General features: G+C 40.4%; 1 protein-coding gene and 1 pseudogene across 1 annotated transcript; one reads left to right on the top strand and one right to left on the bottom strand.

Moving 5' to 3' along the window:
* Nucleotides 1-27,615: 27,615 nt before the first annotated feature.
* SLC16A10 (solute carrier family 16 member 10) lies at nucleotides 27,616-140,812 on the top strand. Its single transcript, XM_032408061.1, has 6 exons — nucleotides 27,616-28,169; nucleotides 98,546-98,690; nucleotides 100,840-101,302; nucleotides 128,542-128,685; nucleotides 137,033-137,261; nucleotides 138,712-140,812. The coding sequence occupies exons 1-6, from the start codon at nucleotides 27,845-27,847 to the stop codon at nucleotides 138,942-138,944; spliced, it is 1,539 nt and encodes a 512-aa protein (XP_032263952.1). The 5' UTR covers nucleotides 27,616-27,844; the 3' UTR covers nucleotides 138,945-140,812.
* On the bottom strand, nucleotides 47,920-48,029 carry LOC116634818 (annotated as a pseudogene).
* Nucleotides 140,813-144,179: the final 3,367 nt, after the last annotated feature.

The following is a 144,179-nucleotide window of genomic DNA, read 5'->3' as shown; positions in this document are numbered from 1 at the left end:
TGGGCCAGGAAAGGGGTAAGGGGGCCGAGAAGGCAGCACTCCCATTGGTGCCAGTAGCCTGCTTACCTCCCTTCTGACCTGATGTACATGTGTGCAAGCTGGTGGAAGCGTGTGTTTCCCTTCGTGTGGGGCTTTGTGGGCCCAGTCTTTGCCAGCCCACCTGCAGAGCACAGCAGTGGGACAACCTCTTCTCTCCACATCCAGGTCTCTGCAGTATTCTCTGGGGCCGCAGTCCCCACCGATCATTAGACACGGACCACGCGTGAGGCTCTGAGGTAGGTGTCTCAGATACCACTTCCTCGAGTCCTCACAGCAACCCAGTGAGGTATGTACTGCTGTTCCCATTCTACAGGTGAGACATTAAGACATAAAGAGGTCAAGTAACTTGCCTAGAGTCCTGCTGTGGGTGGTGGCAGAACACTCCCCCAGCCCATGCTTGTAGGGACCACCCCGGCCTGCCTTCTTTTCTCCAAAGGTCAACCTTGATCTCAGTTTTCACCTGATCTCACGCCTAGTGTTTCTGGGGTGCATTTTCAAGGTGTGAGCTGCCAGAAGGACACAATTCTGCCTCTTCCCCTGCGGCTCGCCTGCGAGCTCTTTTCCATTATCCATCACAGAAACACATGAGGGGTGTAGGTGGAGAGGAGAGTGATTGAAAGGAGGGCAACAGATTTGAGCTCTTATGAGATTCTGTCCTACTTAACTAAGGACAAGATCGGGGCTATGTTCTCCCCATTTTCATATCTCTAGTGCCCATGACTATGTGCTGAGTTACTCCTGATCAAAATCTACAAGCAGATGTATTTGCCCTGGTGGTGAAAGATAACGCAGGAGCAGATCCTCATCTTGACTCTCTCCTGCGGCATTAATGGAATATCATCTCAACAAGGCACAGCCCGGTGGTGCTCCGGGGTGGCAAAGTCTTTGAAGTCTCTTGTCAAAGACTGGCAGATGGTTTTGACATAGAGCAAGTTTTCATGAAGATTTAATGCGATAATTTGGATAAAACCTGGCACGATCTACATGAAAAGGGAAATGTTTAGTAAAGTAATGAAACATACTGACTTAGCTAATCCTCTAAAATGGTATCCAAATAAATGATGCAAAGGGCTAGTCAGTAACTTCTGTGCCACTTTGGGTGGCCATATTACCTTAAGGTTCTTGCCACCTTATGGCTCTCTATTGTACGCAGAATAAAACTCAGCTGCCTCCTCTGACCTGAGGCCCTTCTGCATCTGCCTCCATTGTAGATCTCCTCTCCCACCGTCTCCCTCTCCAGTCTCTGGTTGCGGGAGCAGGCCAGAACCTTTTGCCCAAGGCGCTCTGCATGTGCTTCGGGGCTGAGTTGAAGTGTCATCTCCTTCCCTGGCCACCCAGCAGAGTCCTTGTTTTTCTTTTTTTTTAACACTATGTCCCTAAGACTGCTTGACAAATAGATGTTCAATAAATAGTTGTTGAACAGTGAACAAAGGAACTGGACCATTGCCACTTTTCTTGGCTATTTTTTATTTTTATTTTTATTTATTTTTAAAGTTTCCAGTATAATTGACATACAGTGTTATATTAGTTGCAGGTGTACAATATAGTGATTAAAAAGAATTCCATACATTACTCGGTACTCATCATGGTAAGTGTACTCTTGATCTCCTTCATCTATTTTTTTTTTTTTTAAAGATTTTATTTATTTATTTGAGAGAGAGAGAATGAGAGACAGAGCATGAGAGGGAGGAGGGTCAGAGGGAGAAGCAGACTCCCTGCTGAGCAGGGAGCCCGATGCGGGACTCGATCCCGGGACTCCAGGATCATGACCTGAGCCGAAGGCAGTCGCTTAACCAACTGAGCCACCCAGGCGCCCTCTCCTTCATCTATTTTACCCATCTCCCCACCCACTTTCCCTCTGGTAACCATTAGTTTGTTCTCTATACTTAAGTCTTTTTTGTCTCTTTTTTTCTTTATTCATTTGTTTTGTTTCTTAAATTCCACATATGAGTGAAATCATATATTTGTCTTTGTATGACTGATTTAATTCACTTAGCATTATACCCTTTAGATCCATCCATCTGTGTTGTTACAAATCACATGATTTCATTCTTCTTTATGGCTGAGTAATATTCCATTGTGTGTGTGTGTGTGTGTGTGTGTACCACATTTTCTGTATCCATTCATCTATCCATGGACATTTGGGTTGCTTCCATAATTTTCCTATTGTAAATAATGCTGCAATAAACATAGGGGTGCATATATCTCTTCAAATTAGTGTTTTTATATTCTTTGGGTGACCCAACCATCTAAATGATAATAGAGGGAAAGGGTCATGCAAAGCAAAGAAGATGAGGTAAACTAGGGAAGGGCCAGGTTCATGAGGCAGTGGAAGGTCCTTCTCTTCTGTCCAGGGAAGGATGCAGAGGTGGGGCCGACTGCACCTCCTGCCGCACTCAGGTGGAGGCCGAGCTACTGGTTTCATTGATCTGTTCTATTGGTTTTTGGTTTTGTTTTTTTAGTTTCTATTTATTTCTGCTCTCATCTTTATTATTTTCTTCTTTCTACTGGTTTTGGGTTTTGTTTGTTCTTTTTCTAACTACTTTAGGCATAAGTTTAGGTTGTGTGAGATTTTTCTTGTTTCTTGAGGTAGGCCTGTATTGTCATAAACTTCCCTCTTAGAACTGCTTTTGCTACATCCTAAAGATTTTGGACCATTGTGTTTTCCTTTTCATTTTTCTCCATGTATTTTTTGATTTGCACTTTGATTTCTTGGTTGACCCATCCATTGTTTAGTAGCATCTTATTTAACCTCCATATATTTGTGTTCTTTCCAGATTTTTTCTCGTGGTTGATTTCTAGTTTCATAGTGTTGTGGTCGGACAGGAAGGATGCTATGACTTCAGTCTTTTTGAATATGTTGAGACTTGTTCTGTGGCCTAACATGTTATCTATTCTGAAGAATGTTCCCTGTGCACTTGAAGAGAATGTGTATTCTGCTGTTTGAGGATGAAATGTTCTGAATATATCTGTTAGATCCATCTGGCCCAATGTGTCATTCAAAGCCACTGTATCCATGTTCATTTTCTGTTTGGATGATCTATCCATTGATTTAAGTGGGGTGTTAAAGTCCCCTTCTATTATTGTATTACTATCAGTTACTTTCTTTATGTTTGTTATTAGCTGCTTTATGTGTTTAGGTGCTCCCATGTTGGTTGCGTAAATATTTATAATTGTTATATCTTCTTGTTAGGTTGTTCTCTTTAGGGTTATAATAGTGTCCTTCTTTGTCTCTTTTTACAGTGTTTGTTTTAAAGTCTATTTTGCCTGATATAAGTATTGTTACCCTGGCTTTCTTTTCACTGCCATTTGCATGATAAATGCTTTTCCATCCCTTCGCCTTCAATCTGCATGTTGTCTTTAGGTCTGAAATGAGTCTCTCGTAGGCATATAGGTGGGTTTTGCTTTTTTATCCATTCCATAACCCTATGTCTGATTTATTGGAGTGCTTAGTCCATTTACATTCAAAGCAGTTATTGGTAGGTCTGTACTTATTGCCATTTTGTTACTTGTTTTATGGTTATTTTTATAGTTCTTCTCTTGCTCTTTTTTTTTTTCAGTTTGTTGGCTTTCTTTAATGATATACTTAGATTCCTTTCTCTTTATTTTTTTCATGTCTATTACTGGTTTTTTATTATTACTGGATTTAGATTTTTTGGGTTACTATTAGGTTTATGTATATCACCTTATGCATATAGCAGTGTATATTAAGTTGATGGTCACTTAAGTTTGAACACATTTTTTTTTTAGTCTTTTTTTTAAAGACTTTATTTATTTATTTGACAGAGAGAGAAACAGCGAGAGAGGGAACACAAGCAGAGGGAGTGGGAGAGGGAGAAGCAGCCTTCCTGCAGAGCAGGGAGCCTGATGCGGGGCTCGATCCCAGGACCCTGGGATCACAGCCCAAGCTGAAGGCAGACGCTCAATGACTGAGCCACCCAGGTGCCCCTGAACCCATTCTAAAAGCACTACATTTTTACTCCTCTCCCCCCCACGTTTTAGGTATATGGTATTATATTTTACATCCTGTTAGTTTGTGAATCCCTTGACTGATTTTTTATAGATATATTTAATTTTACTGCTTTTGTGCTTTCTACTTTTCTTACTCCTGCTTATAGTCTTTCCTTTCCACTCAAAGAACCCTTTAACATTTCTTGTAGAGCTGGTTTGGTGATGATGAATTCCTTTTAACTTTTGTTTGTCTGGGAAATTTTTTATCTCTCTTCTATTCTGAATGATAGCCTTGCTGGGTAGAGTATTCTTGGTTGCAGGTTTTTTTCTTTCAGCACTTTGAAAATACCATTCCACACCCTTCTGGCCTGCCAATTTTCCACGGAAAAATCAGCTGATGGCCCTATTGGGTTTCCCTTGTATGTAACTATTTTCTTTTCTCTTGGTGCTTTAAAAATTCTCTCTTTATCACTCTTTTTTTTTTTTTTCCTGCCATTTCAATTACTATGTGTCTTGGTGTAGACCTCATTGGGTTGATTTTATTGGGGGCTCTCTGTGCATCCTGGATCTGGATATCTGTTTTCTTCCCCAGGTTCAGGAAGTTTTCAGCTATTATTTCTTCAAATACATTTTCTGCCCCTTTCCTATCTCTTTTCTTTCTGGGATCTCTATAATGTGAATGTTATTACTCTTGGTGGTGGTACTGAGTTTTCTTAATCTATATTTATTTTTTATTATTCCTTTTTCTCTCTCCTGTTCTTGATTGCTTTCCATAACTATATCTTCCAGGTTGCTGATCCTTTCTTTTGCTTCCTCTAGTCTACTCTTTATTCACAGTAGTGTATTTTAAATTTTAGTTATTAAGTTCTTTATCTTTCATTGGTTCTTTTTTATGGTTTTCAATCTCTTTGTTCAGGGTTTTGCTGAGGCCCTCCATTCTTTTCTGAAGTCCTATGAGTATTTTTATGACCATTACTTTAAATTCTCTATCAGGCATATTACTTACCTTCTTTTCATTTACCTCTCTTTCTGTGATTTTGTCCTGTTCTTTCATTTGGACATATTCCTCTGTCTCCTCATTTTGTCTAACTCTATGTCTGTTTCTATGTGTTAGCAAAGTCAGCTATGTCTCCTGCTCTTGAAAGTAGTGGCTTTATGAAGAAGAGGTCCTGTAGTATCCCACAGTGCAATGTCCCCTGTTCACCAGAACCTGGTGCTTTAAAGGGGTCTCCTATGTGTGTTGTGTACATCCTACTGTTGTGACTGAGCTGCATTTGCCTTCAGTCCAGTCATCTGCAATGGCTCTCTTGGCCTGCTGTGGCAGGGTTTATTCCCTGTGTTGTTAGTGGGCCAGTCTGGTGTCACCTTGTGCTTGAGTTGGGTCAGATTAGGCTTTTGCCAGAGCTGTGGTAACACTGAACTATAGGACACTCTCCCTGTGTTGTCCCATGAGAAGGTTTTGTTGGTTGCCAGGGTCTGCAGTCAGACCATTTGTCTGTCCCCAGTCCGCCACTGGGACCATAGTCAAACTGGTATGTGTGGTTATCTTCCTCTCTCCCTGGGGCAGGAGTCAATTTGGGGTGATGCCGACACTTGTCGGGGCTCTTTGCACACTACCATGCTTGTGGGGCAGCTTTGGGTAGACTCCTACCAAGGGTGTGGTGGAGGGAGCAAGTCTACAGGAGAATGCAGGGGCAGGATGTGTGGTGTTAGCAAAGTTTGCACTGGTCTGGGGGGAGGAGGCTGGTGCCAGAGGGGGCTGGTCCTGGAAGGGTGTGGGAGTAGGACACACTGTTTGCAGGCTAGGGTGGAGAGTGTTGGTGCTGTGCTGTGCTGATTCCCACAGGTGTCCGTGTATCTAAGCTGGGTGTGAGGAGGGAAATGATGCCTGCAAACTCCTTTGTTCTTGGAGAAGTCTCCCAAAGATCCCTGCCCCTCTAGCGCAGGCCCCAAGATTAGCAAACAAATCTCCCTTCCATATACCCCAGGCATCTTTCAAACTGCTGCTTCTATGCTGTATCTCAGCAGAGCTGTTTGTTGTGCTGTCTCTTTAAGGGTGGGGACTCAGTTTCCTATTGCCCTCTGGCTCTCCCAGAGCCAAGCCTGCTGATTTTTAAATTTCCAAGTGTTAAGCCCCACTGATTGTAAGAACTCACAAAGTTAGGCCCCTCTGGTTTTCAGAGCCAAATGTTATGGCAATTTGTCTTCCCAGTGTGGGTCCCCCATGCCTGGGGTGGGATCTGCTCCTCTCCCCTCTCTGTGGCCAGTTGATTCCTCCCTCCTGTGGATAGTCCCATAGGTCCATTTGGCTCCCGACTGCATCTCCACCCTTCCTACCCTTTTCAATGTGGCCTTTTCCCTCCATTTGCTGTGGAGAGTGTATTCTGCCAGTCTTTGAGTTATATTATGGGTTATTTACACTGATGTGGGTGTTATCTAAGTGTATCCATGGGTGATGTGAGCCTAGGATCTTCCTACTCTGCCATCTTCCCTGGAAGTTGATCATTGCCACTTTAGATGGGAAAGGTGTGCCTTGTTTTCTTGGGGTCTTACCTGTCTTCAGGGCTGTTTTCAAGGTGATGCCCTGAAAAGTTTTAAAATCTTGGGGTGATCTGGAAGTATGTAAAAAAAATAGAAGAAAAAGGCTTTCTGTTTGTGAGACTAATAGATAATTGCTTGAACTCTTTTAGCAATCCTTGGACACAATCCACTTCCTGATTCTGTTGACCTCACCTGAGCACTAACTGCACATCAGCTTAGCTTATGGTTTCCACCATTGTTTTCTAGGTTTCTTGACTTATTGCTTTCTGGGTTTTTAAATCTAACAAGCAAAACCTAGTTTCACAGCTTTTTATTCCATTTAAAATTATTCTTCCACAGTAGTAAGACAAGTGACAAGAATTTTATTATAATCCAATTGCCAGACTTTTTTTTTCTAAACTCTTTATGAGAGTTGGTCAGTTTTAAAAACAGGTGGACTGACCCATAGCATCCCCTCATGCAGAGACTGAAAGCTAATGGCAAGGGTCCTGGCCAAGGAACAAAGGTAGGAGTTTTAGGGACTTCTGGGGAACTGAGGTTTGCCTCTGAGCATAATTAGGAGGTGTTGCTCCACAGGAGAGAAAGAAATGAGTAGGAACCAGAAAGCTTTTCTAAAGGAAAAAAGAATTGAGGAGAAAAGCTGATGTTTGCCAAGCCTATGAAAACAAAAAATGGCATAGACCAGAGATATGAGGCCCTCTATATTCACTCACCCCTTCATTTTCTCCTGCATTTATTAATCCATTCAATGAATGTTTGGTGCATTGTGCAGGCACTAAACTAAGTGCCAGGTGATGCAAGGATGAATGAGTCCCAGTGCTTGACTTTGAATAGGTCACATTATTCACACTACATGACCAAATGATATGGTGTTTGTGACAGTGGCTTGTAAATGGCACAACACTATAATGTGTTGGTTATCCTATCAATGCTTTATACAGTGACTCGCAAGGAGCAGGTGCTCAAAAATGGCTGTTGAGTGAATGAAGGCAAGGGACTGAGACAACAAGCTGTGATATGTGAGAACTGGAGACTGTCATGGCTGGAAACTAAAAAGGGGATTGCATGATTCAGTAAAATACCAAACAGGGCTCCTTGATTAATCCAGAGACTAGGAACTCTATGTTCTGATCCCTTCTCTTCTTATAACTATGTGACCTTGGGTTACTTAATCTTTCTGGGGTTGAGTCAAGGAGTGCAATCAAATATTAGACTACCACCTTTGATGTGCTTTATGTGTGAATTGGGCTCCATCCTGAAGTTTGTTAAAGAAAGCAGCTGGAGTTAGAATAATACATTACTGATTCTCAGTTGTAAATCCCTTCAAATCTCATGGAAGAAAACAGATAAAACCGTTGAACAAACATTTTGTTTTCTGTGTAGGAATGTGGTCATCTCAAATGGGAACCACTGGTTAAATTATAACCTTACGCTGGTGCTTACGTTAGCTTCTGTCTTTCACCTGTTGACCTTCAGGAAGCTGCAATGAGGATTTAGTATGTAATTTGGACATTAATTAGCTAATCAAGTTTTGAGACTTACTAGTTTTGTGAGATTTATAGTTGTGCCAAATTAACTCCCTCAAACTTTTTATATCATTAAGTGACCATTAGCAGATATAAATATAATAAATAGCTTTCAAAGGTTGTTTGACCATCAAAGCCTGTATCATTCTTAATTTGTGCCAGGTTAGGGAAGAACTCCCAGAGTGAAATGTGGCCAGAAACCACAGTGCAGAGAAGTTTAACTGTTCTTCAGTTCCAGAATGAGTCAGAGAGGAGCCCAAATTTAATCTTACAATCTCGTAAATGCTTTATGACTACAATTATTACTTGCAGCTATCAGGAGGTATAGACATGCACTACCATTGTGGAAACTGAGTAGTACTTCTAAGTTTTCCAACAAAGAGATCATTTGGGCAATAAATTTATCATAAGTGGTAAGGATCTATTTTCCATGAAAACATTTTGATATATTTCATTATATGATGAAAAAATGTTCCCTGCTGAAAAATGAGAAAATGTGGATAAACAAAACGGGAGAAAAACCGTCAAAATCCCATCTTGAAGGGAAAAACACACACATACTTTTAAAAATAAAAGAAAGGCATTATCCTAGTTGTAACTGGAAAAAATACACAGAACCTAAGATCAGAAGTCTACATTCATATTCCCATACTAGAAGAAAGAGCACCTGGAAAGGAGTGGAGGTGGAGGCTGACATTTTTTTAAATAAATTATAAATACATCAGGTGCCTGGGTGGCTCAGCTGGTTAAGCGTCTGACTCTTGATTTCAGCTCAGGTCATGATCTCAGGGTCGTGAGATCAAGTCCCACATTGGACTCTGCACTGACCATGGAGCCTGCTTAAGATTCTCTCTCTCCCTCTGCCCCTCCCCCCTTTAAAAAATTATAAATACAAAGGAAAATGAAAACTTCGGAAAAAAAACCAATCCTGATCTTAAGGCATGTTTAGTATGTTACTTCATATTGTATTTGTATGGTATTACAGAGAACTTGAGTTCCTATTTCCTGTGCTTACTCCTCGTAAATGTTTTTTGAATTGTTTGCTGAGTGGCAATGTTCAAGTGACCCACTTAATCTATTAAGTATAGTAGTCTTTATTATAATTAGGAACCGAGCTTGCTAGGAATCAGCCTGGCACAGTGCTTTGTGGTACTAGGTGTACTAATGAATGTTTGTTGAATAAGTGGATATATGTGTGTAAATAATAGTTTCAATTATTATTTGAGAGGACAGGCCTAGGATGCTGAACTCATTTAAATTCATAGGTCTTATCTTAACAAACTTCAGAGCATTGTTTTCTTAAGAGACTTGATTAACACACACAAAGTACACACTGACACTATTCCAGGACTGAGTGACATGTTTCATAAAGTGCCCTTGAGTTTGTCTAGAACCCCAGACCATTTGGTCATTAAGAGAAAAATTTGCAGGGTCCCTGGGTGGCTCAGTTGTTAAGCATCTGCCTTCAGCTCAGGTCATGATCCCAGAGTCCTGGGATCGAGCCCCACCTCGGGCTCCCTACTCAGCGGGGAGTTTGCTTCTCCCTCTTCCACTCCCCCTGCTTGTGTTCCTGCTCTCGCTGTGTCTCTCTCTGTCAAATAAACAAATAAAATCTTAAAAAAAAAGAAAAATTTGCTTCATAGCAACAATGAATGAACTGATAACTTTTTAAAAAAAAATTTTAAAGATTTTAAAAATTTATTTATTTGACAGAGAGAGACGCAGTGAGAGAAGGAACACAAGCAGGGGAGTGGGAGAGGAGAAGCAGGCTTCCCATGAGCAGGGAGCCCAATGCAGGGCTCGATCCCAGGACCCTGGGATCATGACCTGAGCCGAAGGCAGACGCTTAACGACTGAGCCACCCAGGCGCCACTGAACTGATAACTTTTAGGAAAGATTTATGACCTTTTTCACAAGGAAGAATAAAATAAGCCAAGAGTACTAATTTGACAATGACTGAGTTGATGAATGATAGAGTTTATTTCACAGGCAAGGGGAATTCCAGAGAAGAGGGAGTGACTTGCTTAATGTCATAGCTAATGGCAGAGGTACGACTAGAACCTGGGACCTCTGAATCCTGATTCATTGCATTTTCTACCACCATGCTCCCTAATAGCATATGTCCTACAAATGCTGGGTCAGTGACCTTAATTTTGAATACTTTCATATAATATTTCTAACTATTACATGCAAATGCTTACCATCCTTATGGTAAACAGAATAATGGCCTCCTAAGGAGTCCACATCCTGATTCTAAGAACCTGTGAATATGTTAGGGGTCCCTGGGTGGGTCAGTCAGTTAAGAACCTGTGAATATGTTACTTTACATGGTAAAAAGGATTTTGCAAATGTGATTAAGTTAAATATTTTGAGATGGGGAGATTATCCCAGATTACCTGGATGGGTCCAAAGTAATCACAAGAGTCCTTACAAGAGGAGTCAGGAGTGTCAGAGTCAGAAAAGGAGATATGATCACAGATGCCAAAGATTGGAGTGATGTCACCATGAGCCAAGGAATGCAGGCAGCCTCTAGAATTTAGAAGAAGCAAAGAACAGATTTTTCCCCTGGAGCCTCCAGAAGGAACCAGCCCTGAAGATATCTTCATTTTAGATCAGTTAAGACTCATTTCAGACTTCTGACCTCCAAAGTTGTGAGAGAATCAATTTGTTTAAGCCACTAGTGTTTTAAGCCACTAAATTTGTGGTAATTTGTTATAGTAGTAATAGAAAATCAATACAATTTTCATTTCAAAATAGTTGTATTATTTTTATCACACTCTTGAAAGGCTAGAGGGTGGATAGGTAGTAGTAGAAGAAATCTTGTTGGCTCTGTGGTTAGTCAAATATTTTCCACTTTGGTATTTCAAAAAGTAATATTTTGTGTTTATTGTATTCTTCCATTTTTGTCTCTCCCTTTGTCAAGCTTTCTGGTTACATATCCCATTCATATTTTTCTACTCCTATTTAAGCAAACTTATTAGGTCACTTATTGAGTCAGGGAGCGTCAAAATTGAAGCTTCTATTTGTGCCTTTTGTCACAGACCTCTAACAACTATCTCATTCTTTCTCCCCATCCCAATTCTTTCTTCTCTTTGTCTTTCCTTTTCTCAAGATCTCCTTTTCCTCCTTAAGATTCTCTCTCTCCCTCTGCCCCTCCCCCCTTTAAAAATTTTTTCTTTTCTGTCCCTGTGCCCCATTTAATTCCAGTTACGTTGCTTATTCTTTTTTTTTTTTTTTTTAAAGTAAGCTCCATGCCCAATGTGGGGCTTGAACTCACAACCCTGAAATTGAGAGCTGCATACTTTACTGACTGAGCCAGTTAGGCACCCCAAATTATTTTTATCTTATTATTATTATTTTTGGAAAGGGAGTGGGGAGGGGCAGAGGGAGAGAAAGAGAAAGGATCATAAGCAGATTCCATGCCCAGTGTGGAGCCCGATGCGGGGCTTGATCTCACTTCCCTGAGATCATGACCTGAGCCAAAATCAAGAGTCAGACCCTTAACCTCCTGAGCCATGTACAAGCTCTGACATGGAAGAAGTTCCTCCTTCTGTTGAGCCAGAATCTTTTCCCCTCTAACTCTGACCCATGGGTTTAATTCTATTCCTTAAGTCATGGAACAATACTAATTCTTTCTCCATATGACAGTCCTTCAATACCTGAAGATAATCTTCACATTTACACGAGATTTTCCTCTCCTCCAGACTAAATCTCTCTGATCCTTAGGATTATTTGTCAAATGATGTCTTTTAGCTTTGTAGTTATCTTCTTCTGATTTTCCTTTGTTCTCTGTGTCCTTGTTTCATTTGAAGAGGAATGCCCAGGACTGACTGAATGCATCAGGGTGGAGGGGTACTATTACCTTGCTCATTAGATTAAGGCTGTCCAACAGAACTTTCTGTTATGATGGAAATATTCTATTTTTGTGCTGTCTGATATGGGAGTCTAACTAGCCACATGTAGTTATTGGGCATCTGAACTGTGACAAATGAGAATGAGAAACTGAATTTTAAATTTTACCTAGCTTTAATTATTTTAAGCTTAAATAGCTCTTAACATAGAAATAAGAAATTTTGTCTCTATACATGAAGACAGGAGAAGTATTAGGAGGTTCTGAGGGAAGGCCATGATGAGGATCAGGAGGCCGAGTGTTGTCACTATCATGCCATCGATGTACGTGTTCATGGAGAAGTCAAAACACAGTTATTTCCTGTCCCCCAGCATCAGTTATAAGATGAGAGCACTGGATTGGATCAGTGTTTTTCAAACCTCAAATCCAAATTCATGAGTAGGTTGTAAAATCAATTTAGAATTTTCACCAGCAGGTTGTGAAAATTAATAAAGGGGAACCTTATTTTAAAAATGGAGTCGGGGGCGCCTGGATGGCTCAGACTGTTAAGCGTCTGCCTTTGGCTGAGGTCATGATCTCAGGGTCCTGGGATCGAGCCCTGCATTGGGCTCTCTGCTCAGCAGGGAGCCTGCTTCTCCCTCTCCCTGTGCCTGCAGCTCCCCCTGCTTGTGCTCTCTCTGTGTCAGGCAAATAAATAAAACTTTAAAAATCAATCAATCAATCAATCAATTAATTTAAAAAATGGAGTCAGGAGACCAGCAGAAGCACTCATGCCTTACCACTCCTCCTCAGTCCCTTGCAGGCCCAAGAGGAAGAAGCCTATACTTTACTACCCCAGCAGGAGGAAGAAGTTTTTCCCCTTGCCTGGCAATAGCCCAGCCGATGAGAGACTGTCACTACTCAGCCAATGAAAAGCCAGTTTACTCCAATGGCCTCTTTGTTTATAACAGCCCCTCCCAACTCCCCCATTTCCTCTGTAAAAGAGTGTTGCTCTCTTTCGTTCGCTGGACTTGCCTATGGTTTTGCCATAGCCTGTGCATCCCAAATTGCAATTCTCCGCCATCCCTGAGTAAAGTCATTTGCTGGTAAAATAACTGGCTATTTATGTTTAAGGTTAGCAAGGTTTTTTTAAGATGAAATAAGATAGATCAGATTGGGATTTGGTTTTTGTTTTTTTGGTTTTTTTTTCATTTTTATTTTTTTAAGATTTTATTTATTTGTCAGAGAGAGACAGAGAGAGAAGGAGAGAGAGAGCACACAAGCATGGGAAGCCACAGGCAGAAGGAGAAGCAGGCTTCCCGCTGAGCAGGGAGCCCAAAGTGGGACTCCATCCCAGGACCCTGGGATCATGACCTGAGCCAAAGACAGACGCTTAACTGACTGAGCCACCTAGGCATCCCCAGAACGTGATTTGTAAATATTGTTTTGTTAAACTTTTGTTCCAATTTGTGTGTGTGTGTGTGTGTGTGTGTGTACTGGGTTATTACATCAAATGTGTTTCTAACTGTGGATTACAGTAAAAAATGTTTTAAAAACATAGGAATTGTTTTTAAACATGACTCCTGAGGTTTCTTCAGCCTGGTGTTTTAGGTTTCCCTGTGTCTGCAACAGGTATTCCTTAGGGCATTACTTCCATGGTGATTTGGGAGAATAAGTTTCCATGATGCCACCCCCACACGCTCAACCCAAGCGAGCAGTCTCCATATTGAGACCATGACATGCACAGACCCTCAGAAGGTGAGGAGAGGTGAGATGTAACTGTGAGTCATGTTGTTAAATGTCGTTGCTGATTCCATGACAACTTGAGGGCTTTTATATGCATGGACAAGACTTCTTGCACATTGCAGCCCCTTTGGTTTCACTCTGATGTTTAGAAGAGATTCTTGCTTTAAGCAGGAAATTGAACAAAATAATAGATCCCTACTCTAATACTGTATGATTCCATGAGTACAAAATTTCAGTAAATACTTAAAACTAAGGACATTCTTCCAGCAACAATAATGACATCAGTCTCTCTGCAGTGAGGCACAGGGCACAGGGGCTATCATCCCACTCCATCTCAACAGTCCTGGGGCCTTAGGTCGCAGCTTTTGAGAGGCTGAGCCTGGACTTGAGTTCAAATCTCCTTCCTCCAAAACTCTCTCGAATTCTGCTGTACCACATGGACAGGGATTATTGTTATCAAATTTAAATTATCAAATATATTTTTTCTTCTTATGACAGTAAATTTGATTGCACTAAGTACACTTCAACAAACATTAGCAGGGCCTGTGCTAAAGGTAGGATGCTGCTGCCCTCAAGAGATTTTTGTTGAGGGGCGCCTGGGTGGCTCAGTTGGTTAAGCGACTGCCTTCAGCTCAGGTCATGGTCCTGGAGTCCCTGGATCGAGTCCCGCATCGGGCTCCCTGCTCGGCAGGGAGTCTGCTTCTCCCTCTGACCCTACCCCTCTCATGTGCTCTCTCTCATTCTCTCTCTCTCAAATAAATAAATAAAATTTTTAACAACAAAAAAAAGAGATTTTTGTTGAGCAGTCATACACTGGGGATACTTGGTGTAGATGGACAAGGCAGGGGGAGCCACAGGCCACCAATAGAGCATACTCCTAAAATTTAGGATAGGGTTGGACAATGTTACCCTCTCCAAATGAAGCTGATTTAGTTATCTAATACGCACATTCTTATTCCAGAATATTTGCAAAGACAATGGTACTGAAGAATGGATGGCCATTCCTCAAAATCTACCCAGATCCCACTTTCTAAGAAGAAGAAAGAAAGAAAGAAAGAAAGAAAGAAAGAAAGAAAGAAAGAAAGAAAGAAAGAAAGGAGGGAAGGAAGGAAGGAAGGAAGGAAGAAAGAAAGAAAGAAAGAAAAGAAAGAGAGAGAGAGAAAGAAAAGGAAGAAAGAAAGAAAGAAAGAAAGAAAGAAAGAAAGAAAGAAAGAAAGAAAGAAAGAAAGAAAGAAAGAAAGAAAGAAAGAAAAAAAGAAAAGCCTGGGTGGCTCGGTTAGGCGTCCAACTCTTGGTTTCAGCTCAGGTCATGATCTCGGTGTCCTGGGATCAAGCCCTGTGTCAGGCTCCATGCTCAGTGTGGAGTCTGTTTGAGATTCTCTGTCCCTCTCCCTCTGCCCCTCCTGCTCATACTCTCTCCCTCTCTCTTTCTAAAATAAATAGATCTTGGACATTTTATCTATTTGAGAGAGAGACAGAGAGAGTGAGAAGAGAGAGCACGAGCCAGGTGAGGGGCAGAGGGAGAAACAGACTCCCCACTAAGCAGGGAGCCCAATGAGGGGCTCCAACTGGGGACTCCAGGATCATGATGACCTGAGCCAAAGGCAGACCCCAACTGACCGAGCGACCCAGGTGCCTCTAAAATAAATCTTTAAAAAGAAAGAAAGAGGGCTCCTGGGTGGCTTAGTCATTAAGCGTCTGCCTTCGGCTCAGGTCATGATTCCAGGGTCCTGGGATCGAGCCCTGCATCGGGCTCCCTGCTTGGCAGGAAGCCTGCTTCTCCCTCTCCCACTCCTCCTGCTTGTGTTCCTTCTCTCACTGTGTCTCTCTCTGTCAAATAAATAAATAAAATCTTTATAAAAAAATAAAAAGAAAGAGAGAGAGAGAAAGAAAAAGAAGAAAGAAAAAGAAAGAAAGAAAGAAAGAAAAAGAAAGAAAGAAAGAAAGAAAGAAAGAAAGAAAGAAAGAAAGAAAGAAAGAAAGAAAGAAAGGGTTTCCTCCAAATACCTTTAGTGATACTAAAATATATTGCGATAAGCTGTAGCATGGTGTAATGCTGGAAAGATGGAGTATGTGGGCTGGGTGGATTGGGGTTGGTTGCTGAGGAATTGTGTTTGGGTCTCCAGCACTGATCTGCAGATAGGCTCTTGACAGCAAGTACCTGGAACAAGGCAATACACATGGTGAAGTGACAGAAGCCCATTTTCTGATTCCAAGTATTCTTGCTATAATAGCCTGTGTCCTCTATGGTGGATTAGAGGGCATCAGGGTAGCCTAGGCTTGAACACATTTTCTCTGAAGATTATTCAACCTTCTCAACCTGGCTTAAGATCCCCTAACAGCCTTTTGATAGTAATAGGTTTTGTAATGCAGGTTTTTCCTTCTGGGAAAACAAGGCACTGTGCAACCCCTAAGAATATCCAAGTTGGCCTGAAAGTATATGAAATTACATTTAAAAACTATATCCCAGGTTCTTAATTAGTTTTACTATGGATTTACTTTGATTGAGTCCCTCTCTAGAAGACAAATGACCCTAGTGAGGGGAAATAATTGAATTCTGGAACAAAGAGCTGAAGACCAGACTCTGGACCCACATTGCACCCACTAGCGTGCAGGTGTTCAGACTCTAGCCTGAGCAGTATCCAGCAAGCCCCAGGTCAGTCTCTGCCCTGTCCTACAGAACACCACAGCACAGAGTTTGAGAAGGCTGAAGGAACAGTCAACAGCATAAAAACGGATGCACAATATTTTGCTTTTAAAGACACTTTTTTTGAGAACCAAATATTTGAAGACAAGTTGTTGTGTTAAAAGTTGTTGCAGTAGAAAAAAAGAAAATGTTGACGTTTTCAGTTAGAAATGTGAACTGCGTAAACGTATACACACAGTAAAAACTTACCCATTTAGGCTGTAGAATTAGGATCTAACATAAGCTGTAAAATGATAAAAGTTTTTATTAGGCTTGTATTAATTATCTTAATCTAGTGGAGCTTGCTTTACTGTCAAAGTTAGACTGAAATAAAAATAACCATTTAATTTTAATTGAAGCACTATATTTAAATTCCTCCAGATTTCTCAAAAATGTAATACACTGGAGTGGTGGGATCAGATAACTATATAAACTTGATTGCCATTTACTATATTAGCAATAACGAGTTAGAAGTTCTCATGGAAAAAATTCATTCACAAAAGCAGGGACAACATGGAATGAAATGCCTGGGACTAATTCTAGCAAGAAATGTATGGGACCTGTATGGAGAAATACCCATAAACAGCAATAAGAAAAACATCAATTTCCCTGTGGGAAAACGTGGAGAATAACTAGAGATGATTTATGAAAAAGGATACACAGGTGGTCAATAAATATGATCTTTCTCACTCATAACCACAGATCTGAAACATAAACTAACATTGAGATTTCATTTTAATCCTAACTTGGCAGGATTTAAAAGTAATCATATTATTCAATACTTTCTGAGGTCCACTAATGTGGGTATTCTCTCGCTCTTTTTTTAAAAGATTTTATTTTTAAGTAATCTCTACACCCAGTGTGGGGCTTGAGCTCACAACCCTGAGATCAAGAGTTGCATGCTCCACCAACTGAGCCAGCCCGGCGCCCCTAATGTGGCCATTCTTATGTGGCATTGGTGACAGTGTGAATTGATAAAGTTGCTTTAAAATTTCCTGGGATCGAGCCCCATGCTGGGCTCCCAGCTCATTGGGGAATCTGCTCCTCCCTCTCCTTCTGCCTCTCCCCCAGCTTGTGCTCTCTCTCTGTCTCTGTCTCTGTCTCTGTCTCAAATGAATAAATAAAATCTTTCAAAAATTTAGCAGTGTATTAAGAGCCTTAAAGTATTCATAGGCTTTTTGCCAGTAATCCCACATCTAGAACTCTATCCTAAAAAATTATCAAGATGCAGACAAAGATTTGTGTGTAAGGATGTTTACTGCAGCATTATTTATAATAGTGAAAACCTGAAATAACAGATACATGCAGTGATAGGAAATGATTAAATAAATTATGGTCCATCTCTATAGTAGAGTACTTTATAGCCACCAAACATCATATTTTTGAAGAATATTTTTTAAAAAAATCTATTTATTTTAGAGAGAGAGATTGAATGAGCATGAGCAAGAGAGGGAGAGAGAATTTCAAGCAGACTCCACACTAAGCACGGAGCCCTATGTGGGGCTCAATTCCACAACCCTGAGATCATGACATGAGCTGAAACCAAGAGTCAGACATGTAGCTGACTGGGCCACCCAGGTGACCCAAAGAATATTTAATAATATGGGAAATTATTTGTGATATGAGGGTTAAATGAAGAAAATGCAAGATATAAAATTGTGCTTTATGATGTATATTAGTTTACTAGGACTTCCATAACAAAATATCACAATCTGGGGTGCTCAAACAACACAAAATTTTCTCACAGCTCTGGAAGCTAGAAGTCCAAGATCAAGGTGTCAGCAGGTTTGGTTTCTTCTGAGACCATTCTCTTTGGCTCACAAATGGTTCCCTTCTCCTTTATCTTCACATTGGCCTTTCCCTGGTGTCTCTCATTTTATGTCCTAATCTCTTCTTAGAAAAACACCAGTTAGGGATGCCTGGGTATCCCAGTTGGGTAAGCCTCCGACTCTTGGTTTCAGTTCAGGTTGTGATCTCAGGGTCGTGAGAGTGAGCCCCGCACTGGGCTCTGTGCTCAGTGGGTAGTCTCCTTGGGCTTGTCTCTGTCACCATTCAGAAAAGGGGAAAGGAAGTCATTTCAAAAGCAGGGTCTACAGGATGTCAGGCATAGAGTTGTTTATACCTATTCTTTAAACAAGGAGCTGGTCTTAAGCCTGGAGAACAGAGTTTGGGCAGAGATAGTGTAGAAGACGAATTGGTGGAGGCAGAGATTTCGGCAGCAAGACTAGTTAGGAGGTCATTTTGGTGGTCCATGTGAAATGATAAGGAATCATTAGGGAACCACAGCTAGATGGAGCAGAGGGGGCCAGTCAGAAGAACTTCTGGAGCTGGAATTGGCAGGATTGTATTTGGGGGAACTAGATGTAGGGGAGGGAGAATTCTTCCTCTACTCTTCAAGTTCTTCCAGCTGGAGTAAGAATTCAATTTATGTGAGGGCGCCTGGGTGGCTCAGTTGGTTAAGTAACTGCCTTCGGCTCAGGTCATGATCCTGGAGTCCCGGGATCGAGTCCCACATCGGGCTCCCTGCTCAGCAGGGGGTCTGCTTCTCCCTGTGCCCTCTTCCCTCTCATGCTCTCTGTCTCTCATTCTCTCTCTCAAAAAAAAAAATAAAATATTTAAAAAAAAAAAAAAAAAAAAAAAAAAAAAAAGAATTCAATTTATGTGAGACAGATTAACAGGAGGAAGAAAGCACTTTTATTATGTGCACTTGGAGGCCCAATAACGAAATTGAGATCTAAAGAAATGACCAAGGCAGGCAGTTTTTATACATTTTAGACAAAGAGACAAATTTGTGAGGAATTTACAGGATAAGGAAAAGAGGTGTTTGGGATTTTTAATTAGAAAGAAATTCTAAGTGGAATTTGGGCTAAGGTAGTGGATTAGTAAAAAGTAAAAGGTTTTCTTTTATGGCTTCTCAACTTTAAAGTCCCTATCTCTGGTGACAAGGGTTTTTTGTTTTTTGTTTTTTTTTTAACTTCTTTGTATAGGGTGGGTATTTTTCATGTGGGAGATTTATTTCCTCCTTTCAGGGAGACAGAGGAGGGTCTGAGTGTGCTTGCACCACTCCTTCCTAAGTAGCTTCAAATCAAAATAATCAACATGCCCTGAGGGTACGTGTGAGGGCAGCCTGCCCTGGGCCCCTACCTAGGGTAGAGGTATATAAAGGAGGAGCCCTAATTTATTAGCCTAGATTTGGGAGGATTAGGGGATTCTAGGGGAGGAGTAGATTGAGGAGATTTTTAAAAGAGGTGAGGAAGTGGAGGTCAGAGAGTTGATTCAGTGTCATTTATAAAGTGCAGTTTTAAGCATTAAAATCCTCATTTATCATTTGTACAAGTCAGTGTTGAAGAATCTCTGTGCATGTGTTTTTTTTTTTTTTTTTTAAGATTTTATTTATTGGGGCGCCTGGGTGGCTCAGTTGGTTAAGCAACTGCCTTCGGCTCAGGTCATGATCCTGGAGTCCCCGGATCGAGTCCCGCATCGGGCTCCCTGCTCAGCAGGGAGTCTGCTTCTCCCTCTGACCCTCCCCCCTCTCATGCTCTCTCTATTTCATTCTCTCTCTCAAATAAATAAATAAAATCTTTATAAAAAAAAAGATTTTATTTATTTATTTGACAGAGACACAATGAGAGAGGGAACACAAGCAGGGGGAGTGGGAGAGGGAGAAGCAGACTTCCCGCTGAGCAGAGAGCCTGACGTGGGGCTCGATCCCAGGACCCTGGGATCATGACCTGAGCCGAAGGCAGACACTTAATGACTGAGCCACCCAGGCACCCCTGTGCATGTGTTTTTAATCAAAGCATTCACAAAAAGATTTCTAGGTCACATATCTGTGTATGCATATTTAAATTTGATTTTATTGTAGCAGTTCCCAACTTCCTACCAAATAATCACCATGATAGTACTATACCTATTTTGTGATTTGGGGAATAGAGACACAGAAAGATTATGTGTTAGAATTTGTCCATAGCCACCAAGGCAGTCCAAAGCTATTGTTGGCCACTAGATTTAAAACAGTAATTAAGGGGCGCCTGGGTGGCTCAGTTGGTTAAGCGACTGCCTTCGGCTCAGGTCATGATCCTGTAGTCCCGGGATCGAGTCCCACATCGGGCTCCCTGCTCAGCAGGGAGTCTGCTTCTCCCTCTGACCCTCCCCCCTCTCATGCTCTCTGTCTCTCATTCTCTCTCTCAAATAAATAAATAAAATCTTTAAAAAAAAAAAAAACAGTAATTAAAATGGCCTCAAAGCATGTATTATGTACTGGATTTCATAGAGCATAACTGGAAGTCCATGACCACATAACTTAGTACTTTAGTATTTAGTATATTCAGTTCAACTCAGATGTTTAAGGAGCATTTATGCTGAACTGGACTAGATGGAGAACATTTCTTGGAGAGTGGAAAGTGTTAACATTTAGCTAAAAAATGAGACCCTCCTAAATAGGAAAGAATGACATTTCTGACTAGAGTGAGGAGTCAAGTAAGGATATTTTAATAAATAGTTAGTTTATAAATTATAAGTTTAATTTAATTTATTTATTTGTCAGAGAGAGTGCGAGCACAAGCAGGGAGAGCGGCAGGCAGAGGGAAAAGTAGACTCCCTGCTAAGCAAGGAGCCCAAAGTGGGACTCAGATCCCAGGACTGAGCCACCCAGACGTTCCTATAAATAATAAGTTTAATATAAACTATAGATGAAAAGGCCTAACCATGAAGTTACTGCTGGCATTTAGAGTTAAAGAACAATTATAATGTTTTGTATTTTATAAATCCTTTTATCTCATGATCACCAAGTGCTTAATAAATAGGAACTCATTAAGGAACATACCATTATTAGGAGGTAGTTATATATGAACAGTTCCATATTTTCAGATGGAGAACGTGAAGCAAGAGGTCAGTCCAGTAGCATGATGTAAGTTAGTGGCAGGTGTAGACATAGAAATAGAATGTAGTTTCTCTTCACACACAAGTCTTTGCTTCAGTCAGTGGCTTATTGGCATTTAGAAGTGAAAACTTTCAGGAGCCTGGGTGGTTCAGTGGGTTAAACATCTGCCTTTGGCTCAGGTCATGATCCCAGGGTCCTGGGATCGAGTTTGGCATCTGGCTCCCTACTCAGCGAGGAGTCTGCTTCTCCTTCTGTCCCTCCTCCTTCCCCTCCCCCCTACCCAAGCTCTCCCTCTCTCTCTCTCAAATAAATAAATAAAATCTTAAAAAAAAATAAAAGTAAAAACTTTCTTGTAAAAAACATTCAGACAAGAAAATCTGATTCAAGTTTCCCCCTTTGATATAGAAAAACAAAATGCCAAGCACAAACTTGCCAGATTTAATAAGATTTCAACCCAGCCTCCAACTGGGGGTCCAGAATATCTTTTTCAAGGAGCATAGAAACCTAAAATAACTCTTGACTTTTTTTTAAAAAAAGATTGTATTTATTTATTTGACAGAGAGAGACACAGCAAGAGAGGGAACACAAGCAGGGGGAGTGGGAGAGGGAGAAGCAGGCTTCCTGCTGAGGAGGGGGCCTGATGCAGGGCTCGATCCCAGGACCCTGGGATCATGACCTGAGCCGAAGGCAGACGCTTTAACCAACTGAGCCACCCAGGTGCCCCTAACTCTTGACTTTTAATGTTTAAGGCACTTTATTATTTTTTAAAAAGTGTTTTGTTTGATTATTTCATTTCACATCATGACATCTTTTCTTTCACCAACTTAGGAATTTGAGAAAAGCAAAACAGTGGAGATGAAGGAGAAGCCAATCTGTGGCTTAACTAGACTGGAACTTCTGTTTTTATTGGTAATCTTCAGTATATGCCCTTTACTCAGACCATAGACTAGAAGAATAATTTGCCCTGGTGTAAATGAGCCAATAATTCCAAACAGATCAAGTTGGTAATGAGAGAGAGATTTTGTGTCAGATTAATTTTTTAATTATAGTATAATTGACATACAATATCCTATTGGTTTCAGGTGTGCATCATAATGATTGAATATTACTATGCATTATGAATGACCTCCACCATAAGTCTTGTTACCATCTGTCACCATACAGTTATTATAATATTATTGACTATATTCCCTATGCTGTACATTACATCCCCATGGTTATAACTGGAAGTTTGCACTTCTTAATCCCCCCTTCACCTATTTCACCCATTCTCCAACCTCCAGCCACTCCCCACTCTGGTAATTAACAGTATGTTTCTCCTGTATCTATGAGTCTGTTTCAGTTTTGTTTGTTCATTTGGTTTTTTTTTTAGGTTCCATATATAAGTGAAATAATACAGTATTTTCTTTGTCTGTATGACTTATTTCACTTAGCATAATACCCTCTAGGTCCATCTATGTTGTTGCAAATGGCAAGATTCATTCTTTTTTCATGGCTGAGTAATATTCCATGACATATATGCACCCATTCATCTACTGATGGACACTTAGGTTACTTCCATATCTTTTTTTAATTTACTTTTTATATGTATTTTAAAGAATTTATTTATTTGTCAGAGAGAGAGAGAGAGCACACAAGCAGGGGTAGCGGCAGGCAGAGGGAGAAGCAGGCTCCCTGCCGAGTAGGGAACCCGATGTCGGACTTGATCTCAGGACTCTGGGATCATGACCTGAACCAAAGGCAGATGCTTAATCAACTGAGCCATCCGGGCGTCCCTAGGTTGCTTCCATATCTTGACTATTGTAAATAATGCTGCATTACATAGGGATGCATATATCTCTTTGAATGTTTTTATTTTCTTTGGATAGATACTTAGAAGTGGAACTGCTCGATTGTATGGTAGTTCTATTTTTTATTTTTTTGAGGAATCTCCATACTGTTTTCCAGAGTGGCTGCACCAATTTATGTTCCCACCAACAGTGCACAGGGTTTTCCTTTTCTCCACATCCTTGCCAACACCTGTTATTTCTTGTGTTGTTGATTTTAGCCATTTTGACAGGTGTGAGATGATATCTCATTGTGGTTTTGACTTGCATTTCCTTGATTAGTGATGTTGACCATGTTTTCACATGTCTTTTGACCATCTGTATACCTTCATTGGAAAAATGTATATTCAAGTCCTTTGTCCATTTTTAAATTGGTTTTTTGGGGGGTTTTTTGATATTAATTTGTATAAATTCTTTATATATTTTGGATATTAACTCCTTAGTGGATGTATGATTTGCAAATATCTTGCCCCACTCAGCAGGTTGCCTTTTCATTTTGTTCATGGTTTATTTTGCTGTGCAAAAGGTTTTTAGTTTGATGTAATTCTATTTGTTTATTTTAGCTTTTGTTGCCTTGCCTGAGGAGACTGGTCCAAAAAAATACTGTTAAAACTAATGTCAAAGAGCTTACTGCCTATGTTTTCTTCTAGGAGTTTTATGATTTCAGGTCTTATATTTGAATCTTAAATCCATTTTCGGGGTGCCTGGGTGGCTCAGTTGGTTAAGCGGCTGCCTTCAGCTCAGGTCATGATACCAGGGTCCTGGGATCGAGCCCCGCGTTGGGCTCCCTGCTCGGCGGAGAGCCTGCTTCTCCCTTTCCCTCTGCCTGCCACTCTGCCTACTTGTGCTCTCTATCTCTCTGTCAAATAAATAAATAAAAAATATCTTTAAAAAAAATTAAATCCATTTTGAACTTATTTTTGTATATGGTGTAAGATAGTGGTTCAGTTTTATTCTTTTGTATGTAGCTGTTCAGTTTTCCCAACACCATTTATTGAAGACATTGTCTTTTCCCTATTGTATATTCTTGCCTCCTTTGTCATAGGTTAGTTGACCTCATGTGCATGAGTTTACTCCTGGACTTTCTATTCTATTCTATTGATCTATCTGTTTGTTTTTGTGCCAGTATCCTACTATTTTGATTACTATAGCTTTGTAGTATTGTTTGAAATTAGGGAGCTTTGTGCTTCTTTCTCAAGATTGCTTTGGCTATTCAGCATCTTTTGTGGCACCACACAAATTTCAGGATTATTTGTTCTAGTTCTATGAACAATGTCATTGGTATTTTGATGGGGATTGCATTGAATCTGTAGTTTGCTTTGGGTAGTATGGACATGTTAACAATATTACTTCTTCCATTCCATGAGCATGGAATATCTTTCCAATTATTTGTGTTGTAGACCTAGTATCAGATTTTTTAAGTGGTGCCTTTTGTGAGTTGGGGAAAGAGTAACTGGTGGGAAATAAATTTCTCTTTAAGGAATAGATAACATAGTAGTTGAGGACAAGGACATCTAAGCTCCTAAATTTCAATGTTTTCATATTTTAATTTCCTAACTTGATATATTTGTGATTAAATAAAAGTTGTATTTATAAAAATGTAAACATCCATTTAAATTGCTTGATTCCAATAAAATGCTGGTATTGGGAAGTCACTGGAAGGAATCATCAATGTCATCAGTAGTAATAATAATGGTAGTAACTGCTAACATTTCGTAAGAGTTTGCTGTGTGCCAGGCACTGTCTAAGTGGTTTGTGGGCATTAACTTTTTAATCCTTTAAGTCCAAGTTATTCTTAAATCAATCCCCGTGAAAAATGTCAAACTTTAATCTGAAAATAAAGCACATTATATAATGCTTAGAAATAACGTTATATATGCTATACATATAACAATCATATATAAAGTGAAACTTAAAAATAAACAGTATCATGTTTAAAAATTGTTACGTACATATATACGTATTTTTACAAGAATGGAATCATGATACACAAACTTTTAAAAAATAAACTTTAGGGGCTCCTGGCTGATTTGGTTGGTGGAGCATGTGACTCTTGATCTCAAGATTGTAAATTCAAGCCCCATGTTGGGCCTAGAGCTTATTTAAAAAAATAAAAATAAAAAAACAAATTTTATTTTTAGAACAGTTTTAGATTTATAGAAAAATTGCAAAGATAATACAGAGTTCCCATACCTCTTCACCCAATTCTCTTATTAACATCTTAATTTGTATTCCACATTTGTTACAATTAATGAGCCAATATTAATAATTTATTTTATTCAGATTTCCTTAGTTTTTACCTAATGTCCTTTTTCTGTTCCAGGATTACATCTAGGATGCCACATTCCATTTAGTCGTCACACTGCCTTCAGTTCCTCTTGGATCTGACAGTTTCTCAGATTTTCCTTGTTTTTGATGACTTTAACAGTATTGAGAAGTACTGGTCTGGTATTTTATAGAATGTCCCTCAATTGAGACTTGTCTAATTTTTTAAAAAAGATTTTATTTATTTATTTGAGAGAGAGAGAGAGTGTGTGTGAGTACCAGTGGGCATAGGGGCAGGGGGAGAGGGAGAAGCAGGCTCCCTGCTGAGAAGGGAGCCCAACCTGGGGCTCCATCCCAGGACCCTGGGATCACGATCTGAGCCGAAGTCAGACTCTTAACCACCTGAGCCACCCAGGTGCCCCTAATTTTTTTTAAGAGAGAGAGAGAGCTTGTGCCTGCAGGAGCAGGGTTAGGGGCAGAGAGAGAATCTTAAGCAGGTTCCATGCCCAGTGCAGAGCCTGATCAGGGGCTCAATCTCACAACCCTGAGATCATGATCTGAGCCAACATCAAGAGTTTGAGGCTTAACTGACTGAGCCACCCAGGTGCCCTTGTCTAATTTTTTTTTTAATGATTAGACTGGGATTATGGGTTTTGAGAGGAAGACTTAATATACTTTATGGATACTTATTTTATATTTTGTGTTATAATCCATACCTTTTTTAATGATGTCCTTTCTTTGCTAAATAAAATGTTGTGGATAACTTTCAAAGTCAATAGAGGTAAACAACAGAACTTCTAGAGGTTATGTAGTATGTATTTAATCAACCAGCCACTGATGCATATCTTTGCTTCCACTTTTTCCTTATTTTCCAACAATGCTGGATTAACATCCTGTGCATTCATTTTGGTGCACTTGTATGACTAATCTTAGTCTATTATTCTAACCCTATCCCTAAGACACATTTTGTTTGAGCTATGTCCCCTGTTCTTCAAGCACACCCTGCTTTCCATAGCTTAGGCGATTTTCTCTACCTAGAATGCTCTTCCCCTATCTTTGCCCACTCAAGTTACCTGTTTGATTTGGGGCTCAGCTCCATGGCGACTTGCTGTAGAAGCTCTTCTATAGTGTTTTGAAGAGAATTTTATGGTTCCATCCCACTCCTATTTGTTATATATGTATTATAATACCATCCTAGCCTCCTATTCTAACCCAGGATTTTCTCCTACTAGTTTATTAACAGGTAGAGGAAGAAATATGATCAATCACACTCATCTGTATACTCCACTGTAGTGGTGGGCACACAAAATAACTAGTATATTTTGACTTTGAAGTGAAGAATCTGAGTAACTGAGAAATTAAGAAGTGTGCTCAATATTGCATGGCTATTCTTCCTTTCTTTCACATACATTGCTGCTCCATGCTTCGGGGAGACAGAGGAGTTGAATATACGTGCTCATTTATGTTTAAAGTGAAAACAACTGTGCTGTAGTTTAAAAGTAATGTTTTTCAGCTGTCAAAAATGTTATTTGAAGGCTTTGGTATTATGTAGTCTGCGTCTTACAAAATGGGCATCTTTATTTTTTTTTTTAAAGATTTTATTTATTTATTTGAGAGAGAGAGAGAGCACATGAGAGGGGGGAGGGTCAGAGGGAGAGGCAGACTCCCTGCTGAGCAGGGAGCCCGATGCGGGACTCGATCCCGGGACTCCAGGATCATGACCTGAGCCGAAGGCAGTCGCTTAACCAACTGAGCCACCCAGGCTCCCCAAAATGGGCATCCTTAATGTGCCAAGTATTTATAGGAAATTGTGTATGAAAGCAGGAGAAATAATTCAGTAAGTCCTCTTCTGACTTTCTTTTAGGTAAGCAGGTGGCATTACGTAGCTTATATATTATAATTAGTAATAAGAGGTGAATGCCAAAAAGCAAAACAAAAACAAAGAGGCAATGTTAGTTTGGTTGTGAAGCTGTCAGTGAGCTAAGGCTAAAGAAGCTCCCGTACTGCTGTGTGATGACACACCCAGCCTGTACCTAGGAGAATTCGCGCTCCTTCCGTTAACACTTTGCGGCGAGGTAACCTACACATCTATGACCCCCTACTGGGTAGGAGGAGGCCTTGCCGCAGGCGCGCGCGCAGAGACGGCCACCCGCGGGCACCTGGGTCTTGGCTCCTCCAGGCGGGTGGGCCCCGCCTCCACTCTCCTGAAGCCCAATCATCTCGAGAGTCTGGGGCACGTCCCGCTCCAGCCACGCCCCCAGCCAGCGGGGTGGGGGGCGTCTTTAAGAGCCTGCTGGCGGGCCCCCGACGCAGTGGCGGGTGCGGGGCTGTGCACTGGAGGCCCGAGTCCCTGGGCTGTGAGGTGCTCGCTCGCCTCCGCCTTCCTCCTCGCGGCAGCCTCCGCGCCCTGCGCTGACGGCCCACCCGGGGCTCCGCCGCCCTCGCCTCGGCCTCACCAGCCCGCGGGCTCGGCGCTCGGCAGCTCCTCCGCGAGCTCGCCGGGGACTCGCACCCCTCGCGCTCCCCTGGCGCCCGAGGGGGCCGCCTCGGGCCATGGTGCCCTTCCCCGAGGAGCCCGCCGCCGCGCGGGGGACGAGCGAGGCGCAGCCACCGGGCCCCGCGCCTACGGTGGGGGCCGCTCCGGGACCCTCGGACGGCCCCGAGGCGTCCGTCGAGAAGGTGGAGGTAGAGCTGACGGGGCCGGCGGGCGCTGAGCCCCCGCAGCCTCCCGAGGGCGGCTGGGGCTGGCTGGTGATGTTTGCCGCCATGTGGTGCAATGGGTCGGTGTTCGGCATCCAGAACGCCTGCGGGGTGCTCTTCGTGGCCATGCTGAAGACCTTCGGGTCCAAGGACGATGACAAGATGGTCTTCAAGACAGGTGAGGCGCGGAGCCCGCCGCGCCAGCCGGGAGTGGGGGGAGAGCGGGCACGGGGCCTCTGAGAGCATCCCGCGTGCGGAGTGTGTGTCGGCGGCGGCATGTGCGCCTCGGTGGGTGCCTGTGTGCGGGAGGGTGTGAGAGGTGGGTCTGCCCCATTGCAAACGCAGCCTGCCGCTCCAGGGGCCTCGGTATGCCTGGCTTTGTATTGGATCCAGATGTGGGGACGGTGTGTTTGGAAACAAGTCGCAGAACTTATTTGCCCAGATCTTCTTTCTAAGAGTAGGGTTTAAGAGTCTACGGTATACTTTCCTCTTAATTTTTGAAAACAAACAGAACCTTTCAAACCCAACAACATCGCACTGTGATTTTTATGGTCTCTTATGTGGCCATGACCGTTGGGTTTTCGTTCATCTGCCTCCGGGGCTGCAGAGGGGTGTCTGTGGTGAGGGGCGGCAGGGTTGGTGAGATTAAAGGGATTTATTCCAAGATCACGGGGAGTTCCGAAGGGAGCCCTGCAAGAGTCACGGTTTCGTGTTTTGTTTTTTTTTTTTTTTGCGGGGGGGCAATGCGTGCTAAATATAGAAAGCATAGGAGGCAAGCCAGATCAGGGACTGGGAGGAGGAAGGTGAGGGGTTGCCCTTTCCTGTTGTGTTCTTTGTCATATTTAACCATATACGAGACTAAATGAAAAAGTGCAGACTCAACATTTTTTTTTCCCCCTGTAGGGCGTTATTGTGTGATCTCTTGACTGATAGGCAAAAAACAAGTCCAAGACCTTTTGTATAAACTCTTTTACATGCATTATTTCACTTCAACCTGCGAGGCAGGTGTTATCAACCCCATGTAGGTGAGCAAACTGAGGCTTGGTAAAATAGCATCTTGGTGAGTAGTAGAATGGAGATTAGAGCACACATCTTATGACTTAAAGGGTTAAGTGACTTCCAGTACTAAATAAGGTTCCTCCCTGCCATTGGGGAAACTTTATATGATTAATAGTCTTTTTTTTTTTAACCTTTTCTATTTTTAGAGTGAATATTCCTTAGGTATTTAGTGTACATACAAGGAACATGCAAGACTGTTCCAACAAATTCTAAGGCAGAGGTAATGTTGGGAGTTTTAAAACCTTATATAAATAGTATTACATGTATCATTCTGCAGCTTTTCTTCTACTCTGCATTGTTTGCAGTTTATCCACATAATACCTCAATTTGAACTGGTAGCTTAAAATCTTTACATTTTAACTCAAGGTTTTCCATTGTATGAATGTATTATACTTTACTAATGCATTCTCTTTAATAGCCTTTAGATTACTTCCAAACTTAATATAAACAGTGCTACAATGAATATTCTTGTACATTGTCTCTGCACATGTGGTAATATACCATATTTAACCTGGAATTTCTGTTCCTTAAATAGCTCTTGAACTATGGTGTTTCTCAGGTCACAGTGTTAGAAATGTAATGTCCTGTATTTATTTTTAATGGAAGGCAACTGTTGTAAAGTTCAGCAGGATTGATATGCATATGCAATATTGAACAAAAAATAATTTTTTATATGAGCATTGGGTATCTGGTAGGGAAAAGCTCAAGGAGGCAGAATTGACAGTCGACATTTTCAGACTGGTTCCTTTAGCATATAGTATATTCTTGCCTGGGATTACAGATTTTTAATGCAGTTCAAACAAGACAACAGTTTGTTTACCCCTGTTCTTGCAGACTCAGGTGAGTAGGTCATTTGCTATCTGTGGGTTTTTTTCTCCTATCTTCATTTTGAGAGTGAGTGTGTGAGTGAGCAACTATTGGGGAAAGGCCATAGTTTTTCCAGGGATCGGAGTTTTACAGTGTTGAAGCCTCTACCTACCTCCCATCCCCCAAATTCCTGTTGGCTACAGTATCCCAGTACTGGCCAGCTGAGGGTGGGGGAGGGGACAGGAACCTGCTCCCTTGACCTTTTTGAAGCTCTGTATTTTCATTTTTTGATGAATATCCTTCTTCATTTACTCAGTTAAATCCTGACAACTTTGTCATGTTTGTGTGGGTGTATGTTGTATAAATAGTTATACAGGTATGCCAGTTAAATACTGAAGGTCTTTGTGCTTATCTGCATGACTGCTGTGTATGGCTGTGCCCTTGCACAAAGGTGCCCACCACAGGGTAGGTGGTGACAGAGACCCAGCCTGCGCTCTGGGTGCCTGCCTGTGCACTTGTAATGGTTCTGTATAACACAGCTGCTAGATTGAGCAGTGACCTTTACCTGGATGCTATGCTATACAGAGCTGATACTGATAAATTTTAAGGTCTAAGGAAGAAAAAAGATTTAACCTCATCTGTGGAAAAAAAAAAAAGGTAACAAGATTGTCTTTAAGCCATTTAATACAGAGACCTGCGCCCCCACCCCCAACATATACAGGTGTTTCATAAAGTCCAGCCTTCACCACAGGCACTGAAGTATTTGAGAATACCTGAAGTCTGCCTGTTCAGGCTTTTTCATTTTGATATTCTGATGCTGAGTCATTTGTGATTAAACATATGCAGGCTTCAAGTACAAAGCCAAAAAATATCTGAATTGTTTAAGGCGTTTATTTTTCAAAAAGTTTTGATCCATTTTCTTTTACCTTATTTATGATTGACAATCCCAGCATTAGAGAGCCCTTAATTTTGTTTTCACTGGCTTCTTCCTAGTGATGAGCCCAAGGATACATAGGGAGGTAGTGGTGGAATGTGAATCTAGGTTTCTAAATGATGGCTCACTTTTCTTGAGAACTAACTGTGTGCCAGGCCCAGTGCAAAGAACTGTATATATTCCTATTTAAACCTTACTGCAACTCCACGTTATAGGCTTAATAAATATCTTTCTTTTCATATGTGGAAACTCAGGCTTACAGAGTAAGCAGTGGAGCCAGGATTCAACCTCACTTTTATCTGACTCCAGAAACTGGGTTTTTAATGATTGATCCTTTGCATTGGCTGGATAACCTTCTGCTAATCCAGCTTCTTTATGTTGTTGATTAATTCAAGCATTAGCAATTGATTGAGTACCATACCAGGAATTCTAGGGTTAGAAAAGAAGTCTGAAAGATTAAGGTCCCTGTTTCTTGGTCTTACTTTGCTGTCATGAAGGATTGCCAATTGTTAATGTCTCACTGAAATAGATTTTTGTAGAGGGACTTCCAATGAGAAGATAATTTCATATGGCATTCAGCTGAAGTATGGGGTTTCTTTTGAAGAACGATGTTCCTTTAGACTGATCCATGGTATGATGATGTTTCCAGACAGAACTGAAAAGGAGCCTTTCTCAGGCTTTCTCTTCAGGGCTATCTTTTTTAGTTTTATTTATTTATTTGAGAGAGAGCGAGAGAGATCACAGAGGGAGAGCGAGAAGCAGACTCACCACTGAGCGGAGAGCCCGATGCAGGGCTCGATCCCAGAATCCCGGGATCATGACCTGAGCTGAAGGCAGAGGTTTAACCGACTGAGCCACCCAGGCGGCCCTCTTCAGGGTTACCTTAACTCTTTCAATGCAACTGATGATCTACCCGAAACTTCTCGGGAAAGGCCCTGAAGACTTTCATTCACACTAAGCTATAGGTTAGTTTATACATCTTAATGTTACTCCTTATTCATTCTACAAATGTTTACCAAGTTTCTGACCCTCTCTGTGCTGGGCACTGGAGATGGTAACTGAAAGAAACAAGGTCCGCAGTTCCCAAGGATTTTTTGATCTGTGGGATACAAATGAGTAAACAGAATATTTCCCTGAGGCATTTGTAATATATCAGGACTAAATCTTATTTTTTTTTTTTAAGATTTTATTTATTTATTTGACAGAGAGAGACAGCGAGAGAGGGAACACAAGCAGGGGGAGTGGGAGAGGGAGAAGCAGGCTTCCTGCTGAGGAGGGGGCCTGATGCAGGGCTCGATCCCAGGACCCTGGGATCATGACCTGAGCCGAAGGCAGACCCTTAACGACTGAGCCACTCAGGCACCCCAGGACTAAATCTTATTTTATTTTATTTTATTTTATTTTTTAAAGATTTTATTTATTTATTTGAGAGAGAAAATGAGAGAGAGAGCACATGAGAGGGGGGAGGGTCAGAGGGAGAAGCAGACTCCCTGCTGAGCAGGGAGCCCGATGCGGGACTCGATCCCAGGACTCCAGGATCATGACCTGAGCCGAAGGCAGTCGCTTAACCAACTGAGCCACCCAGGCGCCCCTAAATCTTATTTTAAAAAGCTGAAATTCTAAGGAAATTCCCGTGAATGGTGGTGGCTGGGAAAGGCATTTGATGGCCTCTTTGTCTATGGTAATAAATCTTACTTTGTGAATTTAGGACTCTGGAAAAGGGAAGCAAGCTGAACTACAAGTTAGGCAGCGGAACGAGTGAAAATTGTCGAGTGCCTCACAGCCCCACTGTGCTGTCCTAGCTGCCAGTGACGTGATCCTCAGAGATAAGCCTCACACGTAGTGCTGCATCAGAGGGAGCAGGCTGAACTTGAGTTGTCTCTTTTCAGTTAAACTTTTACCTGTTCACATGGGTACAGGTAAATCAGATGCTTTGGGGAAAACTAAAACAGTTACTACAGTTAACTGGAACGTATTTTCCCTTAGAAATCACAAGTGTGCTGGATATTAGAAAACCCATTTTTAGTTCCTTCATGGAACTGATAAAGAATTAAGGGTTCTTTTATCTTCAGATACAGCGCTATGGACACTCTGGGATCTTACTAGGGTATTAATCTCGTTTACTTATCTGTTTTCTTCTGGAAGAAAGAGAAATATTTTAATGGTATATTCACTTTTAAAATATATTTATTTAAAACAAATATGTTTTCAGAATCAGTATTTAGTGTAGTTAATGATATCCTTTTGAAGATATTATGTCTTTGTGGTCCAGAGGCTTGGTCAAGTAGACTCTTGCTTCTTTCAGTAATTTCCAAATTGTGTTCTTTAATAGCCTTTCTTTAAAGTGGAGGTCTGTGGTTAAATAAGTTTGGGAAACACTGCATGTTATCCTCCAGTCTTGGGTATTTAAAGTACAAATCAAGGTATTAAAAATTCAGTAGTTTTAAAGATTTTATTTATTTGACAAAGACACAGCGAGAGAGGGAACACAAGCAGGGGGGGTGGGAGAGGGAGAAGCAGGCTTCCCACGGAGCAAGGAGCCCGATGCAGGACTTGATCCCAGGACCCTGGGATCATGACCTGAGCCGAAGGCAGACGCTTAACCGACTGAGCCACCCAGGTGCCCCAAAATTCAGTAGTTTTAAAGAAAAGTAGATCAAAAAGGTCCCAAAAGGGAGGCTCTCTGGCTACAATCTTTGATGCAACTTTGCCTTCCCTATATGAGGTAGATTGCTCTTCAGACAGTTACAGTCACAAAGTAGGATTTTCAATACCATTTAGGGAACAATGCATCTTGTAACATCTCTCAATATAGTCCTGCTGGCACCTCTGAAACTTCAAGTCAGTTCATGCTCTTGAAGGTTTTTTATTTATTTATTTATTTATTATTTTTTTAAAAGATCTTATTTATTTATTTGACAGAGAGAGAGCGAGAGAGGGAACACAAGCAGGGGGAGTGGGAGAGGGAGAAGCAGGCTTCCCGCTGAGCAGGGAGCCCGATGTGGGGTTCAATCCCAGGACCCTGGGACCATGACCTGAGCCAAAGGCAGACGCTTAACGACTGAGCCACCCAGGCGCCCCGTCTTGAAGGTTTTTTAAAAAAAGTTTTCACATTTACATTTATGCTGATATCTACACACTGCAGTTTTTTGCTACACCTAAACTTATAGGAAGTTGATTATAGTTCAGAACCAAACTGCTATGTCTTGTCTTTATGCTAAGGGCTGTGTGTGTGTGTGTGTGTGTGTGTGTGTGGAAAGCTGCCTGTATAACTAATAATTTCTATATCCTAGGAAGGTTTTTAATGTTTTGTTGAACTGACTACGGTGAATGAACAATCTGGTTCATGGTCCAATACATCTTTTGCTATAAGAAAAATGCCTGTTATTTGCACTGGAAGAGGTTGAAAACTAAGAACTCACTTATGGCTGTTATGCTTGAATCTCCTTTGTTCTCCTCCATCTTAAAACATCCAATCTTATATTACATGTAAATTCACCTGGACTGGCTGTTACAGTAGGTCATTAGATCACAAAAATGATTTCAGGATTTTGGAATAATAAAGGAGTACGATGTGAGCATTTTGTACTCCATTTCCAAAATGTTTCTGAATTCAGAGCGAGATGAAACAGTGTGAGTAGTATATAATGAATTCTGATCAAATACAATAATGAGTATTCCTGTGGGTGTTTTATCATGGAACTTTTATCAATAAAATTAACTGCTCAAAGAATGAAATCAATCAAAAATAAAAGCATACCAGAATTACTTCAGGAAGGGTTTTGAGGTATCTTTTAGAATAAATTGTACTCTCTGCTCTTATTGTGATTTGTTACATCTTTTTGTATGGATTCTTATTGAATCCATATTGCAATTCCTTGAGGCTTCATCCCAGGCCATGTACTTGGCTTCACTTTTCCTATCTTCCTTGGGTGTCTCACACACCCCATGGCTCCAGCCACTCTCTTAGGGTTGTTAATTCCAAATTTCTTCTCTGTGTTCATGACCCGTATTTATAATATCTGGACAGTTCCATTTGGATATACAGGTATATCATACTCAAAATGAATGCATTTTTTTTAGCCACCCCATACAATCTTCTGCCACCAAAAACAACAGCCCACTTGTAAATAAACCTATCCTTTCTTCTGAATTTTCTCGGTGCCTGACACCTCATGTTGAATTCATCTTCTTATTTCTCCCTTTTCCTATTTTGTTAAACTAGACAAAATCCTTTTACATTTACCTCCTAAATGCCTCATAAATCAATCCCTTTCTTTCCTTTAGTGCTGTCTTAATTCATGCCTTCATTAATGCCTCAATTATTGTCCTAATGCTTTAACTGGTCCCTCTGTCCTCAGTTATGCACGAGTGATTTCTCTAAAACATAGCACCATATCATTGTTCTGTTTAAAGGCATCGGTGATACTTACTACTATGTACACCAGAAGCCTTCAAGTTCTGGCCCTTTCCTGACCTGTTAGCCTTGCCTCTCACCTCTTTCCCTTCCTCTTTGTGCTCTGGCCACGCTGAACGCCTTACACTTTTCCGAACTTATTTGCCTCTACGCAAAAGATATTAGTGTGTATTAGTGTGCCACTCCTCTCTTCAGTGTGGTGGTTAATCCTTGTAAGATTCTGATGAAATTGTTGGCCATTTTATTCCTTTTGTCATAACCATGGGACAAAACAATGATTTTATACAACTGTTGTTACATTTTTGATGCACTTGGAACGTTTGGGGGGAATAGCATGAATTCAAATGAGTTATGAATTAAGATTAAAGTGGAAGACAGAGGGGTGCCTGGCTGGTTCAGTCAGTAGAGCATGTGACTCTTGATCTCCTAGTGGTGAGGTTGAGCCCCATGTTGGGGTTAGAGAGTGCTTACAAAAACAAAACAAAAAACAAAAACAAACCTGAAGGTGGAAGACAGAGAACCTAATTGCAACCTATTCTAATCTACCATTCTGTGAGTGGCATTTTAAGGATAATTCATATTTAAATGATAATTTGCGTAGTCCTTTATCCTAAAGAGCTTTCATATACATTCATATATATTCATACATTGTTTTTTAGGTAGGCTTGTAGTGTGCTGTTACTTCCATTTATAGATAGGAAAGTTGGAACTTGAACAGTTTAGGGTTGCGGCACATGATATCAGTATTTACATCTATTATGTTGAATTTAAGAGCATCTTTTCAGCTGGGTAAAAATTTGTACTTGTGTTAAAGTTGTCCTGAAGTGTAGAACCCTGCCTTTTTTCTGCCTTGAAACTATTTTCTGCATATTACCTATATATTCTCTAGAACCTTAATAGTATCTTCTACCCAAGTTATCAGAAATCCTGGGAAGTTGCTTTTGGAATAGAATTCCATTTAGAGTTATTACAATCTAATCAGAGATCTGATCTCATATTCAAATTAAACAAACAAACCTTAACAAATCAAACTAACTCCCAAACACTCCTTGAACAGTTGGCTCACCACGGCTCTGAGCACCAGCCTAGCCTGGTGCCGCTTATGAACCGTGGTGTTTTTCTTGGCAGTGATTCAGAATGAGCAACTCCAGCACTCCTGGGGAGTGTGCAAACCCACCACACAAGAGCCAGTCCCTCTGAGACTGGAGTGATGGAGGAAAGCAGTACTTTCACATGGACATGTACCAGATGTGTGTGATCATACTTTCTTTCTTCAGTAACAACAGAAATAACTCCCCATCTTGCCTATAGGAACTAGAGCTAAAAGAACTGAGGAGGGCGCCTGGGTGGCTCAGTTGGTTAAGCGACTGCCTTCGGCTCAGGTCATGATCCTGGAGTCCCTGGATCGAGTCCCGCATCGGGCTCCCTGCTCAGCAGGGAGTCTGCTTCTCCCTCTGACCCTCCCCCTCTCATGTGCTCTCTCTCTCTCTTTCTCTCAAATAAATAAATAAATAAATAAATAAAATCTAAAAAAAAAACACTGAGGAAATGATGTGCCTTATTTCCAAGTTGGAAGTCTTTTTTCATTTCATTAATTTTTAGTTATGGGGATACATATGAAATGCAGATGTGAAATAATGCATACAGACCAAAGCTGTGTTTCTGCTTAAATTAAGTCTGGAGAGGTGTATGGGTCTGAGAAGGCAGGACATTTCCCCCTCTTCCCCCCCCCCCCCCCCCCGAGGAGCATATTAGAAGTTCCACAGAAGTACATTTAGTTCATTTTCATTTTTTTACAGAATTTATTTGAGAGAGAGAGAGCACACTCGAGCAAGGGGGAGGGGCAGAAGAAGAGGGAGAAGCAGGCTCCCTGCTGAGCAGGGAGCCCAGTGTGGGGCTCAATCCCAGGACCCTGGGATCATGACCTGAGCCAAAGACAGATGCCTAACCGACTGAGCCACCCAGGCGCCCCAAGGCACATTTAGTTTAAAAAAGCATAGTCAAGATTATAATTTTGTATTTAAAAAACAGAAAAAGAATCCTAATTATTTCCATTATACAACTAAAAGGAAAGTGACAAAATCTTGGCGGTGGATAAATACAGAAGCATGTCTTTATCTTCTGAATATTAGGGTTTCTCACTTGAAGGGTAAACTACCCTTGGAGGTGTGCATTAAAGTTTTCAAGGATTATGAGACTTCTATGTTTATCAAGAGGGAACAATGTTGGTCAGAAATGCTGCTCTCCCATAAGAAGGAGAATCACTGACTAGAGTTTATGCATTGGTCTGTTGTTCAGCTATTACTTTTTTTTTTTTTTGCTGAAGAGTAAATTTTTTTTTTTAAGATTTTATTTATTTATTTGACAGAGAGACACAGCAAGAGAGGGAACACAAGCAGGGGGAGTGGGAGAGGGAGAAGCAGGCTTCCCGCTGAGCGGGGAGCCTGATGCAGGGCTCGATCCCAGGACCCTGGGATCATGACCTGAGCCGAAGGCAGACGCTTAACGACTGAGCCACCCAAGTGCCCCACTAAAAAATAAATTGCATAAGAGGTGTTCTGTATGTATTCAGAGAGTCAAAATTTATTCTTGTGACAAACTTAGACTGAATCCAAAACTAATTCTGAGCTATGCTTTATAAAAACAGAAAACCACTACTCATTAAATGGAGATATTTCTGGACTCTTCTGGGTAGATTGGTATTAATGCCAAGTCGAGTGGGTTAGTCTGGTGACTTTTTAATAGTAAAAACCTTTTCATCTTGCTTAATTATCCTTTTTATTAGTTTTGACTTCATGTTCCAGTTTGCAAATGGCAGCATCTCAAAGGATTCACATTTGTCAATAGTTGTTTAAACAACGTTATTCCACAAAGTTAATTGATGTTTTAGTGCAGATGGGGGCAGAATGTTGCCATTGTTCTATACTAATGTAACACTCAAACTTTGGCAGCAACACCCCCAACTCCATAGTTATCCTTGAGTGCCATGTTTTTGGATTTCTTACTTTCTGTTGGTTTGTCTGTGGCTTCTAAGTTTTCCATGTTGAACAAGTGTTACTTTTATAATAAAAATGTTAATATTAAAAGTAATTCATTATTAGCATTAGAAATATTAACTTTCATGACTATAATAGTAAACTTGCCCTGAGAATAAGTTGTTTTGTAGGAATAAGTGATAGATGTATGGAGTTTTAGTTGTACGTGTTAGGTTTTATCTCTTTCTACTCAGAGAAAAATGTTAATTATGGAATAGGCTGGAAATGGAAAGCCAAGGAATACCAAACTAATTCTTTTACTTTAAATTTATAACAGATACATATATACAGATGTTCTTGCATGTGTATAGAGGTCGTTAGTACAGAGCCACAATCTCTTATCTGAAACTCTTGGGGCCATATATCTTTGGGGTTCAGATTTTTTTGGATTTTAAAAAAGTAAACTGTTACATACATCTCAATTTTTTAACACCCTACAGGGCAATCTGAGGCAGCACCCTGTAATCAAATACATTGATATTTCTGCAGCAAAATCTATGGGTATTCAGAGCAAGTAGATGAATAAAGACCATAAATAGTCTCATGTCAGTTCAGATTATATTTTGCTTCCAAGTGAGTGTTGATACCATCTTACAAAAAACTTTTGTTTTCAGTTTCTCAGTGAACATTCTTTTTAAGGTACATTTTTCTATACCACATAGTATCCCTACTTAAGGTTTTCAGTAAGTGTGGCCTTCTGCCATACTGCTGCATCCTAGATTACTAACCAGGCCTCCTTTGCTGGATGTTTGAATTGCAGGCAGTGTTACGCAATATAAGTATCCTATCTGTATACATCTTTGAACAAAGAAATTGTTTTTGCTTCCTTGGGATATATGTCCAAAAGTGAGATTACTGGTTCAAAGGGTATGAACAATTTTATAACACTTGTTACACATTGCCAGATTGTTCTTTAGAAAACTTAAAGCAGTTTACTGTGCACCAGCAATATATTGGCTTCCTGAAAACCCTACCAATGTTAAGCTTAATTTTTATTAGTATTTGCTAATTTGATAAGTGTCAATGCTATTTTTAAAAATTAACTTTATATTTCATTGCTTTTAGGGCTATGTGTTTTCCCAGTTTTTGAGCCCTTTAGAAGCAGCAAAATGTCCTGGCAATTGTATATAATATCTGGAAATACAAGAGGACACATACCAGTAAATATGTTAGAGTAAATTTGTTACCACAAGTGGGAATACTAGGAAGACCTGAGATTATTTTTGTTTTTAGATTCTCACCTGACACACCTAGCAGGTGGGGTACACCCTTGTTGCCATTCCTGTGCTCTCAGGACAGATGTTGATCAAGGCCTTCTTTTGGGGTTAAACGTGGGGATGGAAATGAACTGTCTGGAGACTTGGCTGGAAGGACTTCCTGACTCTTCAGGGTGACACCTTGTCCTTGAGAAGATCAAGTCTGCAAGAGCAGCCCTGTCTCATTCTATGTGCTATCGTCTTGTCTCTGCTGCCTCCTGACCCAGCCAATTCAGTTGAAAATAGCTTTAATTAATTAATTTGGGTGTATGTGTGCTTAAAAAATGTTTCCCTTTTATTTTTAAAAAGATATAGAAATCATTTCATTTATCGAGCACAGACTATGTAGTAGGAGTCATGCAGGAAATGAATAAATTTGACGTATTCCATACACGAGAGGTTATGAGAGGAGGCAAAAACGTAAATAACTCTAAGGCAATATGCTACACATGTTAAACGCAGTACGAATAAGATACAAAATTTTTTTTTTTTTTTTTGATACAAGATTTTAGGGGAAGGCCAAATGACTTCTGAGCTGATCAGGCAAGGCTTCATGGAGGTAGCTTTTGAGTTCGGCTTTAAAGTATCACTAGATTCTTCAGCAGATTTAGCAGGTAGAGGTATTTCAGGTAGAGTGCGATGCCTAGGCAAAGGCTAGGAGACAGCCTAATAATGGATGTTTTACTGTGCTTTACTCTATATTTTATCTATCCCATAATTATATGATATAACTGCTATTATGATTATCATGTTTTAGATAGGCACCTAAGGCTAGTGAGCAGTGGGGGCTGGATTTGAGCTTAAGTCTCTTGCATCAGGACCCAGGCTCTTTATACCTGAGTACACACTGGACTTATTTAGTGAATGCAAGCTGTTTGGTTTGCCTAGAGCCAGGATATGTATGTAAGGAAAGTCACAGAAGATAAGGCTGGAAGAGAATGGTGGAGCTAGGGAATGGAAGGTTTGAATGCCGAGTTAAGAAGTTTGGACGTGATTTAATAGAGAGGCAATGGGAAGATATTGAAGGGATCTGAAGTATTGCCTTAAAAAGATGTGACTAGGTTGCAGAGGGAAATAGGAGGAACTCCAATTATAAAGTCGTTGGCTGAGAGCTGGGTGAGATTTGAGGCACAGTAGTTGAAATGGGATGGAAGGGACAGATGTGAGACATTTTAAAGGATAGACTGAGGGAATTTTAGCAGATGTTGGGTGTAGAGAGTCACATGGAAGCAGAGATGATGCCTGCATCTGGAGTCTGCATTAAGACTTTTGAACTGGGAGCCCCACATTTTCATCCTGTAGACAGTTGTGGATGTAGACACTGTCAGGACCAGGGGCAAGAGGAGGAGGAATTGACAGGGAAAGACTGACTCAGATGTTAGACATTTGAGTGTTAAATGCTAGCAGGACATCAGGGGATGATGTCAAGCAGATAACTGGAAATGCAAACCTGGAACCTCAGAGTGAAGCTGAAGCCGGAGGTAGAGCTTTGGAAAGAGCACGTGCCTCTAAGGGGAACATGATAAGAGAAACCCAGAAATTCTGTCTCAAGCAGACCTGGGGGCTGCTCCTAAGGAGTTTAGTTAGTGTCCATTGAAATCATCTTATTTAAAAGTAACAAAACTTCGGGATGCCTGGGTGGCTCAGTTGGTTAAAGCGTCTGCCTTCGGCTCAAGGTCATGATCCCAGATCCAGTCCTGCATTGGACTCCTTGCTCAGTGGGGAGCCTGTTTCTCCCTCTGCCTGCTGCTTCCCCTGCTTGTGCTCGCTAACTGTCTCTCTCTCTGCCTGACAAATAAATAAATAAAATCTTAAAAAAAAAAAGTAACAAAACTTCATTCCTTTAAAAAGTCTTTCTAGCATTTAGAGTTTTCTTATTCAGATCTGCAACTTCCCAAAGGTTAGAATTGTATTATTATCATTGTCTTAAGTATTTCCAAAGTGTCGTCCTAAGACTTATTTTTTTTCCCCTGTAGTTTAGCACAATCTCTAAGGCTATTGGCATTTACTCTTTCTTTCATCCGTGATGTATTAAGCTAGTCTGTAAGTCTTATATTCAAGGTGTTCTAGACCAAGAGACTATGAGAATAGCTTAGAATAGTTTTAATTAATTTATGTAGTTCAAATTTAAATGTAAAGTATTGACGGTGGTGGAAAACCCGTTCAACAGGCAGATGTTATCTTGTAGATCCGTCTTCACAGAGTTTGGTAACTGAGTCAGCTACTTCATTTACAATTCATAATGAAAACAGCTAACTCTTTTCAGTGTAGGCTCCCTTTTTAAAAAATTGTCTAGGAAGACTAGGAAACTAGTATAAATGAATTTAAGTTCTCTGACTAGGAGTAGGGTGGAATATTGTGCAGTTTGTTAAGAAATAGGACTGACTTGTAATTCCGTCACACTAGACCTCTGAGGTTTGGCAGGGAGGGGAGGAGGTGTCCACATGTGCTCGCTGGCCGGGAATGGAGTTGGTCCTAATTCAGGTAATAAACGGCTGTCTGGCTACACCCAGGTGTATTTTGCCTTAGTTTTGTGTCACATAGCATAGCAGCGAGACTCCAGCAAGACAGTAGAAGGTCATTGTGCTTTTGGATGCATAAAGCACCACCGATATGTCAAACAGTATTGTTATTGAGCAGCTTGGCACAGAGCCAATATGTGGGCGTGTGTGTTGACTCACGTGCTGTGCTGTAATCTCTCAGAACTCGGTCCTGAATTGCTCTCCTGTGATTCAAGCCCAGCTGAAGGTGTTGGAAGTGCAGTGACCCTGGTGGGAGAACCTGTAAGCGCAGGGGGCGGATGAAAGGGAATTGATAGTTGTGTAAGAAGAGGCTATCTGCCTTTTTGGGTAAGACACTCTTACCTTTCCAGTAACTGTTTTGTTTTTAATGTCATTTGACTTCATTTACAAGGTCTGTATTAAAACAAATGTCCGGGTCTAATGCAGTCTTTTGACCGTGCTTGTCTCCTGTTGTGCTCGCTAGGATGACCTGAAGTACTAGTTTGCTGACAAGTACATTTGATATCTAGTGCTTATGGAGAGGGGAGGAAAAGGGAAGTCCAACGAAAGCACTTTTTCCTCAGAGTTTGATAAACAGAAGCCATGCAGTCTTTTAAATCCCATGGCAATACACCGGGCAGAAAAAGACTTGCTAATAGCAAAGGTCAGGAATCACAAAATAGCAGTGTAGGTTTTTGGTATTGACTTCAAAACACACTGTTTTCTATAACTTTGCATTCATTTGTTATAGGTATGCTGTTATAGTTTTGTATATGTGGTAGTTGTTTCTTGTAACTTTGATTAGAAAACAGATAATGAGTTACTTAAATCAAAAGGCAGACTGTTACTCTTTTTGGAAAAAAAATCTAGTAAAAGTAATGCTTAATCCAATTAATCTGTCTTCTTCCTCTAATTCATCATGATAACTTCAGGTGTCTGGTGGCAACTGAGAACTGTTATGGAAAAATGTCAAGGCAATGTAATCCCCATTATTTATGGTCCCTTAAGAGGATAAATTAATCATTGGTCACTAATCTTTGGATAATTACTCTATTTAGCTGGAAATATCCTTAATTTTTTGGAAAGCAAGTCAGTGAGTTAGTAGAACTGTCAAAATTGATCAGCTTTTCTAAGTCTAATAATAAGTACATGGAAACTAGTTGCCTGCAACCCTTTCTGTCCTGCACTGTAGCATGATCATCCTAAAACCCTGGCCACTGTAAATGGAACAACAGGAACACCTATTAATACACAACCTTGTGGTTTTCAGGTGGGCATACAAAGCCTGTTAGTTGAGGATTAACATAGTTGCCATAACAGGTAAAGGCTTGTGACCTGTGTATGTGGTTTTGGTTATTAGAATTAGGCAAGTTAATTACATTATAACATTGGCTAGAATATAGGTTGTTAGGAAGTGAGTCTTTTGGGGACAGCAATTACATTGACTTGTGCATTGAATAAATATTTTGAAGAAGTCAACTTTAAGTACTGTATTAGATGCTAGGGATGGGGATGGGAATAAAGAAAGGTGTACGTTTCAGTGCCAAAGGAATAAAAAAAAAAAAAGAGGAAGTCTTAGCCTTGTGTTTTGAGCATGGGTAAAGTGTCTCAAATGCAGACTAGTATTCACTTTTTGGAGTTTGAGGTCCTCATTCATGAGGTTCCCAAAGAATCTTTATATTTAAGAGTAAATGAGGGGCGCCTGGGTGGCTCAGTCGTTAAGCGTCTGCCTTCAGCTCGGGTCATGATCTCAGGGTCCTGGGATTGAGCCCCGCATCGGGCTCCCTGCTCAGCGAGCGGGAAGCCTGCTTCTCCCTCTCCCACTCCCCCTGCTTGTGTTCCCTCTCTTGCTGTGTCTCTCTGTCAAATAAATAAATAAAAATCTTTAATAAAAAAAAGAGTAAATGAGGTTATGTGGGTGGAATCAGAGACACTACTTATTTATCACAAAGTAATGCCATTTTGATGATAAAATTCACCTGTGTATGTTACAAATTGTTGCTTTTACAAGGTTTCTGGAAACAAAACAATTCTGCTAAGTGTTGTTTCCAGTCACTAGAGAAGGATTTGTGTCATTATGGAAACATAAGACTATATGTGGGACTGGCTGACTATTTAAAAAAAAATTTTTTTTAAGATTTTTTATTTTATTTTATTTTTATTTGACAGAGAGAGAGACAGCGAGAGAGGGAACACAAGCAGGGGGAGTGGGAGAGGAAGAAGCAGGCTTCCCGCCGAGCAGGGAGCCTGATGTGGGGCTCAATCCCAGGACCCTGGGATCATGACCTGAGCCGAAGGCAGACGCTTAATGACTGAATCACCCAGGCGCCCCGGGACTGACTGACTTTAGAACCAAAATGTAAGTTAGGACTTTAGAAAACAATTGAAGGCTTAGAAAAAAAAATTTTTTTTAAAGATTTTATTTACTTGAGAGAGAGAGACAGCGAGAGCAGGAACACAAGCAGGGCGAGTGGGAGAGAGAGAAGCAGGCTTCCTGGCAAGCAGGGAGCCTGATGCGGGGCTCGATCCCAGGACCCTGGGATCATGACCTGAGCCGAAAGCAGACACTTAACGACTGAGCCACCCAGGCACCCCGAAGGTTTAGAAGTATTAACTGGGACACATTTTAGAAGGCTCATTTTTTTAAAAAAAATATTTATTTATTTTAGAGAGCGAGGGCATGGGGGAGGGGCAAAGGGAGAGAGAGGATCTCAAGGAGACTCCTCCGTGAGCACGCAGCCCAATGTGGGGCTCAGTCTCACGACCCTGAGTTCATTACCTGAGCCAAAATCAAGAGTTAGACACTTAACCAACTGAGCCACACAGGCGCCTTGGTTCAATTAATTTTTCTAAAATCCAGCTTTATTGAGGGATAATTTCATATAAAATTCAGCAATTTTAAGTCTACAATTTGATGAGTTCTGACAAATGCATACAGTCATGAACCACAATCACAATCATGATCGAGCCTTTCCATCACCCACAAGATGTTCTCTTGTGTCTCTTTCCAGTCAGTCTTCCCCTTTATCCTGGCCCTTGGCAACGACTGATCTGCTTTCTGTCACTATGGTTTTGTTTGTTCTAAAATTTTGTGTAAATAGAATCATACAGTTTTTTCTTTGTCTCTAGTGCTCACTCAGCATGATGGTTTTGAAGATTCACCCATGTTGTTGCATATATTAGTAGTTCATTTCTTTTTATTGCTGAGTAGTATTCCTTTGTATGCCTGTACTACAATTTTTATCCATTCACCCTTTTTTTAAAAAATTTTATTTATTAGGGTGGGGGGGGAGAGAGAGAGCCAGAGAGAGAGCGCGAGCACAAGAAGGGGGAGCGGCAGACAGAGGGAGAAGTGGGCTCTCCACTGAGCAAGGAGCCCAATGTGGGACTTGATCCCAGGACCCTGAGATCGTGACCTGAGCCAAAGGCAGATGCTTAACCGACTGAGCCACCCAGGCGTCCCTCCATTCACATCTTGATGGACTTTTGGGTTGTTTCTAGTTTTTGCCTATTATGAGTAGTGCTGCTTTGAACATTTGTGTGCAGTTAGCTATGTTTTCATGTCTCCTGTGCACCTTATTTTAATTTATACTTATCTGAACTTTTAAATTTCACAAGAGGATGATATTTATTTTATTTTTTTTAATTAAAAGAAATTGTGACTGAGGAGGTGAAACAGTGGAGGACTCTGGAAAGACAGATTTTTCACTTGGGTAATTGGGTGAATGGTGGTATTCCCAATCAAGAGAGTCAAATATGGCTGAAATTTACTTTTTTTTAAAGATTTATTTATTTTTGAGAGAGAGCGAACACAAGTGTGTGCGCCCGAGCGGGGGAGGGGCAGAGGGAGAGAGAGAAGCAGACTTCCTGCTGAGCTTGGAGCCCAACCAGGATTCTATCCCATGACCCTGAGATCATGACCTGAGCCAAAGTCAAGAGTTGGATGCTTAACTGAGCCATGCAAGCACCCCTGAAATTTCCTATTTTTGAAAAAGACTGGAGAGGGTCCATTGAAATGAGTCCATGGGAAATCACTGATGACTTTAGCTAGCTTAAACTCATTGGTGTGGGTGGAGGTGAGTGGGGCTTGATTAGTTTGTGGAGCAGTGAATGGGGAGTAGAGATGGGGGGTGGGGGCTGAGAAGTAACAAGAGGAGAAATAGGGTGGTAGCTAGAGGAGGATTAGCATCAGGGGAGGTAATAATTAACTTTATAAAAGATGGGAGTAGCTTGAGCGGGAGCCTGTAGAGAGGGAGATGGTTACCAAGCGCGAATGAATAGAGTAAGGTTCATGAGCAAGTCAGATAAGGAATCCAAGCACTGCTGGTGGTGCTGGTAGGGGGGCGGGGGGGCGGGGGTTGCCAGAGGTACCACTGATTCCGGACCTGGAGAGAAGGAAGTAAAAACAGGAGCAAATGGAGGTAGGATTGCTGAGGATCAGGAAGCTAAAGGGGCTTTTGTTTTCTCTGAGAAGTTATTTGTTAAGTGTCATGTATTGGGGTAGAGGGGCGGATCTGAAGAGAGTGGCAGAGGTTTGGGAGCTGAGAAGTGAGAAGAAAAAGGAATGATAACAGCTCTGAGAACTCAACCAAGATAGGAAAATGTGAATGTGTGGTGAAACCAGTTTCTAAGATTGTGGCTTTTTCTGCACCCCGCCCTCCCCCCGACTATGCTCCGCAGCCTGATAGTGACCAGGGAAGGTGAACTGAACAATTGATGTAAAGTTGGAAAAGAATCAAAGCAATTTTACATTTTTTGTCCGTTTTCAGCTCTATGCTGTGTGGCTTCCTCTTCTCTCTACCTTTTATACACCTTGTGTTTTTGGTAAAGTTGATTAAACATTTAACAACCAAATGTAGTTTTTTAAATTGTGGTAAAGTATATGTAACATTTTATCATTTTAACGACTATTAAGTGTACAATTGAATTGCATTAAGTATATTCACCATGTTGTGCACCCATCACTGTCCTACAATTTTAATTTGAGGCATGACTTTATCATCTCTTTTCCTCCCTTTCTATTACTCCTGATCAATAAATTCAACATAGTCCTTTACTGGATGCAGTATTTGTATTTTTGAGATTGAGATACTGATAATAGTAGGTACTGAGCTTAACTTTGGCAGGTGCTGTGCAAGGTAAAATTATGGCATTAGCTTTCTCGATATTTAGTTGTAATTATTTGTTAATGTCTGTCTTCCTTACTAGGCTTGTAAGGTCCGTGAGTGCAGAGGCTATCTATGTGTGTCTTATTTACAGTTTTATCTGTACTGCCTGGCCTAGTGCTTGGCACATAGTAGGCATTCAGTGGAGTTTTTGAACACATGAAAATCCTTTACTGAAAGAATTTATTTCAGTTTAATAAGTTCTTTCTGAATGCTTCATCTAAAGTAGGCAAAACTTGTATTCACACATTAATACAGATTATAGGGCATGCCACATTCCAATGTCTAGTTAATTAGTAGAAATCAAAAAGGGTTTATATTTGCAATTTCACCTTGAAGGTATTAGAGAAGATTGTGCATTAAACAAATGGTTGTACAGAATTGGCAGCAATAATCCCAAAGCTTGAAGGCTGTAGGTTAATTAGGATAACCTGGAGGAAAGTGAGTTAATCAAATTTGAGAGTTGAAAAAATGTTCCAATAATTTATGTTCACACACACTTCAAATATATCAGCAGGTAACAGAACTTTAGTTGCAGAATACTCCAAAACAGCGGAATGCAAGTGGATTTTATGGCTTATGGTAATGTTTTGGAGAAAGAAAACTTATAAAATTGTTTGGGGCTGTTTGGTACTATTACCCTGTATGAAATAAAAAACACTAGAGTTTAAAATATTACCCTTATTAAAGATAAAAATATATAGTTAATGTATTAATAAACTAGGAATTATATTTTTTATAGTTACGTTTATTAATAGATTCAGTAATACTTTTTATTTAAGAAATATGCACAAATATGGGGATTTCTCTGTTAACTGGTATTAGATACTACACTTGATCTTAGCCAAAAGGCCGAGAAGCGATAACTGGTATTAGATATATATAATTTTTTTCCCCAACTGGCTTATGTTTAAATGGATGTAATGGGGCAAAATACACATATAAGAATTAATTAGCAATAAAATAACATCCCTATAAGAATAATCACAGTATGTCCTCTGATTCTGAAAGGTAAGGGCTCTGTGTTTGTGTGTAGAAAAACCCACTGAGGTCTTTTTAAAAAAAAACTCTGCCTCCAGTAAGGTATTTTTGGATCATATGGAAGGAATAAAGAAAAGCTATTAGGAGCTCTAGTTCTATTATTTTCTTACCGTTTTTCACTCTCAGTAAGCTGAAACTGGAGTTTGGTTTTAGGAACAGTAATGGAAATTTTCTTATGTACCATCAGCAAAATCTAATCCTGAGTGATTACTAAGGCTTTTCAATGTGTGTGTGTTTGTGTGGATATGCATGTGCGTAGGAGAGCAGACAGACAAAAGACATAGATCTTTGAAATGGACTTCCTCCACTAAAGTAGTAAGAGCAGGCAGTGAGGGGAGAGGAGGCTTGAGGGGAGGGGAGGGGCAGGGAGGAGCAGAATCAGAGGAAACAAAGCCTGAGGCTCCAGTCTTGGTTGTGTAAATGCTGCTCTGTCGCCTCATCACTGAGGCCTGCCCTATCCTGATGCTTGTGCTCTGCCCACTTTGTGGGCGTGAGAGGAGTGGGCTGTGTGAAGGTGGGATCTGGGGGTCTTAGTGCCTGCTAGGCTGACATGAGCAGGTTGCGTCTTGGGCTGGGCTCTGGGGTAACAGCAGCACAAATATCTAGGAAAGAAATTTTCCTGTCATCATTTTTATTCCTGAGTCATCATGTTTAGTTATTCTGATGTCTGGTGTTGCCAGTTACTCAGAAATCAAGCAAGCAGCTTCTTCTGTTGGTTTTCTTTACTTCCTTTTTTTCTTATTTCTGTCTTGTCTGTTACTCCTTTTCTTTATTTTAGTCAAGCAGGCACATTTAAAAAAAATAAACATAGAGGTTACCATTTCCACTAGCAAGCACTTCCTCCTTACCTCACTGACTTCTAATCCTGCGGTGTAATGGTGAATTAAGACATTTAAAGGTGTTGCATTCATGTAATAACATTGGTAAATCTCAAGAATATAGTACTGAGTGAAAATATGAAGTTGTAGAATGTTTAATATGATACATCTACATTTCATTTAAAAACGTGTAAAACAATACATTTCATAGAATCTAAAACGCTATTGATGCTAAGATGCACCACTATTGTATATACACTGAATTTATTGATTGTAAGATACATCCTAATTTTATAGATGTTTTAATATGAAAAAATGAATCTTAGAATTGAAGAAATAAGGTAGATTTATTTTACTTTATTTTTTTAAAGATTTTATTTATTTGACAGCGAGAGAGCGCGAGAGAGCACAAGCCGGGGGAATAGTAGAGGGAGAGGGAAAAGCAGGACTCAGGCGCCCGGTAGATATATTTTATTGAAATGGACTTATGTAATAAAAATATAAAAATATGCATAGAGGGGCACCTGCGTGGTTTTGCCGGTTAAGCGTCTGCCTTCAGCTCAGGTCAGGATCCCGGGGTCCTGGGGTCAAGCCCCATATCAGGCTCCCTACTCAGCAGGGAGCCTACTTCTCCATCTCCTTCTGCCCCCCCCCCCCCCCGCTCTCTCTTGCTCTCAAATAAGTAAATAAAATCTTAAAAAAAAAAACCCATACATAGAAATGATATATAGCCAATTCAGGATGTAGTTCAGCTCTATGAAGGAAGGATGTAGAGGACAGGGCCACACAAGGGGCTTCAACCCTAGAATTTATTTTTAAAAATCTAAAGCAAATATTACAAAAAAGTATGATTAGACAAACCTGGTTGGTGAATTCCTATACTTTTCTGTATGCTGTATTTTGTAATGAAAATTATATATTTAAAAGCTACATAAAAAGCAAGTTGCAAAAGTCTATATATAGTGGATCCTATTTTATCTTCTAGCAGTATTTGATTTTGTGTTCTTTCAGGCTTTTTCCTATGTCTGTCATATCATAGCAGGTTTTGTTGTTGTTGCTGTTGCTGTTGTGGGAAGGCTGGGGGCTTCCTACATTTCCGTTTTTTTGTGTGAATTAAGAGACCTATCATGTGCTGTTTTAGTAATGATAAAAAGGGCAAAGTTTTTAATGCTAAAGATGTCACAGAATGAATAGGATTGGCTGGCATTATTTCTTGGTGTTAATAAGTAGTAAGAAAATGTTTCCATTTTTTGTTTCTTTGAAGCCATTTTTCTGGTGCTCCTTTACTCTTTCTTTCTTAGTCATAGGTGTCTAGAGAGGTCAGGTCTTGAGAATAAAAACAGAGTAAGTACTGTCAGGACACGTGGCTGGCTCAGCCGGTGGAGCATGCGACTCTTGGTCTGGAAGTTGTAAGTTCCAGCTCCACTTTGGGTGTAGAGCTTACTTAAAAAAAAAAAAGTACTATCATGCCTAGAAATCTGATAAAGACCCTTTTAAAATAGGGTCATGGTGGCACCTGGGTGGCTCAGTTGGTTAAGCGACTGCCTTCGGCTCAGGTCATGATCCTGGAGTCCTGGGATCGAGCCCCACATTGGGCTTCCGGCTCAGCGGGGAGCCTGCTTCTCCCTCTGACCCTCTCCCCTCTCATGCTGTTTTTTTCTCTCTCTCTCTCAAATAAATAAATAAATAAAATCTTTTAAAAAAAGAAAAAAAATTAAATAAAATAAAATAGGGTCATGAAGCTTATGAACTTTTTTTTTTTTTAATCCTTTTACTGAAACCTAAAAAGTGTTTTACCCTGCTACCACCAGATGAAAGGACTGCAGTAGGTTGTTTGCTTATTATGCCCAAAGCAGTGAGGAATCTAGGGGCTGAAAGGGATATTGTTTGATCACATTACCTTTAGGGGTCCTTAACCTCCTATATCCATTAAAAAAGGAGTATTTTTCATATTCTATAATATTAGTATCACACTTAGGTGTTTAATAGTCCTTACTGTTGATTAAAATAAAATTTGGCAAGATCTGTAAAAAAAGTGCCAAATATAGTCATACCATTTGACCCGAAATCTCATTCCCTAGGATCTTGCCTAATGACTCATAAGAAAGAAAAAGTTCTATGCATGAAGACCTTCACTATACTATTACTGTAAAAAAGGGAAACTTCAGAGTCAATTTAAATGTCCCTAAATACAGAAATGGCTTAATAAATGATGACAGTCTGCTTTATGGATTGTATTACAACTGTAAGTGATAATGATTGCTATGTAACAACATAGGAAATGTTTGGTGAAACGAGCAGGTGTACCATGCTATGACTCTAGAAATGTATGTGAACATGAACAAAGATGAAGGGAATATGGAAAATCAAAAACAAAAAAAAACAGTTGTATTAAAATGGTAGAATTTTGATGTAATGTATGGGGATTAACATAACAATAAAAAATTTAAAAAAATACAATAAAATGGTAGAATTTTGAGTGGATTTCTCCCCTCATCATTTGTTTAAAAAAAAATCGTACTTATTTTGGGGGGGGGGAGCCAGATCCTTTAAAGAAAAATATGAATTTCTCTTTAAGAAAATGGCAGATGGTAGGTTGGAGGATACTAGAAAACTAAAAGTAGTGGCCCTTTTGAAGATAAAACTAAAACATTTTAAACCAGGTTTGCGTTTGCACTGCACATATTGATTATTTAATTTTGTCTTTTCAAAGTAAGTTGGCCTAGTACAATTGTGTGGAAATCAGAGTATTGAAGAGGATTGGTAAAAAGAAGTGGGAGGATCAAAGCCAATGTGACTGGCTTATTCTTTTGCTCTACCAAATAAACCAAATTTTTGGACTGTGTCTGCTTTAGTCAATATTTGGTTATTTGCTTTGAAGCTATTTGTTTGCAATAATGCCATTAACATCCTCACAAGAGCCACAGTCTGACCCTGAGATGGTAGAATCTTAACTGGTTACTGAGATGGTAGAATCTCTTTTTATTTTATTTTATTTTATTTTATTTTATTTATTTGACAGAGACACAGCGAGAGAGGGAACACAAGCAGGGGCAGAGGGAGAGGGAGAAGCAGGCTTCCCGCTGAGCAGGGAGCCAGACGTGGGGCTCGATCCCAGGACCCTGGGACCATGACCTGAGCCGAAGTCAGACACCCAACTGACTGAGCCACCCAGGTGCCCCGAGATGGTAGAATTTTAACTAATTTTATCATTTATATAGAAACTGAACCTTTTGGAGTGACAACCATTTCTTTTCTCTGTACTTCTTATTTTTGATTTTTGCATAACCATGGACTTATAGCTACCAAAAAAAAAAAAGTCCCATAATTAACTCATAGTTACATCATCTTGCCATCCTAGGTAGACTGGGGCTGGTGATGACTGAAGAGAGAATAGAAAAGACTAATAGACTGAAAAAGTTTTAGACCTTCAGGGCCTTGCTATAACCAGTTAATTCAGCTTCTTCACTTTATAGGTAAGTATAATAAGTACCAGGGAGGCAGCAATGAACCTATGTCTTAGGATTTCAAGTCTAATGCCCTTTCTGTTGTACTGCAAGGAGAGGAGAAGGGAAAGGGAGAGCAGAGCCAAATTATTGACATTTTAGAGGCTACTTTTCCAGAAGGGACAGAACATTGGACTTGATGTCATTATCGTCTTAAGTTAATAGTTTTTACAAAAACTAGCACCCCAAAACAAAAATAGGTAAAAGACACGGATAATTCACCAAAGAAGAAATATAATAAACATGAAAAAGTATGCAACATAATTGAAGTGTAAGTAATAAATGCATATTGCTACCTTAAGGTAAAAAATTTACATACAAACTTTTTTAAGACCATTGGCTTTACAGGGCTTTTTGTTGGCAAGCTACTCTAATTTTAGGAAATGTAATTATAATGGAAAAAACTGCAATGCAAATGGTAAAAGACGAAAACAACCTGGTCAATAAATTTCATGAAAGTTATGGTAGCTTTAAACCTTTTTTTTAACTCATTCATTTGATCCTATCTGGCCTCCATAGATGAATTTACCTTCGGTGTTGTTTACAGACAAGACACCACTAGGAAGGAAACTGTGAAAGTCTCAAAGCAGTTGAGACTAGGTCTTGGCACCTAATTTTCCTCTCCTTCCGTGCCCTACACAGATAGAGAAGCTGGTTCAGATCTGACTAAAGGAATGCCCTCATCCCCATTCAGAAGATTACTGCGGGGCCCCAGGAAGACAAAGCCAAGGAAAGAGAATCATCAAAATAGGAAAGGGATCAAAGTGTAGTTATTGGAGGGTGTCAGGCTGAAGACGGGTTGGACTGTGCCGTAACTCTGAAGCCAGGTGAGGGGACTGAGTGGGTTACTGTCCTTGGTAACCATGTGCCACATCTCTGAACAGACCTTATCATCTGGCCTAAACCAGCCCAGCAGTTCTGGTAAGAGGATTGAACTTAATATTTTAGTATTACTGACACAAAAATAGCTCCCCTCAGATCCCATTTGGAAGTAAGCAGGGTAAAAGTAATAAATATTCAGTGTGCTCTTTAACTAAATTATATATTTTAGAGGTGGGCCTAATCAGATCATATAGAAATGCCTTATTTTTCATCTTCTGTAGCAAGAGTGGGCAGGTGGTCTTTATAAAGGGCCGCACGGTAAATATTTTAGTGTAGGCCAAACGATCTCTTTCGCACCTACTCAGCTGTGCTGTTCTAGCAGAAAAGCAGCCGTATACAACATGTAAATGAATGGGTATGACTGTGTTTCGGTAAAACTTTATTGGACACTGACATTTGAATTTTACATAATAACTTGTTATATTCTTTTGATTTTTTTTCCCCCCAACCATTTGAATATGTAAAAACCATTTTTAGCTTTTGGGCTGCATAAAAACAGACGGCAGGTGGGATTTGGTCTGTAGGCAATGGTTTGTTTACCGCTGCTCTGTAGCAGCCCTGCCAAGGGAAATGGAACTCAAGCCATATATGTAAGAAGAGGTCTTCTAGTAACTGTATTTTATTTTATTTTTTTTTTTTAAGATTTTATTTATTTATTTGAGAGAGAGAGAATGAGAGACAGAGAGCATGAGAGGGAGGAGGGTCAGAGGGAGAAGCAGACTCCCTGACGAGCAGGGAGCCCGATGCGGGACTCGATCCCGGGACTCCAGGATCATGACCTGAGCCGAAGGCAGTCGCCCAACCAACTGAGCCACCCAGGCGCCCCTAGTAACTGTATTTTAAAGAGTAGACAAACAGGTAAAATTAATACTATATTTTAAAATATCTCAATGCTATTTCAAGATGTAATCAAAGTGAAAAAATTACTAGTGAGATATTTTGCACTTTTTTTTCATATTAAATCTTTGAAATTCTTTGTGTTTTGCATTTATAGACATTCCAATTTGAATGCTTGAGAATGATCTTGTATTTAGATTTCTTAAAATGTTCAGTTGGGAAAAATGGATTCACATACATAATTTGTTCCAAGCATACTTAAAAATTTTCTGGGAACTGAAATGAATATTCGGTTTAAGTGCTCAGTAGCTACTTCTATAGTGCAGCTCTGCGGATGTTCCATTGTATGGATGGCCCATAATTAACTGGTTCCCATTGATGGACCATAAGTGGTTTCCAGTCTTGTGCTTTTACAATGTTATAATAAATATTTTTTGTACATATAAATTATTAACATATTGGTACATTTGTAGATATATTCTTAAAGTGAAAATTCTGGGTCAAAGTATATGTACATTTTTTTTTCACTTTAAAAAACTATTTAGTGATAAGGTTTCGAGAATAAGAATAGTATAAAAATACCTGTAAACCCTGTATCACCTCCTAACATTTTTATTCCATTTGTGTTAGCGTTTGTGCATACTTGTACACTTTTTTTTTTTTTAAGATTTTATTTATTTGACAGAGAGACACAGCGAGAGAGGGAACACAAGCAGGGGGAGAGGGAGAGGGAGAAGCAGGCTTCCCACTGAGCAGGGAGCCCGATGTGGGGCTCGATCCCAGGACCCTGGGATCATGACCTGAGCTGAAGGCAGACGCTTAACGGCTGAGCCACCCAGGTGCCCCTTGTACACTCTTTCTGATGTGTGTGTGTTTGTGTGTGTGTACATACATACATCCACATATATGTGAGAAAAAAATTTTTTCCAAACCGTTTAAGAATAAGTTGGAAAAAAAAATAGGTTGAATATATTGCGGCCTTTTCCTTCTAAATGCTTAAGTGTGTATTTCCTCAATACTATATAATATATATATAACTATATATTATATAATATATAACTATAGTAAATTATATATTATATAACTATAATAAGTTATCAACTTCGTAAATTGAGCATGGATACAATACCCTTTTTTAACATATATAATCCACATTCCAATTTTGTCATTTGACCCAATAATGTCCTTTTTGGTCTATACTTCTTTTTTTTTTTCTTTTTAAGATTTTATTTATTTATTTGAGAGAGAAAGAGAATGACCAGTGGGAAAGGGCAGAGGGGGGGAGAGAGAGAGAGAAGAGAGAAGAGCGAGAGAGAAGCAGACTCCCTGCTGAGCAGGAAGCCCGATGCAGGGCTCAATCCCAGGACCTACAGATCATGACTTAAGCTGAAGGCAGATGCTTAACCGGCTGAGTCACCCAGGCACCCTGGTCTATACTTCTGATTTTAATAAAAATTACCATATTATCTCTATATTGCCACTTTACATTCCCTAGGGTAGTACGTGAGAATGCAATGTACCCTCTGCTTCAACACTATTAACACTTTTTGACAATCTTTTAGGGAAAGAATGGTATTTCATTATACCTTGCATTTCTCTTACTATGGTTGAGGATTTTCTCTTGTGTATAAAGTGTCACTTATTTGTATTTCCTTTTTGTGAACTGTCATATCTTTTATTTTTCTACTAGGATGTTGGCTTTTATAGATTAGTCGGAATTCCTAATTTATTGAGAATCTCAGCCATTTTTCAGTGATATGAGTTGCAAGTACTTTTGCCAGTTTGTCATTTGTTTTTTGTTTTTGCTTATGGCATTTGTTGTTGCTCTTTGTTTCTATTTGGGGCATTTTGAAAACATGTACTGGTGGGATGAACTGTGAATATTTTGTATTTAGATTTCAAAATCAAATCCACAAGTGTGCTTAGGATATCAGTAGAGCAATAAGAAGGGAAGAGGCAGGCTTTCACCTCTCAGTATAAGGGGTGAGTAAACCAAATAAAAGGGACATATTTATTTTGGACTTAAATAATTATTACTACCTCATGGCTCCATGGCTCTTCACTCTGGCTCTCAAAAAACCACAAAACAAACAAACAAAAAAACCACACAAAAACCAGTTATGATGAATGTATTTAATGTTGTTTGGACCTTGATCATATCCAGGCCCTACCTAGGACTTGGAATTTTGGAAACTAAATAACATTGCAGAGGAGCACTATAACCTTACTGGTTTGGAGACTATGGTACTGGCAGGATTTCTGGTCTTTACTTTTATCATTTTGGATGTTTCCTTCAAATATTTTATGTATCCAAATGCATAATTTTATGATAAAGGAATTTTTTAAAGCCGGTTAGGTGCAGTTTTTATTTACTTATTTTTTAAGATTTTTATTTATTTGAGAGAGAGCACAAGCACGAGCGGGGGGAGGGGCAGAGGAAGAAGCAGACTCCCCGCTGAGCAGGGAGCCCCATGCCAGGCACGATCCTAGGACTCTGGGATCATGACCTGAGTGGAAGGCGGACGCTTAACCGACTGAGCCAAACAGGCTGAGGTGCAGTTTTTAAATATGAAGTTGGTTTAAACCATTAAGTAGTATTAATGGGGACATCCATCATAGATATTAATTTAAAATACTTAGAAATATGAAATATGTCATGACTGTAACACCTGCATCTATTTCCATAAAAGCTGATTTGCACATGTCTTCACATTGCAGAATCATATTGGTATTCAGACAAACACGCTGACATTGTTCTTCCAACATCCTTAGTTTGGGTCATGAAGCATTTTTTCCATTTCTCCTTTTTCTGTGTGTAACACTTCTTCAGATTCTTAGATAAATAATCAAGACATTTTCCTGTGGGTCTACCTATAAATCACAGGCATATGCCTGGTGTGAAAAGTGCTCATCAGTAGTGTTTAAAAATAAACATAAGCACCCAAAAATGGGTGGTGGAAGAGAGGTGGAAGTTGACCCATGTCCGTTTTCCTACATGTCACTGTTTTAGAGATTGAACTTGTTTATGGACTAGTAGAGAGTCAGGTAACTCTGGCAGCCTTTGTTCTTTTGAAGTGTTTTTCTATAGTTTCTACACAATATAAAGTTCACACCTGAAATGGAAGGAAAGTAAAATGTCAATTGGAATCTGTTATTGTGTGCATATCTCTAGTCTAGAATTACTTAAAGAGAAAAACAAAAGCAAACGTGATGATTTTGGATTTGTATTTTACATTAGATTTATTAGACATAAAATTACCATTTCAAATTGCTATAAACTTTTCTTTTTTTAAAATTTTATTTGTTGAGGAGAGATTGAGAGAAAGAATGAGAGGCAGGCAGAGGGAGAAGCAGGCTTCCCACTGAGCAGGGAGCCCGATGAGGGGCTCGATCCCAGGACCCTGCGATCATGACCTGAGCCGAAGACAGACGCTTAACCAACTGAGCCACACAGGCACCCACTATAAACCTTTCTAAACACTCTGTTTCTTTAGTTATCTTGTGAACTGGTAATTAGTTTATAGACTGGCACCCATCCATGGACCACTCACTTTAAGCATTGGTTTCAGTAACTTTAACTTATGCGGGGCACCAACAGTAGTATAGATTATTTGACAGCCTTTTGACAAAGAGGATGAACATCATGTTATAGTGCTGATTTTTAGTATCTGAACAAGAGATTAGGGTTGTCTCAGTCACTGCAGAGTAGTTAATGTGTTTTTTTGTTTGTTTATTTTTTTAAGAATTGGCAGTATCTTAAGGTGTCGGTTATTTTTACTCTTTAGAACTTCTGGTGTAAACTGAACTACTCTGAAATAAAGCATATTTTGTGGGGAATACTTCTTAAAATGTGTGTGGATATGAGGCAAGTTAGGAATTTTATTTCCCTAATGAAAAAATATAAAGTGTTCTGCAAAATATTTCTGTTCATCTATTTTTTTATTCATAATTCAGAGTGTATTTGGAATGTTTATTGCCAAGTGATTTTGGAATATACAATACAACCAGCTTCAGTTTAAAAAATTAAAAAAAAAGTTTTTTTTTTTTAAAGATTTTATTTATTTGACAGAGAGAGACAAAGCGAGGGAAGGAACACAGACCAGGGAGGGGGGCGTGGAAGAGGGAGAAGCAGCCTCCCCACCGAGCAGGGAACCCGATGCGGGGCCTGATCCCAGGACCCCGGGATCATGACCTGAGCTGAAGGCAGACGCTTAACGACTGAGCCACCCAGGCGCCCCTACCAGTTTTTAAAAATTTATTCCTTTGTTCATTTAATATTTCCTTTTTAAAGCAACCATAAACAGCCTTTTTAAAAAAAATATTTATTTATTTGAAAGAGAAAGAGCACGAGCCAGGGGGAGCAGCAGAGGGAGAGGGAGAAGCAGGCTTCCCGCTGAGCAGGGAGCCCGATGCAGGGCTTGATCCCAGGACCCTGGGATCATGACCGGAGCCGAAGGCAGACGCTTAACGACTGAGCCACCCAGGCACCCCTAATATATTTTATTTAATCCAATGTATCTGAAATATTTCAACCTTAATATAAAAATATTGAGATCTTTCTTTTGTTTTGTTTTGTACTAAGTCTTTGAAATCCAGTGTGTATTTTACACTTACTCAGTTCTGACTAGCTGCATTTCAAGTGCCCAATTCCCACATGTGGCTGGTGGCTACTGTACTGCACAGTGTAACTCTAAAATTCTGCTTCCGTGAGTGTACTTGGTAATTCTCCATTAAACAGATGAGGCCCATCAGATAGAGGCATTACTATATATTTACTTTAAGCCTCTGTATTCCCAGTCAAGGTCCTGAGAACAATTTTGAAGAAGAAAAGGCCTATGAGGCTTTAGCCAGAGTGAGCACTCCCTTTAAATGCCAGACCTAGACAATTAACCCTAAATTGATCCCAAACTTGCTTTTAACAATCACAGATCCACAGTGCCTCACAGTGAGACACATAGGGTACAATCAGCTTCTTAAAACTCCAGTTTAAATGAGCCATGGGTCGGAACAACATGTAAAATACAGCACACATGCTTCCCACCCAGTGTTGGAGGATTGGAGAGAGCATGGTTACCCCACAGGCCTAGATTAGTTTAGTTCTTTGGCACCAGCATTATCAAGATTTTGTTGTGTTTGCAAGGACATAGTTTTTAGAAAAATTCTGTTACTCTTCTACTTCCACTTAAAGTGTAATTTCTAGAAGCTTTGTAGAATGCTAGAGACTAACCTCCTTTACCTTTGATTTTCATGTTGTAGTAGAGAACCGGGCAAGCCCAGGTTCCCGGCATACAGCCTACACAGTCATGCAGCACCCGGTGCTCTGGGGGTCCCATGTTTGGTTTAATGCTTTGCGATCAGCATCCTGAAATTCTTCATTTTATTTTTATTTATTTATTTATTTTAAGATTTTATTTATTTATTTATTTATTATTTTTTCTTTTTTTTTTTAATAATTAGAATTTTATTTATTTATTTTTTTAAAAGATTTTATTTATTTATTTGAGAGAGAGAATGAGAGAGAGCACATGAGAGGGGGGAGGGTCAGAGGGAGAAGCAGACTCCCTGCTGAGCAGGGAGCCCGATGCGGGACTCGATCCTGGGTCTCCAGGATCATGACCTGAGCCGAAGGCAGTCGCTTAACCAACTGAGCCACCCAGGCGCCCAAGATTTTATTTATTTATTTGACAGAGAGAGACACAGCAAGAGAGGGAACACAAGCAGGGGGAGTGGGAGAGGGAGAAGCAGGCTTCCCGCCGAGCAGGGAGCCCGACGCGGGGCTCGATCCCAGGACCCTGGGATCATGACCTGAGCCGAAGGCAGACGCTTAACGACTGAGCCACCCAGACGCCCCTGGAATTCTTCATTTTATATTTGCTCTTGTTTTGTAAATGAAGTCTGATGGGACAGTGGAACCTGTGCTGCGGGCCTTGGCTCATGTACAGGTCTGCCTTTCCACCTCGCTTGGCCCTGTTCTGCTTCCCCTTCTCAGCCACTGCCCCCTGTCTGCTGCCGCCCTTCACACCTGGGGTGGTAACTGGGTCATGTTAGGGAGGAGGAGGCCCATGTTCTACTATGACCCTCTAGTTTCTGCTGGGGCCTGGGCACAGGGACCCACATCTTGGAGTGTTGTGGGGAGTGGCGAGAGCCAACCCTGCCCCAGGCTGGCAGCACAGTGACACATTTGGTTGGCTGGTCCCTAGCTTACCCCCAATCTAGGTATCTAGTATGTCCAGGTGTGGAGGTTTAAAAACCTGTGGGCAACCGTTGCCATGGATTCTGGTGGCTGGCCAATGGGCAGGGGAAATGCCTGGCTTTATTTGCCCTCAGTCTGGTAGGTGGTCTGAAGGGAAAACCCGGGAGCCATCAGACCTGAGCATATGCTTGAAGCCCCCCTCCCCAGCCCCTTAAAGGTCTGAACTTTTCCCATGAGTATTCTTGGGCCCAAAGGAGTGCTCCATTGGGTCGGCGATGTGCGTGGGGCACCCTCTCCTCCTTCCAACCTTCTTGAGTCTAGCTTGAATTTGTCTCTTCTGGTTGGCTTGGGGTACCCTCTGGGAACAAGCTATGAAATATAAATTGTGTAATTTCAGTGATTCTGCATATGAGTTTAATGTTCTTATATTTGCATTTAAAGGTAACGTTGCATAGCATAAAGATAATGGTAAAATTCATGCTAATTACACATTTTAATTTTTCTCTACTGTGACTGTACAGTATCAGTGGCTTCTCTTAATATGTTTCAAATAGAAAGATAAGCTCTCTTCAAGTTGGGTTATACAAACCTACATGAAATCTGATGTGTGATAAACTGGACCTGTGAGGCTTTTTGGTCGGAAGAGTAATCTCTAACTCAGCTTACTATATTTTTACTATATACAGTATATTCTGACAGAACACATCTTTATTAAGCATGTGATTTTTTTTTTTTAAGATTTTTAATTTTTTTAGTTGACAGCGAGAGAGGGACACAAGCAGGGGGAGTGGGAGAGGGAGAAGCAGGCCTCCCGCCGAGCAGAGAGCCCGATGCGGGGCTTGATCCCAGGACCCCGGGATCATGACCTGAGCCGAAGGCAGACGCTCAACGACTGAGCCACCCAGGAGCCCCTAAGCATGTGATTTTTATGTGAACATGTAATGCCAGGAATGATTTCTGCTCCAAACTGAGTTCCTTTCCTGTCCCTATGCTTGTCAGCTTCCTAGTTTCTGACTTTGGGAGCCCATGGATTTTTTGACTATGGCTTGCCCTTATTTTTGCCTGTGAGTTCCCTGGCCTTGAAGATATGGCCCTGCATTCATTCATTCCCCTCGTTGACAGCATCCTGTGTCTTGTTCTTTTTTTTTTTTTTTAAAGAATTTTTATTTATTTATTTGAGAGAGAGAGAATGAGAGAGAGAGCACAAGAGGGGGTAGGGTTAGAGGGAGAAGCAGACTCCCCGCCGAGCAGGGAGCCTGATGTGGGACTCGATCCCGACACTCCGGGATCATGACCTGAGCCGAAGGCAGTCGCTTAACCAACTGAGCCACCCAGGCGCCCCTGTGTCTTGTTCTTGTGTGTACTGAACTTGGACCTGACTCTGTCCTTGGGCTTTAGTCTAGTCTGAGAACTTCCTCCACAGTGGGCTAGCTGGGGCGGAACTCTGGCCTTTTATCTCACTATGTTCTTTAAAGTGTCCAGGGCACGATTGAGATCCTTTAGGTGCAGCTTTTCCCTGCAGACTTAGCACCTGGTTTAGGTAAGGGCTCTTGTTACCCAGTTTTTATCAAGTTCTTACCACACTCTGCATAGCTCCTGCTTCCTGCTTCCCCAGAGAGAACTGGTGGGTTCTGTTTTAAGCCGTTCTGCGTGGCTGGAGTTCACCCTCATTTGCCGGCTGTCACCCATCTGGGAGAGGGGTGCTGAGTAATCACTAGATGCTGCTGCTGGTATTTTATTTATTGCCAGTTCATCATTACTGATTTAGAAAATAAACATTGCCTCACCTGTTCATGGTATAATATTTTTATACTTGCTTTTCACTCACATGTTGCATATTAACTTTCCTTTTGAGAAGATCAGCATGATCTTGGAGCCTGGTGTGATTTGGGTCTTATTACTCCCCATGTGTGTTTTTATCATCAGGTGCTTCTTTGGACTCTAGCCCATACCTCCCACTTGTCATCATCCTGTCAGGCTGCTCTCTGCCTGGTTCCATAGTAACTTTGCTTTGGAGTTTATTTCTTCATCCTACCTACTCTTACCTTCCCTGTCAAATATAACCCTGTCACAAGCACCTGTGCCTGACAGTCCCGGTGTAAGGGCCACAGCCGAGGATGCTTTGATGCTTGCAAGGAAGTCTCTTCAGATTACTACAGTGTAAAAGAATCCTTTCTCTTTCAGCCTCTCATTGCTTACTGGATCAATTACTTATTTACTTGTGTAATTCATGTCCATGCTCAGGTATGTGTTAGTGTAGCTCTGAGACCGTGGCTCCCTCTGGAGAAGGATCTGTGTCTGATATTAGCCTCCTTCCTCAGGGTCTAATTTAGTGACTGAAATCAGGGAGACCTGCTGGCTGAGGTGCACTGCTCCCTCGGGTATTTGGTTCACACTTTGAGCCCTAGAACCAGGAGGTAATCTTTGTCTGATTCTGTTGTGTTACAATAGACTAATAACTGGTAAAATTCCTGAATATTCCAGTGTAGGTCTAAGGGGCATATAGTAGTCTGAATTGGAGCCCCTCATCAGAGATAGTTTCCCAAGGGTGCTGGATTTGAGTCTTTGTCCTCCTTCATACTAACTTCTGTGACCTTCAGCTCAGGGGGTAGGGGTCTTTTCTCACCTAAAAGCCCTCCTGAAGGAGGCACTGACATTCATCAGTACAAGAGCAGTAGAGTTCGTGTTATGTCACCATTAGGGAGACACTGGCTGAAATCCCACCCTCTCCTCCTTTTCCCGTTTCAAATCTCCAAGAAGTCCCAGAGTTGGGGTCAGGACTGGATCAGAAGAAGCAGGAAAGTAGGACAGTCAGAGGTGGGCAAGGGCCACGGGCTCCAGTACTCTACTCCAGGGCATGCTGAGATGCTGCCTGAAGAGCAAACCAAGACCTTCCGAAGAGAAAATTGCCCTAAATCCAAGATAATTTCATTCTAAGACCTAAGATGGAGGGGTTTTTGATTAGCAGTGGGCTTTTTAGTTGTCACAAGGTAAGTAAACCTTGAGTGATGGGATTGGCCATAGAAATACAAAGGACCCTATGCTTTCAACTCTTAAGTTGGGGCCTTTCATCTGTTTGTTCTGAACCTAATTATTTGGGGTTGGTCGATGGCTGAGAAATGGACTTGTGTACTTCTAGTTTGAAAAAAATTAATTTAAAATTTTCCCCCAACAGAGAGCTTTTCTTTCACTGAATCCCTAAAATTTTATTCTGGCTTAGGTTATTGAGTAGGAATGAGAGAGTATAATAATTTTTAGTGTGAGCTTTAGTATGATGTAAAAATCTCTGAAAACATGAAGTAGAAAATGTTCTTTATAGACCTTCTATAGGAAAAATAAATGTTTATAAACTGCTTATCAACTGTTTGTTTTTCCTACCTCTGCAGTTTTATCCATTAATGACTGTCAGAGTTCAAGTTCAGTTCATTGCACAGTATTTGGAAATTTTCCTCACTGTTAATTAGTAAGACTTTGAATCATAAGTCCTGATGGCTAAGTGGCACATTAATTTTTTTTTTTTTTTTTTTTTTTTAAAGATTTTATTTATTTATTTGAGAGAGAGAGAACACATGAGAGGGGATAGGGTCAGAGGACGAAGCAGACTCCCTGCCGAGCAGGGAGCCCGATGCGGGACTCGATCCCGGGACTCCAGGATCATGACCTGAGCCGAAGGCAGTGGCTTAACCAACTGAGCCATCCAGGCGCCCTAAGTGGCACATTAATTAAAGATTGTCAGACTTCAACCTTAGTACTGTTATACTGGGAAGAGGAAATACAGTTAGAAAAATATTTTATTAAAGTATCTTAAATTTTATTAATAAAACTAATTTTAACCCTGAGTTTCATTTTTGTTTCTAAATTCCTCAGCTAGACCTAAATAGGTCATGAAATCTGCAGACTTATTTTTAGTTCGAAGATAACTAACCACACTAAAGATCACATCAGCATTACAAGCAGTGTTATTAAATTATAGATAATTTATTAGATCATCTTCAGGGCTAAGGGGAGTAGTTTGGGTGAATCTTTGTAGAAATGGTAGTATGCTTTGATAAATATGTATGGGCATGGAGTGGTTATCACTTACCTCCCATGAAACTTCTGGAAAATGGGGGCACATTTACAGTAAGATGTTATGATTAAGACATACTGAAAAATCTGTATGACTTGATGAGTTCTCCAGAAGCTACTCTCTCCATGTCTCATCAAACTGTCCTTGAAATCCCTTTGCCTCTGTTAAGTTTTTCTAGACAGTTTGAATAACAAAGTGTAATTTCTTAGATATTTCTATGGTTAAATAAGTACTTCCTACAACTCTCTTTATTCTGAATATCAGGAAAACATTACATGTATACTGTAGATTTGCTGTTAGAATTGCAGTCAATTGCTATATAACAAATGTAAAATCTGTTTATACTTTCTGATGTATTTTTACATAAATAACACCCCTAATCCTAACTTGACCAACATGTACGATGGTGGTATTATTGTTATCCTCACTGTATAGATGAGGAAACTGAGGCTCAGATTGACTAGATCAAATAGGAGGTACCTGAAAACTAGATCTTTGGACTCCAAACTCCATGTTCCTTCTAATACTCTATACTGAATACTGTTGTATACTGATTTACATTATGAATTCTTAAGACAGTCATGGCAATTAGTAACTTGAATCAGTAGTGACTTTGTTCAGACACAGGCATGTGTATATTTTATGGTAGGTGTTTATATGTATGTAATATTTGTCATAAATGTAAGAATTATAATCAGTGCCTTATTTTTATTATTTATTTATTTTTATTTAGAGAGAGTGTGCGCGCATGGGGGACGGGGAGGGGCAGAGGAGGAGGGAGAGAGAGAATGTCAAGCAGACTCCCCGCTGAGCGTAGAGCCCCTCGCAGGGCCTTAATCTCACAATCCTGAGATCACGACCTGAGCTGAAATCAAGAGTCGGATGCTCAACTGACTGAGCCACTCAGGTACCCCAGTAGTGCCTTATTTTTGGATTTATAGCTGAAAACCACTTACTATTTTAGTGGGAATTGTGTTAAAGTCCTAGAATAAGAGATATTAAGATTTTGAAGACTGCTCGCAATGTCCACAATAGCCAAACTGTGGAAAGAGCCAGGATGTCCATCAACAGATGAATGGATAAAGAAGATGTGGTATATATATACAATGGAATATTATGCAGCCATCAAAAGGAATAAGATCTTGCCATTTGCAACGACGTGGATGGAACTGGAGGGTATTATGCTGAGCGAAATAAGTCAAACAGAGAAAGACATGTATCATATGACCTCACTGATATGAGGAATTCTTAATCTCAGGAAACAAACTGAGGGTTGCTGGAGTGGGGGGTGGGGTGGGAGGGATGGGGTGACTGGGTGATGGACACTGGGGAGGGTATGTGTTCTGGTAAGCGCTGTGAATTGTGCAAGACTGTTGAATCTCAGATCTGTACCTCTGAAACAAATAATGCAATATATGTTAAGAAAGAAAAAAAGAAGAAGAAGAATGTAGCAGGAGGGGAAGAATGAAGGGGGGGAAATCGGAGGGGGAGAAGAACCATGAGAGACAATGGACTCTGAAAAACAAACTGAGGGTTCTAGAGGGGAGGGGGGTGGGAGGATGGGTTAGCCTGGTGATGGGTATTGAGGAGGGCACGTTCTGCATGGAGCACTGGGTGTTATGCACAAACAATGAATCATGGAACACTATATCTAAAACTAATGATGTAATGTATGGGGATTAACATAACAATAAAAAATTAAAAAAAAAAAAGATTTTGAAGACTGCTCAAAGCAGTGTTCCAAATTGGGTGTTACCTCATTTTTCTTTTTTTTTTTTTTTCATGTGAGGCATGAGGAGCCAATGTGCTGGTGTGAAGGCTGACTTCACCAAGAGTATTTTCTTGGTATTTATATGTCTTCTTTTCGATGCCAGTATTTTGATTAGCTTCTTCCCATACTTCCCATATTTGTGTAGTTGCAGCTGAAGATCGGTGGACATAACATGCATTGACTTATATTGAAATATATCTGGAGTGTCAGATTTATGCCAGTACTACCAGCTGTGCCAGAGATGAAGTGTGAGATTAAAGAATTGTATTGCTTATTGGTTTTTTTTTTTTTTTTTACCTTGTTAGATTCATGTTAAGCAGTGTGTGACTATTTTAGGATGCTATACTACATTGCATAGCACTTTATACTTTTTTTTTTTTTTTAAAGATTTTATTTATTTGACAGAGACACAGCGAGAGAGAGGGAACACAAGCAGGGTCAGAGGGAGAAGCAGGCTTCCCGCTGAGCAGGGAGCCCGATGTGGGACTCGATCCCAGGACCCTGGGATCATGACCTGAGCCGAAGGCAGACGCTTAACGACTGAGCCACCCAGGCGCCCCCGCCCCGCACTTTATACTTTTTCATCTCTTTTTTATGTTTACTCCTCACAATAAACCTGTTAAGTCAAGTGAGATGACATGGTTATTATCATATTACAAATGAAGAAATATGACTTAAAATATAGTACCATGGTTAAGAATATAAGTTTTTATATTTTTATATATTCTTTTATGAATGAGACCAGAGCCCTGGCTCTGCCAATACTACCCGAGTGACTTTGTAGCACGTTATTCTCTCTAAGCCTTGGTATTCTGACCTGTAAAATGGGGTATCTTGTAAGCTTGCTGGAGAGCTTAAATGAGATAATGGGTAGACACTGTTCAGAATCAGTAAATATTAGGTAGCATTATCATCTTCAGAGGCTATTACTCATTTATTTAACTCAACAAAAATCGAGAGCCCCTTTTCTGTGCCAGTCACTGGGCTAGGCATACCTATGGTCCTTTCTCTAATAGAATTTACGTTTTAGTGGTAGAAATGGTAAATGAGTCAGTAAGAATTTCGTGGAGTGACAAGAACTTTGAGGAAGGTAAAATGGGACAATGCTTAAAAAGGGGCATTCTTAGTTGGGAAGTCCTATTGGAGAAAGTGGCATTTGGTCCGAGACCCAAGTGACCATAGCCATGTGTAGATCCAGGGAAACAGCCTTCCAGGAGGAGGAAGACAGAAGTGCAAAGGCTGAGAGGCAGGGAACAGAAAGACACTGTCCAGTGTGGAGGGGTGGAGGGCCGCATTGGGTAGGGTTTGTAAGCCAGGGAAAAGAGCTTGGGTTTCCTTTAAGTGTTGGGTTTTTGAGCAGGGGAGGGAAGTGTTCAGTTTTGGGCAAGCAACTAGGGAGGTGTTATGAAAGAAAGGAACAGATGTGTCTTCTGTGTCCTAAAACTAGCACATAGCAGATAACAGCCCCACAGTGTTCTTGCTGGCGTACTCCTGATCTGATACTGGATGCTGTTTATCATGTATTCTCACAGCAGGCATCTCTCAAGTGACATTATGGTTTTTGTTATCTATCAGTGAATCTGCTTCTCTAACAGTCTGAAGGGCAGTGAGGGTGGAGGCAGAGTGGGGAGAATGGTAAAAAGGCTATTTCTGAACACTGGATCTGAAATAGAGATTAGGAGGTAGGGGAGGGACGATAAAGCAAGATCCTATTATGCACGGAGGTGAGGGGTGCTCTTTAAACTGTGGCTCCTTGAGGTGGCACGGGTGGGTGTGCACAGCCTGGGCCATGTTTCTCCCAGGCTCATCGTGAATCCAGGCGGTGCAGCTCGGATGCAGCTGCCTTGGCTCTGTAGCCTGAGACTGTTAGCAGTTTTTCCATCTCCTTTGAGGCCAAAAGGGGCAGCGATACCCTTGTGTTTTCTTCTTAGGACAAGGTTCTCGTCCCTTGAGAGTTTATTTCTTTGACTCATTCCATCAGTTTAGCCATGATAATTGATCAGTTAACATAATATATGTAATTATTATGGTGGCTAATATTTATTGAGTACTTACTAAGAGTTAGTTACAAGCTCTTTTACATATGTTATTCTATTAATCCTTAAACCATCCGAGGTAAGTGCTGCTAACCTTGCACTTTTACTGATGAGGAAAATGAGGCACAGAGAGGTTAAGTAATCTACATGTGGTCCCAGAGCAGGTCACTAAAGCTCAGGGCTCAAAGCTGTACTTAATCTTAGAGTAGACGTGATACTCTCAATTGCTTCTTCTTCACTCTCTTACATATTTAAGTTACTTATTGATTATTTAGTGGTCTGATAAGAGGGGGTGACCCTCTTCTACTGGAGAGTGTAGCCTACTTGATGAAGATGATACCAGTTGTTTTAAGAAATATGGAAGTTAATTTCATAGCACCATACTAAAAACCTTTCTATTTTGAAGAATTTCACCTGCATACCACATGAAGTGACATGCATTTAGGAAGGCTATTTATTGAAGAGAGAACTAATACCTCTGTTTCTTCAAAAGAGGATGTGTTGTCCCTTATAGAAGGGGGCTTACCAGTGACAGATTGTGATTATTATCTCTTTAATGGTTTTTTCTTTTTGAGAGACAGAGCGTGTGTGCTTGAATTGGGGGGTGGGGAGGTTTGAAGGGGCAGAAGGAGAGAATCTTAAGCAGGCTCCACACCCAGCATAGAGCCTGATGCGGGCTTGATCTCACAACCCTGAGATTATGACCTGAACCAAAATCAAGAGTTGGATGCTCAGCTGACTGAGCCACCCAGGCGCGCCCCATCTTTAGTGGTTTTTAATTGCACAAACAATATAATAAAAAAATAATTTATAAATCAAGAAAAATCTTTACCTCAACAAATTGACTGTTTTTATCTTTTCACATGTCCTTCCAGTTCTTGTTTATATATAATTTATACATAGTTGTACAGTATTAATTTTTCACTTAATGTTATAGTGGGTTTTTAAGTTGGGCAATAAGTCTCTCCAGTGAAAACGAGAAGATTGGAATATGAAAGCCTATAAGGCATTCATGATCAGTTGAGGGCACTGCCTGCCAAGCAGCCACGTCAGTTTTGGAGCTAGCCTTGGAAGGAGCAGCTGTGTGTTTGGACCTTGGAAAGTCTTCATCTTTCCATCCAGTCTGTCAGGCTTCCAAGAAAGCCAGGGGAGAAATGGAAAAATACCGTGATTTGGAGCCCATGTGAAACTAACAAGCTGGTTGAGTTCAGTGTTGGGAAAGCGGAGAAACAGCCCCTACCTGAGACAGGACTTTAGATGACAGCAACACTGTAGTGGGTAGGGAATGCCTTACGGTTTGTCAAAATCACCAGTGTTTGGCTCTTTTCAGTGCTTTAAAAGTTACTTACTGGTTACAAATCTACTTTTATCAGAGTGGAAGCACAGGGTACTTGACAAATATTATTTTAGTGATAAAGCTGTTATTCGGTATTTAAATTCAGTTTAATTCACAGTGGCTTTTAAGTTTCAAATTTGTGTAACTGTAGACCAGCCACATGCATTCAGAGACCTCCAAGATCAAACTCCAAACACCCTAAAGGGTGGAATCAATCCCATATTCAGGATCTTTACTGATAGCTCCCCTATCCAAATTGGCCTTTTTCTCTTGTGCCTCTGGATGTGACAAGAGGTAACTTGAGTGAAAGACAATGGGACAAAGTAGAAATCCTGTTAAACCTGTTCGGAGAAGCCTAAGACAATTGATAGACATACTTGTTTCCTCTTTTCTCCTTTATAAAATAAGTAAAATTCAAAGTAATTCTTAACGATTGTTTGGCTTTTGCACATTTGATTTGATCTGATTGAAGTCCTCTTACACAGCATATCTCTGGGAGATTTCCAAAATGAGAATTCCAAAGTCAGGTTTTATTGTTAAGTTCAGGCCATTACAATTTAAGGATGCCTGTAGTTGAGTTATGAATTGGAAAATTTAATTATACGACATATCACTATATCACAATATATAGTTTGCTTTGAAGCATTTCTTTGTGTACTCTCTGAGATGTCCCCCCCTACTTCTGTCATAACAAAAATTGGAGGCACATGTCGGCCCTGGAGCATGCATCTAGGTCAGGGGGAATCGTTCTAGATGCGGTGCCACCACAGTGGAGTCAGCACAGTTTGATTTCCGGGGGAGCAGGTCTTCCTGTTAAATTCACATAAAGCCTTTCTTCTCTACTACGGAAACTTATTCATGTGACGGCCTTCAGTGAACCTGTTCACTGCATATGGCCCTTTCCTTTGTGTTTACATTTAAACAGTGACTAGAAAAAAGCATCTTTTCACGAGCTGTTCTTTTTTTGGTTGCCTCTGCCTGTTTTTGGATGTTCTAGTTGAGTGACCACTGTTGTACTCTCAGCACCAGGCATCCTGTTGTGTGCGGTAGAGCGGCCTTGTGGCTTGGTAGACATTACATCTGCCCTCACCAGGCAGAAGGGCCACTCACGTTCTGCTGCTGCTGTTTATTGGTACCTCTGCTTCTGCATACACCCCCCCTTTCTCGCTGGGCCCCAGGCTTGGGTTCCACTTAGCCATCGGCCATGCTCTTACCTGCCCATCTCTGCTCTGATGGAATCCACTGGGATAATAAAGTATCTTTTTCCTACAAGAATCATCTGTTTTTTAATAGGCAGCAATGTGTAGTAGTTAAGAGCATGATCCAAACTGTCTGTGTTTGAATCCTGGCTGGGTTACTTACTAGCTGTGTAATCTCAAGTAAGTTACTTGATCTCTATGTGCCTTGGCTTCCTTAGTAAAAGGGTATACTTATAATGCTCTCCTCACAGGGTTGTAAAGAGGATTAAATGAGTTAATATTTATAAAACATTTAGGACTGTGTCTAGCATATGGTAAACATTATATAATCATAAAGTAAAATACTTTTTTTCCTACTTAGAAAAGAAATATGCTAACATAGAAAACCTGGAGAATTTTGCATTCCTTAGTAAGAGTTGGAATGAATAAATAAATGGGATAGTCAGGATGGCAGGAGTGTATTTCAGGCAGGGAAGTGTGTGATGTCAAAGAGCTGAGACTAGAATCTGGTCTTTGAACTCCTAGACTGGTTGTCTTATTCATCTTGATGGTTTGCTTGTTTCTCTAATTTCTAGATCTTTCTTCCACTGTTGATAAATTAATAAATTTGGTATATTTGATGAATGAATCTTCAGCAAGCTGGCCTTGAGCTAGTGCCTTACTAACTAGCTCTGTGGCCTTTTGGAGAATTACTTAATCTTTGCAAGCCTCAGTTTTCCTACCAGTGAAATGGAGTCAGTACTCCCTGTCTGGCAGAGTTGCTGCAAGGATTAAATAACACATGTATGGAAAGCCTTTGGCCCTATGCCTGGCCTACCAGAGTGTCATTTGGATGTTCTTTTCTCCTGATTCCTTCCCAGTTCTGACCATATTAGAAGTGTAATGTATGTAGAAGGTCCCTGGTTGCCTGAGGGAGCGAGGATCCTGGAGAGTTGTATGGCTTGACTCAAATCCTCCAAAAGCTAAATTCACATATGAACAAAGTGAGCAAAATGACTCCATTTCACCCATACTTTATACCAAGTTAGTTAGATTTACAGTGTCCACCAGGGTCACACATATTGTGACCTTCTGTGATGCTGTTTCCTTTTCCTTTATCTCTTTCTTTCACTGTGAAATACAACCTATATATAGAAAGGTGTAAACACACCTATAAAGGATAATTATGAACACTCTTATGAAGAAACAGAACATTGCCAGCCCAGCCTGCTTCTAAAGTACAAATGGAGTCCTATATACCTTATGTCTAAAAACTGTTAAAATATTCTCTGTACCTTGAAAAATAAAGCTTCCTAGTAACAAAATTAGGAAATATGTAAACTTGTGGTTTTAACTCAATTTTAGCAAAATATCAAAGATGGCTGAATTATTATTTCATATATCTTTGTATTATTTCGATTGGCCTGTGATGTTTGGTTGAGTAATAAAGTAAAATATATTCACAAATTCTATAAAATTATTTGCCTTTATTTCAGCAAAAAATGCATGCTATTATAATCAAGACATTTTGGTCTATTAGTAACAAGATGTAGTCACAGTAATGATTTAAGGATTAAAAAATAAGGTAATTGCATTTGAACCACAATATTTGAATACTTTTCAACAAAGATGCAAATTAAATGCAAATTAAAAGTAAGAAACAAAATACATACTGTATTATTCCATTTATGGAAAAGTCTAGAATATGCAGACTATAGTGACAGAAAATGAATCAGCAGTTGTTTGTGAAGGGGCAGGAGTGAGGAATTGCAGTTGGGTATGAGGAAACTTTTAGAGGAGTAGAAATATTCATTATCTTGATTGTAGCAGTGGTGTGTATACACCTGCCAAAGCTTCTCATTGAGCCCTTTATGTGCAGTTTATTGCATAACAATTGGTCTGTGAAATTATTAAAAAAATGAAAAAAATTTTTAAAAATGTTATTTTTTTCCTAAATATGAAAAATTATGAAGATAAACAAGCAAGCAAAAAAAAAAAAAAAAAAAGGCAAGCCAAGACAGAATAGTCTTTTTAACTAAAGATGTTGGAACAACTGGATAGCCACATGAGGAAGAATGAAGCTGGATCCTTATCTCACATCATATACAAAACTTAATTAAAAATGGATCGAAGACCTACATATAAGAGCTAAAATTGTAAAACTCAGGAAAAAAGCATAGGCATTATATCTTCATGACCTCAAATTAGGCAGTGGTTTCTTAGATATGACATCTGAAGCACAAGCAACAAAAGAAAAAATGGATACATTGAGCTTCGTCAGAATTAAAACTTCTGTTTCAAAGGACACTATCGAGAGGGTGAAAAGAAAACTCACAGAATGGGAGAAAATGTTTTGCAAATCATACATCTTAAAGGACTAGTGTCCAGAATATATAAAGAACTCTTACATCTCAACAATAAAAAGACAAGGAACACATTTAAAGATGGGCAGTGGATTTGAATGGGCATTTCTCCAAAAAGATCTAAAGATGGCCAACGAGCATATGAGAAGATGCTCAACATCACTAGTCGTTAGGAAGACATACAAATAGAAATCACAGTGAAGTACCATTTCATTCCTACTAGGCTAACTATAATAAAAAAGGATGAATAGTAACAAATTTTGGAAAAGATGTGGAAAAGAACCTTCATACATTACTGGTGAGAATGTAAAATGGTGTAGCCACTTTGGAAAACAATTTGCCAATTCCTCTCTAAGTTACTGTATGACACCGCAATTTATACCTGAGAGAATTGAAAAGCTATGTGAATGGAGAACCTTGTGTACAAACATTCAGCATAGCTTTTATTCATAATAACCAAAAAATGGAAAGAACCCAAATATCCATCAACGAATGAATGGATAAACTAAATGTGGTATATCCATAAATGGAATATTAGCCACAAAAAAGAACAAATTACTCATACATGTTATGAGGATGAACTTTGAAAACACCACTAAATGAAAGAAGCTGGACACAAAATGGAAGGATGTTTTGTACTTCCATCTATATAAAATGTCCAGAATAGATAGTTCATGTTAGACAGGGGCTGGGTGGAAGGAGGAATAGGAGTAACTACTAATGGGTACAGAATTCCTTTTTAGGGTGAGAAAAATGTTCTGTAATTAGATAATGATGATGATTGCACAACTTTGTGAATATACTAAACACCACTGACTTGTATATTTTAAAAGGTCAAATTGTATGGTATGTGAATTAGATCTCATTAAAATAGCTACATGAGAAAAATCAAAGGGCAAAATACAGAATATATTCCAGTTTTAATTTTAAATGCAAAGTATTTATAGCTGAATTTGATTTTTTAAAAAATTTTATGTGAAAAGGGGCAGTGGAGAGGGTCAAGCAGACTCCCTGCTGAGTGGGGATCCCAACACGGGGCCCAATCCTAGGACCCCGAGATCATGACCTGAGCTAAAGTCAGATGCTTAACTGACTGAGCCACCCAGGCGCCCCCTGAATTTGATGTATTTTTGAAATTTAATAAGTCTTATTAAATAGTTTTGTAAAATCAAAATTGTTCTAACATTTAGGGTCTATTAATTCTCAATATAAACAGTCATTGTCATGTTTCACTCGTTTTAGATCCAATAACATATGTATGTATTTAAGAGTAATATGAAGTGTTTAATGGTGCAAAATGTTTTTCTCCGTGTGTAATGGCTGTGAATTTCATGTTGATTAGTGAGTGCCACCAGAACCATGAATTGGAACAGGAAGAAAAGCAAGAAAATGAATACCAAGCTCTACTTGGAAGTGAAACTTCATTGTTCAAGAATTCACTGGAATCATGTTCTCTTAGAGGAAGGATTTTATAAGTTAATTTGTTTTCTTATCTAAGTGCTTTGCAGTGGCACAGCTGCAACTTCATGGCATTTAGATGGGCTCCCCTTTTTTTTTGTGGACATAGGACAACAGATACGGAGATGTGCTTCTCTGAGGCCTGAACAAGAGCACGTGTTCAGAGTTACAGGTCTCACTGTGTCAGTACTGAGCATCCATGTGTCTGTAATGAGATTTGTATGAGCATGTGCATCTGTGATCTGCAGGGGTCTGGGCAGGGGTCCCTCTTGTCCTACCCTTCTGTAGGCCTTACTTGATCATGAGTCTTCTTTTTCACCGTTATACTTTCAGTAGATGTTTAGTATTTAAATTTGATTTTAAGATTAAGCAGAGGGTGCCTGGGTGGCTCAGTTGGTTGAGCAACCGTCTTCGGCTCAGGTCATGATCCTGCAGTCCCAGGATCGAGTCCCGCATCGGGCTCCCTGCTCAGCGGGGAGTCTGCTTCTCCTTAACCCTCCCCCCTCTCATGCTCTCTTTCTCTATCTCATTCTCTCTCTCAAATAAATAAATAAAATCTTTAAAAAAAAAAAAAAGATTAAGCAGAATGGCAGAGATAGTTTTGACTTGGCTAAGACCAATCTTTCCTCTTATGCTTATGGAAAGATCAAGATTTCTAAACATAGTAGAACAGAGCAAAGGATGAGTGGTTTTGGTATCCTTTTAAGTATTTTTTTTTCTCATTCATCAAGTCAACTTGTCTTTATGAATTCTTCATATAAAAGATGATCTAGGTCCTAACTCCAGTCAGGGAGGAATGTGAGTGAGAGCCCTGGCTTGCAATCCAGCCATATGTGCAGTTTGTGGTTTATCTTGGCAGTTTAACGGCTCTCATAATTTCCTGCCATTCAGTAGTAAATAACTCCCTGGCAGAATTACTTGTGGCTAGGAATGTTCTTATCAGAGCATCTTTGTTTAGTTGGTACTTAGGGCAGGGCAAAGAGGCATTTGATTCACCAAGACAGAAATCCATGTGTTAGGTACAAACTTGTGTAGGTTGATGCTTTCTTAGAATACTGAGACTTGTTTGTACATGACAGTTTTAGGAGGAGGTGCTTCTGTGTGTCTCCAGAAGGTTTGCTGTAGCCCTTTACAAACTGGGTTCTTGGGTGGTGTGCAGTGGCTGAGGACATGGCCTTCAGACTGTCTGGGTTGTCTTCCTCCACTCTGTATCTTGCCTTGGGCAAGTTGTTTAACCATTTTTTTGCCTCAGTTTCCCCTTTTATACAAGGATAGTAGAGTGCTTCAATCAGGGTTGTTGTAAGGATTAAATGAATTATGCATATAAGGCACATACACAGTTCCTGGCACATAGTAAGCTTTGATAAATGTTACTTTAGCACAAAACCCTATAGGAAATGTATACCAAGTTCTGGGCTACCAAAGGGGTGATGGTTTGAGATTAACTGGAAATTTTACCTTAGAGTTTATCCTACACCTACCTAAATTACTTGTACTCAGGTAAACCCCTTAGAAAGGAGTAAACAGGTCTTCCTTCCCGTTTGAAGGGAATTGGAGATACTGTAGCTGTCTAGGATGATCTTTGTTACTCAGTTCTGTGAGGTCTAATACTCCTTTTTACCTTTTAAAACAACACATGTTGCTTAATACTATTAAGTATTGAAAAGCAAGATAAAGCTTTATAATTTCAAATTCTCCCAGTTCTCACAAGGGAGTTTTTTGAAATAATTGTCTTCCTCTACTTCCTCTACTTATGCTGGCCTGATATTTACCTTCCTTTGCAGAACTGACATTGCCAGGTGAAGTGGCCTATTCATAGTCAGGACTGTTCTCTGGTTTGCTTTACGGCAATGACTTTAACCCTCCATTTCCCCTTCACATTGCAGATATTCTTGTTGTTAAAGGAAGGATAGTTGTCTTTATGTTTTCCAGGGTTAGATGTTCTGGCAAGTTAGTAACTGAAGTCAGTTTTTAGCTCAGATAAAACCAGTTCTAAGCATAAGACATGAGCAGGGGAGCAGAGGGAGGGGCAGAGGAGAAGCAGGCTCCCCCCTGAGCAGGGAGCCGATGCAGATGTGGGCTGGACACGGGAATCATGACCTGAGCCAAAGGCAGTCGCTTAACCGACTGAGCCACCCAGGTGCCCCATTAGCATAAGATTGTTTCTTGTTACCCCTTCAACCCCCCATCAGGACAAGCTGTGTTTTGACTGGGCTTAGGGAATCTACCGTTTCTTTGATATCCGACCCACAGATTTCATCTCTTCCTAGGAGTTTGGATCAGAGTTGTCAAATCTTGAGCCAGGCCATATCACCATTATGACCCTCCTATTCCCAGTGGTATCTTCTCAGCTTAGGCTGTCTGCTGGGTAGTTTTATTATTTCATCATAATGGGGTCATATGATTTTTAAAAGCAGACTAGACCTATACCCTGATTAATTCTAACAAACTTTGGTATCAGTTTTCTAAAATTAATTATGACTATCAGTTATATGTGTATATAGTGTAAAAGACTTCTGTAAGTCCTAATAAAAAGTAGCATTGCCTGTGGGGCGCCTGGGTGGCTCAGTCGTTAAGCGTCTGCCTTCGACTCAGGTCATGATCCCAGGGTCCTGGGATCGAGCCCCATATCGGGCTCCCTGCTCTGCGGGAAGCCTGCTTCTCCCTCTCCCGCTCCCCCTGCTTGTGTTCCCTCTCTGGCTGTCTCTCTGTCAGGAAAAAAAAAAAAAAAGTAGCATTGCCCTATCCCACTCCCCCTCACCCTGGTTACTCTGTTCCAAAGGCACTGCTTTCAACTTGTTTAACAGTTTCTTATGGTTATCTTTGTATTTCTAAAAAAAAATTTCTATAGAATATGGCTATATTTTGAATTTTCAAACTTATCTGCAGACTTCCTTCTATGGAGGATGAAGATACGACTCTTTCATACTACCCTTTCTCTCATCCTCTTAATATTACAATTTTGGTTAGATCATTTTAAAGTCAATATAGCCTAGTGGCTAAGAGTGAGGGCTTTTGGCTCAAATTCCAGCTTTACCTCCCACTAGATTTGTGTGATTTTTAGCAGGTTTTAAAATCTCCATGTCTCAGTGTTCTTAAGAGTAACCTACCTCATGCAATTGCTGTGGATATTAAATGACTGAATATATGTAAAGCATGTAGAGTGTCCAGCACATGGTGAGTTTTAAGTCACCATTTATTTTTTTTTCAAAGATTTTATTTATTTATTTGACAGAGACACAGCAAGATAGGGAACACAAGCAGGGGGAGTGGGAGAGGGAGAAGCAGGCTTCCCGCCGAGCAGGGAGCCTGATTCGGGGCTCGATCCCAGGATCCTGAGATAATGACCTGAGCCGAAGGCAGACGCTTAACCACTGAGCCACCCAGGTGCCCCTTTAAGTCACCATTTAAACTCACATGGTGAGTTTTAAGTCAGCTGTCATCATCATCAATATCATTATGATCTATGGCCACCTGATATCTCCTTCTGTATTTAAAGGACAGGGCTGGTGTGGCAGTTCCAGGTCCGCTGTACATCTCTCCTGCAGGCTTTGCCTTGTAAGCTTATATCATGGATGATCAGGGAATTTGGACCTCTTGAGGACAGGCCACTACTAAGCATTGTGGCTCAGAAGGGGCTGACTGAGCATATTCAGTTCCTCCCACCAAAGGCACCAAGCAGATAGTCATCCTCCCCAGGAGTATTTGCTGAGGGGGTGGAGACAGGCCTCTCTCTCCTGGGAAGTCCCTGAATGGAAGTAAGAGGCTAGGGAACCAGGAAGGTTCCTTGTGGCAAGTCTACTGGTGCATTATTAGGACAGATGTTTTGTCATGTGGGTGCATATTTGTGATCTCCACAACATAAGTGCTTACTCACTGTGTTGCTTTTTGAAATTTGTAGCATCCAAACATGCAAGTGTGAAGTATGCTCCCAGGGAAATATATAAATGTGTTAAACTTTTTTGTTCCCTTTTACCAATCCCATCCATCAGGTGATCTCTAGTACTATCCAAAACTAACAACAGTAGGTATGGTTGAGGTAGTTTGAGGCTTATTTGTAACTTCCCTAACAATAATTTGTTCAAAATATAGAGATTGAGAAAGTGCCCCATGTATGGAAACTTTTAAAAGAGAATTTAGTATAAAGCAACTACTGCTTTAATATAAAGCAATTATTTCAATTATTCCTGAGGAACCGTTTTGGAAGAAGAAACTTGCCTTACATCCAGACATATTGAGTAGTTGCTGGCATTTTCAAATGAACTCATCTTTCCGTTTCCCTACTTCCCAAACCCATTCATTTTCCACATTCTTAGACTCTGCCCCTTCACTTTGTCGCCTAGCCAGATCTCTTAAGAGTCAACTTATTGCTACTCCCTTTATTTATTTATTTATTTTTATAACTAATCAGTCTAAGTTCTGTTGATTCTACCACCCACATCTCCAATCTGTCCCTTTGGATGCCCTGCTACTTCTGAGGGTTTGGACCATCATCACTGGCCGCTTGTAGCAGCCTGCAGCTGCCTCCCTCCCAGTCTCCCCCATGAATAGTCCGCTCTCTAAACTGTTCGCAGAATGGACTTTCTAGAATACCATCTGCTCGTGTAATTCCCAGGTTAAAACTTAATGATGACTCCTTAACATCTAACATATGAACTCTATTTCTTTCTTTTTTTTTTAAAGATTATTTATTTATTTATTTATTTATATATTTATTTATTTGACAGAGACACAGCAAGAGAGAGAACACAAGCAGGGGGAGTGGGAGAAGGAGAAGCAGGCTTCCTGCAGAGCCGGGAGCCCGATGCAGGGCTCGATCCCAGGACCCCGGGATCATGACCTGAGCTGAAGGCAGACCCTTAATGACTGAGCCACCCAGGCGCCCCTGAACTCTATTTCTTAGAACAACAGACACACCTGTACTGTGATTCTGGCTGTACCTTTTGACAGCCACAATATTATATCTATTAATATAGATATTAATTTTGTACATGCTGTTCCCTCTATGTGGAATGTTCCTGCCTCTTCTCCCCAGTCCTTGCCTGATTAAGGCCTGTTCATCCTTCAAGATGGTTTGGGCGTTACCCTGAGGAAAGAGTGTCTGACAGCGCCTCCCCTCCCGGAGTGGGTACCCCTTCTCATGGTGCCAATATATGGTTCATACCTTGGTCAGTTATCACGCTGTATACTGCTCTGTCCTTGTCTGTCTGTCTCTCCTGATTATGAGCTTCTTGAGATTAGGGACTTGAGATCCCCAGTGCCCAGCAGAGTCTGTGACTTAATACGTATTTATTGCATGAATAAAGCTTTATAACCCCTTCTCATTCATATTTGTCCATTTAATTTCCTGGACTCTACATGTAAAATACTATATATATTTTCCTCCATTAAATTTGATTTTGTTGCTTTCGGTCTTCTCTTGATACTGATTTCAAGTCTTGATTTTTGCCAGCCAGTATATCAACCATTCTCCCTAGCTTTTTATCCCCCAGTGGAAGGGCAGCTCCATGAGGGCAGGGATTTGTTCATTTCTCTGTCTCCTGAGCACGTAAAACAGCAACAGTGCATGTGTTACAGGCCTTTGATAAATATTGAATGAATGAATGTGTCACATACAAATCTGATTGATGGAACTTATGTTTCCTTTCATGTCTTGGCCCTTACCTTAACTATGCTCTTTTCAACATTTTATTAGAGATAACTTAAAAAAATCCTTCAGTGTTACATAGGACTTAGTTCTGTGAGTCTTACAGCAGAACAGGTTATACTGAGAAATTCAAGAAAAGTCTTAGTGAATGAGGACTATTTCATTGTGGGAGAAGTAAAGTAATATAGAAATTGTTGATGCTATGCTGTAAGTAGTTTTAGTTGTACGTGAAGAACTTTCTTCTGGCTTCTCAGAGGTCACGCTGCTGCAGTAAGGGAGGTACATCTTACCGTGGACAAAGGAGGTGGATGCGGCCTTCTTTGAGAAAGGTAGAGTGATCTGACCTTATATATCCAGCAGTAACTTCCCCCTTCAGGATTGAATGCTCCCATTCATTCATTTGATACCTTTTTGATGACCTACTATAATATGGAGAATGGAAGGGGGAAAGCATATGTAACGTATGGTGGTGGCATTTAAGAAATTGAGACTTGGAGAGACAGGAGTGTGTGTGTGTGTGTGTGTGTGTGTGTGTGGACAATGCACAGGGTAAAGAACCTGGGGTCGCTGACAGTGAGTGGTACCAACTGTAAGTGCTGCAGAAGCAGAAGAGGGAGAGAACACTGAAGGCCAGTTGGATAAGCTTGGCTCTAACCTCTTCTTCCAAAGAAGCATTTTTATGGATCCTTATCATCCTGCTGAAGGGTTACTATCTTGTTCTCCTAGCTTTAACATGTTCCCTAGCTTAGGTGCCCTGACGAGAGCTCATAAAAGCAGTATGGTTGTTTACAAGGGGTGAAGGAATGGACAGAGCAGAGCTCTAGACCAGACAGTATGGGGTATAAATCTGGAGGCTTCCACTTAAATAGCTGAGTACCCTTAGGCAAATCACTTAATCCCTGAGCTTTGGCTATTTCAGACACTGTAATACAGGGATATTGTCTATATTCTGGGGTTGCTTCAAAGATTGAACCAAGTGGTATATATAAAGTGCCCCATGTAGGGCGCCTGGTGGCTCAGTTGGTTAAGCGACTGCCTTCGGCTCAGGTCATGATCCTGGAGTCCCGGGATCGAGTCCCGCATCCCCCTCCCTGCCCAGCGGAGAGTCGGCTTCTCCCTCTGACCCTCCCCCCTCTCATGCTCTCTCTCAAATAAATAAATCTTTAAAAAAAATAATAAAGTGCCCCACATACTGTCTGCCACATAGTAGGTACTCACTAAGTGTTAGTTTTCCTTTCTCCTTACAAAGACAAGATGCTTGTCCTGAGTATATTTTTAGTGTACCTGCTGCCAGGTAGTAGGTCTGATTTTAATTCTTGGTGTAGCCACTACCTGTGTAGTTCTCGCGGTTAAGGAAAGAGATGAAAGTTCACCGTGGTGGAGAAGAGCCACACAGAAATGGCTGTTTGACGGGGATCTAATTAGAAAAGTATTTTTCTTGGTGGCCTGGAATTTAAAATTAATGTCATTAGTGTCTTATAAGAAAATGATGTTCAGGGAAAGAACAGTTGTTTATTTTCTTTGTATTTTGGAGAATATTTTTCAATCTCTTCTATAAGAACATAGTAAAAAATTTTCCTCTTAACCAAGTTGCCCACTATAGGCCATTAATCCTGTCATTACTGCCAAGTTTGAACAAGTATGGTAATAATAGGATTATATGTGTATTAACTTATGCTTCCTCATTCCACAAAGGATTTTAGGTGGTTTTCAGAAGCATGGAACACTACACAAATAAAATGGTAAGATAGGAGCAGAAAATAAGAAATCAGGAACCATTGAAAATATATGGTGGGTGGTTAAGACCGGGGAAAATATTACCTAATTAATACCTAAACCATTAAGGGCCTGTATTGTTATAATGCAATTAACAAAAATGGATCTAGGCTTTTGGCAACCAGAATGAAAAGGAAGGCATGATGGAGGTGGTTAAAGAGGAGAGAATTTACTTATTACTCAAGCAAATGAAGGGTTTCCTAACCCTTAGCTTCTTGTAGGAAGCACCGAGGAATGAAGGAAAGAATGTTGGCGTTACCTTTATGGTAGATGTAAATGTAATGGGTTTCATCAGGCAGTTTCTCTAAGTGTCTCTCTAACAGCTGAGGCTGTGACAGCAAGAGACAAATCTAGGGGCGCCTGGGTGGCTCAGTTGTTAATAGTCTGCCTTTGGCTCAGGTCATGATCCCAGAGTCCTGGGATCGAGCCCCACATCAGGCTCCCTGCTCGGCAGGAGGCCTGCTTCTCCCTCTCCCACTCCCCCTGCTTGTGTTCCCTTTCTCACTGTTTCTCTCTCTGTCAAATAAATAAATAAAATCTTAAAAAAAAAAAAAGACAAATCTGAAAGCAGTGCCATCAGGGGCCTGTGTGATCTGACCGAGTTCACAGGTTCCAGGTCTGGCCTAATCTAAGGGTAACATGGAGAGTACACTGCACAATTTCCCCATCTTTAAATGTCATTGCTTTCAACAGGGCTTTTGATAAGAGCTGCCCAGGAGTTTAGGACTTGTACTGTGGGTATTTTATTTTGAATTACACTGGATTCATCTCCTTTAGAGATCAAACTAGCAGCCTGTCAGGTCGGCATCCTCTCGTGGAGATTGAGAAACCTGAGCAGACTCAGTTAGCTGTATGACTGGCACACTGCATTATGGCTGTGGGCTGCAGGGTTTTATCTTCTACTTTGAACTATGGTAAGGTTAGAAAATGTTCATTACTTTTTTCTTTTTAAAGATTTTATTTATTAGAGAGCACAAGTGAGGAGGAGATGGAGAAGCAGACTCCCTGCTGAGCAAGGAGCCTGACACGGGGCTCCATCCCAGGACCCTGGGATCATGACCTGAGTCAAGGCAGATGCTTAACCGACTGAACCACCCAGGCACCCCAAATGTTCATTACTCTTAGTGTGAGTTTCAATAAATCGGAGTGAGAACTTTGCATTAGAGGCTGCAATTGTCAACCTAAGTTAAGAGTGGGAAGAACAAAACCCACAAACTCAACTATCTGTGTACTAGGCTTTGAATTTCTGAGAGCTGTAAATTAAAGATGAACCTGTCTGCAGCCATGAACAACTTTGTCCATTTTACCTCAGTGGTCTGTACAAGTGTTATTATTTTCTATGTATGCCATGACCTGGAAATATTGGAAAGTGAACATTTGGATATTCATCCAAAGCGAAGTGTTGCTTTAAAGTTCTTTATTTACAGAATCTTGATACTATCAGCAGAAAAATATTGTTATTTGGAGAAGTGATTCCTCTTAAAGCATAAGTTCATTTCTCCTTTTACTTGTGTAACTATTTGAGGTGAAAAATAGGAGATTCTGAGATTTTCACTGTGGGAATGAAAGGTTACAGACAAGCAATGGAGAAGGCTAGGATGATTTATGTGATAATGGATTAGGGTTGTAGGAATTGATATGAATTTGTTTAGTTTAATGTAGATCTGGATGGTTACGTATAGGAAGTATTTATAGAAATAGGTATATACATGGGTTGATGTACATACATGCATTACCTAGCTCTGTGACATGAGAGGGCCTAGAAACATAGCAACAAGCACACTAAGCACCCAGGTCTTGATTTCTAATACCATTCTCTGAAAGGAACCAGGGCTCTTTACAGAAGTGGCTGATTCTAGGACTGGGGCAGAAAATATATAAAATGAGCCTGGAGTATCTCACAGTACCTGCAAGCCAGGAAGTGCTCAAAAAACAAAGCAAAATCCACAAAAAAACCTCCTCCACAATATTTGGGGTACGTCAAAGGGTCACAGGAGCCAACTGAAAGAGTTTCCAACGGCCAACAAAATAAATAGGTAGTATTGGATTGTAAGTCAAAGTATAAAATAAATACCCATTGGTCCATACTTATATAAATAAATGATTGAGCAAATAAGTAAATGTGGGAGAATAGACAAATCTCCTGTGCAGAATTCCAAATAATTTATGTAGATAGATACTTTGTCCTCAAGGAAGTACAGCATAATTCCCTACCCCTTAAGTATGGATTGTGCTTGGTGACTTCCAAGAATGCAGTATGAAAAAGGGGGAAAGAAGGTACACTTTACAGTGGAGAAACCTGACAAATACTACCTCATCCAGGTGATGAAGGTTAATATCAAAAGTGATGTCATATTGTGATACTATGTATTCTTGATATGATGTGATTAAATGGCACTTTACTTCTGTGGTCTTCCTTCCCCAAAACTCCTAACTGTAGTCTAAGCATGAGAAAAATATCAGACAAATCCCAACTGAGGGACAGTCTACAAAATACCTGATCAGTACTCCCCGATACTGTCAAGGTCTTCAAAAACAAAAGTCAGGCAAACTGTCAGTCAGGAGGAGCCTAAGGAGACATGATGCCTAAATATAAAGTGGCATCCTAGAACGGGCATTAAGTAAAAACTAATGAAATATGAATAAAGTATGGACTTTGTATAGACTGAATAATGTATCAATGTTCATTAATTGTGACAAATCTACCGTAATAATGTAAGATGTAATAGGTGAAACTGGATGTGGAGTATATGGGCACTCTCTGTACTGTTTTCACAACTTTTCTATAAACCTAACATTATTCTAAAAAGTTTACTTTTAAAAAAGTAGAGAAGACAAGGGTGGCTGGGTGGCTCAGTTGGTTGAGCATCTGACTCTTGGTTTTGGCCCAGGTCATGATCTTAAGTTTGTGGGATTGAGCCCTGTGTGGGGCTCCCCGCTGAGTGCGGAGTCTGCTTCTCTCCTCCTTCCTCTCCCTCTGCCCCTCCCTCCACTCATGCTCCCTCTCTCTATAAAATAAATAAGTCTTTAAAAAATAAAAAGAAGTCTCAAGTTTTTATCTTACTGTTGAGATAAGACTTGGGTATTTTTATTTGAGAATGGGGTTTCCAAGAGTTGTAGATACGAGTTAGCCATGCAGAATCAGTGAAACCATAAAATAGAACCTCAAACTACCTGTAGTTTTAAGGCAGATAGATGCCACAGCAAGTGTTAGAACTATGCTCCTAACTGCCAGCACCTGGGAACTTAAAGGTTCCCCCCCCCCCCAGAAAAAGTCTTTCTCATCTGTGAGCACCATGAAATCGCTACACAGAAGTGATGCCTCCATCGCTTCCGGTTAAAAGCTCTTCTATTGTTATTTGATATATTTTTAATTCAATGTTTTGAATATTTATTTAAATATATATTTGATGTTTTAACAGAACTGTTAATGATATAATGTGAAGAGAAGCTTTAATTCCAGAGCAGTGGAATATATGGGATTTGAAGATTTCAATTTTGCCAGAATAGTCTGTCATTTTTATAGTGAGCTTTATAAATGGAAGGAGTTTGAAATTGTTTTCCCTATGTTAGCCCTTTAAAAAAACACAAAAAAACATTTGAATGAGAGAGCACAAGTGGGAGGGACAGACGGAGAGGGAGAGGGAATCTCAAGCAGACTCTACACTGAGCTTGGAGAACTACGCGGGCTCGATCTCCCGACCCAAGAGATCATGACGTGAGCTGAAACGAGCTGACTGCTCAACCCACTGTGCCAACCAGGCACCCCATATGTTAGCCCTTTTTTTTTTTTTTTTTTTAAGATTTTTATTTATTTATTTGACAGAGAGAGAGAGAGGCAGTGAGAGAGGGAACACAGCAGGGGGAGTGGGAGAGGGAGAAGCAGGCTCTCTGCTGAGCAGAGAGCCCGATGCGGGACTCGATCCCAGGACCCCGGGATCATGACCTGAGCCGAAGGCAGATGCTTAACGACTGAGCCACCCAGACACCCCTGTTAGCCCTTTTTAATAAAGTTATTCTACCTCCTCTGGTATTCTAGAGGACTACTTGTGAGGAACCTTTGAGGATCTGAAAACTAACTTTATGTATCTTTTTTTATTCAATATTTCAAACAAACAGAAAAATGTAGAGAATAATACAACAAATGTATGTTCTATATAACTACTACTCAGTACTCAGATTCTAATATTTTTTCCTTTTTAAAATGTAAAATATTAGACTCAATTGTAGTCACCTGTGTACCCCCTTCTTTATTTCTAATCTTCACCTATGCCTTCCCAGAAGGTAATCACTGTGCTGAATTTGCTTTTATTATTCCCATCATGTATTATACTACATGTGTGAGTCTGTATTCCATTAGATATTAACACCAACATTTCTTCATTCTAATGCTGATGGGCATTTAGGTTGTTGCCATTTTTTTACTATTACCAACAACGTTTCAGTGAACATTCTTAATCAGGTCTTCTTGTGCACATGTATAAAATTTCTCTGAAGTACATAACTGGGAGTGGAATTGTTAGAATGTGGAGTATGCATGTCCTTGGCTTTCCTAGATGTTGCCAAATTGTTATTCATAATGGTTATTTCAATTGATGTTGGTATGCACAGGAGTTCCCATTTTCCCATAGCCTCACTAAAACTTGGTATGGTCAGACTTCTTATTTGCCAAATTATGGTCTGTTATTATTCTCTTAATTTGCATTTTTCTGATTACTAATGAGCATCTTTGTAAATGTGAATTGGCTATTGGGTTTTCTTTTCTGTGTATTGCCTCTGAACTCTTTTGCCCATTTTTCTATTGGGTTGTCTTTTTTCCTATTGATTTATAATCTATCTTTATAAATGCAAATGATAATAATTTACTACTTATATGCCCTGCCGTGATCTCCCATCCTGTGGCTCATTTCTTTTTGCTTTGGTTCTAGTGTCCTTTTTTGCATAGGAATTGTAAATTTTATCCATATTTTTCTTCATGGTTTGTGCCTATGACTGGAAATACTTTTCTATCATGAGTTCAAGATATTTTGGTGGGGGGCACCTAGGTAGCTCAGTTGGTTAAGCGACTGCCTTCAGCTCAAGTCATGATCCCGGAGTCCCAGGATCGAGCCCCACGTCGGGCTCCCTACTCAGTGGGGAATCTGTTTCTCTCTCTCCCTCTGCCCCTCCCCCTGCTCCTTCTCTCTCACTCACTTTTTCTCTCTCTCTCTCAAATAAATAAATAAAATCTTTTTTCAATTTTATTTTTTATTTTTTTTTAAGATTTTATTTATTTATTTGACAGAGAGGGGGAGCGGGAGAGGGAGAAGCAGGCTTCCTGCAGAGCAGGGAGCCCAATGCGGGGCTCAATTCCAGGACCGTGGGATCATGACCTGAGCTGAAGGCAGATGCTTAATGACTGAGCCACCCAGGCACCCCTGTTTCATAGTGTTTTTTTAATGAAAATATTATTTTATTAATTTCTTTGAAAGTTCTAAACATACTCATTTTGGAGTGGTAGTCACACTGGTCTACAGAATTAATTTCATCTGGAGTGACTGCTAATTGGTAATTTGTTGGTAGTTTGTTGGCATGGGACTGGCTTCAATTTTTTGAATTTGAGTTTACAGAATCATTCTGAGTGGGAAGTATATTGGTTTTTTTTTTTTTTTTTTTTTTAAGATTTTATTTTTTTGAGAGAGAGAGACAGAGCGAGCATGAGAGAGGGGAGGGTCGGGAGGGTCAGAGGGAGAAGCAGACTCCCTGCCGAGCAGGGAGCCTGATGCGGGACTCGATCCAGAGACTCCAGCATCATGACCTGAGCCGAAGGCAGTCGCTTAACCAACTGAGCCACCCAGGCGCCCGGAAGTATATTGTTTTGTTTGATTCCCTCCTTCCTCACCCTCCCTCTCTAATGGGTCTTCTCTGGGCTCGCTAAATTCCCAGTTTAGAACAAGGTCTTTTAAGCTTCTTGTTCCACAGTAACACTAAAAATCTCGCAGACCAGCCAGAGAGCCAGTTGGGACCTTGTTTCAGGCCTACTCATGAGGCTGAGGCTGTATCCTCCCTTCCCCTGGAGGCTTGTAGGATTCTAAATCTTTAATCTGGATAGAAATCACTAAATTCCCAGTCTTGCCTCCAGTCTCCTTTTTAAAAGGTGTGGGGGCATTCCAGTTCTGGCCTTTGTCAGTGAGCTTTGCTTTCTTCTGTCTCACAGGGAGTACTTTTAGTCCTCTTAACAATGGCCAATGCCTGCTTCTAGACCTGGACTCCAGAAAGCAGGCCCAACTTAGCCTATCCCTTTTTGCAGGTAGTCTGTAGCCCATGACTAGGTCTTTTTTGAATCATTTAAAAAATATATATGTATATTCTAATTGTATCTAATTGTATCTAACTGTATCACTTTGTGTTTGGAACAGAGGATGATGCGTGGAACTGTGAATTCACTGGATTTTGTCTTAATTTAGCTAGATTGTGAGCTTCTTCAGGAAGGGATAACTTTTTATCCACAACTTCAAACATAGTGCCTGGCTGTGTGTGCCTTGTGGGTGTTTTTTAATGAAGGACTCTTGGGCATGTCTTCTTTATTCTGAATTTTTTTTTAAAAAGATTTTATTTATTTGAGAGAGCGAGAGCACACAAGCAAGGGGGAGTGGCAGAGGGAGAGGAAGAAACAGGCTACAACTAGGACCCTGGGTTCGTGACCTGAGCCGAAGGCAGACGCTTAACCGACTGAGCCACCCACGAGCCCTGGGCATGTCATCTTATTTGTGTTTCCAACCTGGATATTTAGTTTGAATCCCACCAAAGTTATATAACCTTGGCAAGTTGCCTAGGACCCATAATCTCTTTTCCCTCATCTTTATTTTTATTTATTTATTTATTTATTTATTTTAAGATTTTATTTATTTATTTGACAGAGAGAGGGAACACAAGCAGGGGGAGCGGGAGAGGGAGAAGCAGGCTTCCCGCCGAGCAGGGAGCCTGATGTGGGGCTCGATCCCAGGATCCTGGGATCAGGACCTGAGCTGAAGGCAGACACTTAACGACGGCCACCCAGGCGCCCCTTTCCCGCATCTTTAAAATGAAGATAATACCTCACAGGATTGCCCGAGGAGCTAATGACAATTCTGTGCAGGTGCTTTCCATGGATTAGGAGATATCCCAGAAATGTTCTCTTTTCCATCTGTCTCAACCCCACCCTCATTGGTGATTAACACTTTTCCTGGCATTTGTTGTTGGATATAGTGTTCTATAAATGTCAGGTTAAAATGGTTTATAGTGTCCTCAGAATTTTATATTTTAATGATTTTTTTGGTCTTCTTATTTCTACTACCGAGACAGATGTGCTAAATATACAGCTGTGATTGTGGATTTGTCTAGTTCTGTTAGGTTTGTTTTATGTGTTTGTTTTTTATGACATCTATTTTTTGTTGTTGAAATCTTCCATATGGGTTCATTTCTTAATCAGCATTATAGAGGTATAATTTATATGTAATAAACTGTATGTTTAAAGTATGTAATTAGATGAGTTTTGTCATATGTATATACCAGTGAAACCACTACTACAGTCAAGCTAATGAACATAACCATCACCCTCAAAGGTTTTTTTGTGCCCCTTGGTAATCCCTCTTCTAGCTTCTTCCCTCCTCCAGGTAAACACTGATGTGCTTCCTGTCACTATAGATTAATTCATATATTAGAATTTTATATAAATGGAATCATACTTTATGTACTCTTGATCTTCTTTCACTGAGTGTGATTATTTTGGTATTCATCCATGTTGTTGTATTTATCAGGAGTTCACTCCTGTTTATGTTGCTGGGTTGTGTTCCATTATATGAATATACCTTACTTTGTTTATATAGTCACTTATTTCTGAACACTTAGATTCTTTCTAGTTTTTGACTGTTAAAAATAAAGCAGCTATAAATGTCTGTATGCAAGTTTTTGTATACTTGTTTTTCTTAGGTAAATACCTAGGAGTGGAATGGCTGGGTCATATGATAGGGGTAGTTTAACTTAAAAAAAAAATTCCTAAACTGATTTCCAAAGCGATTGAACAATCTTATATTCCTAGTAGCAGTGTGTGATGGTTCCAGTTGCAGGTTCCAGTTGCTCTATGTCCTCCCCAGCACTTGTATGATTAGTCCTTTTCATTTTAGCCATTCTAATAGGCGTGTGTGGTTTTTCATTATTTTTTTAAAATAAATTTATTTATTTATTTGGATGTAGTGTTCCATGATTCATTGTTTGCGTATAACACCCAGTACTCCATTCAATACATGCCCTCTTTAATACCCATCACCAGGATTCATTATTTTTTAAATTTATATTTCCCTTATGACTAATGATGTTGAGCATCTTTTCATATGCATATTTTCCACTTATATATCTTTTTTGTCAAGTGATTTTTCAGATCTTTACCAATTTTTTAATTGGGCTGTATGCTTTTTATTGGGTTTTAAGAATTCTTTATATAATCTAGATATAAGTTCTTTATTAGGTGCATAATTTGCAGATCTTTCTGCCCAGTTTGTGGCTTGTCTTTTCATCCTCTTAACAGTGTCTTTCCATATCAGATAAAGGGCTAGTATCCAAAATTTACAAAGAACTTATCAAACTCAACGCCCAAATAACAAATAATCCAATCAAGAAATGGGCAGAAGACATGAACAGACATTTCTGTGAAGAAGACATACAAATGCCAACACACACATGAGAAAATGCTCAACATCACTCAGCATCAGGGAAATACAAATCAAAACCACAATGAGACACCACCTCACACCAGTCAGAATGGCTAAAATTGACAAGTCAGGAAACAACAGATGTAAGGATACAGAGAAAGGGGAGCCCTCTTATACTGTTGGTGGGAATGCAAGCTGGTGCAGCCACTCTGGAAAGCAGGATGGAGGTTCCTCAGAAGTTTGAAAATAGAGCTACCCTATGACCTAGCAATTGCACTACTGGGTATTTACCCCAAAGATACAAATGTAGTGATCCGAAGGGGCACCTGCACCCCAATGTTTACCACAGCAATGTCCACAATAGCCAAACTGTGGAAAGAGCCCAGAAGTCCATTGACAGATGAATGGATAAAGAAGATGTGGTGTATATGTATATATATTTATATACACACATATACATATATATGTGTGTGTATATATACATATATATGTATATATGTATACACACACACACAATGGAATGCTACTCAGCCATCAAAAAAATATGAAATCTTGGCATTTGCAACAACGTGGATGGAACTGGAGGGTGTTATGCTGAGTGAAGTAAGTCCATTAGAAAAAGACAATTGTTAGATGATCTCACTCATATGTGGAATTTAAGAAACAAAACAGAGGATCATGGGGAAGAGAGGAAAAAATAAGACGAAATCAAAGAGGGAGACAAACCATAAGAGACTCTTGAGCACAGGAAACAAACTGAGGGTTGGTGGAGGGGAGAGAGGTGGGGGGATGGGGTAACTGGGTGATGGACATTAAGGAAGGCACGTGATGTAATGAGCACTGGGTATTATATAAGACTAATGAACCACTGACCTCTACCTCTGAAACCAATAATATATGGTAATTGAATTTGAATAAATTTTTAAAAAAGTGTCTTTCAAAGAGAAGTTCTTAGTTTTAATGACGTTTACTTTATGGAGTGTTTTTAATATTGTATTTAGGAAATCTTTGCCTAACCCAAGGTCACAAAGATTTCCTCCAGTGTTTTCTTCTAGAAGTTTCATAGTTTTCAGCTTCACATTTAAGTTTTATCTATTTTGAAGTAATTTTAAAATATTGTGTAAAGTAGGGATCAAATTTTATTGCTTCCTATATTACTGAAGCTCTGTTATTGAGTGTATATAAATTTATCATTGTTATATCTTCCTGATGCATTGACACTTTTATCATTATAAAATGTTTCAGAATTTTGTTTCTAGTAATACTTGTTTTATTAATCTGTTTTGTCTAAAACAAGTAGAGCCGCTCCAGCCTTCTTAGGGTTATTTACCTGGCATATTTTCCCCCATCTTTTTATTTTCAATTGATTTGTATATTTGTATTTAAAAGCATCTCTTTAAACAGGATATAATTGGTTCTTGTTTTTTTTTTAATCTAGTCAGATAATCTTTGCCATTTGATTAGAATCTTTTGTCTACTTTTATTTAATGTAATTACTGATATGGTCATATTTAGGTCTGACATTTTGCTATTTGTTTTCTATTTGTCGCATCTGTTTTTTGTTCTTCTGTTCCTTCTCTTCTGCCTTAACCATTAATCAAAGAATTTTAGTAATCTATCTTAATTTCTCGGTTGACCATTTAGCTATATCTCTTTGCATTATTTTTTAATGCTTTCTGTGGGGATTATAATCTGCATCTTTAAGCTACCCAAATGCATCTCAAGTTAATACAGCATTGCTTCAGGTGAAATATAGGAAACCTGCAATAGTATATAACATTTATCTTCATTTTTAGTGTTGTTATCGTATACTACATCTACATACAGTGTTATAATTTGCTTTAAACAGTCATATAAGTTTTTATAAATAAATTATATGGAAAAAGCATGTACATGTGTATTTCAGTCCTTCCTTTGCACCCAAGTTGTCAGCTGGTATCATTTCCCTTCAGCCGGAACCAGTCTCTTTAGTATTTCTTGTAGGGGAAGTTTCCTAGTGACACATTCTCTGTTTTTATTATCTAAAAATGTTCTTATTTTATCTTCATTTTTTTGAAGGATAGTTTAGCTGGATATAGAATCCTTGGTTGACAGTTTTTCATCTTTCAGCACATTGAATATGACAGTTCCACTGTCTTCTGTCCTCCATTATTTCTTATGAGTTGCCAACTGATAATGGTATCATTGTTTTCCTTGGATATAATAGATCATTTTTTTCTTTTGCTGCTTTCAAAATTTTCTCTTTGTCTTTGGCGTGAAGTTTCTGATGTGATTAGGAGTGGTTTGCTAAGAGGTTCTTTGAGCTTCTTAGATCTGTAAGTTAATGTTTTTCACAAAATTTGTGATTTTGGGGGGTCCATTAATTATTTCTTTGTATATGTTTTCTGCTCCTTTCTCTTTTTCCCTTCTAGGACTTCAGTTGTACATATGTTGGGCCTTTTGATTTTTGTCTCACAGATCTCTAAGACTCATTCTTATTTAATATCTTATTCACTATTTTTTTCTCTCTTCTTGATATTGGCTATTTCCTGTCTTCAGATTTCCATATTCTTTTTTTTTTTAAAGATTTTATTTATTTATTTGTCAGAGAGAGAGAGAGAGAGCACACAGGGAGCAGCAGGCAGAGGGAGAAGCAGGCTCCTCACTCAGCAAGGAGCCCGATGCAGGACTTGATCCCAGGACCCTGGGATCACGACCTGAGCCGGAGGCAGATGCTTGACTGACTGAGCCACCCAGGCGTCCCCAGATTTCCATATTCTTTTTTATCTTTTGTTATCAATCTGCTAGTGAACCTATGAATGCATTCTTCAGTTATTGGCTTTTCACCCCTAGAGTTTCCTTTTCTTTTGTGGTTTCCATTTCACTGTTGAGATTCCCTATCTGCACACTCACTAAGACTATACTTTATATTTAATTATTTGAAAATGTTATCCTTCTATACTTCTAACATGTTTATAATAAACATTCTGAAATCTTTGCTAAATGCAATATCTAGCCCATTCAGCGTCAATTAATATTACTTATTTCTTTCAATGTCTAATAATCTTAGGTTGAAACACATATATTGTAGATATATTTTGAAGTAAGGCTCTGATTCTGTTGTGTTCTTCCAAGGATTATTGAGTTTTTGTTCCTAGTAGGCAGTTAGCTTGCCTAGACTCAAACTGCAAACTGTCACTCCATGATGTGCAGCAGGTGATAATCTCTGTTCAGTTCTTACAGCTTCTAGCTGCTGCTTTTCTTTTTCTCTAGCTGCTACTTTTCTTTAGTCTGGCCTCTAACTAGCCTATCCAGCACCTGTATAGTTTGTTGATTCTCAAAAAAACCCACAGACTTAAAATTTTTAATTCTTTCAGTTTCAGCTTTTCAAGGATAAACTCTCCTCCACCTTCTGACTGTTTTAGACATTTTCCTGTGTTTAAATACTTTTTTTTCCAACACACACATTATAATTGTTCTCTGCAGGAGGGTTTGCTTGACCACTTTACTCTGATTCTATTAACAGAAGTTGATGGCAAATAATTTTTTTTTTTTTTAAAGATTTTATTTATTTGACAGAGTACAAGCAGAGGGAGAGAGAGGGAGAAGCAGGCTCCCTGCTGAGCAAGGAGCCTGATGTGGGACTCGATCCCAGGACCCTGGCATCATGACCTGGGCCGAAGGCAGCCGCTTAACTGACTGAGCCATCCAGGCGTCCCGGCAAATAATTTTTTTAAGGATTTATTTATTTTAGAGAGTGTGCACGTGTGAGTGGTGGGGAGAGGCAGAGCAAGAGAGAGAGTCTCGAGCAGACTCCCTGCTGAGCATGGAGCAAAACACAGGGCTCAGTCTCACAACCCTGAGATCATAACCTGAGCCAAAATCAAGAGTTGGACGCTCAACTGACTGAGCCACCTAAGTGCCTCAAAAGCAAATAATTTAAAAACCACTCCTTAGTTGAAATATAACTACCAAATAAAATTTAGGATGGCAATGAAATGGTCAAGTCAAGTACAGTCTACTCATTCTTGAATTTTTGTGTAGTTTCCAGACAGCTCTGTGCCCCAAGAGTCATTGGGACTTTGTTAAATAATATTTTGCATTTTAATCTCAGTTTTGTATACTATTGTTGCATTTTATTTGAAGCTATTAGACCAATGTTGAAATATTACAGAGCAAAGATGTCTTGAAAGAGGCCAAGATCAAGTGGAAATGGGGGTTGGAGCTACCAAAAAAGGGCAAAAGAATATCAACCTTAAACGAACTATAGTAGTTCTTCCCTTTGAGTATTTTCAATTGTAAACACTTTGTGCTTGCAGTCATTTACATCTGCATAATTATAACACCTTTATTTTACTTAATATGCAGGAAAATCTTTTTTTATTTTTTAAAGCTTTTATTTATTGAGAGCGAGAGCATGAGGAAGGGGGGAGGGGCAGAGGGAGAGGTGAAGCAGGCTCCCTGCTGAGCAGGGAGCCCTACACAGGGCTCAATCCCAGGACCCTGGGATCATGATCTGAGCTGAAGACAGACGCTTAACCGAATGAGCCACCCAGGCACCCCTGCAGGAAAGTCTTCTTCTGTATTAAACCCAACACTTCCTTTGAGTGATGTGCATCACTTTGGCCATATACTGAGAGCTGAGGATTGATTCTTGGTAGGAAACAGGATCTGAATGGGAAAATTGGAAAGCTTCCTGGTGTTTTTGAAAAAGATTCCCCAACGTGCCCTTTCCTGGATGTCTCTCTCTCTAATATCACACACACGTATACAAACATATTCTAAAGACTTTATTATACATTTTTTGACATCTGTATCTCTTAAGGCAGTTATTATATTCCATGTGGTGTTTTGATTGGACTTTTGTTTGCATATATGGTACTAGATTGAAAATTATTGGAAGGTAGAGAAATCTCTTGGTTGTTTTTATATTATCAACAGCCTAGGATAGTGCCTTGAAGGAAATGGCACTTTTAATAGGAAGGGAGAGAGTGTTGCTATTCCATAACTTAAATAGCACCTCTTCCATTGAAAAAGATTTGTTTTCAGGGCACCTGGGTGCCTCAAATGGTTAAGCATCTGCCTTTGGCTCAGGTCATGATCTCAGGGATTGAGATTGAGCTGGGATTGAGCCCCGCATCAGGCTCCCTGCTCAGCAGGGAGTCTGCTTCTCCCTCTCCCTCTACTACTCCCGCTGCTTGTGCTCTCTCGCTCTCAAATACATAAATAAAATCTTAAAAAAAAAAAAAAAAGATCTGTTTTCTCAACAATAATAGGAAACCCTGTGCAGGTGTTTGGTTGAATTCCATCAAGGGACTGGGCTAGTTTGCTTTATTTAATTAGTTTGTTTGTTTAGTTAGTTAGGTTAGTCACCATATAGTACTTCATTAGTTTTTGATGTAGTGTTCCATGATTCATTGTTTGCGTGTTTTTTAAATAAAAATTTTACCATGCTGGGTATAGTGACTATGTACTTCAGTTTCTCAATTGTTAAATGAACTTAATAGGAGTACCTACCTACAGAGGTTTGGGGATTAAATGAGATCATCTCTGAGTATACAAATACATTACCTCAAAACTTTATTGAGTTTTTATTAATAATAATCACAGACTTCACAGTCTTTCATAGTGAAAGACAATAGCAGTCTTTTATTTTTATGATGTGTATCATAACCCATAAGACCTTGCATTCTCTGGGCTGCCATGTTAAAACTTTGTAAAAGCTAGAAATTTTATGAGTTAACAATGGCAAGTAACTATTCATTTAAGAATTAGATTCTTCTTGAATTTGATCAGAAGATGGACCTAACTTCATCTGTTGCTGATTATTATCATAACAGAATGTGCTGTTGGGATTTTAGCCAAGACACTAAGGTACAATAGTGTGAAATTCAAAAGTGACATATTTCAAGAACCAATTAGAGGCTCTAAAACACATAAGAAGGACACTTATGGGTCAAGGAAGAACATTTTGTGAGGATTCTTCCACAAAATTACGCTATGGCTTCTTTTATCGCATGGGAGAAGTAGAGGTGCATGCTCTCTCGCTTGATATCTAGTGAGGGGAACTTGAGAGGGACCATTTAGAGATTTAAAGAGTTCTCTTCAGTTAGGGGGACCAGAGGACTGGGGTCTGAATCCCCTAAAAAATCCAACAAGGAGAGAACTATAGCTGGCTAACTGCTCCCATCGGCAAAGCTATCCAGGAGGTGATTGTGTTGGAATTTGTCTACACTCCCACATGTGTCAGGGCAAAGCAATATGAATGTTTCCTGTACCTCAGAGGCAGGCCTAGTGCAGGAGAGGGGCAGTCTGGAGCTGTTTTGATTCCTGCCCAGATACACTGCCTACAAGGACAATGAAGCTACAACAGTTGGGTTTTTAAGTAACAGCAAGAAAGCCAGGAGGAAAATGAATTATTCTTGTCAGTGGAGCCAGAAGGTCTCTGAGGTGAGACTCTGAAGAACCCACAAAAGTGCATCTGAGAAGAGAGTCAGCTTCAAACATGATCCGACAGGTCTTTTGGCAGGACCACTTATGATGGCGTCTGCCTTCCTTGTCCCAGCTTCTCTCTTCCCCATCCCTGCTGTAGAGAGTATGGCAGCAAGGGAAGGGGGGAAGAGGTCATGAAAAGGGACAAAGCTGGGGTTGGGGAAAAAAGGTAGGTGTTAGATCCTCTTTCAAGATCAGCAGACTCAGGGGGAGTGACTTGCCTAAGGAGATATTGTAGGGCCAAGGGATTTGGACCTAAATCTGTTTGTTGTTTAGCCCATATTTACTTAGGTCCCATTCGTTTTTTATACTTTCTAAGAAGAATTTATAGACTTAATATCTTGTGAGATCACTCATTTCTTTGGTAGAAAATTACCCTAATTTGTATTCAGTATTTATTTCTCTTTTTTTGGTTCCCTTTTGTTGTAGTTTTTACAGAGTCAGACAGGAAATTATGACTTCTGATTCTTAAGGGTTTTTTTTTTTTGTGAAAGATAACATACTTACAGAAAAAAAGGAAAAAGTGTGTATGTGGTTTCATAAATAAAGTGATACCCAGAAACTATTATCCAGGTCAACAAATAGTCTACCTGTGTATGTCTTGATTCCCTTAGCACAAGAACTAAGCCCAGACTCTAGGCAGATGTTCAATTCTTAACTACTGATTCCAAATGATTATAATTCTATTTCCTCCCCCTAAGTGTTAACTACTATCCTGACTTCCAGTGGTCATCATTTCTTCAGTTCGACCACCTAGGCATGCATTCCTAAATATAACTCATTTTTTAAAAAAGATTTTATTTATTCATTTGACAGAGACACAGCGAGAGAGGGAACACAAGCAGGGGGAGTGGGAGAGGGAGAAGCAGGCTTCCCGCTGAGCAGGGAGCCCGATGCGGGGCTTGATCCCAGGACTCTGGGATCATGACCCGAGCCGAAGGCAGAAGCTAACGACTGAGCCACCCGGGCGCCCCAATATAACTCATTTTTTAAAAAATGACTTCCCATAGACTAGAAATTTCTTAAAACCATAGATAAGAGGTTAGAGATTAATAGTGTTTGGGTTATAGGAGAATGATTTGATTAAGAATACAAACTTCTCAAGAATTCAGTTAAACACAAATAATTGCTCTGCTAGTTATAATTAGTACTGGCAAGTCCTTTGAGCTGTGATTCAGATTTGCTTCTAATTTATTCCAACTCCCTCCCATTCCAAAAAGTAATAGCTTTTTTTGCACTAATATTGTTCTAAATATGTATTATATCCTATGGGATAAGGACAAATGCACTTTGCCATATCATAATGTCCCTTTTGTCCCTCTTTTACAGCATGGGTAAGTTCTCTGTCCATGGGGATGATTTTCTTTTGCTGCCCAATAGCCAGTGTCTTCACAGACATGTTTGGTTGTCGGAAGACAGCTGTTGTGGGTGCTGCTGTTGGATTCATTGGACTCATGTCCAGTTCTTTTGTAAGGTAAGGACTTGGTTCTTCATGCTGCTTTTCAAGAACTGTTAGATACCATAGAGTCGTTCCTTCAGAAACTTTGCTGTTTACAAGGAAAAACCCTCCTTTTCATTGCATAAGCTTTAAGCAGTATGACTTAAACAGTGTTATCCAGAGCAGCAAGTCAGAGCTTCATGATTTGAATGTTTTTGCTTGTAGCTCTCTCATGTTTTTCATTCAATTTCGTTTTTTACCCACTGATCAGAAGCTACCAAGCTTTCAGAGGCGCAAGGGGAAATGTGATATAAATTCCAGGTGTCGAACCCACTTTCCTATAGTTCAAGTTCTGCCTTCTTAGGAGAGCCTTCTCTAGCAACACCAGGTCACATCAGTATTCCTGCTCGGAATCCTTTTTACACTAACATGATTGTTATTTACTGACTTAAATTGCACTTCTTCAGTTGTCAAGCTTCAGCAGTTGGAACGAGCTGTTACTGAGGTGAAAATTTAGAAGTAAAAGAGGCTCAGTAGCAGTGAAAATGCCATCATTTGTGCTTATGTGCTTTACTCTGTAGGAGAGATATGAAGCTAATATCACCCAGCATTTAGTATTTAAAATAGTGTGCAAGAAAGTGTTTCCGAATTATATCCATGGCTGTCTGGTTTTCCAACTGACAGCTTTACAATACTGCAGAATAATTGTTCAGATATAGATGTTCATGATGATACTGTGTTGTCAGTACTATTTTTAACATATGCTTTGAAAAAGGCAGAGAAATGTATAATAGATCTAAATAAAAATAGCACCTTAAGAAGTAAGTTGCAGTTACGTGGGAAAACTGAGGCAGAATGAATAAAGTATTATTTATATTTTGTTCTATATTATTATTTGGGGTAGATGTCTTGTTTCACTAAGCAGATTATGAGAAGGGCATTTTCACATTTTTAATATTTTTTTTTCACCAAGTACCTGGAATGTATAGCTGCTAAATATATGATATGGAATAGAGTAGAGATTCAGTAAAGGGTGATCAGAATGAGGTAAAATTAATTCGGGAGAGCCCAGGAGTGACTCCTGAGACCCTTTTGGAGATTGTGCTAGCTGTGGGTGACTAGAGGGGAAAGGGCATCTTAGAGAGAGGATTGCCAACATGCCTTGATTTTATCAGATGCTAGAGTTCCTTATGATTACCTTAGCATATTGCTAGACTAGTAGTATTGTTCAAAATTTAATTATTAACCAACTTTATCTGTGTTAGTTTCTAATAAATGATTTGCCTTTACTACTGATATATAGCTTTTTGAATGGACTTTTCAAAAGAAAAAACTTCAGTTTTCTTTTAGTCCTTACCTTAATTGTTTCAAAGAATGTAATAATATGATCCTTGACCTTCATAAGAGATGTGTAATTATTTTTGGTTAAACTATAAAATTCTTAATCCTTTATTATTATTTTGAGGTCTACATGGCCTTAAAACTTACAAGGTGGGATCACTAATAACATATTTCACGAAGTCTTTCTGCAGTCAGAGTATCATTTCTTGTTATCTTGCACAACACTGAGAACCGCGCAATACAGGGGCGAAGGTTGGTCTACAGCCCTTAGGCCAACAAAAATGAGGTATAACTGCTTCTCTGTGCAAATGTTTCTGACATAACCTTGTGGAGAAAGTTTCAAATGCAGCTTTTCCTTTGAATAGATTGCTTGGTAAGTGCCTGGGAAATCTCAATAAAAATAAAATAATGAGTTTTCATTGTAAAAGTATAATTTTTCAAAGCTTTTATTGAGACGAGGTTTTTTGTTAGTTTCATCCCTGTCGGGCTCGCTGAAGCCCCTCCCGGCCCTGTCCTTGCTGAGCTGTGCAGAGCACAGCAGGTGCCACCGAGGGCGGCTCGGCTCACCGGAACTCCACGGAGAGAGGAAGGAGGGACAAAATCTCAGATGGCCTTCCTGGTCATTTTTCACACACTTAAGGCATTTTATTATCCATTCAGGTTGAATTAGCATCTTTTTAGTGTCCTATTCTTGACGTATTAAGTTTTTCACCTCTTTTTGGTAAGTCTTTACTTGTATACAATAGGCTGATGAACTGAATACCCACGTTGCTATGAGGTTTTATTCTGCCAAGCACTCGCGACGAATAACGACCGCTCCTCCATCTTTTTCATCTTTACACAGCTCCATCGAGCCTCTGTACCTCACGTATGGAGTCCTGTTTGCCTGTGGCTGCTCCTTTGCCTACCAGCCTTCGCTGGTCATTTTGGGCCACTATTTCAAGAAGCGCCTCGGCCTGGTGAATGGGATCGTCACCGCCGGCAGCAGCATCTTCACAATTTTGCTGCCTTTCCTATTACGGGTCCTGACTGACAGCGTGGGCCTCTTCCACACACTGAGGGGCCTCTGCATCTTCACGTTTATTCTCTTTCTGGCTAGCTTTACTTACCGACCTCTTGTTCCAAATGCCAGAGACAAAGAGAGTGGAACCAAAGGAGGCAACAGATTCTCCCTGTTTTCCAGGAGGAAGTTTGGTCCTCCACAAAAAGTTTTCAATTTTGCCATCTTCAAGGGGACCGCTTACGCGGTTTGGGCAGTTGGAATACCACTTGCACTTTTTGGATACTTTGTGCCTTATGTTCACTTGGTGAGTACGCTTCTTTGGCTTTGCTGGTAATGGGTATTACTATTTCATACAGGAAAAGTTCTTAGAAGAGCAAGATAGATCACACTGAAGTTGGCCTTGCCTTAAGCATTATCCTGGTTGTAATTCAGGGACTCTCGAAATTCAGGGTCCCTTAAGACAAGGTCAACACATCCAGCAGATCATTAAATAGAGGGTATGTTTCGTGGTGTGCATTGGTATTTAAATTTAATTTAATTTAAAAATTGCCAAACCTAAATAAACAGAAACAACTTTTAAAAATTAAAAAAAAAAAAAAAAAAAGGAAGGCTAAAATACTAGAACGGATGTCATCAATACAAAAACTTAATAGGTCACATTTTCTCTAAGTAGCTTACAAATCATAATCAGGGACAAAGATGGTGCAGTGATTTTGCCAACATCAATTACTTTTTGACAAAAGGGTACAGAAATGAGGTAAACTGTAAAAGCCAATGGCCTTGGCACAAAGAAGCATTACATCTACTTGTGGGATACTTCTGGGAAAATGGGAATTCTTTTCAGAGGAATTACTAAAATGAGAGAAATGGTAGCAAGTTCCAAATGTGGGGAGAACAAGATTTCACAGGAAATTAAGAATTCAAGTGCTCAAGCAATTTATATTGTTTACTTCTATCTCAAAGGCAAATTTAAGCCTCTTGATACTGATACAAGAATTAGCAGTATCTGAAGTATTTGCCCCTGGCGAAATTTGCTCAAAGTGCTTATTTATGTTTCTTCCTTTTTTCTTACTGTTGTGGCTAAAATGTATTTACAGTTCAACATGGTTGATAAATGATAAAAATGATGCTAGGATACACTTTTATCTGTACACTATGTGTATGAACTTGGATCTTCTCTAGCTTTTAGTCTACTTTTGGACATTCATGCAATTTTAAAGTTTTGGTGGAAGTTGGTAACAGCTCAAGGAATTCTGGGCTCAAGGAGTCAGCTAGTAAACTATGTCATCAACTCTTTGTGGGTTCCTATGCTGAATTCAGAAAGGAATTAAGTCAAGGAAACAGGAAGAGGAATGGTAAGCAGTCCTGGATCTAAGAATAATTTTGATTTCTCAATTCCTCTTATTCTCATTTTGGCACAAGTGTTGAAGAAGCAACTGGGATGACCAATGGGAGGCAGGGAGAAAGAATAGTTTTTAGTACTCTGAGTCACTTGGCATTCTGCAGAGACTGAGGTACTAGGTAAAATGCCCTAGCGTGTGACCCCTGTCACCTGTGTAGTGTGTGGCTACATCTTGACCTGATAGTCCATTTTCACACTTTTAGGAAGGCATATCTAAACCATCTGAAGCTATTTTTTTGTTAGAATATAGATCCATTGTTGGAAGGGTCTACTTTATCAACTATCTTTTCTGTAGCTTTTATGGTTAAAACACTTGTGATGTCCTTCTCAAAGATAAGAAGATTTTAAAAAAATTTTTCTTTGGTGCTACAAAGTGAGCACATGCAGAGAAATCAGTATCTCAGTTTTGTTAATACCAGACATTTGCCTAAGGACAAGGGGTGGGTGACTGTGTAGTTATTTCTGGTAACATATTTATAATTTGTAAAATAATTTCACATCTATTATTTCATCTGACCTTCACAAAAAACCTGTGAAGTAGGCAAAATAAACAGTATTAGCCCACATTGCTCAGGCTGGAAAACAGATCCATCATTAGCCAAGATGTTAAGCGACTTCTGGTTCCCATTCAAAGATGTTAAGTGAAATGACTCTGCCTAAGGAAATTTAACAAATATGTTATTGGTCGTCGTCATCTTCTTAAAGTAAATCAAATTTCATAACGAAGGATGAGTCAGACAGTATTACATTATTGTCATCAGGAGGCTGTAAATCAGCTAGTACACAGAACAATAAGGCCTCTGTTAACTCTGATAACAAACCAGGTCTTTTTTCTGCCTTCTCTCCTTCCAGGCATGTTTTCTTAACAAAGGTGTTGATATTTTTCATTTGTGCTTTTCTCTTTGTCAAACTGGTAGAGAGCACTGAAAGCCATGTTGGAGAGGAAACACCAGACAGCTAAATGCCGCATGGGCTGTTTAAATCCCGTGTTTGATGGGTGCATGGAGTTTGTCACTGTGTTGTAAATTACGGTTTGGATTGTGGATCCTTAACTTAATTCAGGCTTCATGGATCCAGGCTTCCTCTTAAAGGAGGAAAAGGTGTCTCCTGTCATCTTTCCAAACACAAGTAGATGTTCAATTCATATTAAACCCTTTATTGGGTGTTGGAGGGAATACAGACGGGAGTATAAGAACCTGTCGAAAGAGCATAAAATCTAGTAAATGTAATAATAAAAGCTGTTATAGTTGGTAATTTTTACATACATTATCTTATTTAATCTTCACAGCAGTGGAGTACTTGTGATGTAACATCTTCATTTCACTGATGAAAAGACTGAGGAACTGAGAGATTTAAAAACTTGCCTGGGGTCACAGAAATAGTGGTTGGTAATAACTGGTGTGGCACTTTTATTCCAGAGGCAGTGTTGTATCTTGGGTAAAGGTAAGGGCTCTGCAGTTAAGACAGATCTGGGTTTTGTCCCTGACTAGTTGCAGGACCTTGAGTAACATCTGTGACAATCAGTTTCTTCATCTACAAAATAGGGATAAACCCAATTTTGTAGAGTTGGTGTAAGGATTAGAGAAAATGTCTGTAAAGCATCTATCCAGTTCTGGTATAAAAATGAGAGATATTTTAATTTAAAGACCATGTGATTGCCAATTGAGTGGTTTTTAAGTGAGGGCTATAAAAGAGTCAAAGGAGAAAGATGATACCCATTTGGAAAAGTGGTTAGTAAAAGCTTCACAGGATTGGAGTTGGGCCTTGAGCATGAAATTTGGTGTTAAATTCAGATTCTTAATCAACTAGGGAACTAAGTGATTAAGTTAAAAATTCTAAGATTTTTACCTGTTAGACTATACATGATGATTTGAGAGAGAATATGTATGCTTTGTGTCAGTCTTGCTTTTAAAGCAGGGTTGGAGGTTTTGTCTTTTAGTAGTTGACTTTTTTTTTTTTAAGATTTTATTTATTTTTTTGACAGAGACACAGCGAGAGAGGGAACACAAGCAGGGGGAGTGGGAGAGGGAGAAGCAGGCTTCCCGCCAAGCAGGGAGCCCGATGCAGGACTCGATCCCAGGACCCCGGGATCATGACCGGAGCCGAAGGCAGATGCTTAACCAACTGAGCCACCCAGGTGCCCCTAGTAGTTGACTTTTAAAGATGAAGAATCATATTGCTTCCTGAAAGCTGTCAAATGATCTCTCTTTTAGGCCTACCCACTTATAATCTCCACTGTGAGGGTACAAATCTTATAGATCAATTTAGGTGAAGCCTAACTTTCTAAATAACCATGTTAGTAGCATCTGCTTCAGTTTTTATTATTTGCCCCTTTTGCCTGAGAGTCATTTTGCTTTGTTTCTAGGCTACATCTTTATGGCTTCTCCTTATCCAGTTTTTCTTCATTAGTTTCTAGAAGCATAGTGCTCTCTCAGTTTTCCTCCTACCTCTCCATCACCCCGTAGTATCTTTGCTGGTTCCTTTTTCACCCTGACCCTTAATATCAGTGTGTCCTAGAGCTTCTCCCTCATCTTTGTATCTACTTACTCCACTGGTGATTTCATCCAGTCTCCTCAGGTCAAACATTGGATATATGCCAGTCACTCTAAATTTGTATTTCTCACCCAGACCTCTTTCCTAAATTCTCTACCAGACTTTTAGAACCAACTGCCTACTTAATATTTCCACTTGCATGACCGTTAGGTGTTTCAGATTTAACATGTCCAACCCTGAAGTCCTGGTCTTACCCCTTCACAAGCCTGCTCTGCCCCTAGCCATCCCTATCTCAGGAGATGGCAGTTTCATCCTTCTAAGTAATCAGGCCCAAAACTTTGGATTCATCGTTGGCTCTTCTTTCTTTCATACCACACTCCTGATCCACGCTGGAAATTCTGGTGGTTCTCCTTTCAAAATATATCCAGGATCTGACCACCTTTCATCATCCTCACTACTACCCCATAGACCAGGCCACCATCATCCCTAGCCCGGATCTGTGCATTTGCCTCGGAACTGGACTCCCTGCTAACTTCCCTGCCCGCTGCAGTCTGTTCTCTATATAGAGACCACCAGTGTTCTTTCAACACATAAATCACTCTGCTCAAAATCCTTCATGGGCTCTCCATTTCTCTGAGAGTAGAAACTCATGTCTATAAGGTACTCTATCATCTGGCTCCTCTTCCCTGTCTGATCTCATCTTCTGTTTTTGCCTCCCTTGCTCCTGCCACACTGCCCTGTTTGCTATTCACCTTTTTTTTTTTTTTTTTTAAGATTTTACTTTTAAGTAATCTCTACACCCAGCATGGGGCTTGAACCCCATAATCCGAAGATCAAGAGTTGCACACTCCTCTGACTGAGCCAGCCAGGCACCCCGCTATTCACCTTTTACTGAGGCATACCCTGACCACCTGGTTAAAACTCCCTTCTTCCCTCTCCCCGCCCACAGCATTCCCAACCCTGCTCACACTGCTTTTTTTCTTTTTCCATAGCATCTAATACCTTCTAACATATTACATAATTTATTTATTATGATTAATTTATTTATTATGATTATTATTTGCTATCTCTATGTATATCTCTGCTAGAATATAAACCTCATGAGGCTAAGGATCTTTTTTTGTTCAGTGAGAGATCCCAAACACCTAGCACAATGCCTAGTGCACAGGTAAGTCTAAAGCAACACTCTATAAGCAATATTCATTTTCTCACCATTTCAGTCTTTAAAATTCTCTATTTGATGCCATAATGATTTTTTACATTTTACACATTTATACATTTTTCCCATTTTATAGGACCTGATGGTATTCATATTCATTAAACAGTTAATAACTCAGACTCTGCAGACCTCAGAATAATTGACACTAATGCCATCTGTTAATGGAGTAAAGAATTGATGTTTTGCTTTGACCCACAGCTTTATTTGCATATGTTGAAATTGTCACTTGATAAGTAGAAGAAATTTCTCTGTCTCTGTCACTATTGTAAGTATATGGAAGGAGGAAATAGGAACCCTTTGTGGCCATCCCCATTAATTAGGAAAGCTAGATAGTTGGTGTCTGCCCTACTGGGTAGCAACTGAAAATCTCAAAGAGCCGTAGGTGGAGTGTGTAAGGGTAGGGTAGGATTCAGAGCTATAGTCTGACCAAAAGTCTGCTTTGGTAGGCACAGGGCCACATCAGTGAGATGACTGATAAATGTCTAGGAATGGCAATGACTATTAACTTTTTTCAGTGACCTGAAGTGCTCCATCCTCAATACGAGGGTGATGATTTAGTTTTAATTACTTTCACATTTCTCCATCACTACTCACCTCGAAAAGCAGCTATTGAGTACCTATGTTCTTTGACTCTAGAACATATGGTAGTTGGGTCGAATTTTAGTTTTTAAGCTTTAGACCCACGTAGTTCTCTATCAAAGAGAAGATGACTGACTCGTGTTGTAATCTGCAATATATGTGTTTATTAGCCTGTTTTCAAAAACTCCGTGATAAGACAGGAATGTGTCATTTTTGTGTCAGGAAGTGATTATTCTCAAAAGAAACTTTGATCTGGTGGGAAGACCCATTTATCTGATTCTATGATTAAAGACCCGATCATTTGCCTGCTGACAGGGCAATTAAATGGACACCAAGTCCAGTTGTAATTAGAATGAACAAGTTGTATTTTTAAACTAGAAATGAAACTTTGAGACAAACATGCCAATAAATGAGATTGTAGTACCTCAAGAGACATTTTCTAACTTTGATGAATGCCACATGCTCTCCTGGGTCAGTACAGGAATGTCACTGTTAGACCTCACTGGTCAGGGCCCCTCTGTTCATATTGTGAAAGCAGGAATCTACTCCAAGCCAGAGCTCAGGGCGCTGAGCCATGCAAATGGGAACAGCATACATGTTTTCATCAGTTTGTGGCTTCCTCAGAGGGAGATTCAGGTAACATTTGTCAAGAATCTATAATACGTCAGGCATTTGCACAAAATCTCATGTACCTATCACAAGAATGAGTATATCAGGTATAATAAATAACTACAAACTTAGGGCTAAGGAAACGACTCTCGTTCGGGTTCACTCACTGAGTTATGCTCAGGGCTGGGATTTGAACACAGGTGTTGGACTCCAAGTCTCATGTTCTTTTTATGAAAGAGTCTGCTGTCCTTCATCAAGTCACCGCACACATGGAGTGCTGCCTGTTACCAAGCGCAGTGTTCTTTGCCTTGCAAGGTTCCCTTCCATTCTCAGAACTAAGAAAAGAGGCAGTGCTGGACTGGGCCATCCCCGCACTCAGAGCCTGCTGCACAGCCACGGAGAGGACTATGCAGGAAATGGGCTTCTGTTCTAATGTAATGCGCATGAGAGGATGTCATGTAACCATATTCCAGCCCCTTCATCTCCTCTTCTGATTTCTAGCACGTTGTGGATGTGAGAAAACTGAATTGCTTTTCACAGTCTTTGGCAAGCAGAACATGGAATATACATAGTCTTATGTGAGGTTTTGATTTCTATAATAAACATTAAGTATAGCAGAAGAAAAAATGGACAAATGTAAAAATTTACAGCAAGGTCTGTCATATATTTGGTTAACATAAGTACTATTATAGGAAAAAGGGAAAAAAATAAATTGCTTATATTTTAGAGTTACATATAAACTGAGGCCACTGATAGATCATTAGTGTCCTGAGAAGGGCCTAGAGAGTCCTTGTGTTGGAAAGCTGTTCCTTCTCTTTTGTTAATGTGTAAATTTCACCAGGTTTTTTGTTTTGTTTTTAAGTTTCTCAGGTTTTATTTGTTAAAATACACTTCTGAGTAATTTCAAAATTTAACTGTTATGTGGATAGTTGCTTATCCCTCAAATGCTTGGATTAGTATCAAATTAAAGTTTGTTGAAGTTTGAAGAACCTAAATTAGCTGGTAAGGGTCCTATTATGATTTTTGTATCAATTAGAAAATAAGTTACTATGATAGAAGATGAATAGGAATAGAAATCTGAACTTGAATCTTCCCTTTGTGAGGCTATACTTGGACCTTGGCTTTAGCCCGTATTTATCAGGTGGTTGTGACAGGTGGAGAGTGTTGTCTGATGCATTGAGAGTACATTTCTGCTAGTTTAACCTTACCTCCAAGTTCTGGAGCATCTCTTTGGAGAAGCCCTTGCAGACACTAGCTCCAGGGATTATAGGGCATAAGAGGAAACAGGCCTGAGTTATATAATTGTCCTGTAGGGAAGAGTCTTTAGCACACAAAGAACATTTGAGGGCTGCACATCTCTTCTGTATTAGCCCCCAGATTGCCCGTGCCACCGTCCATTTTCCCCTGTGCTTTTCCTGCTTTCCGTTCCCATTATCTGTATCTAGCTTTCTGCCTTCCTCTGCCTGCTGGCAGCTCACTTGTAATCAGGAAGTTCATATTCCCTTGTAACAAATTTGGAGAAAAGCTCAGTTAATGGTAGGTAGTGCCTACCATTTGGAGGCAGAATTGCAAACACGGACAGCTGGTGTGCAGTTATGCAATCCAGCTGTGTCTGCATCCATGTCAAATCGAACGGATTCATTCTTGGAGTAACACGGCAGGAACAACTGCAGCACCCAAAGCTCCGAGCATGGTTTCAGGTTCTGCCCAGCCAGGCCTCATAGCCACGCAAGGGTTTGTTTTAAACTACCAGTTTCTTTTCTTTCTTTTTTTTTTTTTTTAAGATTTTATTTATTTATTTGACAGAGAAAGACACAGCGAGAGAGGGAACACAAGCAGGGGGAGTGGGAGAGGGAGAAGCAGGCTTCCCACAGAGCAGGGTGCCCGCCATGGTGCTTGATCCCAGGACGCTGGGATCATGACCTGAGTTGAAGGCAGATGCTTAAGGTGGCGCCCCTACCAGTTTCTTTTAAAGAGATGTAACATTTATTGACTACCCACATTTTTATTAACATTCAGTTTACAAGAGGCTCCCACAAACATTATCTTTCAATGGAGTCTTGGGGCCACACTGTGAGATTGGTGTGATGCAAGGCTCATACCTAGGATAGCCGGGCCTTGAGCCCAGCTCCTCTTCAGAGTGTGGCTTTTAAATAAAATATTTACATACCTGCAAAGATATAACAGTAATTTAGGAGTTGAAAGGGATTATATGCGTGATTTAACTGCACCTTTTTTTTTTTTTATTAGACTAGTAAAGGAACCACGGCACAGAAAGGGTAAGCTGCTTGCCAAACGTCACATAGTTAAAAAAGCAGCAGAACCAGCATAACATCCGAGAATATCAATGGAAAATAAATGGAAGCTTATCGTAGCCTAAAATGTAAATGTGTACGTAGTAGAAACAGAATTTTTAGAGGAACGAAAAAGTTTTCTCATGTAACATTAACCCTGGTCAACTCCTAAGATTCATTTCCTAGTCAGGGGTTGCTTTGCCATTTTGACACGTTCCAGTTCTTCAGAGATGCCATTAGCACTTATACTGGCTTTGCTGTCTTTCTTTTGTGGACCTATTTGGAGCTCAAGGTCAAGGTTTTTGTGTCCTGAGAATACAGGCCTCCTAGTAGGATCCTTGTAAACCAAAGGTTATTGTGTGTTGGGCCAGAACTGGGCTGCTGGGCTGCTAAGCTGATCTCTGCTGCTGTATTTCTCACTGATCACGGTAAGGTTCTGACAGGAGAGAAGCCTTGAGGTTCATTAAATATCCCCAGCCTTGGGGAGGATGGATGCCGTGCTTTAGAAATATTTTAAAATTGATTTATGATAGAATTGTATAGTCTGAAGAGTTTCCCTGTCGATCTTACTTGCTCTATAATCAGATTAAACCCATAAAACGTCATAAAAATATGAAGTTAACATTTAAATTTTGTTTTTAGTCTAGAGGCTAAAAACTGGAGACTAAATACTAGGGGCTAATGGTTTCGTTTTCTCCCTTTTTCTCCTTGGTTTTGGTTTATTATTCTAATTGTGTCGATTGTTACTTTGACATTTATTAGCTAATGCAGAATGTTTTGGTACTTTGCAGAATAAAGTGTAATCACATTGTTTTTTCACCAAATTTTCTAATTTAAGTACAGTTGACCCTTGAAAAATGCAGGGGTTAGGGGCACTGGACCCCCATGCAGTTAGAAGTCTGCAGATAACTTCTAACTTCTCCAAACTTAAATACTAATAGCCTACTGTTGACAGGAAGCCTTACTGATAATAGTCAGTTAAGACATTTTTATGTTATATGTATCATATACTGTATTCTTACAATAAAGTAAACTAGAGAAAATAAAATGTTAAGACAATTAAAAGAGAGGGGTGCCTGACTGGCTTAGTTGGTAGAGCATGTGACTCTTGATCTTGGGATTATGAGTTTGAGCCCCATGTTGGGTGTAGAGATTGCTTAATAAATGGAAGTTTATTGGGGCGCCTGGGTGGCTCAGTCGTTAAGCGTCTGCCTTCGGCTCAGGTATGATCCCAGGGTCCTGGGATCGAGCCCCGCATCGGGCTCCCTGCTCCGCGGGAAGCCTGCTTCTCCCTCTCCCTCTCCCCCTGCTTGTGTTCTCTCTCTCACTGTGTCTCTCCCTGTCAAGTAAATAAATAAAATCTTTAAAAAAAAAAAAAAAAGGAAGTTTATTTATTTATTTTTTTTTTTAAAAGATTTTATTTATTTGACAGACACAGTGAGAGAGGGAACACAAGCAGGGGGAGTGGGAGAGGGAGAAGCAGGCTTCCCGCAGAGCAGGGAGCCCGATGCGGGGCTCGATCCCAGGACCCCGGGATCATGACCTGAGCCGAAGGCAGACGCTTAACGACTGAGCCACCCAGGCACCCCAATAAATGGAAGTTTAAAAAAGTATAAAAAAATACATTTACAGTACTCTACTGTACTCATCGAAAAAAATCTGTGTATAAGTGGACCCACACAGTTCAAACCCATGTTGTTCAAGGATCAAGTGTAATTTTTATTTTATTTTTCTATTTTTCATTTAAGAATAGGCTTATAAATTTCTTTGACACAAGGATATTTGTATAGTGGATTAATTTAAATATCAGGATTCGTCCATTGAGATTCACTATGTTGATTATATATACATGTATAACACCTATATACATTTCTTGCAGGGTTTTTTGTTATGTAATCTGGAAATGTTTCATTCATTTATTTATTCGTTCATTCGTTCATTCATTCATTTTCTTTTCCCCGCAAACTTCCAAAAAGAATATGAAGGTATTTATTTCACACATACATTTTTTAAAATCTCCACACCCAGTGTGGGGCTTGAACTCAGAACCCCAAGATTAAGAGTCATATATTTTACCAACTGAGCCAGCCCAGGCACCCCACACACATACATTTATTATTATTATTATTATTATTATTATTATTATTATTATTATTATTATTTAGTGTCAGGGTTAGAATTTAGTGATTCATCAGTTACATATAGCACCTAGTACTTATTACATCTCCTTAATGCCCATCACCCCATTACCCTATCCTCCCACCCACCTCCCCTCCAGCAACCCTCAGTTTGTTTCATAGATTTTTTTTAAAGATTTTATTTATTTGAGAGAGAGAGAGCAGAGAGAGCAGGAGCGGGGGTAGAGGGGCAGAGGGAGAAGGAGAAGCAGACTCCTGCTGAGCAGGGAGCCCGATGTGGGGCTCGATCCTGGGACCCTGGGATCCTGACCTGAGCTGAAGGTAGATGCTGAACCACCAGCTGAACCACCCAGGCGGCCCTGTTTCATACATTTTTTGATTCAGTTCTCACAGCAACCTTTTATGAGGGAAGCTACACTGATACTGAATAGATTAAGAACCGTGAGGATTGGAGAGGTTTTATTTTGCTCAGGGTTGCACAGTAAGTGGCAGGGGTGTCACTAGAATTAGAACGGGTTATTCCCATTGTTCGGATGTTTTTTTCTGATGTGTGTGTCTTCCTGTAATGACAACTCGCCTGAACAGAATGAAGCATTCATTCGGCAGATACTCACTGAGCCCCTGTTAGGTGCCATTAGCACCTAGTGTAGGTATGGGGATGCAGTGGTGAGAACAGGTATGATCTTGGCTCTCACAGAGCTCGATAAATAAGTAAACAAGGTAGTTTTCAAATAGTGGTATTTTCTTTGAAGAAAATAAAATGCGATGGAAGGTGCTGGTGGGAGGTCATTTCAGTTTGGGAAGTCAGGGACAACCTCTTTGAGGAGGTGACAGTAAGTACCTTCTATTGGTGAAGGACAGAATTAGATATGTGGAAGATACTAAAAATATGACTGCTTCCTATTGCCCTTGGGAAGCCTATGACAGAGAATCTCTCTAGTTTATATCTATAAGGCCAGCCAACAGTTGATGAATTTTTTATCCAGCTTATTTTTATCTGGTGTATTGAAATGTGCATGTTGAAAATTTAAAAGTCTTACATCGGGCCCAAACATTGCCTTTTTTTCAGATACTTTACTTAGTACTTATATCTTCTAAAAATACACTACTCTTCCTCAGTTCTCATGTGGTTATTACGTTAATGATTAGACCTCTCCTCTCCTTCACTTAATCCCCACTTTTTTCAGATTTTTTCCATAGTGTCTGTGCTTTTCTTGCTTTTCTAACCTTGCATTTATTTTCCTGCATATCTCAACATTTGCTGCAATTTGACTACTCAGGTTAGTGAAAATTTGCCCACTTATCAGTTTTGTGCCTCAGGGAGTATTCACCAGTATTTTCCTACTTAAAATGAATAAGGATCTTTATTTCTGGCCACTTAGGATTCATTAATAGTGGAAGTTAAATAGCTACGGAACACTCATCAAAACAAGCTAGTTGGGTTTTTTTTGTTTTGTCTTGTTTTGTTATTTTTTTTTCCTCTTTCAAAGTGTAATATACTAACATAGGAACTTGTTAGTACAGGATATAATACATAAGAAGCCTAGAAAGCTGATCATTTACAAATAAGAAAACTAAAACAGAGCTGCTGCTTTTAGTAAGGCAGTAAGTTGTCATGCATTCCAAATTGTATTTAGTTAAACAAAAAGAAGTATTTGTAGATAATTCAACAGTAGCTTTTAGAAGTGATACATGGTTTATTCAGTCATGAAAATTATCCCTAGACTATAGGCCCCAAACTGCTAAGAGATTTTGAATTAATGGGAGAGAAAGAAATCCACAGACCTCTTTTTTTTTTTTTTTTAAGATTTTATTTATTTATTTGACAGAGACACAGAGAGAGAGAGAGAGAGAGTACAAGCAGGGTGGGTGGCAGGCAGAGGCAGAGGGAGAAGCAGGCCTCCCTTGGAGCAGGGAGCCCGAGGGGCTCAATCCCAGGACCCTGGGATCATGACCTGAGCCAAAGGCAGACGCCCAATGACTGAGCCACCCAGGCGCCCCATCCACAGACCTCTTTTTAACTTCAATTGAAACCAACAATAGCATATTTTTGTCGGGCCCTTATACTATATAATGTATTCAATGTAAGTGTGGGAAAGGCTGGTGAAAACTGGATTTTTCTACAAATAATATTGGGGAGCTTTGTGTGTGAATTGTGACACCTCAGGAAATGGTAAAGAATAAATGGGTAAAGTAGACTGGATACGTTAAAGGGTAGGGACAGAGCCCCCTTTCCTTGGTTCCATCCCTAGCACCTGGCCTGAAGATTGTCTATACATGAGCTATTGTGACAATTTCTCTAAAGTTTACCTCAGGTTGTCTAGCTTAGGCAAACAACAAACATTTAAAAGACAATCGGGGTGCCTGGGTGGCTGATTCGGTTAGCGTCTGATTCTTGATTTCAGCTCAGGTCATGATCTCAGGGTTGTGAGATCAAGCCTCACATTAGGTTCCGTGCTGGGCATGGAGCCTCTCTCCCTCTCCCTCTGCCCCCCCCCAATAAAAAAATAAAGATAGTTAATCAAAACTAGAATCTAATCCCTAAGGATGTATTACTGAAACATAATTTTTCTCTCTGAACGCACCCTTATTTCCAGGTAGCCAAATCAAGACTAATTTATTTGTTTAAAGTTTTATTTAAGTAATCTTTACACCCAGCATGGGGCTTGAACTCACGACCTCAAGATCTCATGCTCCACTAATTGAGCCAGCCAGGCACCCTAAGACTAATTTGTTTGTAAAACAAGTCCAGTATTAACAAACTTGGCCTAATTGGGAATACAAATCAAAACCACAATGAGATACCACCTCACACCAGTCAGAATGGCTAAAATTAACAAGTCAGGAAACGACAGATGTTGGTGAGGATGTGGAGAAAGGGGAACCCTCCTACACTGTTGGTGGGAATGCAAGCTGGTGCAGCCACTCTGGAAAACAGTATGGAGGTTCCTCAAAAAGTTAAAAATAGAGCTGCCTTACAACCCAGCAATTGCACTACTAGGGATTTACCGCAAAGATACAATGTAGTGATCCAAAGGGGCACCTGCACCCCAATGTTTATAGCAGCAATGTCCACAACAGCCAAACTATGGAAAGAGCCCGAAGTCCATTGACAGATGATAGATAAAGAACAGGTGGTATGTATATGTACACACACACACACACACACACACACACACACACAATGGAATATTATGTAGCCTTGAAAAATGAAATCTTGCCATTTGCAATGATGTGGTTGGAACTAGAGGGTATTATGCTAAGTGAAATAAGTCCATCAGAGAAAGACAATTATATGATCTTGCTCATGTGGACTTTAAGAAACAAAACAGGATCATAGGGGAAGAGAGGAAAAAATAAAACAAGATGAAATCAAAGAGGGGGACAAACCATAATAGACTCTTGAGCATAGGAAACAAACAGGGTTGCTGGAGGGGAGAGGGGTGGGGGGATGGGGTAACTGGGTGATGGACATTAAGGAGGGCATGTGATGTAATGAGCACTGGGTATTATATAAGACTGATGAATCACTGACCTCTACCTCTGAAACTAGTAATACATTATATGTTAATTGAATTTAAATAAAAATAAATACATACCAAAAAACCCCAAACAAACAAACTTGGCTTAATAATTTACATAAACTCAGTAAGAATAGTGTTAGACCATATAGATCCGTTAAATCCAGTTTTGCTGGAACTTTTATAAGGAATCTCCAGATTAAACTTTTAATAGCCTTTCTAGGCCAGAATCCAAGCCAAATACGTGCTGTCAGACATGGCTGCAATACCTGTAGATTTGAGCAAATTCCTCTTCTTGAGGTTCCCAAAATATCCTGAGATTCCTGCATCTGCCAGGAAGTGACATTCTTGACTCACCTGGTAAGGCTGCTGGGAACTCTGGAAGCAAGGTATCTTCCTCATACATTTCCTAATTTTCTACATACAGAGTTGCTTTCCTTATTTCCATCAGTCCTAATTACGTAGCAGAATTTTAACTTAGAAACCTTAGTCTCCAGTGAAAACTAAGTGATAACCAATTGTGAACTGTTACACCAGAATTCTTTAGATCTGAAATTTATGAATACATTTCATAATTTTTAAAAACATACTTTTCCATAGGACATTCTTTCAATAAGGCACAAAGCATGTTTTCCAACAGACCCAAGTATCTTTAGTTTCTCTGCAATGAGAAGCCAAAAGCATAAACCTATATTTAGTACTCACTGCTTTAATATTTTATCTTATTTCGAAGTGACTTCACTGTCCAATGATTTCAATTTATCATCCAAGCAAAACTTGAAAGTTTCAGGTTACCACAGACTTTAAAATCTATACAGAGGGTCAGATGGGCCATGAAACTGAACAAGACACATTCTACAGTTTTTGCGGAGGTCAGGATTTTGGGGACAATGCCATGAAGGCTTGTGCATATGAGACCTCCGACCATTTGGAGGAGTTCCGGCAAAAAAGGCCAAGCTGGAAGATAGTATTATAAGAAAGGGTTCTGTGGAGGGGCCACACCTCTTGATCTGGGAGTTTGTACTGAGGTCAGGAAACATTACATAAAAAGATGAAATGTTTTTCCTCAGGCTTTGGGGGTCAAATTTGCTCCGGTATTTAAGAATACAGCCCAAGAGTGAGTCCAAAGGAATAGAGGGGGTTTGTCCCAGAGTGGGAAAGACTGGCTGCCGATTTCCAAAGAGGCCTCCCACCAAAGGGAATGAAACTCTGACTTCTGGTCGCAATTTCAGTCAGGGCGTCCCATAGACCTGAGAAAAGACAGGACCTTATGCAGGGTGACTGACCCTACTGTCGCATCCCACCGAGGAGAGGGTCACAGCAAATGGCAATAGCAATCCCTGCTGGGGTGTCCCCTGCAACAGGGAAAGCCGGACACATGGTTGCCAAACCGGGTTGGAAAAAGAAGGGAGAGGACTCACCCCTCAGATGTGGAAATGTGTTTTGCCTGTTGGTCAAGATGCGGCTGGATCTGCCAGAACAAAGGAAAAAGGGGGAGCAAGGTAGCTGAGAGTCAGCCAGGATCAAGAAAGGGTCCCAACTGTCTCTAAGGTGTGCACATTCACCCTAGATGAGCTGTAGATGCAGTGGGAGAGGAGTGGAAAGGGCTCCTTCACCCTCACAGCATGGGCAGTCCAACCTGTTTGCCCTCAGACCTTCGGACCACACCAGGGAGCCATCTTGGTCAGGGACCTTCAGTTGTCTGAGGAGTACTAGGGTTGGCTGCCGAAGGGCTGAAAAGAAAAAGGAGAGGGAGGGAAGTATCCCTCACCCTTTCAGGCAAGGATGGTCTGGCGGGTTCCCCATGGGGCTTCAGATCCTCACCAAGGAGTAACTTTGGCCAGAGGTACTGGAGTCCAGTCCACTGAGGGAAAGTCCCAAGAAATTCCTGGAGAATCTGGGAAGAGTCCAGGGCTGACGAGGGTCCCCATACTGGCCACCAAATGTGGGGCATCCCAGTTGGGTGGGGGCCGGTGGCACAGGTGTGAAAGAATTCACCCAGGGTAGAATGAAGGAGATAGAAGTTTGTTGAATATACCGCATGGGAGCAGCGAGCAGGACAGCAAAGGAGGGACTGTCTTCGACAAGGTGGTGATGAGGGGCCACAGTTACAGGGCAGAGCGAAGGAGGGTGGGAACTTACGGAATTTTCCCTTTTTTGGTAATCTTAGGAACTGTGCCTGCTTGTAATAGGTCAGTTAGGGCCTAGGGCTATTTCAAGGTGGGTCACTTAATGATCCTGTTTGGGTCAGCTCGTGGTTGGTGGTCGCTGTGGGCCCTTTTGCCTTGCTCAAGTTTCCATTGCTCAAGCCTGTTGCCTAAAAGCGGCCTCTAGTGTTAATGCTTGGGATACGTGCTACAACATGGATGAAACTTGAAGACATTATGCTAAGTGAAATAAGCCATAGAAGGTCAAATACCGGGGCGCCTGGGTGGCTCAGTCGTTAAGCGTCTGCCTTCAGCTCAGGTCATGATCCCAGGGTCCTGGGATCGAGCCCCACATCGGGCTCCCTGCTCCGCGGGAAGCCTGCTTCTCCCTCTCTCACTCCCACTGCTTGTGTTCCCTCTCTCACTGTGTCTGTCTCTGTCAAATAAATAAATAAAATCTTTAAAAAAAAAAAAAAAAAAAAAAGAAGGTCAAATACCGTAGGATTCCACTTGGATGAGGTGTCCAGAGTAGGCATATTCATAGAAACAAGGTAGAATGGTGGTTGCCAGGGGTTTGGGGAAATGGGGAGTTAGTGTTTCATGGATACAGTGTTTCAGTATGGGGAAATGAGAATGTTCTGGGGATGGATGGTGGTGACGGCTACACAAGGTGAGTGTATTTAATGCCACCGAACTGTACACTTAAAAATGGTTAAAAATGGTAAATACTAGGTGATATACATTTTATTTAAAAATTTTTAAAAAGCTAAAACTTGGGCACAGCCTTATCAGAAAGATAAAAATGCCCTCCACAAATTTTCAAAACACCCTTGAGGGGATGGTACTGGCCAAATTGTGAACCAGCGTGCAGTATTGGTTTCAGATCAGGAAACTGATGTCCAAGATCTTGAAATCAGTAAGGAGTAGAGCTCATAATTCAGCTCCAAAGACTTTTTTCCCCCTGCTACGCCTGGGCCTTCCAACTCTCCATCACAAAGATTTTCTCTCTGCTGTGCCAACATCCTTAATCCAGACCACTCAGGCCTTCCATTTTCTTTTCTGTCCTCCTCTACCGGTGTGGTCTTTTTCTTCCTGAACACTTTAAAACTACAAAACAGAACTGAACATGTTTAAAATACTGTTAATCAACCTCCCCCCCCCTCCCCGCTGCCATCCACCCCAGAACTCTGAAATAGGCTTATTTCTTAAGAAAGGGTAAAACAAACAAACAAACAAACAAACTGGGGGTAGACAATCTCAGAAGTTATGGAAATGACATTAGTGGAAGGAAAACTGATCTAGGCCCAATCCTAACAATTTTTCATCATCAGTCAGATAAAAAATTTTTTCTAACTTGATGTGATACTAGGGAGTGGGTTAGCAATTAGCTAATTCTTAGAATTGATAGAGAAGACTCATCACTATATGCCTTACAAAGCCTGGAGGAGAGGGGGCACATCCCCTTTTCTAAACAAATGCAAACATGGAAACACATGATACCTCAGAAGAGCCTTCATCACAAACCAGGATCCATGTGTGCAGAGCTGCTGCGGCCAGGGTGTATTTTCAGAGTGTTCTTTGAAGTGTTAGCGACACAGGCAGGCTGTGGACTGTGGCTGAGTCCTCATCTTAGTCGAGGGGAGATGGTCTAACTCCTTCACAGACAGATACTCTTTTCTTGTTTTTGTTTTTAACAAGAGGAGGGGAGGGGTGGGGAGAGGCAGAGGGAGAGGGAGAGAATCCCAAGCAGCCTCCACACCTAGCACAGAGGGCTCAATCTCACGACCCCGAGATCATGACCTAAGCCAAAATCAAGAGTTAGAAGCTTAACCAACTGAGCCCCGACCCGCCTCCAGACAGACACTGTCTTAATTCACAGTGCAAATCAGCTGGGAACCAAGGGTCTCAGAGAGTGCTGAATCTGTGCCAGGAATGAGAGTCCAAGAAGGCGACTGTTTCGAATCAAATTTGGATTTAGGTGGAATGAATAAATTTAAATAAACCAACAGATTAAATATCTTTAATTGATCAGGAAGGACTAGAACAGTTTTTGATAATTTGTGAAATATCTGGCATAGAAATTGTCAGGGTCACTAAACTTCAAGTTACTCCAAAACCCTAGTGATTTATTTTCTCTTTTAAGTTGAAGTCCACCTTCTAAAGGATTATTTGAACTGGCATCTAAATCCAAATTGGTTTTGATTGATAATTCCTCTAGAACATTTTGCCAAATCGAGATCTGATCTAATTAATGCTATGTCAGGGATGGACTATTTATCTTTTCTGTTTTGGTTTTTTTTTTTTAATCTCAGGGAAATTATTTTTTTAGAAAAGGAAAAATAAATGCTTTTAGGGTTAGAAAATGTTTTCAAAATCAGATCAGGGTTTTTTGAGCCATCAGCCATCTTTCTTCCTTCTGAACTCTTCTGTTTCTGCTCCTTGGTGGCTGTTAAGTAACCTTCACTCTGGAAACTCTTCCCTCTATTTTCTCAGTCCTGACCTTTACGAGTCTTAACAGGGCCACATGTGATAACACACCACAGAAGCCCATCGTGGCGAAATGGAAAGACTGGCCGTTTAAGAAAACAAGCAGCGCCAGCTCCCTGTGCCTCCGAAAAGCCTGTCAGGCCAAAGGTCTGCTCCCTACCTGGTCAGCTGCTGAGGAGGCAGTTGGTACCTGCTCGGCAGGTGTCGTCACAACAGAAACATCTTCGTAGTAAAGCTGGGCTTTACTGGGCTGCCTGAAGATGGTAGCTCTTAAAAATGTTGTTAGGCAAAGAATTTTATGTTTTCACTTCAAATCTTAGCGCTGTTTTATTCTCAAAGCACAGTTGATCAGATTTAACAAGCTAAAACGACATTTGAGGCTGACCTAATCAAGGAGTATCTTTTAATAGCCATAAAGTTCTATTTCAACATTATTATGATATAAAGGGCTTAATTTTATGATTCCAAATCTGTGAGTGTAGTTTTCTTCCACCTTTGATCACCTCAGTGGGCTTGCTGGTGTACAGGGCACATGTAAAAAACCTAAGTGAATGCCCCACTTGTTTTAATTTACTTCCTTTTCTTTTCTTAGCAGAAACAGAGAGAGAGAAAACACAGTTGCTTGAAAAAGACAGAAAAAAAAAAAAAAGACCAAATCCTATTTCCTATTCAGATTTCTATTCATCTTACTTTGAAGTCAAAGGGTGAAGTTTTGATTTGCAACAAATTCTAAGATTATCCATTAACTACTCTAGCAGAGTTTCTGCTCCCTTTCTAATTTTTAAAGGGGCCAGGCTCTTTTCTTTGAGTTTGTCTTTAAAAAGTATATTTTCAGCAGAACAGTCTTTTAGAGTGATGGAATAGCTTTTCAAATACTGAATGGATGTGTTAGAAACTAAATTGCATGCAAGTGAGAAGCAACAGGCTGAAGCTGTTAATCTCTGGAGTGAAGAGCAAGTGAGTAGAAGTGCTCTGAACTCTGAATCCCTGTTGGAAAGTAGGGAGCTGCAGAAATCATTATTACAAAACCACTGAAAATATTGTGCAGCGTTTACTACCCCATTTTTGGAGGTAGCATATAACGTAAGAGATACAGGTCCCATGACCTGGCCACAAGAGTTTATTCTCCTAGGGACAGAATGAGTGCCTATTGTCCAGTTTGATGATGTGGACGTGAAGAGGAAGGGCAGAAGGGCAGAGAAGCAGAATCCTCACAGGCAAGGACAGATGAGGGCTGCATTACTGCATTGCTGGAATCAGTTTCTCTCTCAAAGGGCACAGTAACCACAACACCCGTGGAGGACAAATACTGTTGATTTTTTCCGCCCAGTTCTGCAGAGGTAGCTGAAGCTCTGTTAGTGCCACAGCCGGCCGTGCTCTGTTGGAGCTGTTTCTGTCTTGCTTTCCTGGCCTCCCTACATTACTGCCTTTTGTTGTTGTTTTTTTTAGCACTCCGAACTTGACTCAGCAGCTGTTACCGCACGTCCAGCATCAGAAATAGTTATCTTGAAGTGTCCCGTAGTTCCTCTTCTTTATTCCCCAAAGATATATAGTCTAACCTCTAGGTACAAAAGTTTGATCATCTTCTTTATGTAATAAGTTACATAAATGTTACATAAAAGACATTAAGCAAAAACCACCCTTCCCTTTAAAAAGTTGGAGGCAAGGGCAGTTGAGGCTAAAGACCATCATGGCATTGGCCAAATCACACACTTTTAGAAAACAACTATAGGTAATGATCAGACCTTTTTGACCAATAACCTTCTTGCTTTGCTGGTATGTACCACCACTGGGTTTCAAGGGTTTCTACAAATAAAGTGATTTAGGGTTCCCTCCTATTGGGTAGTCTTCTGTTGTGCAACTATTTGTCAAGGACAAGCGGGGGTTTCTAATGCCCTTACATCAGCTTTATTGGAGCTGGTTTTATACTATGGCCACCCATTTAATTTCCTTCATGGTTGCCTAAAAGCCAGAGGACTCAGCCTGGATTCTCCATGGGAGAACATTATGTCTTATGTCTCCCTGTGTCTGGGACCGTGGCTTCTCTGTAGGGGAGAGATGGAGAGGTCCCCCAGCAAGATGACTTTCTTACACTCCTGCCCCAGCCTCTCAAAAAGGAATCTGTGTCTGGGCTCTAGTGAGGGGAGAGGAACCTCACCCGTCAGTTGGCTGGTCAGAGACGTGTCATCCGTGGATATAGGTTGAATCACCGTTTACTTGAAGTGGGGATGGTTGGGAGGAAGGGCAAACTGTGAACTACTTTGTCTTTTTTTTCTTTCTTTCACCCATGATGTAGAATGAGCAGATATTTAGGGATATGAGTTTGTGGTTACTATGGATAACAAAATCCAAAAATGGCTTCTGTGGTTAACAAAAGTTGTTGCTCAAATGATGAAAAATGTTTCAGGAGCAGGTAGCATTCAAACTGTCAGCAAGGTTTTGGTAATCTCTGAGAGATGTGCAGCCCTGGAGTAAACACATGTTTGAGAACAGAAATAAAAGACTAACTCCTGCCTGGAAGGCACTTACACATTCAGATAAAGTCTACTTGAAACAACTGCTCTACAAAATGATGTTATTCCTTATGCACTAGTGGCCTCTGTTTTAAGCTCTGTATTGGTTTAAAAAATTAGATTAGGGGTGTCTGGGTGGCTCAGTTGGTTGAGTGTCCAGCTCATGATCTCATGGTCCTGCGATCAAGCCCCACCTTGGGCTCTGTACTCAGTGGGGAGTCTGCTTGAGAGTCTCTCTCTCCCTCTCTTTCTCTCTCTCTAAAGCTTTAAAAAAATGCTCATTAAAAAAAAGTGAGATTAAGGGGCGCCTGGGTGGCTCAGTCAGTTGAGCCTCCGACTCTTGATTTCGGCTCAGGTCAAGATCTCAGGGTCATGGGATCGGGCTCCACGCTGGGCTCTGCGCTGAGTGTGGAGCCTGCTTGGGATTCTCCCTCTCCCTCTGCCCCTCCCCCTGCTCGCCCCCCCCCCAAAAAGTTAAAAAGTTAAATATGGAAACATCTGTCCAACATTTGAATGTCCTTATCCATATAACTTTCTTAGACATATCGATTTTGCCTAATATTCATGTTTCTGCTGAAGTGCACGCCAGTCTCCAGAGGATGAGACATAGGCAGAGATTCATAAAATGATGTGCAGCAATCATGGGAGGCCCAGGCTGCAAGGAGAAAACACCAGATCTTCGAGGTACTGGTACCTCAGTGAGGAAGGATCTCTAGGACCCAGAGATCCAGCATCCCTAGATTCTGTTCTCCAACCCCTCAGATTCCCTTACTTGCTGACCAAAGAAACTTCTTTAGCTTGCAGATTTTGGCTGTGGGAGGAGGTAGTAGAAGCTGAAGTTCTTGTTTTATTTTAACAGCAACAACAGCAACGAATTTCAATGAAATAATACCCCTTATAGTTGAAGAACTAAGTTTCCACTTAAGCATAATTTGATTTTACCAAACTTACCCACTTTCAAAAGACCCAAAATATTTCACCTTAATATTCCTTTTAAGGATTACAAAGTAGAACTAGGGGGAATAGTAAACCACTAATAAAGAATAATAGCAGTTTGGCAGGCAGGTGTTCTTAGTTTCATCAAAAGAATGACTAGTAAATTTACTTTTTGGGTTTTTTTTTGTTTTTTTTGAAGATTTTATTTATTTATTTGACAGAGAGACAGCGAGAGAAGGAACACAAGCAGGGGGAGTGGGAGAGGGAGAAGCAGGCTTCTTGCGAAGCAGGGAGCCCAATGCGGGGCTCGATCCCAAGACACTGGGATCATGACCTGAGCTGAAGGCAGACACTTAACGATTGAGCCACCCAGGCACCCCTAAATTTAGTTTTTTTGAATACTAAAAAATGTCTTTTGAAAAGTTATAATAGATCCTTTGGGTACTTACTGAAGTAGATTAATACATTAAGTCTGGATTCAAATTCCAAAATAAAGCTGATGAATACACATAATTATATCCTACCTACCTTAAATCAGGTTATTCATTTTCTTCAGAATTGAGCTGGAATCTATCTTTCCACTTTGTCTGATTTCACTTATGGAGGAGTGATAAGGGCCTGGAGGAATAAGCCAGTTTGAGGTTACCTTTATCATAAACAGCTGTCTTATCTTTGCAGCCACAAGTGGATTTCTTAGACCAACACCATTCAATAGAAATATAATGCAAGCCACATATGTGATTTATAATTTTCTAGTTTCCATATTTAAAAATAATAAATGAAATTAGTTTCACAGTATATTTAACAGTATATATTTATTTATTTAATATAGGCAAAATATTTCAACTTGGAATCAGTTTTTAAATTGTTGAGATATTTTGCATGCTTTCTTTTCAGTAAGTCTTTTAAATTTGCTGTGTTTTTTTTTTTTTTTTAAGATTTTATTTATTTGACAGAGAGAGACACAGTGAGAGAGGGAACACAAGCAGGGGGAGTGGGAGAGGGAGAAGCAGGCTTCCCGTGGAGCAGGGAACCTGATGTGGGGCTCGATCCCAGGACCCTGGGACCATGACCTGAGCCGAAGGCAGGCGCTCAACGACTGAGCCACCCAGGCGCCCCTTGCTGTGTGTTTTATACTTAGCACATCTCAGTCTGCAGTAGCTCCATTTTCAGTGCTCAGTAGTGCCCGTGTGGCTAGTAGCTGCTGTACCGGACAGCACAGTGTTAGCACGGTGCGTGTAAGGAGGCAGCTGGAGGTGAGGCTGCAGGAGCAAAGCAGGAAGGCTTTCATCTGTCAAACCAGGAGTCGGAGCTTTACCCTGAAGGCTATGGGAGCCATCAAAGGATCTTAGGCAGAGAAGTGTTTTTAATTTTGAACTTAATCTGGTGGTCTCAGAGAATAGAGATTCAGGAGTGGGGGCTCAAGCAAGAAGTATGCTAGAAGGCTATTGTTGTCTAAGTGAGGAGTGATAGGAACCTAAACTAAGGCAACCCTCCCTCGGGTCCCCTCCCTCTTCAGGAGCTTTGTACTATCACTTTACCATCACTCAATAAACCTTGCTTCGCTGCCCACAAAAAAAAAAAAAGGAACCTAAACTAAAACACGGGGAACAAAGACCAAAAGAAGTGTGTCTAAGAAGGGTAGGAGGTAAGATCATCAGAATTTAGGTAGGGGTGACTCTGGATCTCGGGGAACGGAGAGGGAGTAATTTAGGGTGGTTATCCAGTTTCTCCCTTGGGTAGTTGGGCCAACAGTAGTAGTGTTACCTGAAATGGAGGGAGGGCAGGTTGTGAGGGGGAGAGGAGTTCAGCATGGGGCATGGTGGCTTTGAGATGTCTTTGGAACAGGCAAGTGGATAGGTCTAGTTTGACATGTAAGAGTTGACACAAGAGAATGCGTAGCCTTAGAAGCTGGAAGGGCTGGGTAGGAATAGTCAGTACTTAAGCTGCCAATGAAAACGTTAGGCAGTGACAAGAAGGGGATGTAAGACAGAGATAATCAAGGACAGCCTGATAGAAAAGGTGGGATTTGAGCAGTCTGAAAGGAACAGTCAACAAAACCAAAAGACAACTGACAGAATGGGAGAAGATACTTGCAAATGACATATCAGATAAAGGGCTAGTATCCAAAATCTATAAAGAACTTATCAAACTCAACACCCAAAGAACAAATGATCCAATCAAGATATGGGCAGAAGACATGAACAGACATTTTTCCAAAGAAGACGTCCAAATGGCCAACAGACACATGAAAAAGTGCTCAACATCGCTCGGCATCAGGGAAATCCAAATCAAAACCTCAATGAGATACCACCTCACACCAGTCAGAATGGCTAAAATTAACAAGTCAGGAAACGACAGATGTTGGTGGGGATGCGGAGAAAGAGGAACCCTCCTACACTGTTGGTGGGAATGCAAGCTGGGGCAGCCACTCTGGAAAACAGTATGGAGGTTCCTCAAAAAATTGAAAATAGAGCTGCCCTACGACCCAGCAATTGCACTACTGGGTATTTACCCCAAAGATACAAATGTAGTGATCCAAAGGGGTACGTGCACCCCGAAGTTTATAGCAGCAATGTCCACAATAGCCAAACTATAGAAAGAGCCAAGATGTCCATCAACAGATGAGTGGATAAAGAAGAGGGGGTATATATATACAATGGAATATTATGCAGCCATCAAAAGGAATGAAATCTTGCCATTTGCAACGACGTGGATAGAACTGGAGGGTATTATGCTGAGCGAAATAAGTCAATCAGAGAAAGACATGTATCATATGATCTCACTGATATGAGGAATTCTTATTCTCAGGAAACAAACTGAGGGTTGCTGGAGTGATGGGGGGCGGGAGGGATGGGGTGGCTGGGTGATAGACATTGGGGAGGGTATGTGCTATGGTGAGCGCTGTGAATTGTGTAAGACTGTTGACTCACAGACCTGTACCTCTGAAACAAATAATACATTATATGTTTAAAAAAAACAAGAAGAAGATAGCAGGAAGGGAAAAATGAAGGGGGGGGGAATTGGAGGGGTAGACGAACCATGAGAGACTATGGACTCTGAGAAACAAACTGAGGGTTCTAGAGGGGAGGGGGGTGGGGGGATGGGTTAGCCGGGGGATGGGTTAGCCCGGTGATGGGTATTAAGGAGGGCACGTACTGCATGGAGCACTGGGGCTTATACACAAACAATGAATCATGGAACACTACATCAAAAACTAATGATGTAATGTGTGGTGATTAACATAACATAATAAAAAAAAAAGGAAAGAAAGAATGGGTGGGATTCAGAAAGTCAAAGAAGATGGAAGAGGTAGCAGAAATGTAGAGGTAAGAAAGTGTGAGACGTGTTTAAGCGACACCGAATAAACCTGTCCTGCTGGGCCAGATAGGATTAGGGCTAAGATCAAAGCCGGCCTAATGCAGTTTGCAGACATGTTTTGTTTGGCTTGCATGGGGTTAGATCATGCCAGGTTCTAAATTTAAGGTAGGTGCCAACATTTCCACACAAAAAAATTTCTGACTTTCCTTTAAAAGAAAAGGGGGCTGGGAGATAGCTTGGCAACATGGTGGTCCTATATGGTAATAATCAACTTAAGTACGTGCTCCCTCTCCCCAACAAGTCTGTTTCACTCCTTAATGTTACTTGCCTGAGTCCTTTAGACATTTGCATTTTCTGCTTTTGAGTTGAGGATCAGTAGGTAATAAAGGCAAAAAGATAGACTGGTGACAGGTTATGAAGGGCTTTTAATACCAAAGTAAAGAATATAAATATAGGTGTTGGCATATCCAAGTGGGCATAAAAATGCAAAATGGAAGTCTCTTAAGGGGATGTCATTCATCCCTGAAGGCTGCTGGGACCCCCTGGGAACATCGGGCCGTTGAACTTGCTGGGTAATTTGCTTTGCAGGCTTCTGGAATTCAGGCCAAAGTTTGATGTAGGGAACAGTAAGTCTGATTGTTTCAAACAACTGTTTGGATTTGTTAAAACATCTCTGTGATTTCAGAGAAAACAGTAGGAGTACAGACATGCTTTTTATCCTTACTGTGAGAACACAGATGATCATTGAGAGAATGGAAGCGCTAAGATAGGGGTGACACTTAGGGGCTGTGGAGCAAAGCTTATGCTAGTGGGTGCTGAGTTGCATGTTTTATCACCCAGGATAACACCTGCCTGGTCACACTGCCTTTTAAAACATTGTCAGGTGCCCGTTTTACAGTCACTGTTCTAGGTACGGTGTAAATTAAGGGAAAAAGGTCCTTTAAAAAAGGCTAAAATTAATATACAGCAAGAGTACAAGCCAGGAAGAGAGGGAGAAGCAGGCCCCCTGTGGAGCAGGCCCCCTGTGGAGCCCCGACGTGGGGCTCCATCCCAGGACCCTGGGATCATGACCTGAGCCGAAGGCAGATGCTTAACCAACTGAACTACCCAGGCGTCCCCTAAAATTAATACCTAATCATTATTAACTGTGTCGGTCACTATTCGAAGTTCTTTACACAGATACTTTACTTTAATCCTCATAACCACCTTCTTGAGGTACTGTTGCTATCTCCATTTTATAGACAAGGAAACTGAGGACTTACAGGTTAAGAACTTACTCAGGGTCATCAGGCTGATAAGGGATGGACCCTAGACTTGAACCCAAGCAGTCTCTCTAAGAGGCTTTTCTTCTAAGTGCTGTGTTCAGCTGCCTCTAGATCTGTCCGTTTTGATGGCACACAAGCAGGTTCACAGGTAGGGACCCTTACGCTCTTACCCTGGAAGCTCCAGGACAGCTTATTTCAGGGCTGTCAGTTTGGTTCAGGTTCTCCAAGAAGATATGAAACTGCCTTAAATTGCCTTTAAGAGAGCAGATAATTGGGTCCTTAGGTGACCTTGAGAGAGCAAGGTTGTCTGGTATGTTTAAAGTATGTTCTCTTCCTTTAGCTAATGGCTCAATGTCAGCTTACAAAATGTGTGTTGGTAACGCGTTTTTGAAATAAGACCTCGCATAAGGATTCTTGTTTCTTTTATGCAAGCTAAATCACGTTAGCCTTGTCTTCATATGTTCTGATGAAAAATTATCACAGAAGAAATTTTATAAATATTTGGATTTGGAAGGGGGTGAGAGTCCATAACATTGTAGAGACACAAAGGCATTTTGTGTCAAAACTTGTCAATTTTTCCTACCGTATTTAGTGTTGCCTCTTTCTCTTTGGTCCACAGATGAAACATGTGAATGAAAGATTTCAAGATGGAAAAAATAAAGAGGTGGTTCTCATGTGCATTGGCATCACTTCAGGGGTTGGACGGCTGCTCTTTGGCAGGATTGCAGATTATGTGCCTGGTGTGAAGAAGGTTTATCTTCAGGTACTTTCTTAAGCCACTTTTCCCCCAGCAAAATTATCTTTATCCCCTTATGTCTCGTTATACGTATTTATTTGCTTAAATTCTTCTGTAAAAATGACAGATATTTTCTGGAACCTAACTTCTACCAGCAGTTTTTCAAGGGCAAAATTGGTTATGAGTTTTGGGTTTTCAACATGGGACATTGGCGATCAAACAATCTTATTTGTTTTGTCATGGAACTCCACCAAATCAGAATGTTTTTTGCCCGTTGCTTTTCCTAAGAAGAATGTTTTATTTTTGGCACAGTTCTCATAGTCATGCGCCTTTTGCAATATCTTGTGAAGTTCAGGGGGGTGTGTTTCTTCTGAACTTCTTACTGCGGATTGCCTCCTGGGTGTTGAGAGGGGTGCACTAAACTAATGCTAATTCCAAGATCATACTGACACTCATTTGACAAGTTCTTAAATGACTCCTCCATGCTAGACACTGGGCTGAATGCTGCAGATGAAGCATGAAACATGATCTGTGCCCTCAGTTAGTAGCTAATGGTCTCATGGGTAGACAGATAAAACAGTGTTGCAGCACAGTGGAATAATGACTATTTTAGATGGGTGCCATAGAAACGCAGGCTCCAAACATCTGAATCACTAGCGAGGGTCTGAGCAGGCTTCCTGGGCTGGTGGGCTGTTAAGAGGTGAGTGGTAGTCAGATAGATAAAGCAGAGAAGTGTGTTCCAGGCCGAGGAAACCACATGGGCAGGGAGGTGGAGGTGTGACACAGTATATTATGTCTGGGAAACTGAACAAAAGGAGAGAGAAAGGGAATAGAGGGAGAGCACTAAATTGGCTGGAGGGAGAGGCTCAGGAGCCAGGTTAGGAAGAGGATGAACACTATCCTGAAATCTACCAGGAGCCATGAGAGGGTTTTAACCAAGGAAGTGACACGATAGGAGTTGTATTTTATTAAGCTTAATCCAGGAACTGTGTAGGGTGGAATGAAGTGGAGGAGGGGCAAGAGTGCAGACAGTCCCAGAAAGCTACATATTGTATAGCTCCCTTTCTGGGAAGTGGCCAGAATGGGCAGCGCCACGAGACAAAGTAGATTTGTGGTTGCCTGGGGCCGGGGGAGGAGGCAGTGGGGGGTAACTGCTACAGGGTATGGGGATCCTTTTTGGGGTGATAAAAATATTCTAAAATTAGGCATTAGTGATGGTGGTACGACTTTGTTAACTCAAACCCACTCATTATTTACTTTAAAGGGGTGACTTTTATGGTAGGTGAATTTATTATCTCAATAAAGCTGTTGTTTAAAAAAAGTGGAGGCAGAGGGACTAGTTGGAGACTGTTGAAGTAGTCTAGGCAGGAGGAACCAAGGCAGAAACACTGGAATCAGACAGGGTGTAAAATAGGGATATTGGGAATGAGAGTTTGATGGAGCCACCTCAGCTGGGTCTGAGATTTGTGGCTCCCGTCACAGAGTGGATGGTTGTGTTGTTTCATTAAGATCAATAATTCAGTAATGGAGTAAGATGCTCAGTTCGTTGTTGCCATTTTAAATTTGTGGGGTTTGTGGGAAAGCCGGGTTTGGAGCTCCTGAGAGAGTCTCAGAGACCCGTGGGACTTCGGCATCCATGGGCTGTATGGCGGGAGCGGAGGAGCGGGGTGTGCAGCGGAGAATGGAAGGGGTGCCCAGACTGGTGGGAAGGAAGCAGGGCACAGAGTGTTTTCAGAGGCAGGAGTGGTCAGCAGTGTTGGCAGCTAGTGAGAGGGCAAGCACATTAAAGACTAAAAGGTTTTCACTGGATTTAGCTGCAGAGTTTCACTGGAGTGGCAGGTGCTAAAGATGAATCATGATCACTGAGTAAGTGGCCATGTGGACTACTTTGCCCAAAAGCTTGGCTCTGAAGCGAAGGTGAAGGGGAGTCCCGGGAGGGGGCAGTTAGAGATTGGGGCATTGAGTGTGTCTCCTCACTCTATAGATGGGAGGCAGTATTTGGGTTGGGCCTTGAAGGAGAAGTGGGATTTGGGTGCAGGAAAATGATTGGAAAAGGCATTTACTACAGATAAAGTAACTTCCATTGATTGATTTGAAATAACAGCATCCACCCTTTATTGAGTACTTCCATGTGCCAGACGTGCATTCTCTGGTATTCCTCACCCCAGCCCTCTGACGACGGTATCGTGGTCACTTGCACTTAGAGGTGTGAACCCTGAGGAACAGAGAGGCGGCCTCACTGCGGGTGTCTGTGTGTAGGTCCCAGCAGACAGCTGCAGAAAGGAGTCTGGGCACATGGGGGAAGGAAGTGTCCATAGCTGGTAGAGTGCTACTTTTGAAAGCATTTACTGTATTATGATCATTCCCCTTTTATTAGGACCCAGCTGTGGATATTGTTGTGGATCAGTTGGTCTTGTTCTCAAGGGTCAAGAGAACCCTCTAATGGACACTTGTTGCATTACAGACTTTCAGCTTCCTTTCATTCTTTCCAGAGATTGTGTCTACTCTGCTCTAGGCTAGACCCTGGCGGGGTGATGCACACACGACGTGCGTGGCCCCTGAGTTCCTGGAGCAAAACTGGGGGCAGGAAAAATGAAGAACTCAAGAAGACAGGGAGAGTGACATGGGAAGAGGTTGGAAAGTTAGGAAGGGCCAGATTATACAGGACCTTAAAAGCCAAAATGAAGAGATTTTACTTTAAGTGTAGTGGGTCTTTGTTGGAGAATGATGTGGTCTGATTTCACATTTTTTTTTAAAGCTATATTTATTTGAGTCGGGGGAGAGGGAGAGAATCTCAAGGAGACTTCCCACTGAGCGTGGAGCCCAACACGGGGCTCAATCTCACGACCCTGAGATCATGACCTTAGCCGAAATCAAGAGTCAGGCGCCCCTGATTTCACATTTTATTTTTTTATTTTTTTTTAAAGATTTTATTTATTTATTTGAGAGAGAGAGAGCATGAGCAGGGGGAGGGACAGAGGGAGAAGCAGGCTCTCAGCCGAGCAGGGAGCCCGATGTGGGGCTCGTTCCCAGGACCCTGGGATCATGACCTGAGCCGAAGGCAGATGCCTAACGACTGAGCCACCCAGGCGCCCCCTGATTTCACATTTTAAAGTCACTGTGGTTGTATGTGGAGGAGAGATTCCTGGGCTGGGAGCAGTAATCCCTTCTCCACAGTAGTGTGTGCTGAGTCACAGGGAGGGGTTGCATTTCCGAGAGGCCTGTGAAGGAGGCAGAAGGCCTTCTGTGGGCCGTGTGGCTGTGGGGCCACCAGCGGGCCCCGCCTGTGAACAGAGTGCCACAGGCCCAACCCATGTGGACTTGCTCCTTTATATCACTCCCTGCCTCTGTCTCTCCTTTTTCCTGGCTCCCCTGCCCAACTCCCAACCATTCAGTGTGGTTTTTGGTTCTTGGCTGTTCTCTGCTGCAGCCAACTCCAGCTCTGCCTGTTTGCTTATTCCCCACCGTTCTTTCCCTCGCTGGCTGGCTGCCTTTTGGCCTCGCCTTTGAGAGCTGGAGCTTCCACTGCTTACCTTCCTTACCTTCTCGTCACTGGTGGTGCGGACATACCTGCTCCCTGCTCTTGTCTGTGACAGCCCAACCTCACGGGGCTGTGATGGTTCTCTCCCCTCCCCGTCTCCTAGCAGCTGGGCACAGAACACACTTCACAACCTCCCACATGGTCTAATTTCTGGTCACAGTCATCTTGGGTCTGGGAGGCTGCAGAGCAGAAAAGCACAGGCTCTGGAGTGAGACACGATTTCACCCCAGTTCTCGTCACCAGCTGTCTCCAGAACCGGCCAAGGGCTGCGGTGAGGATTCATGGTGACAACTTATGTAAAGTGTCAGCCCAGAGTGCATGATTAATAAATCCTTCCTTTGATTATGTTTTAATAGTCTATCAAATACTGAAGCAGATCCTGATTTGGAACAGGTCTCAAGAAAGGAGACCTTGGTTATCCCGAACTAGACATCTTTGCTTATAATTTTTTTAAAGTAATCTGTACACCCAACATGGGGCTCAAACTCACAACCCTGAGATCAAGAGTTGCATGCTTCACCAGGTGAGCCAGCCAGGTGCCCCAGAGACCTTTGCTGATAGATAGACTCAACTTTTTGTTCAGGAGTCTCACGCTTTTGCTTCAGAGTTCTGAATGTAAACTCTATCAAGGTCTTGGTTTCCAGGTATTTTCAGCCTAACCGTTTTAAATGCTGAGCAAAGAGATGACTGAACTGCATTATCTGGAATAATAATGGTTAAAGGCTTTCTGCTCTGGGTTCCTAGCTGGAAAAATCTGGAAACTTTATAGTGAATAAATTTGTAGGAGCAACACTTGAATCTAACTGTGGCCAGTTGTGTGTCTGCCTCTGAAAATGCCTTCTGCTTATTCACGTGCAGCTCATTTTTCTTCTTGAGCTATACTTAGATTCCTGAGCAAAACTTAAACAGACATTTCTCCAAGAATGTTCTCTTTGTGATAGAAATGGGGATGGATAAAACAACAACAACAAAAAAACCCAATTTTTTTTGTTCTTTAAGTATGTAAACTAACTTAAGCAAGGGGTTCTATAATAGAACCTATAATATTGTGACAGAAGATATTTCCTTGGATGATTTTAAGAAAACAAAAGCAGGAAATACATCTCAACTGTCAATGCCTTATTAAATGTCAGTGCCAGAGGCTAGAAGAGAATTAGGGACCTTTGAATACCTCATTTAAATCCAACCAGAGCTGCTATGTTTGAGGAGGGGAAAGAAGATTGTAGTAATATTAAATTTATTTATCTTTCAAACTGGAGCCCAGTATTTACAAATCAATATTTGATGTATGGATCAATATTTATTTGGGGAAGTGATGAAGTACAGAAACTCCCGTATGAACAGTTCACCAGCTATTTTCTGAGAGAGACTAAAAGGATAAATGTGTAAATGCCTATGAACTCAATTCTTAACAAAAAACCAAGAAATTTTACTTTTAAATAACAATTTCTATTTAAGTTACTAAAACTTAACAATTTTGAATAAAAACTAGTAATTATTGTCAAATAATTGAAAAAAGAGAATATAGTTAATATAGTTTTACCTGAGGGGAACTCGTAGTCAGGTAAAGTATTAAGAAATTATAAGCTCAAATATATAGTAATAAATTTGAAAGGTGGGGAGGGGCAGAGGGAGAGGGAAAGAGAGAATCTTAAGCAGACTTCACGCCCAGTGCAGAGCCCAGCCGACACAGGGCTGGATCTCATGACCCTGAGATCGTAACTTGAGCCAAATCAAGAGTCGGATGCTTAACTGACTGAGCCACTAGACACCCCTAAATCTGAAACTCTTAAGTTTTTTTTAAGATTTTATTTATTTGACAGAGAGAGCACAAGTAGGGGGAGCAGCAGGCAGAAGGAGAGGGAGAAGCAGGCCTCCCGCCAAGCAAGGAGCCCAGTGTGAGGCCCGATCCCAGGACCCTGGGATCCTGACCTGAGCCGAAGGCAGACGTTTAACTGCTGAGCCACCCAGGCGCCCTGAGTGAATTATTTTTTACAAAACTAACCAAAGAACAAAAACTGGAAGGGGCCAAAAATGTATAGAAAAATCAGGATAACTACCAGAAGTAAAGCACCTGGGTCTCATGTTATGTAAATTTGTCCGAGAAAAACATTCATTTATTGAGCACAATTGACTTGGTGCCAAGTAGTGTGCTAGGCTTTCAATAATTCACTCTGGTTCTCTTATCTTGGGAGAGATTTTTACTGAACAAAATAGTAAAGGAATAGGAAACATATTCAAAGGAAAAAATATTCTTGAAAGGTAACCTAGTATAGTTACAGTGGCATGGTTGGGAATGTTTGGTTGGTGGCTTTACCAATTAAATCCATGGAATGTGGCCCCACAATGTCCTGAAGTTTTATTCTAGATTCTCTGGAGTTTGTGATAATAGATGAGTTTCTAAGATTCAAATAACTTTCCATGTTTTTCTGCTTTTGTGTTTGTAGGTAGAGTTAAAAATGTATGTATAATTAAGACAATTAAAGTGTGGTTAGTTTATCAATGACAGTACTCCTTGTCATTTACCTACTTGTGAATTTCAAATCACTTTCTACTTTCTATTTATTTTTAGATCTTTTTGTATAGATGGGAAACTTAGGGAAGCCTTTTTACTTGCTCAAGGTCACAGAGAGCTGGAACCTGGTCTTGTTCCTCTGAACCTTAGTTCTTTCCAACCTACCAGGCTGCAAGCCCACTAATTACCCATGCAAAGAAATTAAGCATGTGTTTTCACTGAAGTTGGGTTGGAGAAAATGTTTAAGTAGAAAATAAAAAGGGGCGCCTGGGTGGCTCAGTCGGTTAAGTGTCTGCCTTCAGCTCAGGTTATGATCCCTGCTTTTCCCTCTTCTCCTTCTGCGCCACCCCGCCCCCCGACTCATGCTCTCCCCCTCTCTCTCACAAATGAATAAATAAAATCTTTAACCAAAAAAAAGAAGAAAAAATCAGGAGAATGGGAGATTGTGTTCTTTAGAAAATGTGAAGTGCCAGACTTTTCCAATAACTAACTCAGAGTCTTAAACTAATAATTATACCATAAAGTCATATTTTAATAGTGAAGAAGAAAAATGCACTCAGCTGTATGGGATGATGGTGTCAAAAAGAGACCCAATCTGGAGTTTGACACTTTTTCAAGAGCGTGTTTCTTACTGTGGGGTCCATGGACCGCTTGCGTCACGGTCAGCTGGAGAGCTCGGCACCGCTGCTGTTCCTTCATCCCTGCACTCCTCCACAGCAGGAAATCCTGACCCCTAGGAGGTTGTGCGCGGCTGCCCTGAGGCGAGCACCCAAGCTTGGTGGGCCCTGTGGGCCCTCGGAAAAACAGGAGAAGATGGTGACCCAGATGGCTGCTTTGTATGCTCTCTCCCTTCCTCCCCAGCCCCCTCGTCATTGGAGGTACCCTCTGGGAGCAGTTCCTCCTGCTGGCTGCTACCGCCTGTGCAGACCAAGGGTTCCTGGGTGGGCACATTTAGGCACATTACTGAACGTCTCCCAGCATCACTGTCTGCAGCTATAAAATGGGCATCACATTAGTACCCACCTCATAAAGTTGTTAGGAGATCGCTAGCTAACGTGCTTGGAACAGTGCCTGGCATCTAATAAACACTAAGTAAATGATAGCTGCTGTTGTACACGTATTTTTAAAAAGGCTGATGCTTTTTGAAACATTTCTTCCGCTGACTAGTGAACTGTCAAGTTTTATTTAGTTCTTTGCCTAAAAAAGTTACTGAATTGCCTGCTCCCTTTTTTGCACCCACCGTACTTTGAATATACAACTGTGGCAACATCTAGAACACTTGATGTGCACTCATCTTCCATGTTTGTCCCCCCACAACCCAAGGGTAGGAACCAGGGCTTATTCACGTGGCATAGTATACAGCACAGAGCACAGAAACTACCCAATGGCAGGCAAAATCAAGAGTCTGGTTCTATTAACTACTCTACCGTTAAATGAACGTGTTCCGTGGCTCAGAATATTTCTCAGCCTTAACTCTGGGTGCTTAAATAGGGTATATCTGTGCTGGATCATCAGAAGACAGTGTTTGAAAATATCATTTGATAATCAGATTGATTTACATTATCAAGTAAAATTGGGTTACATAATTTAGCTCTTAGGATGTTCTAGTAGAATATGTTTATGTTTTCATTTACATATTATACGTATTTCCTATGACAGTCAAAACTTAATTGGAATTTGAATAATCAAAATTCAGTACATATTTATGTAATACACATAGTTACTTATTTTAATCTCTCACTTGGTCTGCATATCTGGAATATGTCTGGAATATTGGCAGGCAACATATTCTAAATTATTTAAATAGCTAAACCTTCCATCATCGTATTCCCCAAGCTGGAAGCTCTGTGATATGAAGTACTGATCTTGCTGGCATATTCTCCTTTTGCAAAGGACTAACACCAGTAGAGTATATACAATTTCAAAATCGGATGTTTGATGAATGAATTTGAGCTGATTCTCAAAGAACAAATATTTATTGAGTACTGACCAGGTGTAAGATTCTTAAACCTTAGATTATCTAGTCCAAAGATGACTTTTGTACAGATTCTGACTTCAAAGAACTTACAGGCTGGAAGGGAAAGTAAGTATGTAAAAATACTTATTTTATTCTTGTCCCTTTATGGAAATTTTGAGAAAGTGCTAGGGGAACTTAGGGGAGATGATTATGGGAGTTGATTATATATATAAAATCAAGGTGGATTGGGCCAGGGAGGCAACTAACCAATAGTCGGCCCAAAGTCCTAAGCATGTTGCTCAGTAATTGTAACACTCACTTTTCCTGAGAGCAGAGTTGACACTGTGCTGTCTTGTCCTAGGTACTCTCCTTTCTCTTCATTGGTCTGATGTCCATGATGATTCCCCTATGTAGGGTCTTTGGGGCCCTCATTGCTGTCTGCCTCATCATGGGTCTCTTCGATGGATGCTTCATTTCCATTATGGCCCCCATTGCCTTTGAGTTAGTTGGCCCCCAGGATGTTTCTCAAGCAATTGGATTTCTACTTGGATTCATGTCTATACCCATGACTGTCGGCCCACCTATTGCAGGTAAATATAATGATTCTCCAGTAATTTACTATATGGAAAATATATTACGATTTTTTGGTTACCATTTTTTTGCTTTTGTGTGTGCCTTACTGATAACATTTTTAATAAGACCAGCCTTGGATGACATGTTGAAAAAGTTTGCTGAGGAGTCCCTCTTCTCCTTATTGGTACATAACACACTCTATAACATGTTTAATTGTAAGCTTTTGGGCTTTAAGCTTTCACAATTGCTGTATTTCATTTAGTATGTGTTTTGGAGAAATGGAAACATGGCTGCTTTTTAAAAAGAGATGAAGATTCTGAAAGATTTCTAAATATGTATGCTTTGTGTAAGAGATCATATCTCCCCCCTATAAATAATTAATGGAAAATACCATTTACTGGAAACAACTCAAATGTCCATCAATGGATGAATGGATAAACAGAATGTGGTGTAGCTATACAATGGGATATTAGTCAGCCATAAAAAGGCAGGAAGTACTGTACCAATACATGCCACCAGGTGGATGAACCTTGAGAACATTATGCTAAGTGAAAGAAGCCAAATACAAAAGGTCACATACGTAAGATTTTATTTATATGAATTATCCGGAATAGCTAAGTCCATGGAGGCAAAGAGCAGATTGGTGGCTTCCAGGGGCTGGAAGGAGGGGGATTAGGGAATAACTAACTGCTTAATGGGTATGGCATTCCCTTCTGGTGTGATCAAAATATTTTGGGACTAGATAGAGGTGGTGGTTGTACAACATTGTGAATGTGGTAAATGCCACAGAAATGGTTAATTTTATGTTGTATGAATTTCACCTTTAGAAATCTTCTGAATAGTATAAAGGTGCCTCATGTTCAATATTACTTGGGTGCCAATCTGAGTTATTAGATTTGATAAAACTAGGATAAAATTCAAATGTATGTATTGTCATCTGAGTCTGGCATGTGAGGGGCTCAGTGAAAGTTCATTCTTATGTCCAGAACCAACACATCTAGCAACTTTGTGAACTGGGAACCTAGTCATGAACAAGCATGCAGTCACTGAAGGTCACAGACTCCCTGTGGGAGAACCCTCCAGCCCTTCCCCTGTCCCCCAGGTAATACACTACTTACACTATTTTTACACCTTACAAGCTTAGATTTTTAGGGTTTCCACGTCTACAGCAGATTATAAGCCGCACTTTGGTAGGAATGGTGTTTGTGACTAGAAATAACTGAGAACAGACCAATGACAAGGGAGATAACTGGAAACTTCCGAAGTTAGTCGGGCTCCCTGCTCAGCAGGGAGTCTGCTTCTCCCTCTGACCCTCCCCCCTCTCATGCTCTCTGTATCTCATTCTCTCTCTCAAATAAATAAATAAAATCTTAAAAAAAAAAAAAAAAACATAGAAATGTGTGACTGATCTGCGACCCCTAAGAGCCACCCTTCTTCTCTCTTGGTGACAGTTTTTTCCCTTCCCAGGGTTACTTCGTGACAAGCTGGGCTCCTATGATGTGGCATTCTACCTCGCTGGAATCCCTCCCCTTATTGGAGGTGCTGTCCTTTGTTTTATCCCCTGGATCCACAGTAAGAAGCAAAGAGAGATTGATAAAACCACCGGAGGAGAAAAGATGGAGAAAATGTTGGAGAATCAGAACTCTCTGTTGCCAAGCTCACCTGGAATCTTTAAGAAAGAATCTGACTCTGTTATTTAATGTCTTATATACCTCCACCAGACTGAACTTGCTTTCAGAAGTTTAAGCAAGTTTTCCTTTTATATAAATTGCAGATTTCTTATTTTTTTAATCTCATCCTAAGAATAGCACAATAATTGGGAACTAGAACGCTTATTACTACAAGAACCATTTTCTGCCACTGAATAGCTAGCTGTCTGGTATTTCCATGAGTGTGGGGGCAGAGAGTCTGGTATATGAAAACTTACGTCGGAAAGTCAAATATTGTGAGCATTGATGCTATCTCAGTAAAAAGCAACTCTGGAAACTGTGAATGCTAATAAGCTTGTACAAATATTTAAAAATACCTCAAGCTATAATGAAAGGGTTGCAATTTGGTTAGGACTGGAATTGTGTTTGTTGTCTCACGTGATGTTTTTAATTCTGGTATCTCTGTTTTAATTTCTTCTGCTGTTTGGAAACTTTTTACAAGATTCAAGCCTGGATTCTAGATAATGTCAGACCTACCAAAACCTCAAGTCTGTGTTAAAGCTGCTTGCCTGCTCTTAACTAGGATCTGAGGTTAAGTTCTTCTGCCTTGCTCCGGTGTCCGGGGGGCTTCTGGGAGAGATGGCAGCGCTGTGTCGGCATTCAGAGCGCGGCGTGGAAGGGATCACGGTCGTAAGGGCAGAGCAGTTCAGGAGGCGGGCATTTCTCCCACTTCCATTTGCTTCCTTTCGGTTGGCCATGTGTTGATTACTCAAGTAGCCAGAAACCCCCCAGATTTCTGAACTTGTTTAAAGTGTAACAATAAAGTGAAATAGAATGAATCAAAGAGATTCTGGCCATCTTAAGGTAGAGTTTTTCTGACTTTGAGATTTGTTAGCACTAGGACTTGACATTTCCACAGAGTCTTACTGAACATGTTACCAAGTTGCAGTTTCAGGTACAAATGGGGAAAAAAAAGTCTTTGTATTCATGCAGAAAATATTTCTGATAGAAACAATTGCTCCAGTTTGTTTATAAAATTAATGCGTCTTGAAAAGTTAAAAGGACTTATAAAGAGAAACAACTTCTGTATTCCAAAACTTACTGGCAAAAATTTGCATTCTTCGGTATTTATCCTAGCCCGCTCCCCATTAACATTCCCAGTATTTTTTCTATTTATGTAGAGACACTTGTATGAAAGCTATTAAAGTTTTAAAGAGCTAAAATTAAAACCAAAGTCATGCCATGACCTATACTCATCTACAAAAAATAGGAACACTTTCCTCATCCTGAAATTATACTTTAGTACATGTTTCTTATTTATGTCTTTGAAAGTTAATAATATGCAAAGTATATTTAAATCCTAAGTATAAATGCGTATTAGAACTTCCTCAAATGTAGCTTGTTCACCTGGGAAGAATGCTATCTTTTTCTAAAGCATCTCCAGGATCCATCTGTTTCGAACTTCTCTGGAAGGACAGAAACTTAATCTCTTATCTCCCTACTTTTCCTTTTAGCTTCTGTTCTTTGTCTTTAGCTGAGGATGTAGAAACCTGAAGAGGATATGGATTTGTAGTTGTTGATGGGGGGGGAGGCGGGCCACATAGGGGGCTGGAGGGAAGTGAGGCGATTAATTAAACAGCTAGAAAACCCAGAAGTTCAAAGTAGGAATGCCAAATGTGGAATTTATTTTTAATAGGATTTTAAATTATTTTTGATTGTGAAGATATTCAGCAGTTCACTATGACCTACACATGGTTGTAACTTTCAGTACTTCTATATTTCATATTTAGGAAACTTGGGTAATTTGTTTTTTTGGAGGGTTATGTTGCTTAAAAAACAACTATATTTTGACCATATACTGCCCTTTCATACTCTTATTTTAAACTTTTAGAAAATGACTTAGAGGGGCACATGGGTGGCTCAGTCTGTTAAGTGATCAACTTTTGATTTCAACTTAGGTCATGATCTCAAGTCGTGAGTTCAAGCCCCGCATCAGGCTCCATTCTGGGCGTGGAGACTGCTTGAGATTCTTTCTCTCCCACTCCCCACACACACATGCTCTCTCTCTAAAAAAAATAAAAACAAAAAACTTAGAAATGATACTATATTATTGGGTTCTGCATTTATCCATGCCTAGTTATATAAAACATTATTTCCTCATTATTATCAGTGCTTTTGAGATCAGCAAAAACATACAACTAAGACCAATCATCAAACCTGCCATTATAAAATTTTTTTTTATAGTTTTAGCACAGACTCCTAAGACTTGTCCCTGCTCCTGCCAATTTTACAGAAAGAATTCTAAAAAGAGAAAATTTACTCTGTAAAGACTTCCAAAATGTTTTCCCTTTCAAAATTTGGCTGATTTTAGAAAGGAAAAAAAAAAAGTAATAATTTGAAACTCAAAAGACTTGATCTTGCTTGGTTAGGTTCCATAATAAAAGAGCAAAGTGGGGCGCCTGGGTGGCTCAGTTGGTTAAGCTTCGGACTCTTGATCTCAGCTCAGGTGTTGATCTCAGGGTTGTGAGTAGGAGTGTGGAGCCTACTTAAAGCAAACAAAAACAAAAAAACAAAGTAGCTGAAGTATTTATAATAAAACTTAGATCTCAGAATATTATATTCATGTACAAGATTACACATACGCAGTTTTCAGTCCGATGGAATGAATTAAACAGGTCCTATGATACTGAAAAAGCTCCACTGTAATAGACTGTTATGGAGAGTTCTTTGCTGTAATAATATAAAGTATAAAAGATGCTAAATTCTATAAAATGTATATTTCATAACATGTTTGGTACAAAAAGTTCTAGAAGTCTGAAGTTCTAAAAGTTCTACAGACTTAGAAAATGAAAAATACTAATATCCATAAGGATTTAGACCAAGAAACATTACCCTAATCTTTCAAAGTAAATCCTTTCTAATTTCTGAGCAGTGTTACTATTGCAATAAAGTGACCTGGTGGGCCTGAATTTTTTTGTTCAATCCAGACACTTGAGAGGAAAAGAGTAGAGTCAGAACTCTGCTTTCTATCTCATCATCCTAATTCTGATAAAACTCAGCAAATTCTCACATTCAAAAGGTTCTAGCATTTGAGGCCAACAATATATAAGAAGGGGAGCAATTATTCCCCTTTACAGAGACTCTGAATCAGATACTATTGTAACAGATACCCATGGATCTTCCAGAAACATTTTAGTTCAATTGTATTGCAGTAGATACTCTTGGTATCCATCCATTCCAGCAACAACAAACCACCCAGATTGATACTTTATTCAAAATTTATAAATTTCTTTGATCACAGTTGCAATCCTTAGTCTACAGTCCTACTAAGAGACTTGTAATGTCCACTTGAGATTGCATAGTGCTTGCATTAAGCTTCAAATTCTATTCATGAACAGAAGCAGGACCTCATTTGTACTACCTGATCTACAGTATCTGTTTATACGTGTTTGCAGAAGATCCCATGGGCTCTGCCCAAGTATGGAGCAAACCTTAACTCTTAGCTTCAACTGTCCACACTTTTAAAGTAAATGTGTACTTAGTTGTAAAGTAAACACAGCTTTGTTTTTCCTGCTCCTAATTCTAATCCTTTTAACTGCACTGAAGAATATTTTAATTTCTACCTTTGTTATTTATAAAGCACTTTATGTCCGGATGACTTCTGTTGTTAAATCGAGAAAACTGAATAGAAAATGCAGCGATCAGGGGCAGGCCAGTCCAGCGTGGGTGGCACTGAGTGGGGGCTTCCGGCAGCGCACTTTCCCACTCTTTCTTAGGCCTCTTTGCTTGCTCTTCCTGGTCTCTTTCTCCATATCATTCTTTTTCTCTTTACTTCCCCCTATCCTCCAAAAACCTGCTGAGGAGTCCATTAACATCCTTGCCTAGTTCCACTGGCTGCTTAGCTGCCCTACTTACTGCTGGTCCCTGTGGCTTCAGAGAATGGAAGCCCAGGCTATGTCATGTAACCTGGTGAACAGCTTGCTCTCAGCCTTGAACTTAGAGTTCTACTGGTCTACACTGAAAACATTATTTAATTATGCAATTAAAATCTGGGAAGGAAGTAATATGTTTCATATAACTGGCATCTTTTGTGCTAATATGTTAAACTTTATTTAAATGTTTAAGGTCATGCTTTCAGAGAAAAGACTGTCAAGTTCTTAACATGAGTATTTTCAGAGGGCATAATTTTTTACTTTGATTTTCATATTCTATTAAAATTTCACTAAAACTTAGTCCTGAGAGCACATCGTGGGGGATGCTTTGGAATGTAGTGGGCCCCTCAGATGCGGTTCCTCATGAATCTGCCTTAGGCTGCGTTATACTTTATGGTGAATGGTGTTGGAGTAAATTCCCAGAGTCTAGAGATACAAGTAGAAAGGATAAGTTAATTAGCTCCAATTAAAAAATATGTAAACAATTTAAGTTTTAAACTCCTTAGGGAACTTCTAACACCGAAAACTTCATTGTTGCTGGCATAACATTAAGGAGCAATTTTTCCATTAGGCTGAAAATTGTTGCTTTTCCCAATGTGTGAAAAGGAGAAGGAAGTGAAATGTTCTTATTTTACATTTATATTCTTTAACTGAAAGACAAGTAGTATCTTGGCTAATAGAAAAAGTGTCATCATCATAGTTTAATTAACTCTTAAAACCACAAAATTTTTACCTTGTGACTAAAACAGAAGAACAAGTTTACCATTTGTGATGGTGATGTGGATTAATGTGGAATACGAACACAGCAGAGAAGGAAGTCTTGCTACTCTACTTGACTGACAATCATTAATTCTGCTCGTTTTACACTCACTGATTTTTGTTGATGCTTAGGTGTAAAGGAAATAAAAAGACCATCTGGAGCTGAGTTTGAGAATGGTTCGTGGGGCAAAGAATAACAAGGCAGAAAGCAACAATAGACAGCTCATGGGCTCACTATAATTTTATAGCCACAGCCCTTTTTATCAGTTTATTTGTTGGCAGACATTAATGCTTTGTTTTATAAATACGCTATAGAGTGATAGGTTACAATCTCAAAAATAGAGGGCCAAATGCCCATAGCAAATGTGAAACCCACATACAACTTAAACAACCACAGTTACTGAACTTACATAAATGTGGACTTAATCAGATGACTAGATGACTCCTTCTGAGACAATAAAGACCCATGAAACAATTCATTGCCACATGTTTGAATCACTCAAAACCTTGAAACTTGGGATCTAGTTTACTTAGCTTGCCCTTTTTAAAATTATCAATTTTTCAATAATGAACATTAATCATCTTGACCTCTATA

The sequence above is a fragment of the Phoca vitulina genome, unplaced genomic scaffold, assembly GCF_004348235.1.
Source record: "Phoca vitulina isolate PV1807 unplaced genomic scaffold, GSC_HSeal_1.0 scaffold9, whole genome shotgun sequence".
NCBI classification, from domain to species: domain Eukaryota; kingdom Metazoa; phylum Chordata; class Mammalia; order Carnivora; family Phocidae; genus Phoca; species Phoca vitulina.
The sequence above is the reverse complement of the archived record's forward strand: the minus strand, read 5'-3'. Positions and strand labels throughout refer to the sequence as shown.

Bases quoted from the DNA above. Each gene is read 5' to 3' on its own strand.
- SLC16A10 (XM_032408061.1), top strand. From the start codon at position 27,845: ATGGTGCCCTTCCCCGAGGAGCCCGCCGCCGCGCGGGGGACGAGCGAG. The intron at 28,170-98,545 runs GTGAGGCGCGGA...CCTCTTTTACAG, and splicing joins CAAGATGGTCTTCAAGACAG to CATGGGTAAGTTCTCTGTCC. The intron at 128,686-137,032 runs GTACTTTCTTAA...GTCTTGTCCTAG, and splicing joins TGAAGAAGGTTTATCTTCAG to GTACTCTCCTTTCTCTTCAT.